Below are 112,719 nucleotides of genomic sequence, written 5' to 3' on the forward strand. Positions count from 1 at the left end.
AGGCAAGGGAGAAAAAGAAAGATACGCCCAATTGAATGCAGAATTCCAGAGAATAGCTAGAAGAGATAAGAATGACTTCTTAAATGAACAGTGCAAAGAAATAGAAGAAAACAATAGAATAGGGAGGACCAGAGATCTTTTCAAGAAAATTGGAGAGATGAAGGGAACGTTCAATGCAAAAATGGGCATGATAAAGGACCAAAATGGCAGGGACCTAACAGAGGCAGAAGAGATTAAGAAGAGATGGCAAAATTACACAGAAGAACTATACAAGAATGAGCTTAACGTCCCTGATAATCACAATGAGGTGGTCACTGACCTCGAGCCAGACATCCTAGAATGTGAAGTGAAGTGGGCCTTAGAAAAGCTGAGCAACAACAAAGCTAGTGGAGGTGACAGTATTCCAGCTGAGCTATTCAAAATCTTAAAAGACGATGCAGTAAAAGTGCTACACTCAATTTGCCAGCAAATTTGGAAAACTCAACAGTGGCCACAGGATTGGAAAAGATCAGTTTACATTCCAATTCCAAAGAAAGGCAGTGCCAAAGAATGTTCAAACTATCGCACCATTGCACTCATTTCTCATGCTAGTAAAGTTATGCTTAAAATCCTACAAGCTAGACTCCAGCAGTATGTGGATCGAGAACTACCAGAAGTACAGGCAGGATTTCGAAGAGGCAGAGGAACTAGAGATCAAATTGCCAACATACGCTGGATCATGGAAAAAGCTAGTGAGTTCCAGAAAAACATCTACTTCTGCTTCATTGACTATGCTAAAGCCTTTGATTGTGTGGATCATAACAAACTGTGGCAAGTTCTTAAAGAGATGGGAGTACCAGAACATCTTATTTGTCTCTTGAGAAACCTATATGCGGGCCAAGAAGCAACAGTGAGAACTGGACACGGAACCACTGATTGGTTCAAAATTGGGAAAGGAGTCCGGCAAGGCTGTATACTGTCGCCTTGCCTATTTAACTTATATGCAGAGCACATCATGAGAAAGGCAGGGCTAGATGAATCAAAAATTGGAATTAAGATTGCTGGAAGAAATATCAACAACCTAAGATATGCAGATGATACCACTCTAATGGCAGAAAGTGAAGAGGAACTGAAGAGTCTCTTGTTGCGAGTGAAGAAGGAGAGTGCAAAAGTTGGGTTGAAACTAAACATTAAGAAAACTAAGATCATGGCATCCGGCCCTCTTAATTCCTGGCAAATAGATGGGGAAGAAATGGAGGTAGTGACAGATTTTATTTTCCTGGGCTCCAAGATCACTGCAGATGGGGACTGTAGTCAAGAAATTAAAAGACGCTTGCTCCTAGGGAGGAAAGCCATGGCAAATCTAGACAGCACACTAAAAAGCAGAGACATCACCCTGTCAACAAAAGTGCGTATAGTCAAGGCTATGGTCTTCCCAGTTGCAATGTATGGCAGTGAAAGTTGGACCATAAGAAAGGCTGAGCGCAAAAGAATTGAGGCCTTTGAACTCTGGTGCTGGAGAAGACTCCTGCGAGTCCCTTGGACTGCAAGGCGATCAAACCGGTCAGTCCTAGAGGAGATCAACCCTGACTGCTCTTTAGAAGGCCAGATCCTGAAGCTAAAACTCAAATACTTTGGCCACCTAATGAGGAGGAAGGACTCACTGGAGAAGAGCCTAATGCTGGGAAAGATTGAGGGCAATAGAAGAAGGGGACGACAGAGAATGAGGTGGCTGGATGGAGTCACTGAAGCAGTAGGCGTGAGCTTAACTGGACTCCAGAAGATGGTAGAGGACAGGAAGGCCTGGAGGAACATTGTCCATAGGGTCGCGATGGGTCGGACACGACTTCGCAACTAACAACAACAACAATGGGTGCTAAGCAATGGGAAGTGAATTTGTGTATTTATTGCAATTTTGTTTAAACCAGGTCATCACACAAACCAGGGAAACAACTGGTTGTGAGGCTTCTCACGAAAATAATTGCCTTGAGTGCACTTTAATAGCCAGAACTTGACAGGCTCTGAGAACTGATATACTGTATTCTGCAGATTGAAGCGATGCTCCATGGAGGGCATGGTGGCATAGTAAAGCAGGGGAATTTCCACGTTCAGCCACTTGGGGGCAGAATAGAGAATAGATTGTACTCATGTGGATCTCTCATCCCTTCCTTTTCTGATGGACACATTTCACTAAAAGGCATAAGGTACTAAATTATTGAATCAGAAAGCATGTTATCCAGTGCTTTTTTTGTAAAAGAAAAAGGTGCCGGAACTCACACATGTCATACAACTTGACTTGCCTAACCTACAAGGTTCCATCCAAAAAAGGTGCCGGAACTCCGTTCTGAGCGTTCTATGAGAAAAAAAGCCCTGATGTTATCAAACATGTTGGTACCAGAGACTAACACGGCTCTGATGTTTTGGTACCAGAGACTAACTTGGCTCTCCTCTTCTTACAACTTCTCCCATATTGTCCTTCCTGGCTGCAGACATAGTGAGCTTTTTTCCTTCAGCAGTTTAAATAGGAATCTTTGATTTGAGGTCGGGCACCTTTTCATTGATGGGCATTGAAAGTCAGACTGCTTGTGAAATAATGACAAGAGACTCTAGAAAGAACAACAAAGATGATTAGGGCATTGGAGGATAAAACATATAAAGAATGGTTGCTGGAATGTCTAGTTTAAAGAAGAGAAGGACGAGGGATGACATGATAGCAGTGTTCCAATATCTCAGGGGGTTTCCACAAGGAAGAGGGAGTCAAGCTAATCTCCAAAGCGCCCGAAGGCAGGACAAGAAGCAATGAATGGAAACAAATCAAGGAGAGAAGCAGCCTAGAACTAAGGAGAAATTTCCTGACAGTTAGAACAATTAATCAGTGGAACAACTTGTCTCCAGAAGTTGTGAATGTTCCAATACTGGAAGTTTTTAAGCGATTGGACAACCATTTGTCTGAAGTGGTATAAGGTTTCCTGCCTGAGCAGGGAGTTGCACTAGAAGACCTCCAAGGTCTATTCTATTCTATTCTATTCTATTCTATTCTATTCTATTCTATTCTATTCTATTCTATTCTATTCTATTCTATTCTATTCTATTCTATTCTATTCTATTCTATTCTATTCTATTCTATTCTATTCTATTCTATTCTATTCTATTCTATTCTATTCTATTCTATTCTATTCTATTCCTATTTCCATTCACTGAGAATAGTGGTTAGAATTCTGTGGTAAAATGAGGCTGCATTGCAGCCTGGTGGGCCTTCAGATTTCAAGGCTTTTATTCTCAGTTGGAGCTGGTGGGGATTTTTTTCATTGCCAAAGCCTACTTTTGAGTTGATGTCATTTTTAAAAAATGTATTTCCTGCCTCAGAATGATAGGAAGTTGTGCCACCAGATTCATCTGTAGTGATCCAAAGGATTTCCGAGTTTTCGAAATAGGAGTTTTAGGGACTGTAAGTTGCCACTTCTGTTTTAAATCAAGATGGGGAAAAACAGATCTAACACCTTATACAATGAGACCAAGAGATCTGTTCAGCCATAGACCTTCTTTCACGCTAAAATTATCCTAGTTTATCTTTCAGTAACACATGTACGTAAAGCTACAGTTGATTCTTTGCAATAGCATTTCAATTGGGTCTTTGGTACTGGGTATGTTTTGCCTCATTTCTGTAAGTCATGGTTTGGTGCCGAAATCTTTAAAGGACAAATGTGCCTCTATGAGCAATGTATTCCTTGGCCTTCTGGGCAGGGCTCAGCCAAGGCCCTTTGCTGCAGAGGTGAGAGACAAAATGGAAGCTGCCCCCAATCCCTTATCAAGATGACTATACTGGCAGTGAAATCCTGTTTTACTGTGGGCTTTGTACTCTCTTTGAGGTACACCACTCTGTTTAGGGCCAGCTCAAGCAAATGGTGGCATACAGAGTTGCTGCCACTTCCGGTTGGGGGACACAGTTGATGGAAGCCAGAGAAAGGGCACTCTTGAGTAACGTTTTCTGTAACTAGGAGTGTTTTTGATTTAGGTTTCTAATTCTTTCAAGTAACTTAGAACCTTCTCCATGTGAAATGTGTATTCTGGGTTCAAACCTACTGAAGACAAGGACTGGACAAAATAACAGAGTTGGAAGGAACCTTGGAGGTCTTCTAGTCCAACCCCCTACTCAAACAAGAAACCCTATACCATTTCAGACAAATGGTTGTCCAATCTGTTAAAAACATCCAGTATTGGAGCATTCACAACTTCTGGAGGCAAGTTGTTCCACTGGTTAGTTGTTCTAACTGTCAGGAAGTTTCTCCTTAGTTCTAGATTGATTCTCTCCTTCATTAGTTTCCATCCATTGCTTCTTGTCCTGCCTTCAGGTGCTTTGGAGAGTAACTTGACCCCACTGCAGTTCAAAAATTTGGACTCTAGTAACTTGCAATCTCATTATGCCCCATTATAATGTAAAAATTATACCCAATGAATATGAGGATGAGCATTAACAAAATCATATTAAGAATATTATGGGATGCTATGAAATATTACAGGTACATATACAGCTACTGAGCATCTCAAATGATGCTAACAAATGAAAGAAACCAAATATGTTTGAACTGTATATAAACTGTATATCATGACTCCCTACCTTTTTAAAAGACTCCTCACCTTTTATCTGTAGAGTTCCTCTCCTTGTTTATGCATGGATAAAGAGATATTAATCTCCCTTTTCAGCTTGGATGTTATTTGGGCAAGGCACACCAGCTTAATGAATCTTGCTGAAATTTATGCCTAGCACACAGGCTTTGTGGCTTGTGCATATCAGTTATGCTGCGGTGGCTTACAAACAGGCAGTTTCTCTCCTTGCCACCTTCACAAGGCCTTGCCCCAGGGCCATTTTTCGTGTTTGCTGAAGGAGATAGCCAGCAGGCCTTCCTTGCTGCAAACAAGGTTTGCCACTGAATAAGAAGAATAATTCCTCAGTCTGCATGTTGATATGGCAACAATAGTTGAAAATAGAGGTGCCATCTTGCCAATCGGGTGCCTGTAGGGCGATAATTAAAAAAGTCAAGATGGAGGCCTCAATGGTGGGATTGAAGCACTGCCTGTTTTAAAATACATTGCATCTGCAAATGAAGTAGAGCTCCAATTGCAGCACTAAAGCTGACATCTTGACTTTTTTGACCACTGGCACCTCTGCTGCCTGAAATGGCTCCCTTGTTCTGTGTTTAAAATTTGGATATAGTTCTCCCCTTTAGACTGCTATCTGTAAAGATTGAATAATGTATATTATTCATTCACTGTCTTCAAAAGAGGGTTAGTTAGCCCCACTTTCTTTGTGGGAGGGTGGCCTGCTAAGTCTTCTGACCAGGGGCCTTTATTGTGCCCATCCTGAAAAAAAAATCAGTCAGAAATGAAGAAGGGACAAATACTTAGAAATATGAGAATAAGCGGCAAAGTTTGTTCTTTGTCTGTAGCTTCTTGCATATGGTATGTAGAGCAGGACAGATGATTTGAAAACCTATTCAGACAATACGGCTGGGGGAAATATAGTATTAGGCTATCCACTGTTACTTAAACAAATAGAGGGTTTCTGAAAGATAGTCCCTCTTCTCTTAAAACAGTTTTTTAGAATGGTGATGGTTATTATCCTAATTGCCCTACAATCTCCTTTTAAAAGCTGACTTAGTGGATCAAGTACTATGGCATGGCTATGTGCTTTTCATTAAAAGATTGTCTGGTTCAAAAAAATCTTAACTTGAATTACCGGTAGTTGTCTGAGACGCGAACAATACTTGCCTAAATCTGTTTAGGTTGTAGACATCTTTAGGATTTAACTTAACGATAGCCCTTGATTTACAACCACAATTGGGACCCGAACTTCTGTTGCTAAGTAAGATGGTTGTTAAGTGAGTGGCATCCAGTTTTACAACCTTTTTTTTTGCCCGTGGATGACATGATTGTTAAGTGAATCACACAGTCATTAAGCGAATCTGGCTTCCCTCATAGACTTCATTTGTTGGAAGCTGGTTGGGAAGGTTGCAGATGGTGATCACATAAACCCAAGATGCTGCAACCAGGATGTTGTAAATACATGTCAGTTGCTAAGCCCCCAAATTTTGACCACATGATCATGGAGATTCTGTGACAGTCATAAGTGCGAGAATCGGCTTTTTCAGCACCGTTGTGACTTCAAATGGTTGTTAAATGAATGGTGGTAAGTCAAGGACTGCCTGTATTGAATTCTGCATGTTGTGATTCAGGGTCAGCCTGTGGGGTCGGCAGTTGGGTCGGACGACTCAGAGGAGGAGGAGGGTGGTGTTGAAGAGCTTGCTGAGGGGATTGGACAACTTGATGAGAGCCCCCAGCAAGGCCCCTCTCATCTGGTCACGATGCAGACCCAGCTGTGTGAGCCTGACAGCGTGGATGAAGATGACCCACAGCTAGCCCTGTTCAAGGATGCCCGACGCAGGAGGCAGTCAGTCAGGAGTAAACAGAGGAAGGCAATGGGGCACCTCGGAAGGAGGCACAGAGAGGCCACGCCCTGAACTGTATTTAAGGGGAATGTGTGGGAGGGCTGGTTTGCTGAAGGCAACCGCTTGGATTGTTCCTGCTTCTTAGCTCGTGTTTTATGGTTGGTGTCTTGTCTTGCTCTGTTTTATGTGAATAAATTTGGCAGGCGTAATTCCAGCCTCTTGCCGTTTGTAAAGGGGTTCTCCCTGCCTTTTCTGCAGGGCCGGTAGCAGGCTGGTACAGAACACTGCAGAGCAATTTCTGAGCAGAGGGGCAATGGGCTATGATCTCTGACATAAGCAGCAGTGATTTTAAAATGGTGCTCAGCCTTGGCCTTGTGCCTCAGTTGTTCCTTATGTAAAATGTATGTGTACAGTGGTGACATACTCTAAGGGGGCTGTGGTGGACTGGGTGACATGGATTGGTGGGTGCCTTCCATCTTGATGTTGATCCCAAAAGGGTAAAGGAAATCGTGATTCTGGAATAGAAAGATCCTAGGTAAGCTCCTAGAAAACTCCAAAAAAACACTTATGTTTTCTTTAAGAAATTGCACTGAGATCCTTCTAGAGGAAATCTAGGTCAGCCCAGCAAAGCTGCATCACACTATCTAAGCCTTCTCTTTCATTACTGTCCCAACAGAAGGTATTTATTTCTGGATCCATGGTCCTTTTTTGAGCCCCAGCCCAGGTAAAAATATATATTTTTATCCAAGCTGGGAGCATGTGCAATGAGTACCTAGATGACCATGGCTGAACCCTCAAAGCTAAGCAGGATCAGCCCTGGCTAATTCCTGGATGGGAGGTGACTAGGAAATTCTAGAGCTGTAGACGGGATTGGGAGTCAAGAATATAAGGGCAAATGATTTCCACATGTTTGTCAAGAGCACCAAAAATTGACCTTGACAGCCAAGACTTCTATTGTGGCTTCCCATCAGTGCTACCAATCATGCTAAGCTCCAGATATTGACTGCACAAATTGTGGATAGTTGGGCTGGCAGAGAAGGTGCATTTAGAGGTTTGTGTTGTCATTATTCATTACATTTCATAAGTTATATTTTGCCTTTATAAATAAAAAAAGTGTTCCCTTGGGGACAATCTGCATATACTCCAAGTGTAATCCTTCATAAATCTATCTATATTGGATGTTACGCATCTCATATATTTATTTTTCTTTATCATTCCTCTGGAACGGTGTTTCTCAACCTCAGCAGCTTTAAGATGTGCGGACTGCAACTCCCAGAATTCCCCAGCCAGCACACATCTTCAAGTTACCAAGGTTGAAAAACACTGATCTTGAAGCCTAAAAAAACTAAGTCTTGGCACTAGGAAGGAAACAGTGTAAAAGAACGTACATTCTTTGTTTATTAAAAGAAAATAACCCAGCTCTAAAGGAAAAGGATTTGATGCAAGAGTCATTGGGGGTTCTTGCACGATTTGTATCTCTTGTTTATTTAATGTGGATTTAAATAATCCATATTTGCGTTGTCCTCAATAATTTATCACTAATTAATATTAATAGCAATTATTAATATGAATAATATGGAACAGCCCATATTTATTTCCTCCACAAGTTTCATCCTAAGAAACTGAGGCACTTACAAGAATTCCTGTCCCTTTTTTATTTTCGATATAAGCCTCTGGGGTAGATTGGACTGAATTCAAACAGATTTGGTCCTGTCTTTCCTCTGGCGCAGTCCACTTGTTTAAATCAGCCTTCCACTCTATAGTGCTGTCCCAACAGATTTCAACTCTCAGGACGCTGACAAAAAGATGACATCTTGAACATGTCAGAAGGACAGCCATTTGGGTAAGAAACTGCTTTAACCACTAAACTACCATTAGTACCATGTAACAGGGGAGAATGCTCTTCAAAGTTACAGGACCGTTTTTTGTTTTTTGTTTTTTAAAATGGGTTCTCCAGCAGTTACTGACCACAGCCTGCTGCAAAAGATATATTTAGAATATACACCGGTACAAAATTATGTTGAGTAATGAAACTGAACGAAGCTTGCCGATTTTTTTTTCATACCTAGAAATACACCCCTTATTTCTCCCAGGATTTTCCCATGTCATTTGGATAATTGGAATTGCCAGTTTTGTATCTGTGTCTGTGTGCATTAGGGTCAGGGGAAGAATAATTTTTGTTATGACTACAGCTGAGCAATTAGAAGTTTGAGGTCCCTGCTGACCTGCTAGAAATTATTAAGTTAGATTGACATGTTCTGGCTGCCGATTCCTTAGTGTCCCAAGTAAATGACAGCACAATCCTATATATTAATAAAGAAAGCCAGCAAGCAGGCAGAGACGTGGTTGGCTGCCGGGAGGACCTCAAAAAGAGTCGAGATGGCAGTCAAACCGTGTGACCAGTGTGGTTTCTGGAAAGCAACCTGAAGGCCAGAAAGTGAAGGGGCTTTGTGTCCTGTCTTTACCACTTTGCTCTGGAGAGAAATTCTCATGTTTCCTTCAGATCTCACAGACTAACCGAGTTGCAAGGTACCTAAAGGGAAATGGATTAATGGGTTGGTCCTTTTCCCTTCGCCCTCCCTTCCATTCAATCATGTCTGCTTCTTGGAGACTGCCTGGACAAGTCTCCGCAATCTTCTTGGCAAGGTTTTTCAGATGTGGTTTGCCACTGTCTCATTCCTAGGGCTGAGAGGAAGTGACTGGCTCAAGGTCACTCAGCTAGCTTTAGGCATAGGGCAGGATTAGAACACATAGCCTCTCAGCTTGTAGCCTGATGCCTTAACTGCTACACCAAACTGGCTCTCAATGGGCTGGTCTACTTGTTGATTAATACAGATCCATGTTAACTGGCAGGTAGACTGGACTGATTATGGGCTAATACACCTTTGGGGTAGCCAATAGGGAGTTTCATCGGACAACATCATTGTCTGACTTAGGGTTTGTGTGGTGAATTGTGCTTTGCCTTTCTCAGATTAGTCAACGCAGAGGATTATTTTTTCCTAAAACCACACTGTCCTTTCCTTCATCTCATTTTGAAGGGAACTATCTAATACTGTTTTAATCTAGGACTGTATGTTGGCGGTGGGGATAAAGGTGGTGTTGCATTGGGACCCTCAATTTCTTAAACCATCTCTGACTGACAGAAAAACTAGAGAAGGCAGAAGCAAGCTCCAAATGGATCTTAATGCCGTCTATTCAAAATGGTAGCATTCACAGACTTGGCGTCTCCATTAAAAGGTAAAGTGAAAGCCCTGAAATTTTGAAATAAAAAGACTGGCCGTTTATAGCATCTCAATACAGGGGAAGAAAAAGCTTAGAAGAAAAGTACAAGAAAAATGTTTCGAGTACCTAATTATAATAAATAGAAACTTTTTCTTATAAAATAGTTTTGAATTGACAGTACTGGCTATGTGTACAAAATACAGAGGGAAAACGTACGGCATGGGTGTCAAACTCGCCGTGTCATGTGACGTGTTGGGACATATCACGATGTTTTTTGTATTGCTGGAGCTGGGGTGGGCGCGGCCTCCGTATGATGCAACTGGCCCGCAGGCTGGCAGTTTGACACCCCTGCTTTAGGGCAGGGCTTTTCAACCTTTTCACCCAATGTACCACTTTTAGGATATGGCAACATCCGAGTACCACCAGTCGCCTACCAAGGTGTCAAAAACTTGATGACCAAAAAAAAAAGGAAAAAAAGTGATGAACTACAGGTAGTCCTCGACTTAAAACAGTTCGCTTAGTGACTGTTCAAAGTTACAATGGAACTGAAAAAGCCCCCCCCCCCCAAGCCACAGCCAAACAAGACACCTGCCTGCGCTCCCGGCAGCGCTCTTCCTCCTGTCTGAGATTTTCATTGTTGTGAGCATTTCTGTTGAAGATTGGCAGTGGGGTGGGGTGGGTGTTTGGTTTTTATTCCCCCCCATCTGCTGGGTGGTTGCAGCAGGTTTTGGTCACCTCACATGACCCTGGGACACCGTGACCGTCATAAATATGAATCAGTTGCCAAGCATCTGAATGTAAATCACAAGACCCTGGAGATGCTGCAACATTCCAGCTGGACCCTGGCACTGATCCTGGCGCTTCCGCTGAGCCCTGACAGCCCTGCAGCTCCAGCTGTCTCTCGCGCAGGCTTGTGCGGTGCTGCCACCGGTTCAGCTCATTCCCCTCCCCTGCTACCACTTCTCTAGGATGGTCGCGTACCACTTGCCAGGTGCCAATGTACCACAGGTGGTACCCGTACCACTGGTTGAAAAGCCCTGCTTTAGGGCAATATTTCTTAACCTTGGTAATGTGATGACATGTGGACTTCAACACCCAGAATTCCCCAGCCAGAATAGTCTAGGGCAGTGCTTCTCAACCTTGGCAACTTTAAGCTGTGTGGACTTCAACTCCCAGAATTCTCCAGCCAAACTAGAGAATTCTGGGTATTGAATTCCGTACAACTTAATGTTGCCAAGGCTGAAAAAACAGTGCTCTAGGGAATCAGTGCACTCCACTCTCATTAACTCAACCTCTCAGGGTGAAGGCATTTAATTAGCTACAAAGGAGGAGAAGGGAAGCTATAAATGAGAAAGCTATAAACTCTTGTCCTGCTTTCTGGCTTCAAGAAAGATGGAAGATTTGTTGATCAGGGAGAAAAAAAATGTTCTTCCCATGTTTCTTTCCTTTACAGCTCAGCCACGTTTTGCTTTTCAATGTGATGCTGTTGAACTGTAGCCAGAAAGCTGGCTAAAGTGTTCTCACAAATTACTTTTTTCCTATAAATTAACAAGTTGCCTCTTCACTGAAGGAATGTTATACCTTAGCTTCCTTACTGAATGTTAATGTTTTTGTTTACAAGAATTATTATTCTATCGCTCTTCTATAGCTTTTATCTCTGTCTTATTCAGTTGGAAACCCAAGCTATTTAGGGATGGAGGGCATTAATGTTATTAAAAGGTGCCTAGCAATTGTATCTCATTGTTTTTAAGTAGAACTAGCATTGTTGTTGTTAGCTGCGAAGTCGTGTCTGACCCATCGCGACCCTATGAACAACGTTCCTCCAGGCCTTCCTGTCCTCTACCATCTTCTGGAGTCCCTTTAAGCTCACACCTACTGCTTCAGTGACTCCATCCAGCCACCTCATTCTCTGTCGTCCCCTTCTTCTCTTGCCCTCAATCTTTCCCAGCATTAGGCTCTTCTCCAGTGAGTCCTTCCTTCTCATTAGGTGGCCAAAGTATTTGAGTTTTAGCTTCAGGATCTGGGCTTTTAAAGAGCAGATCGCCTTGCAGTCCAAGGGACTCGCAGGAGTCTTCTCCAGCACCATAGTTCAAAGGCCTCAATTCTTTGGCGTTCAGCCTTTTTTATGGTCCAACTTTCACTGCCATACATTGCAACTGGGAAGACCATAGCCTTGACTATACGCACTTTTGTTGACAGGGTGATGTCTCTGCTTTTTAGTGTGCTGTCTAGATTTGTCATGGCTTTCCTCCCGAGGAGCAAGCGTCTTTTAATTTCTTGGCTACAGTCCCCATCTGCAGTGATCTTGGAGCCCAGGAAAATAAAATCTGTCACTACCTCCATTTCCTCCCCATCTATTTGCCAGGAATTGAGAGGGCCGGATGCCATGATCTTGGTTTTCTTAAACTAGCATTACTGGCTTGCAAACATTTTGGGTGATCACTAGAGGGCAGAAAAGGGATAGAGTTTTCGATATCTCTACTGGCATCTAGTGAGCCTAGATTTTTTTGCAATAGATACTGGGAGCCCAGATCCAAGTGATTTTCTCCAGGTCAGCCTCGTTCAATCTACTGAAATGAACAAAAACGTTACTCCAAGAACCAGAGCACAATAAACTGCGTCTGAGGGGAGGAAAGAGATTTTAATTCCCTACACTCTACAGTTTTATTTTCAATAATACTTTGCCATCCCCATGACAAACAGTTGCCTCTTTATGTCTCATCTGGCATTCTGTGAGAGGCTGGAAAAGTAGTCTGAAGTTGGATTATGAGCACATAAGATTATTTATTTATTTATTTATTTATTTATTATTTATTTATTTATTTATTTATTTATTTTTGGGACTTATATGCCGCCCTATCTCCCGAAGGACTCAGGGCGGCTAACAACAATAAAAATACAGCAATGCAAAAGTTAAAAAGAATTAAACTAACAGCCCCAATAAAATAATTAAAATTAATAAATTAAAATTTAAAAACATTTTAAAAATCCCTATTGACAGTCCAGGTCAGCCTGATGGAAAAGGAATGTTTTAAGGCCGCGGCGAAAGGACTGGAGATCCGGGGCCGTCCGAAGCTCAAGGGGGAGTTGGTTCCACAGGGCTGGCGCTCCCACAGAGAAGGCCCTCCCCCTGGGGGTCGCCAGCGGACATTGTCTAGCTCAGGGGTCAGCAACCTGAAACAGTGAAAGAGCCACTCGGAACCGGTTCCCTCACAAAAGGAAAAACTGGGAGCCGCAAAAAAATGTGTGCGCATGCGTGTACATGCACACATGCGCAGAACAGGGTTTGACTGAAGAGTGGAGCCAAGGCGAAATATGCACCTACCCTGCATATTTGAATTGATTGGTTGAAATTTTTTAGTCCCACTTTTTTTTTTTTGGACTGCACATGGCAGAGGACTGGGAGCCGCAGGAGATGGCTGAAAGAGCCGCATGCAGCTCCAGAGCCGCGGGTTACAGACCTGTGGTCTAGCCGATGGCACCCTGAGGAGGCCCTCCCTGTGTGAGCGCACTGGGAAATGGGAAGTCGTTCCCGGCAGCAGGCGGTCCTGCAGATATCCCGGGCCTAGGCCGTGTAAGGTTTTAAAGGTAAGTACCAGCACCTTAAATCTCAAGTTGGAATCTTGTCTCTTTTTGTCATGTGATAATGTATTGGATAATCAAAATCAGCTCACCTCACAAAAGGGACTAATTTGAGAGGCCACCTGTTTAATAAGCAGCTCTTCAGCTCTGAGCACTTGTGCACAGTGTTTTGGCCCCTGCTGGTGGACAAATGTTCTTAGCTTTCACACTTCGTTGGACATTTGGGTCTGTTAGCATCTGGTTTTGGTAGAGCTCAGGAGTTTCCAATGGAATATACTTCAACCGTATAGTTCTTTCTAAAAGGAGCAGATAGCTTTCAAGCTCCCCACCACCATTCAGATGTTATTTTTAATCCAAGGGATACTGATAAAGTAGGACAAAAGGGGGCTCAGCACTGTTTTATTTCTATGCTTTCCTCTGTCCCTCGGTTAGATATATGAGCTGGTGGGCTCGTGTTGGGAACTTCAGGAATTCCTTGGGGAAAGAATGCAAAGACCATTGTTGTTGTTGTTAGCTGCGAAGTCGTGTCCGACTCATCGCGACCCCACGGACAACGTTCCTCCAGGCCTTCCTGTCCTCTACCATCTTCTGGAGTCCCTTTAAGCTCACGCCTACTGCTTCAGTGACTCCATCCAGCCCCCTCATTCTCTGTCGTCCCCTTCTTCTCTTGCCCTCAACCTTTCCCAGCATTAGGCTCTTCTCCAGTGAGTCCTTCCTTCTCATTAGGTGGCCACATTAGTGACACATTAAATGAGCCCAGAAAGACAAGATAACACAACAAACTTAAAAAATGACTTTCTTAGATAGAAGAGGAAAGGAAGTTAAAACATTGTCAGGCTTTCTAGACCAGTGTTTTGTCAACCTTGTCAAGCTTTAATTAATATATGGACATTGACTCCCAGAATTCCCCAGCAAGCACTGGCTCGGGAGTTCTGGGAATTGAAGTCCACGTACCTTAAATTCGCCAAGATTGAGAAACACTGGTCTACACTGTGGTCAGCCCTCCAAAAGTAGACAAGTCTGAAAATGGAGTCTACAAGAAATCCTGGAACTCTTATTTTATTGATATAGGCACTGGTAACAGACTCTTGAAATCTGATTTCCAAGAGAATCAAGGTGGGATTAACTTTAAATTTTGTACAGTAGATTAATTAATAGAATGTGTTGCTTCAGCGTGGCCACCATTCCGTTGTCTTCACGGACTAGCTAAGAGTCCCCTGCTTGACAGTTGTCAGTGAAAGTAAAGTCACTTCAGGGACCTTTAAATATCTTGTTTACATGTCTGCACATGTTCTTAGTCACCCAGAAATAGTTAAGTCTGGTCAATAACAACTATTGCATTTCCCTTCCTTGGAGGGCATCCATTCCATCCGCCCCCCCACCCAATCCTCGCTGTTTCCCCCACAATCTGTCTGCTCTTTTCTTGGCCAGCATCCTTGTCCAGGCCGGTGCTGAGGGACCGTCTCTGGCACAGAGATAGGGATTTGGAAAGCAGCCAGTTCTCTCTTCCTGCCAGCCTCTTTGCTAACCACTGAGGCATCAAAATCCCATCAGGGCTCCTTGAAAGGACACAGAGTCCATTTAACAGGGGTGCCGATTCATTAAGGCATAAAACAAGCTGGCTCAGGAACAAGAAGAGACAACGAATTTGCCTTCCATCACGCAAAGATGCCATCTGAGGATGCCTCGCTGGTTGGTCAAAGGGACATTTATTTTATTTTATTTTATTTTTTTTATTTTTTTTACATTTATATCCCGCCCTTCTCCGAAGACTCAGGGCGGCTTACAAGCTTAGCAGTAGGTAGTCTTCCCATCTCCGCCTGCAGTCTTTCCCGAGAAGCACTTGTATCTCCGCCCTGCAGGAGGTGCAATACTGGCCAATACAGGTGGACTGTCTTGCTTTGACCAGTTGGCTCCTTTGGCCAATTGCCAACGAGTTGTTGGCTGCAACTTTAAATGGTCATCTGCACCTGGTTCAGAGTGTAGTCTTGTCTGGGGGAGCAGTTATTCTAATTCAAAATGTATCTGGGGTGCCAGGGGAATGGTGGAGAAAGCATGAATGACAAGAAAACCAAAGCCCACTTGTCCAAAGCAAAGGGGAGACATCCATGAATGGTCTCGATTTAGGTATTAATAGGTTCTAGGAGAGTAGAAATAAGTAGCAATAGCACGTAGACTTCTATACCGCTTCACAGTGCTTTACAGCCCTCTCTAAGCGGTTTACAGAGCCAGCCTATTGCCCCAATCATCTGGATCCTCATTTTACCAATCTCGAAAGGATGGAAGGCTGAGTCAATCTTGAGCTGGTCAGGATCGAACTGCAGGCAAGAAGAAGTAGCCTGCAGTACTGCATTCTAACCACTGCGCCACCTCGGCTCAAGACTGGCTGGAACAGCTGAAAGTAGTTAATACGAACTGGACAGATCTTAGCCTTGTCTCACCAGAAACCTGGTTATTATGTGCCACACATCATGCAAATACAGGTAGTCCTCGAATTACAACAGTTGATTTAGTGACCATTCGAAGTTCCAACGGGATTGAAAAAAGTGACTTGTGACCTTTTTTCACACCTTATAACCATTGCAGCATCCCCACGGTCACGTGATCAAAATTCAGATGCTTGGGAGCTGACTCATATTTATGGCGGCTGCAGGGTGTCCTGGGGTCGCGCGATCACCTTCCATGACCTTCTGGCGAGCAAAGTCAATGGGCAAGCCAGATTCACTTAACAAACTGTGTCACTAACGTAACGGTGGCCAGAAAAGTCGTAAAATGGGGCAGACCTCACTTGGCAAATGTTTCATTTAACAACAGAAATGTTGGGCTCAACATTTGGATCACAAGTTGAGGACTAGCTGCAGCACGGCCTGTGTTGGGAGGAGATGGAAAGAACACCTGAATTTCAGTGTAGAAAAATACAAAGTTAGTTATCCTTCTCTGTGGGGTGGGATTGAAAGGAATTTTGTGTCAGTTAGGCCATGTCCTTCAGGAACGGTTATCCAGGCAACCTCAAACGGAAGTCAGTGGGACATGCAGATGTATCCAAGGACTCTTCCATATTTTCACCAAATGATGTATCTCCAAAGTCTGTGATGGTGGTGAAAAGGAATCACGCCGATTAAAGCAACTTATCATGTATTATATGAATATAGCCTCTGATGGGCAGGAAGTTTAGTGGTCCCTTATCAGTAGGAAGCAGGAATAAGTAGTTTGCAGAGATACAGATAGGTTGCAGGGTAACAAAGGCAGGAATAATTGGAACAGAATATTCCTTTAAAGCATATTAGTAATGCAAGATGCAAAATTTCCTTAGCAGCTTTCTGCGCGAGCCAAAGAAAACACCGGTAAGAAAGCTTTCTGGCTTTTTTTCAGCGCGCAGATCGGCAATCAAGCGAGATGGTGCAAAACCAGCCTGAGTTGGAGCTTCACAATTATGTGCAATCAGTAGGCTGAAAGGGACATCGAGGTGAGGCAAGAGCTATTTGTAGTTTGCTCAAATCGTAACTGATGAAAAGCTATTCATTCCCTCCAGACATGTGTTATGGCCTGCTAGCTTCTTGACAGCCTCTGCTCTCCCCTGTCATAATCTCCACAGAGGAGGAATTATTGAGTTCATAACCATCCATCCATGGCTAAGGGCTGTTTGTTTGTTTGTTTGTTTGTTTGTTTTAAAAAAATCTAAGTAGGACCCTGTTCTGCTGTATTTGATGACAATTCAGGTCTAAAGTCTTGCGAGCAGCTCTCCAAATCCTACCATTTGTAGACCTCTCCAATGTAGGGGCAGGACGATGGCGTTAAAAATACACGTGTGCAGTTTTTCAGGCCTGCTTAGCATTTTCCTTGCAAGGCGTCGCTCCTAGCGAGGTATAGGGGTGCTGGTGGTACCATCTTTTCAAGCAGTTAAACCGGAGCAAAGTCATGATTAGCAGGTTTGCCCAGGCCACGGGTAGGCAACCTCGGCTCTTTTATGACTCATGGACTTCAACTCCCAGAATTCTTGAGTCAGCTATGCTGACTCAGGAATTATTTATTTATTTTATTGAATTTGTATACCGCCCTATTCCCGTAGGACTCAGGACGGTTTACAGGGCAGTTAAAACCATGAAATACAAAAAAATAAAATCAATTAAAACAATTAATTAAATTCAAGCCCCAAAAGTAAATCTAAAACCCAATTTAATTAAAAACCCCACAGTCTGGGCCAAACAGCTCAAAGAGGCAAGTTTTCAGGTCCTGGCGAAATGAGCGAAGGTCGGGGGCAGTCCTAAGTTCCGTGGGTAATTGGTTCCATAGGGCAGGCGCACCCACAGAGAATGCCCTTCCCCTGGGAATAACCTGCTGGCATTCATTAAGCGGCGGTACCCTGAGAAGGCCCTCCCTGTGGGAGCGCACAGGACGATGGGAAGATGATGCCGGCAGCAGGTGTTCCCTTAGATAGTCCGGACCCAAGCCATTTAGGGCTTTATAGGTCATTACCAGCACCTTGAATCTCACCCAGAGGGCAACCGGAAGCCAATGCAGCTTGCGGAGAAGAGGTACGGGAGTATCGGGAAGCTCCCATCACAACTCGCACGGCTGAATTCTGCACCAGTTGAAGCCTCCGAGTGGTCCTCAAGGGAAGCCCCATGTAGAGGGCATTGCAGTAGTCTAACCGGGAGGTCACGAGCGCATGAGTGATTGTGCGTAGGGCATCTCGGTCCAGATAGGGCCGCAACTGGCACACCAGGCGAATCTGGGCAAAATTCTGGGAGTTGAAGTCCATGTGTCATAAAAGAGCCGAGGTTGCCTACCCCTGGCCCAGGCGATGATGGGCAAGGCCCACTTGAGTCCTCTTTCAGCATTTACTCTCCCTCTGCCTGTGCAGCTTGCCCAGAGAAAGCGAAGGGAATTTCGCCAGACGGTTGCCTGCGCTCCCTTAGGCAAAAGGAGAGCACAGACGTAGCCATCTGACCGACTTGCTCCCTTTGTCACCCTCCCTCCCCTGTGCAAGAAAAGAGAGGGGAGGGAGTTGTGTCAAGTGGTTAAAGTCGCACTCCTCCTTTCTCAATCCGGACAAGCTTCTTTCTGGGATTTTTTTTGTTTTTTTGGTAAACCAGCCAGGCTGCCTGGCTCAGAATGCAAAATTGGACTATTCTCAGTTCAAGGGCCCATGGGATAATCCTAGACCCGTTGATTTTGCTTGTCAGAGGGTCGCAAAAGGTGATGGCGTGTCATAAAATGTGAGTTAGCTGCCGTGCTTCTGAACTCTGTTCACGTGACTGCGGGGATGCTGCAATGGCTGTTAAGTGTGAAAAGTCGTAAGTCCCTGTTTTCAGGACCGTTGTGACTTTGAATGGTCACTGAGTGAACTGTTGCAAGTCGAGGACTACAGTACCTGCATGACAAACGCTGTGTGGAAACAAGGACAGAAAGCTTCGCAGAAATTTGTAATTGTACCTGAAAAATGTGGGTGGTGTCGAAATACGTTGGAATCCTTTTTAACAAGCCAGGTTGGCCACCATTCATTTATACACCAACTGGGGTTCTTGCTCATTGTTTGAATCGAGTATTGTCAATTCTAGATCAGTGTTTCTCAACTTTAAGATGTGTGGACTTCAACTCCTAGCAAGGCTGGCTAGAGAATTCTGGGAGTTGAAGTCCAGGCACCTTAAAGCTTGAGAAACACTGATCTAAATACTAGCAGGGCTTTTTTTGTCATAGAACACTCTGAACGGAGTTCCGGCACCTTTTTTGGATGGAACCTTGTAGTGTAGGCAAGGCGGGTTGTATGGCATGTGTGAGTTCTGGCACCTTTTTCTTTTACAAAAAAAAAACACTGAATACTAGTGACATTTCTGAGACGTTGCAGCGGAGAAAAATGCAACCGTAAGAAAGGCAGAGCCGTTGATAACTCAGAGGTAATGTTACATGTTCCAGACTCAAAGCACCATTCGCATATGGCATTTGCGCTGCTCCCAGATTGTGTCTGTGCTCTTGTAGCCGCCTAACGTCGTCTTTCCTTCATACTGGAGCCAAAGGATTTCCCAGTTCACTTGCTGTTCAACTGGCAATGTAACCATTTCGGTTTCCTAGTCAAAATGCTGAAATTCTGTGGATCTTGGAGATGGGGCATTTTGCACTGTCAGAAACAGTTCAGTCTATCTGCTCCTGGGCTTTGGACTTTGTCTTCCCCCCCTCCCCCAGAGGCAGGGCTTTTTTTCTCATAGAACGCTCAGAACGGAGTTCCGGCAACTTTTTTGGATGGAAACTTGTAGGGTAGGCAAGGCAGGTTGTATGACATGTGTGAGTTCCGGCACCTTTTTCTCTTACAAAAAAAGCACTGCCCAGAGGTTAAACTATTATAGTTTCATGGGATTTACCCCCTTGCAGTTTTAATAAAAGGGGCCTAGAAATGCCACCTTAGTAGCTTCGCTGCTGATTCTGAATGTGAAACCTCAGGCCTTTTAAATGCCAATCAAAAGGAAGGGAGGAGGGCAACAATCAATGGATGCTGCTTTTTTGTGTTTTTCTATTTAGGGTCGGGAAGGGGGCACTGATTGTCTCCCGGGGCATCCTCTGCATTTTAAAGTCAGTAGCGCTGAAAGGAGAGTAGGTCATCTTGAATCCTCTTTTTGCTGTATCCTTGGAGAACATATCCAGTAGTCCTACGGAAAGTCTCTTTTGTCAACTGTCCTGTTTTTTCCACGTCTGGCTCAATTCTCCTGGTATGAGTTGGCTGGCTTTACTGGCAAGCCAAGCTTTGCACTTGCCTTGCAAACTGAGATAGGAAAACCTTCCATCCTAGTTTGCCAATCTGGCCAGATAAAAAAAAAGGAGGAAAAGAACAGAGCTGCCCTTTTCCATTTGGTTTTCCTTACAGCCCCCCCACCCCCAAAACACAATTTGGTCTCCCTAGGCAGCAAAACTGTTTTCATTGAGATTTGTATAATGCCATAGATTGATGTAACAGCACATAACCAACATTTTTCCCTTGCCCAGGAGGGCTTCAAGACTCATAGCAAGTGCAGTCCAACTCCATTTTATAATCCTACTGGGGGAAAAAGGCATAAGGGCCTTTCGTTCTAACAGCATTTGTTTCAAATGTGCTCATAATATTCAGCCTCTTCCTGGGGGTAGCCTGAGCATCACCAAGGCAAGTAGCTTTAATGGTGACCCTTGTAGACACCAACTCTTTTGCTCCTTTTTCTTGGCTTCCTAGAGAACGCTCTCCAAGATAATGCCCACGTTCCTGGGAAATGGCTGATACAGTAAAGCATGTTCTCCTCTGTGGACAACACAGGTGGGAGAAACAGATGGATTGGCAATTCCAGCTGCTTAAGATTTGTTACTTGAGTTGGAGAGTAGCTTCATTGTTCCATAGGATGAGCCCAGTGTCCCTCCCTCCCATCTTTAGCCAATGAATCACACTCTGAATGCATTTGGTGGTTGGTTGTTGTTGTTTTTTTGTTTTTTTTTGAAAGTTTTAAATGAAAAGGAAATAATTTTATTACATGCGGTAACCTCGGCATGTCAGCTCATGCAGACACTACTATGTCCCAGAGATTGAAGACCAGAGGACAATGGGAGACATGGGAGGAGAGGATGGTGTGCTGAGAGGGGAGAAAGCAGAGTGAGTGGGACAGAACAATGAGGAACATAACAAAGATCTTCACAAAATTAACAAGAATCTGAACTGCACCTCCTTCTCAATGACCCTCAAGGGGGTGGGGGATGCAAAGGAATGGGAATAGGGCCAGATCTTAAGGAGTTTTCAGAAGAACCTAGCCCCAATCCTCATCTAGGAGTCCCTTGTAGCACCAGAGTTGAGTGGCAATGAAAGGAAAGGAAGGTTCTGTGATGGCAAGCAGTTAAAACCAAGTGGCCCAATGGTTTCTTGTTTCAAGAGGTCTGGATTTTGCTGGTTAATCTCTCTTCCCTCTCGGGGCAAACTGAAGTTCAAGACCAATGAGGCATCCAGAGTGGGGAAGGGACAGGTGGTGATGATGAAAAATCAGAAAGGCGGCAGAAGAAGAATGGATCTTGTACAGTGAATACGCTATACAGGAGATGGGTTATTGCTTCATGCTGGAGTCACAGGATGATGAAGCAAAATGGAAAAGAGCATAGTGGAAACATAAATGAGTGTTGATCTGCCCTGCATATCCATCGATATCTGGATTTGGAGATCATAAATTGATAAGCCTCGGAGAATATTAGCGTGAACGGATAGAAACCATGACCTGTATTTCTGAAATAATATGGTAAATTACCATACATTACCACCACGGCCTGCCTATATAAATTAGTCACATCTCCATCTCTTACTATTGCTTATCAGGTACATTTCATCTTAATTAAGACATTGATGTTTGTTAACTAGATGATAGAGAACACTGCTACGGAAACCAGAAGGGACTGATGGAGAATGAAATTTTGGACTGGTTGGTTGCCTGGATAGAGAGAAATGTGTTTGTTGGAATGAGAGGGAAGAAGAAAAATATGGACCACTTTTGACTTAGAATGAGTAATTCCTCTGACTTTGAGTTATAATGGAGGAAGAAAAGTAGGAAAAGAGTTGGCTAAGGTGAAAGAGGATTAGCTGGATTTTGAAGGACTGGTGCCCCATGTGCCCTGTCACCACAAGGCAAAACATGTGAATTCACATTTGTGTTCCGGAAGCTTCTCTTGTTATCTGGAAGGGTGGGTGATGGGGACTGTTTTTATTGCTTTCTGTATGAGATTGACCTGGAGGTATTTCTCCTATTAAGAGAGCAAGTGCGGAGCTTGGCAAAGAACAGGCTGTATAAATGACTTTGAAAGAGGGCCAAAAGAAACCTCTTGAAGTGCAGCCCCAAATGGCTGCCTTTCTGTCCTTATAGCCCAGCAACCGGAACATTAAATGGTTGACGACAGTTGCAAAATAGACAGTTGCAAAATAGGAAACTGAGGGCCTGAATTGTATGAATATGCATTCCCCTCCCCCTTATATAATTTACATTTTGAGCATGTCTGCTGTTGGGAAGCTCAGAGCTCAGTGGCTGAGCACAACAATGCGATGCAGGAGAGTCCACAGATTCACTTCCTACAGCTATAGGCCAGGTGAGAGAAGAACCCTTGCTGCCAATTCTGGGTCTCAATCAAGGTCAACAACACTGATTGAGAAGGATTGATGGACAAAGTCGATATAAGATTTTTACTCTGTGCATACGTACAGATACACATACGTGCCCATATCTCTATTCGGTTGTGTATATGTGGAAGAAGGGCATTGCCAACATCAGAGAACTGAAGCCTGGTTCAATAGTAATTACTTTTCTCTAGAGAAATCGGACAATGGTAGTCCTGTGATTTGAAAATGGGAGATTTCAAACAAAGCTGTCTTAGCATCCTTAAAAGGTCGTAACTCCCAGAATTCTTTGAAAGATGCCATGACAGCAAAGCTCTGTAAAGCCAAGGTTAAGATTAGAGTGCGAATAGGTCCTGATGATGTAATTCAATATTATGTGGGCAAATGTACGAGTCATCAGCCCAGGCTTTGCATAGATGCGTTGAACTGTGTGTAAATGCACGGGCTATACACCTCTGGGTATTGCCCCAAGTTTGAATAGTGATTATGAAACAATGACTGGGATAATTCATGTTACCCAGACATTAATGCACCGTAAACCCAAGCCAGTGATGTGTTAAGAGCCATGGCTTCTCCTAAGGAGCTCCGAGAAGTTGAATTTGTCTGTTTGAGGCTCTCTTTGCTAGCCTTGAACTATAATTCCTTGTGGGAAGCCATGAAAAAAGAACCATCAATGCACTGATGATCTTACCTAGTTTTGGTAATGAAATGTCTACAAGTGAACAACCAAGCTCAGAGAACACCAAGAAGTTGCTATTGAGAGGCCCCTTGCTGGCAATGATAACTAAACACATGGGGTAGATTCTTAGAAGGAGCTATTCTGAGTCAGTTTGAATGTGACAAAAGATAGACATGAAACATGTCTTGCTTCTGTGATGTATCTTCTGGGAAGTATATTCTTTGGAATGAATTGGACTGAAGCGGCTGCATAACATCTATTCTAACTGGATCCCATCAACTCCTTTCTTTTTTTTCTTTTTAAAAGATATTCTGGTCATTCTTTTTTATCTTCAAGGCAAGCTGGAGTATGCAGGAGAGAAAATATGTTGTACCTCTCTTTGGAATCTGGAATGATCTGAGCGTGTGTGAAATGAATATGGATAAGGTTTAGAAAGTCCTCAAGAAGCTGACAGAAGCTGAGAATAGATGGTAAAGGCTTCCGTACGGCAACGACGGAAATTGTTCACCTGACACCCTGAAGGTTAAACAGTTTTATTGAACTGATAATTCTATTCCCCCGTGAAAGCCACTGCTACAATAACATTGTTTGATCCTATCCAAATCAGATATTTAAACAAGTTAAATATTTAGCAGGGAATTTGTAATCCTCTAAAAGGGGAAAGCATACAATCTTCACCAAACTAAAATACATTTGGGGAAGCCATCCTTGTCAATCACCATAAATATGACCAATCTGAATTTGCAACGATCTTCACTTTAAATTATGATGTGAATTTAAATCTCATCAAAATGAGATTCTGTTTCACCAAAAAAATGAATATGGTACTTCTGTAGGATGAAGAAGGAATGGATTCTGGGGTATGTTTAGGTGTGGTGTTTTGTGTCGGGGTAAACAGATAATGGGATGAGGGGGACAAAACAGAGGATCCAATACATTAATACAAACTTGAATTTTGTTCCTTTGACTCGCCAACCCCCTCCCCAACAATTAATAATTTAACATTTAAGAATTCTAAACATTTTTGGCACATCAATTCTACGTGAAGGAAGAAAATATCACGGGATATCAAGCAGACATTTGCATCTCTAAAAGAAAAAAAACATTAATTGTACCAATTAACTCTCCCCCTTGACACATTTAATTTTTTTCCTGCCCGATTTCTTTTTAGAATAATCAAAGACATTCTTTCTTTTTAAAAAGGTTGACGTTTCTGGAAATTGAATGATTGGAACATAATTTATTTTGGAGGATTCTGTATCACCTACATTGAATAAAGAAGTAAAATGTACATTCAAGTTTCAAGGCATTAAAATAGAGCTTTCTGTATTAAAGCTTCTGATAGGGGATGAAACAGATAAGTATTATTTAAATTGTGTATTTTCAGGGAGTAAAAGTTAATAGTTTTTTTTTTCTTGAATTAGAAAAACTATAAAACATTTTTGTCCTCTTGACCTGGTTTAATATTTTTGCTCATTGTGAGCAGAAGAAATAATTTCATTTGGGAGAAAAACACTGCAAAAATCACAAAGAAAACTTTCTTTTGTGTGTGTGTGTGTGTGTGTGTGTGTGTGTGTGTGTGTATTTGGCAAAAGAACATCACTCTGTGCTTTCACCACCTGCATCGTTCATGGTTCTCCTCCCCTTGACTGCCCCCATGGAAATCCTTTTGCCTCCGTTACAGTGTTTTTTTTTTAATATATTTCTCTGGCAACTGGACGGGGAAAAGGGATTTATGAAAAAATAGCATCAATTTCAGTTTTTTAAAATTATAGTCACTATAATACATCTGTTTTGAAAAAATAGTTCTGTGTCCCTCCCCCATCGTCCCTGAGCCCACCCATCATCAACAACTTTTGGCACCAACATTTGCCAAACCTAAGCCTCACTGCCAAACCAGCAGTGGGGCAAAAATCACATTTCCACTCCCCACCCACCCAAACCCAATCTTTCCTGAGTCAAAAGTCACCCGTCTTTCCTCTTATCTTTTTCCCCACCCTTGCTCCTAATTTCATACAACATGGGGGAGAAGCATCGCTGGAAAGACAGTGGTAGAACACAACACATTTCTTCTGAAGGCATTCTGTATTCTTCCTTCCCCTTTTAAGACTTCACATTGCGCCTAAACATTGCAAGAGCAGGGCAGTTGTCTACCGCCTATTAGCCACTTTGTAGGAATGCATCTAAAGGCATCTGGCAAAGGTGAGGAGGAGATTGTCTTGTAGCAGACACAGCCAGTCAGTCACCTCCACAGACACACAAATAGAGGGTTCCCCCCCCCCCCCGATGTAGCAGGGGATTGACAGAGCTAAGGAAAACATTTGCTAAAAAAAAACAGTCTGACTTTTACGTGTACAGATTATGATTGTGACTTTAATTTACTACTAGGCAAAAATGTCATCCGTCAGGTAGAATGAAAACTAGGGCTAATCTGGCAACAAAGAGGTGGAATTTAGCAAAACCCTTCCATTCTTAGATAGACATTCATAAAGATTGATTTGTATGGAAAATTTAGTCATTCGTGGCCGGCTCTTGTGCCCTAGAAGGCTTAACTCTTATCTCACATGTTATCAGAAGGCTGAATCCCCTTGTCTCTGGCAGCACATTCAAACACACAATAAAGATCAGTACAGTAGACTTCTGTTCTGCCTCAATACCAAGAAATGCATGGGTTCAGAGGTATTGAGCCATAAAGTGCTAGCTGGAGAGTGCAGACCTATGAAAGATTCAAATATGCACGGACAGATCCATTATACAGAATACAGAATAACAGAGTTGGAAGGGACCTTGTAGGTCATCTAGTCCAACCCCATGCTCAAGTAGGACACCCTATACCATTTCTGACAAGTGGCTGTCCAGTCTCTTCTTGAAAGCTTCCAGTGACGAAGCACCCACAACTTCTGAAGGCAAGCTGCTCCACTGGTTAATTCTCCTCACTGCTTCCACCTTGCGCTATAACCCCACTTAACAGCTGCAATGCCATCTCAATGCTGCAAGTGATGTGAGTGAAAGATTGCACAAGAGGACCCTGGGTTATATCAGTGACTCTGAAGGACATCTCGAACATTATCCCTGGTGAAAATAAAAAGTTCAAGTGGGAAAAAAAAGAGTTTTGGACTGGACTGGTTCCTCTAGAAGTTTTCGATTGGAGGAAATATCGTTCAAAGTTCTAGGCCTCAACCATTAGGCTGCTTGCAGACTAATTAGCTGATGATTTTTGAGAACAAAAATGGACAAAGGAATATATATATAACTCACACGAGGGCTTTCCTGGAGCTGATTGCTATTTTGTCTAAGTAGACGCTTCCCTATTGTTAAATCGGATTCTTTTTTTCTCTTGTAAGGTCACTGGAAAAAAAAGAATATTTCTGAATGTGTGCAGAATGTCTTTCCTTTGCAAATTCCTGTCCTTGAGATCAAAATTTGGACTAGGATAAATTTCCAGAAAATGATAGCTACTTTTTGTGTACACTTTCACTCTTGCTCAGGCTTTAGCCACTTCCCCATTTATTTATCCATCTATGTAAAAAGAAGATAATCTGCCGCTGTTATTGTCCGCGTGTTTAGTATGTCACACACTTTTTGTGTATTTATCTTAAATTGGAATTTGGGGAGAAAAGTGACATTCATTCAGACGTAAAGCATCTGAATATACCAAAACATGATTATTTTAGCCCAGATTGTCCAACCTTACAACTTACAGGTTCATCATATAGGGCAGGGATGGGCAACTATGACCCCTTTACATCCCATGGACTTCAATTCTTGGCTGTCTCAGGAATTCTGGGAGTTGGAATCCACGGGTTGTAAGAGGCCCATGGTGGCCCACCCCTGATATAGGATGCACTTCCCTTTTTTATAAGAAAGAGGAGGATCAGGAAATTGGCAATTTGTATTAGTGCAGGAAAGGCACTCTGTACAGACACAGAGGAATTATTTATGAGATTCTGAGGCAAGAATGACAAACTCTGTTCAGAAAGCAGACTTATGCATAACCATTCATAAGTGATAGGCAGTTCACAAAGATATTGTTGATATGTCTGTACTTATAAACACGCAAATATCCAAGTAGAAATTAAATTGCACAGATAGAATTTTCAAGGCACAATTAAAGCCATGATTTGGACATTGTGAACTCAACAATATGAAGATCGGCCATCTCTGAAGATCCACCATAACTGGAACCTCCTCCTGAGGTACTATTCCAGTTTTCCTCATTTTTCTTCCATTTACATCTCTTCTCTAAACCAAAAGGATAGAGAAAATACTAGCAGGATTTTTTTCAGGACCGATGGCATCGTTCAAATTCTTAAATATCCAACCCTCCTCATTGGAAACTGCAAATGTTTATGACAGCAATGGGTCTCTTGCATATGGAAGATGGAAAAATTAGCATGAGGTGGCAAGTTCAAAAATGGTTTATTAAAAATGCTGCCATCATTTCATTCACTGATTTTCTAAACATCTCAGAAAGGTCACTGTCACGTATTTCATGATTTTTTTTTACTTTGTGCTTATATTTGAATTCAAATGTACGTTTCTTTTGTGGTAAAGGGCCAGAAGTGATAACAGTATTTTACACGTGGAAAATATTACTGACATTTAACATTTCCAGATTATTTCCTTTGGAAAAGTTTCTACTTTTTTCCGTGATTTGGAATAGGTTTGGTTTTTTTTTAAAAAAAACCAACACTTCTCAAACCTGGCTTCATTTCTTGCAAATAGACTACATGGTATCATTAGGTTTTTTTTTAATGAAAATTATTTCTTTTCTTGCCTCAGTGATAGTAAATGAAGTAGCCACAAATGTCCTTATTTAAAAGACATCCAAACATTTTGAGAAAGCTCAAAATGTTTCTGTTGACGCATAAGTGACCAGTGACTTCTCAAAAACAACCAAAAAGACCATGGGAAAGAAAATTATTCCAATGACAATATTTGAAATGGAAAAGCAAGGCAGTGGTTATGTTGCTAACATAATTTTTCATAGAAAATGTGTATTTTTTTTATCTTGTCAAGGAAGAAATTACTGAAAAGGAAGAGTGAAAAGAAATGACATAATAGAAAGTGATATTGATCTTTAAATGGTACTATGATTCATCCATATTACTTTTACAAAGATGTTATCTCAAGCTACTTATTCAGAGCCAATTATTTACTTGCAAAAGACATTATGACTCTCCTGGGCCTGCCCCAGTTTTGAATGCAAAAATGGCTACAGAATTCTTGGCTGCGATGAGAACCTTTGTCTTTCCTTACCAATGTCAAGCTTATAGATTAGCTTATTTACCTGACTTGCTAGTTTTCTACAAACAATAGTTTATAATATGGGCTTGCATTCAAATACACCATCAAGTCCAGACAGGTTGCTAAGCCCCAACAAATATTATCCTCATGCATATTACTAAGGTAATCAGGAAAAATCAAGGACCTATTTTAATCTATTTCCAAAATTCCCCTGCCTCTGGCCATGTTACTCAAGACAGAGAGAATAGCAATTTTACAAGCCTGGGGAACATTCCTTCCACCACTCCATCTACTGAAGTGGTGCAATCCAGGGGAACTGGGTCACACAAACTGTACTACGCAAACTCAATCAACGTCAATCAACTCTGACAAACCAGCCAAATCAAAGTATACAAATGAAAGCAATGAAAGTAAATGACACTGTTGCTAGAGGAAGTTGCACTTCCACCTTGCTAAATGAGGTGGGTAAGGGACGGACAGTATTCAAGATGCCACCCAGCAGAAGTCCTAAATGAGCCTACACCATCCTCTTCTGGGTCCACCTTTTAAAGGCAGAAGAGGAGCTCTTGGTAGAAAATCTACAATTAATGCGAACGTGATTTGTACATAAGCCTTTTGCAGTTGGAATCACTGTCTTGTCTTTTATCCTTAGTCATTCAGACCATGAGAAGACAAAATGGCCTTATCAGTGGAAAAGGAAAAATGGACATTATGTAGTCATATGAGGGTCTACTTAGAAACAATTAATGCATTTATTTTTACAGTACTTACTAGAGAGTACTGCATCCACCAAATTGCAGCTTTTGACAAGACCATCGCTTTCTTAAATTTAAGCCTCTTCATCGCCTCAGTCTCACTATAATGTACACAGGGAATGACGTCCTTCAAAGAGATATATAGGTCAATATGACCAGCATAACTACTGTCCCCATTTTGGAAACAGAACATGCACCACAAAAGGGAATTTAAAAATAATAATAATAATAATCGTCTGCATTAAGTCATCCTTCCCACGTTTTTCCTATGCTCCCAACTGTTCTCCTGAATCTAGCTAGTTTTTATATTTTTATTTATTTTGCATAGAAATCATTGCATAAAAAGTTTCCATCCTTTGAATTGTGCAAGTCTGGGGAGGGGTGTGTGTGAGCTCAAACAGGCACCCACAAAAATATTTGCATAGTATGTAAGATGGGTATGTTTGATGAGGTGTGGTGGGCTGCTAAGGGGGGGCAGGGTTCCTTCTCTGTTTGTAGGGGCATAGAAATCTTTAATGAACAAGAAAAGTTTGAGAGCAAGTTGGCTCATCATCTCTTATCATTAAATGCAATTTTGGGTATTTTCACCAGCTAGGATTCTACGCTAAAAGAATTACTCTTTACAGGAACACACTTTTCAAACAAGTCCCTGCAAATAAAAAAATTAAGATGTGCAGACAAATAGTTGGCTAGGAATCCTTCTGCTTTAGTTTTTTGGGGTGCTAAACCTTCTTTGTTCTTTTCTTTTTCTTTACTACAGTCCTAAAGTGTCTAAAGTGGAATGCTACTGACATAATTTATAGCCATAGTATAATGTAGGATTGATATGTCATTGCTGGTATTTAATCTCATGGGAAAGTCTCCATGGATTTGAGGCCAATTTTCAATGCCCAAACAATTTTTGTGACATATTTAGCCATACTGGAAGACATCAAGTACAGATGATACTTTTTTCTCCCATCATCTGAAAACAGCTTTCATTTACCTGCATTCCAATATCACAAAATAAAATTCTATTTCTGCACCAGCATTTTCTTGGAAAAAAAAGTCCTACTGTTCTGAAACAAAATTTCCACTATTGTTGAAGTCCAAAGAATCTAAAGTGAGTATGTTACAAATATGGTTCTACAAAGTTTTAGTCTCCAAAGCTATGTAAACTAGTCTGTGGTAGCCCATAAATTATGCTAACCACAAGTTCCAATCGCATTATCATTGAATTGTTTGATCATCTCTGAAGTTCTTTACAAACAAGGAAATGGATTCTTTCATTGGTTATATTAGAATTAAAACTTTTAAATTAAAATGTGCTTGCTATTGGCATGATATTTTGGTGGCATATAATATCACTTGCAGCCTTCGATTATATGGAGGACTTTGGAACTAAGTTATGATTGATTAAATCAAATTTTGATTAAATTATTAATTATTTTGGATTAATTCAGTGATATATTTTCCTATGAAATCATATGTCATTTAAGGGGTGTGCAGGACACAAATGAGTCAACGTACTAAAATGCTTTTCATCTTTTTTGGCTTTCAAGTCAATTTTGTTTCAATTGGCTATATAGCTTTTTCTTAACTGAGGGATTTTAATATGCTATGAAGGACAATTAATTTAATTTGATTTCTTTATTATCTACTGATTTTAATTATGCTGAGATAGAAATTATGCTGGGAGTTTAAAAATACAGTAATAACTATTTCAACAAAAAATGTAATTTAATTATTATGCTACATAATTGACATATATCAAGGAACAATAACTTTATGGATGAAGAACAAACGGAAGAAACTTGATGATCATATTTAGTATTCTCTTACTTCGAAATTACAGGCTTATTTATCTAAGCTACGAAAATACACCTGAATATGCTTTATTTCAATATCCTGCCTGGTTCAATTGGAATGACAAAATATATTGTGTACAATGACATTTGCATCTTTTCTCTCCTCATTCTATCTTGTAAATTCTGGAAGCTCTGATCCCTTCTTTTTGAACAAACCACAATTTCCTATCACATCTAAATTCATCTGATGGCTTTTAACAAAATCCATCTAGAACAACTGTGATTTCCAAGTTGAGATGTAATGGGGAACCTTGATAAGTTTCAAAAAGTAGGTTAAAAAGGTCCTCATGTGCAGGCAGAGGAAAGGAAATCAGTGAACAAGCCTGAAGATTTTGCAAGTATAAATTTGCAAAGCAAGGTCAAACAGTTTTTATTATATTTGAGTTTAATGGATATTCATCCAATTGTCACTGCATCTCATATATATTGGTTTTTTTTTTCATTGCAAAATCAATTTGAGATATTCTTCATATCTTTTGGAGACTAATTTTATTGTTATAAAAATAAGTTATATTCATACACACACACATACACTAACTAATTTAGCAACCTTGACTACATTATAAACCCTTCCATAAATTTGACCAGTCAAAAAATATTGTGAATGGGAACAATTTAAAAAACAGACTAAGAAAAAATGCTAGCTATTCTTTTCACTCTACAAACATAGTTTAATAAGCCAAAATATACTTTTAGTCATTTCTGTCTCTTTACGCTAATTTAAGAACCTTTGCCCCATAGGGACATAAGAGACATAGAAGTTCCTAGCTCAGGGGAAAAGGAAGGAAGGAAGGAAGGAAGGAAGGAAGGAGTGTTATTAAAGACTTCCAAATTTGTATTATGGAACAATAAAAAAGGAGAAAAAAAGTCTATATATTTGTTATCTCGTTAAGCAGAGACAGTATTCAAATACTTTATTGTCTCCATTTGTTTTCTGTCCATAAATATTTCAATCTCACCTCCTTTCACTTTTAGCTTTTTTTAATCATCTTTGTTTTATTCAAAGATTTGCCACTCTGATAGTGAAGACTAGCACTTTTTTTTTTTTTACAAATGCTGATGTAGATTGGGCATTAGGTCAATATTTCAAGGAAACAAGGCCTTTTCAAGTTTCAGTTGAAATATTAACATATTAACATAGACCTAGAATCTACATAATGAATTCTTTTGATCTGATGGCATGTCAGAGAAAAGTGTACATTGTTTTATCTCAACTGTTCACTGTGTTATTCCCTTTGAGCTATTAATATGCGGTAGCCATTAGCTAGAGAGAAAAACCAGTTTACATATCCATGGTCTTCTAAGCCAGAGTTTTTCAAACTAGGCAACTTTACCTCATATGGACTTCAACTCCCAGATCTGCTGACTGGGGAATTCTTGAGTCCAAACATCTTAAAATGACCAAGTTTAAATAAAACAACCACTGCTCTAAGCTAAACAATGTTTTTTTTTCTAATACGACTAACGAAAAAGAAAAACACTTTATGTTTTACTACTGGATATTACAAATTGTACCATCACACTTTGTAGGGTGTTTGGAAATGCTGTGGAAGAGAAGAAAAGGCAGAGCATCTGTAAAGGTAAAGGTTCCCCCGCACATGCGTGCTAGTCGTTTCCGACTCTAGGGGCTCATCTCCGTTTCAAAGCCGAAGAAGCCAGCGCTTGTCCGAGGACGTCTCCGTGGTCATGTGGCCCGCATGACTAGACGCCAAAGGCGCACGGAACGCTGTTACCTTCCCGCCGTAGTGGTCCCTATTTTTCTACTTGTATTTTTACGCGCTTTTGAACTGCTAGGTTGGCAGAATTACGTGGCACTCGGGATTCAACCCGCCAAACTGCTGACCTTCTGATCGACAAGCTCAGCGTCCTAACCCACTGAGCCACTGCATCCCTCTAGAGCATCTGTATGACCAAACAAAAACCTATGCTAGAAGTGCTTCCGAAGGGTCCGTCAGATCATTTATTAACTCTCTGAGAGCTGAACACGCACCCACCATAATGATATGTAACTACTGGTGCTGGTTATTTTAACCATAAGGTTATTTAATGGAAATAGCTAAGAAGCCATTCGGATGCTAAAGATGGTGTGATGCATTCAGTCATGTTCACAGATTCTACATGGACCAATAACATAAAATATAGTCCGATTACTGTTGACTAACTGTATTTCACAATAGCTTGGTTTGTGCCATTCGTTGCCTGTAGCCTGTCCATGAAAAGCCTGCCAACAGGAGGCAACAGAACAATGCATGAGAATGGGATAACTATTGCTTCAGCTACTTGTGATATTTGGCCTTAGAAAGCTACATTTTTAGACTGCCTATGGAGTGAGCCATGTTGCTCCAGTTACAAATCTCCCCATTTAATTCATACTCTGATAACATGCCAGATATATTTTGCTGCCAAAGTAATCAACCTGCCTGTGACATATGTTGTTGGTACAGTCAACTCCAATTCCCACAGGATGGGTAGACTTAAGAAATTCTTAAAAAAAAAAAAAACTTCAAGAAACTAACATGCTGCTAACACTTCCCTCTCCGGTCCTGAGCGTCTTGCAAAACATGGTATTTTGCATTCCTCAAAAGTGCATTCATTGGAAAACTTGAGCTGTGCAAATCTGCAAATCTTATCTCTCGTTTTAAAAAAAAAAGTAACCAAACTGGTTGTGTATATTTTTGAACCAGGTTGAGGTGCTTAATTTTTCTCCTACAATTAATTGCTAGGAAAACAGGTTTTGAATGGAAGCTGAGGCACTGAAGATTGGTAGCCTCCAATAAGATAACATCTACAAAAGGAACACACTGCTTTGAGTATTACACCACTTTGATGAAACAGAATTCCTGTGCTAAAATATATATCAGCTAAAGGTAACACCTTTATGTACAAGGGATTGTAGTACAGCATTTCTCAATGTCTTATTCGCAGCTTGCTCAAATTCCTGCCTTTTATAATTCCCTCCAAGCTACTTCCTCAATGTCCACATAATAAAAATGCCAGCCTTGCTGCCCCCCCCCCCCCACACACACCGTCCTTTCCTCTGGAATTTACTACTTGAATTAGCAATGAGTATAAGCTACTCTTCCCCCTTGCATTATTTCAGATCATATGAACATTTTCTTAACAAACAAGAGGCTCTTGGATTTTGCTCTAGGACAAAGGGCTCGCTCTGTCGGCATCTTATCGCCATCCGTGACACATGCCCAGGGAAAGAGAAAGCCCTTTAGGATTCATCCACCTCCTACAATGTGCAGCACTTCTTACCCCCTTGCAGGATGGAAACAGGTCAGGGGGAGGGGGTACTTGCTAAATTTGGTGATGTTTGTTGTTGTAGGGGATTGCAAGTCCTGAAGGAAAATATACCTCTTTTTGCTTTTTTGTAGTTCTTTTTTGTCATTTTTTTTCATTTGCTTTTGCATATAACATTAAATATTGTCGCTTACAGTATTACATGCAAATACATGCTGGCTTGGAAAATGCAGATTCTAAATAGTTTAACTCGGTGGTGCTATTCCTTACATTTTTTTTGTCTGTATCAGCAGCATTGCTTTGAAGAAAAAAAAACAAAAACCAGGTGTCCCATACTCAAGTGCTCAGTGACATGTCCTATATTTTCTTGTTCCAGAAGAAACATAGGGAAGGTGTCTTTCCCTGTGCAGTCGCCAACAAATTCTCTGATTCTGTGGATAAAGTATTCTTTATCGATTGAAAAATAGATTTCTTTTTCCCGCATTCTCTTGGTGGTTGTTCTCATATCTCTTTGTTTTCCCCATTCTTGGGTTTTTTTTGTTTGTTTTTTTTGCAATCAGATCAAAACAGCATCCCATCCCAACTTTGGATGGAAACAGGAAAAAAAATCACAGTGAAAGCACCCACCTCAACAAGTAGTGCTCCGTTGTCCTTTTCTGTGTGTGGAAAAAAGAAACAAACAAAAGAGAAGAAAGGAGAGAGAGAGAGAGAGAGGCAAAAGAAGGAGGATGGTTCTCTAGCTTCTCCTTCAAACCTAGTCAGATGGTGGAGTTGCCTTCTCCCCGACCCCATCCTGGTCTCTGTGCTCACCCTCAGCTCTTTCATCTGTGAGAACTTGGTTATTCTTGGTTTATCTACATCATAGGAAAGTCGTTATCATGCATCCAGGCAGAAAGGAGAGTCTGACCTTATTGCTTGTGATTGATGGAAGATCCATGCACAGAACAGAAGAACAATTCCAAGGAAAGACAGAAGACCCAAGGCAGATGAGTGGGTGGCCTTCTTCAGAGGAACGGTGGAGGGTCCATGTGTTTAAAGAACCAGAACCACTTATTAAGGAAATAAGGAAAGTTAAGAGAGAGAGAGAGAGAGAGAGAGACCGGAAACATTCATGAGGAAAGATTTAGCAGAGAGATAGATTTTTCTGTGGGAAAAGTTCAGAGATAGGAAGGACAGAGAAACCAAACATAGAAAACAAGGTGCAGGCCGAGAGACACAAAACAGAAGGAAAGGAAGGAAGGAAGGCTCTATGGCTCATTAAAGTCCTGAGTAAGATGATGAAAAGGGGAAAAAAGCATTAAACAGAGAGAGAAAAACTGCAAAAGCCAGGGCCAGAGAAATACTGTGCGGTCTGGTAAGGTGGATGAAGGGAAGGATGCAGAGAATCCAGACAGGAGGGCCTTGGGCTCTTTCCTGCAATGTCTGTCCTTGACATATCTCCTCTCCTCCTTTTAGAGCGTTTGGATTTTCAGAGCAAACCATCCCTCACCCTTCTTCCCACAGTAGATGCTTAAGCTGTACTCCTGATTCAAAGCTACAGGGACCGAAGGCTTCAGGCCTCAGAATTCTCATGGATGCTCCAGAAAGTGCAAATTTAGTGCAACACCACTTGTATGGGTGTCTCCCGCTTTTCGTGTGTTCCAATGCATTCAGCAGATAGTGTGTTCTTTGCCTTTAACTCTGCCCTCCCCCATTTTTTGGCATTACCTTTTCTTTTTCCTTTTCCTTCTTCTTCTTCTTTTTTTAAAGAAACAAACATACAAGCTAACCCCAAGCATTCCTGGTGTGTCTCTAGAGTATGGAAGGGATGGGCGAGCGAGGACGTCGGACGGAACCAGGTGAGCCAAAGAAAGGAGGTGCTGGAGATGGAGGTAGACCAGCAATGCTGTTCAGGCTGTGTGACTTCTCATAGCCTGTGGGGAGTGCTGTCAGGAACGAAGGAGAGAGATGAGAGAAGTGAGTGAATGAACAAAAACACAAGTCTGGTTAAGACTTAAAGGCACTCTGTCAGGCAATCTCAATAGCATAGTGGGGTGGGGGAGAGGAAGCTACTTTCTGCTATGCTTCACTGATAACTTTACACTGATTCAGATCTGCTCCATTTACCCCAGTGTTGGCTGCATTTAAAAATGTGCGGTTTCATAATCAGGATTTCTGAAGCAGCAGCTTTTTCTCCTCCCTTCCCAATTCCTCATCAGCTGCAGCGATGCTGGCTATATGGTCCAAATTGGGGCACTCTGATTTTCGTTTGTTTTAATTGAAACAGCTTTTCACTAATATGAAGTCACACTTTGTGGAGGTTTGGAGCAGTCTTCCTACAATTTGGCATGCTTTAGAAATTGCATTCGCAATACAATTGGGAGGTGGTTGTTGAGGAAGGCCGATTTATGGCTTATGAAATCAGCCCTGAATACTAGTGTCTATTACCAACTTTGGCACACTACAAATGTGTGGATTTCCACTCCTGAACTTCTCAACAATGGCTGTGCAGATTGGGGCCTTCTAAAACCAAATTTTGTGCTGTTTCAGTCCTTCCATATTGCTGTCTAGACAGCTATAGGGCAGTCCCTAGATCAGCAGAGGTCACTAGATACAACAGCTAACTAGCTGTATAAAACTGCTAAATCTGATTGAAGATATTTCCAGTGGGGTGACCTACTAAAACCAGTCAAAAGGCATTAATGTAACCATTCCTTTTCATTCTTTTTTCAGTGCTTTTTTAAAAAAGTAATTTACAAATAGAAAACAGGGTCGTCCTGATTTCTGCTTCTTTAAATGCTATGAATAAGGCAGAATAATTGCCCACTGAAAACATTTTCTGGAAACACCTTATTCCTTCACTTTAGACCTTAGCCTGCATCCTTAACAGCATCTCAAACCACCAACTGTGCCATATTCTATAATGAAGCTGTACTGTATAATAATTGATTCCAAAATAACCTTAAGTAATAATTATTTAAATCAAAACAATATTTGTAATTATCTATTGATCAGTGGTTTGGCTGGTATGTATTGTTCCATCTGGGCTTCAAATGAATTCTTGCTTTCTTCCCAGTAGTACCATAAAGTAATCTCTCCTCCAATTGCACATGTAATTCTTCTTTCACCAGACCTTGCAGAACACAGGTTAGCAAAGCAGGTGGTGTAGGTATGAGGATCCTACTGGGCCTGGGTTGCCTGGCTGCTATCATTACAATCAAGGGGACAGCTCTGGGACAGCAAATTTGGAAATGGACTGCCCCTTGGCCTCCACCTGAATTGAAAACAATTAGCAGACAATTGCCTTCTGATCAGGATATCTGTTTAAAGGATATGAATCCTTGGATTATGGTCTATTCAGTCCATGTCAGTCTAATCAATTAGCCTAATAACATTTTGTCAGTTCATGTCTATTTTTATCTCCTTTTTTGTTATGTGATTATTCCACCTTGATGGAATAATCCTGATGGGTTTCTTGAAGGAACCATAGTTGGTTGAAATGGGACTCTCCCTTTTTTGTTTTAATGGTATCACTCTCTAAGCAGCAGTCTGAGCTCTGATTTTCCTGGCTGTGGTCTAGCACTTCAGAAATTATACCCTATAGTAGCATTTCTCAATTTTGGCTGCTTTAAGATGTGTGGACTTCCTTTCCCAGAATTCCTTGTTGGTTGGGGAATTCTGGGAGTTGAGGTTCGCCCATCTTAAAATGGCAGTCTGTAAGGGCTGCCTTACAGACTCTCACAGCATTGTTAGAGGGATGAGCAGCAGAGATCATCATTCCCCCTTAGCTTTTCCTATTTACAAAGGATAATCTGAGGAAGCAGAACTAAGGAGTGCAAGGCCCTCTCCTTTGTTTTATTAATCTGTGGTCCATTATAGGTATCCCCGGGGTGTGTGTCGAAAAGTCAACATGGTGGTTACAAACATGTGAACTGAAGGCCTACCGCTTTTAAGTTTGTCACAGCATATGTAAAAAGGGGATGGGGCTTGAATCATACAGTTCTAGCTACCATCTTGATTTTTTTTCCCCACCTCTGGACACCTCTGGAATAGAGTTGTTACTGTTCCATATGGGAATGGTTCCCCCAAATAAGATCCATCTTCATCCAAAAGTAGAATATCAGAAAAAAAGCTATTGACACAGATTTTTCCTAATTCAACTGATTTATAGTGGCTAAACTTTATAATCCTGCTTGGTATCTATAGTATAAACTCACTCCCAACCCAATTATTCCAGAATATATAAAAAGCAGGGAGAAAAAAAGGGGCATATCCTGCATAAGAGAGGGGAAAAAAGTTTGCAGGTTTAAAAAAATGCACTTATTATCCTCAAGAAAGAAAGGCTGATAATTATAGGGATCACAAATTGTATAGAGGAGGGGGAATTTAATCTGAAAAACCCTTTTGCTGCCAAAGCAATTCCCACCATGACTTGTTCCCCCTCCTAAAAACCTGTTTTTCCCCTTATTTTACTTATTTATGTAAGATCCTCACTGTCACCATTTACATGCTTCCTATACAATTCACAGCCGATTGTACGATAAAGACAAAACCATGCAGGCCACACTTGCATAATATGACAATATACCTGTTGAGGAGATGCATGGGACTTTAACATGTTATGACTTAAGTGTTTTGTGTATCTCATACAGGCAAGTAGCAACCAGGACACTAAAACCTGTTTTGGCAGTCAACTTGTTCACTATATATTTATTTATTGGCTGCCCATCTTACCATAAGGTGACTCTGGGTGGCTTACAGTCAATAGATAAATAGATAAAATATTTTTAATTCTTGCTTTTATTTATGTATGTACACACACACACACACACACACCATAAATTAAAAGCAAGAATTAAAAATCAAGGACCTGTGGGGAGGGCAGGGGCAGAATGGGGGAGGTGGGATCTGTTGTTACTTGATGAACCACTTCCATTGCGCTGTTCCCCTATTGGGGTCTCAGGCCAACTAACAGAGCCAGGTCTTTAGGCCCTTACAGGTAGCCCTTGAGAGCCTGCCCATTATAGAGCCCGCCATTATGACCGCAAATCATTATGGTTGTTAAGCGAGGCAATCACATGACTGTTCCATTTAACAACCCCCGCTTCTCCTCTTCCCAATGGGGTCATTAAATGGAGCCTGGGGTGCCTCAGGGGCAGGGGAAGCCCTGGGAGGCCTAGCGCAAGCCTAGACATGTAATGCAGTACCTTTCTAGCTCACATGCGGCCTACTCTGGGCCTCCCAAGGCCTCTCCCACTTCCTGCTTTGCTTCCTGCCCCATTAGGCCCCACAGGCCTTGGGCCCCACATCCCGCCCTACAGGGCCCTCCCTACAACCTTTGTCTCCCCCCTTCCCCTGCTCCCAATGGAAGGGATCATATTTCATTGTGCTCATCACATTGGGGAAGGGCCATAATTCATTGTAGCTGCTCTGAAAATGGTGTTTACTTCCAGGATGGAATGACGCGCGGCCTAAGGATGCTGAAGTTTGGAGAGGCCTGGTCTCCTTTCCCAGCTCAAGGTCTGGAGCTCTTCCAAAGGTAAGTGCATAGTCGGTTACAGGATTCATTGGTTATATAGCTCACAACAGACTCTTGGTAGCATGATCTGTATTAAATGGAAGCGTAACTTAAGTTTATTCCAGATTGTATGTTTGAAGCTCAAACTACTGTAAGTATATTCATAATATTAATGCATGTAATTAACATGCTATTTGATGAAGGAATATGTGAAACATAATTTAAATATATGTTCCAGGTTAAACCTGGCTGACACATGTGTCATATAACTGAGCGCGGGAAGGGGGGTGTCAAACATTCTCAGGCTGTAGAACCTATTAAAAAACATTGGAATCCCAGATCAAAAGGCAAAACCCTAGGGATCAACATTGCCAATAAAACAAAGTTTGTGCATAAAATTTATTTATGCAACTTTATATCTTCAAATTAGTTAGGGGTTGTTGTTTTTTTTGCTCTTAGTTTCTCATGGAAACCCATCAAATTCAAACAGAAGTCAGTTTGAAAAACCCTGGTATAATGTATATGCTACTGTTAATATGTATGTATTTGTTTTATTTTTTTTTAGTATTTGTTTTATTGAAAACACTTCTATACTCCTTCCCCTTAAAAGAAAGAAGCGGAAAACACACAATCCATGAATACTACTCTTGAGATGTATACAGTATATTATGAAGATATAATATGTATGTTTGTTGGATATTGATCTGTTCATTCTATCCATCCACCTATCCATCTCTAACCTGATATTCTCTAGATATACTAATCATGCTGTCTGGCAATTATGAAAGTTTTAATGTTATACATCTGAAGACCACCAAATAGCAGAATTCTGATCTAGACCAATACAAATGAAGCTGCAGAAATTCGCCACTGTTGCATACAAATGAATGCCAGGATATCCACTGTTGTGCTTGTGTAGCCTATCTGCACCACTTCAGTATACATACTGCAGACTGTTGTGAATTGAAACTGGATGATTGGAGGTTTAGTACAATATACATGTAAAGTACACCACCCCATATACCAATGTGCACTTTGCAGACCTATAGGGCATGGTAATACAGTATGTAATACTTTTGTATGTTTGTATGCAGGTAGTAAGTCATTACATGTCATCCCAGGGACACTCTACAAAGCATGCTGTTTTTATCAGTTGATCATGCTTTTACATATATTCACAGTGTGTAACAGAGAGGCATTAGCTTTCTGATCAGAACATTGCACTAAATCTATTGCAAATCTGGTGCAATTTCTTAGCTTGTGGAAGCCCAACTCCATCTCTCTCTCTCTTTCTCATAACTCAGTACAAATAGTCCTTGACTTATGACCGGAATTAGGACTGGAATTTCCATCACAAGTCGTTGCAGTTGTATGCGAAGCCAGACCCAATTTTACGCCTATTTTTATGCCATTGTTTATTAAGCAAATTACCACTGTCATTAAACTAATCACACAGTTGTTAAGTGAATCATGTAATTGTTAAGGTTATCCAGCTTCCTCAAAGGATGTTTTTTGCTGGGATTTGGCAAAAGAGCTTGCAAATCACAATCACATGACTAAAGGATGCTGCAACTGGTCTTAAATGGGAGCCAGTTGCCAAGTCACTGAATTGCGATCATGTTACTGCGGGGGTGGTGCAACGGTCATATCAGTACATCTTTTTTGAGTCCATCATAACTATGAACGAAAGGTGGTAAGTTGAGGACTATCTGTACTTTCATGCAAAAGAGTTATTCTGTATCAGAGATGCCTGCTGCTCGGCCCTGCTATACGCATGGTGTGTTCACATGACACAATGAACAGAAACAAAGACACAGTGATTTAGCCTAACCATGATGTGCTAACCTAGCTAAATTTGGTTAGTTTATGATTCCATAACTGACTTAATAAGTTAACCAGAGGGGTCATGCAAACACATCCAAATAGATCTTATGTGAAGTCCCAATTCAGTCCTGAGCAGGAGAGAGAAAATGGCCCTGGCTATAGACAGAGGTCAGGGTCCTAAGGCCTCTTATTTGCCAGAAGCCCCCAACCCCACCCCAAAAGCAACAAGTGAGATTGGAGTGAAAGCAGAGCAGGGCTGACCTCCTCCAGGGGGCGCAGGAGTTCACATGCCCAGCCAGTCTCAGGCGGTAATCAGAGCTGAGAATAAAGAAAGACACAGATACCTGATCACACGGGCTGGAAATGCTAAGCAGGATAGCTTGTGCAAGCAAACGTTCACTCCTTCCGTGTGCAGAAGAAGGAGACTTTTGCATATCATCAGCGTATGCTCACCCTTTCTTTTGACACGCAGCATGGAGCAAAAGGAATAACAGCACGTGCAAAGTGCAGATTTCCTGTACTCATCGGTTCATTTTTACCTACGCAGGAACAGTTTGCACATTCTAAGATTCGCTCACACCAAGGAAACTTTCACTTTTTACTGTACAGTTTTGTGAAATTGTACAGAATCACTTGAATGAAGCGAAACTTAAGAAGAAGCAAGGAGACTATCCAGTTTCTTTTCACGTGCAACTCTTTAAATTAAATGCAACTAAGCAGTAGATTGCACGCTCAACCTTTAGGTTCACCTGTAGCTCGAACCAGGTATGCATGCAGATGCATTTCATCGTTTCTGTCCCATTAGCACCAGTTTTGTGGTGCTAATGGGAAGCCGAGCTTCCTTGGCATGCAACGATATCCAAACCTTTTACCAGCCGCACCGTTTGACACTTACCTGTTTTTTTGCACACACTGTTGTCTACACCCAGAATTCAATTTTGCAACCAGGGCAAGCCACACCTTTATTTCCTTGGCCATGATTTGGGGTTTTGCATATGCACATAACACAGATGCTTAGGTAAAAAGGTAAAGGTAAAGGTTCCCCCGCACATGCGTGCTAGTCGTTTCCGACTCTAGGGGCCGGTGCTCATCTCCGTTTCAAAGCCGAAGAGCCAGCGCTTGTCCGAGGACGTCTCTGTGGTCATGTGGCCCGCATGACTAGATGCCAGAGGCGCACGGAACGCTGTTACCTTCCCACCGCAGTGGTCCCTATTTTTCTACTTGCATTTTTACGTGCTTTCAAACTGCTAGGTTGGCAGAAGCTGGGACGAGTAACAGGCGCTCACTCTGTTACGCGGCACTCGGGATTCGACCCGCCAAACTGCCGACCTTGTGATCGACAAGCTCGGCGTCCTAACCCACTGAGCCACCGCGTCCCTCTGATGCTTAGGTAAACATATGCAAAACAATAGGCACATGGAAAAAGGAGAGGAGCACTGATTTGCAGACGCAGGAGAACTAAAAAGTCTGAATGGCAAGAATTGTACCAAGGATTTGGATGGACAACACTGTCTGAACCAAATCCAATGGAAAGCATAAAGTGAGAACCATGGTACTGCTGGGCAACGAAACTGTACTAGGACCTCTAAGAATTACATCCAATGCACAGAATCTTCATGACTTAATTTTTTTTCAATCCTTTGAGGCCACAAATATTGGCATAGGGAATTAGGGCATGACAAGAAGTCTAAAGGCTGCTTGATGGAATTATGTTTTGGATTCTTGTCTTTCTCCACCCAACCCCTGAACGAGAGACTGGCATGAAGCCCCAGCTTCATCCAGACATCTCTAACCAGCTGCCTGTGAAAAATGGAAAGTGCCGCCCTCCCCCATTCACCCCCAGGCATATAAATAAGCAGGCTGAGGTGTATGGCACAAGATACGTACCTGGCTCACGCAGTCGGGGCGTTACGAGAATACAGGGTAGACCCTACAAGACGTATGAAATGGGGCATTAATTGGAATCAAATATTGATGCAGCCCACCCCTGGGAAGAACACGAGGGAAGCCCCATCTCTGCCATGAACAAGAGGCTGTGTCACTTGATGGATGATGTTGAGATGCCACCTATCTCTGTGGCCCAGTCAAGCCACGGATTGTGTTTTCTGCTTTTTTTTACCCCTTCAGCAATTCAGCTCCTCCAAATTTCACCTCAGCTCCATTCTCCATCCTCCACCATTTTGTTCCCCTAATGGTGCCCATGCTCAATGTCCCTTTAAAGTGTTGTTTTTCAAACTTAGGGCAATTTTAAGATGTGTGAGCTTCAGCTCCCAGAATCCCTGAGGCAGCATGCTAGCTAGGGATTTCTGGAAGTTGAAGCGCACACATCTTAAAAGTTGCCAGGTTTGAAAAAACACTGCTTTTTAAAAGCATTCTCCTTTTCTCTTTTCTCTATGTTTTAAGGGCAGGGACTGCTTGACACCCCAACTCTCAGTTCTAGAGCTATGAGGCTCCCCATCGTTCTCTTCCATGGACAGGCACAATATTTGCCCTGAAAATGAAAACAGATAATAATGAAATAAAGCCAAAGCACATAGGACATGGGAGCGGGAGAGGAAGAGGAATTAATGGGGAATGTATGAGGCTGTATCTATATATATATGATAGGTGAGAAGAATAGAAATGAAGATATTGGCACCCTACCCAAGTAGGCAAAATCTTGAGTGACTTGGCCCTTGTTTTGCCACAGTCTCTTGAAGTTTAATCCTGATTGTAAAAAAATGCCTTACCAAAGAAGCTTTTCCCCAACATGGTGCCTTTTCCATGTGGTGACTCATGTAATTCCAGACCCAGCCTCTGGAGGGCCCCAAACATCTGGAGCACCACTGGTTGGAGAAATCTATGTATGGAATATAGTATACCAGACATGTCAAACACAAGGCCCGGGGCCCAGATCCGGCCCGCAAAGTGGTTTCATGTGGCCCGCGAAGCCATCCTGGAAACAGTGAGGGAATGGCCCCTGCTGCCTTGGCTCCGGCCCAGGCCGGCCAGGAGCCAATGTACAATTTTGTGGTGATCATCTATGCTGAAATACATTCAGTCTTAGCTCCACAAGGCCATCTGGAAACAGTGAGGGACCGGCCCCTGCCGCATCGGCCCTGCCCCCTGGGTGCACGCTGGGGAGGTATCAGCCTTTGTGAGGAATGAAGAAATGCACCATCGCCTGGAAGTGGCCAGCACATGGCCCTGCCTACTTCGGGCAGGCTAGGGGCTGGGCAGCGTTGTGCTTCTCTTCAGTTTTGTGCCACCGGCTCAGCCTCTCGGCGCTGTGAGGAGAGGGCCATGTGCTGGCCACTTCCAGGCGATGGTGCATTTCTTCATTCCTCATGAAGGATAACACTTCCTCAGCTGCGTTTCTTGCCTGTTTTTCTCCCTCCCTCATCTCAAATATTTTCCTACCACTCTGTTCTTGGAAGGAAGGAAGGAAGGAAGGAGAGGGAGGGTCTGAGGGAAGTCCTGCCTTAGTCCTTCCCTGCTGCCCTTTCACCATCCCCTTGTCCCCTCCTCCTGGCCTAACCTGGGTGGTCTCCCATCCTTTTGCTAAGGAAGCTTTGGATACAAAGCCAGGTCTCCTCACATGGAGAGGAAGTGGGCCTCCCTCTTGACGTTGCTCTCATACCCATCATGAGCAACCTGGCTAAGGAGAGCAAGCACAGCAGCTGGGCACCCTCTTGGGGAAGTGGGGGTGGGCTTAGTGCTGTGGGTACTTGAGGGCTGGGCTGGGCATTTGACCTCCACACCACTGTCCAGCCCCCCTCCCACATACACATGGCCTGAGAGGATCAGTGGACCATGCCTCGGCACTTGCCCCAGTCCCATCTCCTTCTGCCAGAGACCCTCAGATCTGTCCCACTCCTGCCCAGCCCCCATAGGCACCCTTGACGCAAATGATGTAGAGTTGGCCATGCCCATGCAGTAGGCCACACCCACTCCACCCACACCCAATCAGTAGGCCACGCCCACCCTGGCCACGCCCACCTGGCCCCTCAAGGGTAACCGCAATGCTGATGCGGCCCTCAATGAAATTGAGTTTGACACCCCTGTAGTATACTATTGAGGTCTGAGATGGTAATGAACAGCATGCCTAAAACTAATATTTGTTCACATCTGCTCATTCTTAGCTACTTTCCTTTCCTTTTGTTGTTTCCCTTACTACACATAATTTAGATTGTAGCTCCTTGGGTGTGAGGCTTTTTGTGGGTTTTTGGTCAAACACAAATACATTCTTATAATTAATTTAAAAGTATGAAGAAGGGTCTGGCAAGGGATTAACATGACATGTATGTTATGGCTTGTGAACAACCTGAAGTACTGTAGTCAATTGTTACTTTAGCTGTACTGCGGCAGATAGGAGAAGATCAGAGCGAAGAGGTAGCTTGATACCTCTCCTTTTTGTGTGTGATTTGTCTTTCAGAAATTGGAGGGGGAAAATTCCTCTGCTAACCTGTGAGTGTGTAGGTACATGTGTGCCCATGTCCTAGAGTTATATAAAATAGGGGTGCAGTCATTGAGCTGCCTGATACTAACACATTGCCTGTTTCTGTGGATCTAAGCTCTTGACAGAGATTTACAGTGACAATATAAATAGCATCAGTTCGATAATAGAAAAGCATTGCTTAAAAAGAGGATTTAAAAATCTGCTGCTTTGCATGGTATTTGCATATACTGCTCTATATTAGTGTTTCTCAAGTTCAGCAACTTTTAGAGTTCAGCTCCCAGAATTCCCCAGTCTGTTCCACACATCTTAAATTTGTTGAGGTTAGAAACACTGCTCGCTCTCTATAAATACAGATGTGGAAATCACTACAGGTAGTCTTTGACTTACGACCACAATTGAGCCCAAAATTTCTGTTGTTAAGTGAGATATTTGTTAAGTGATTCCCCCCCCCCATTTTACAATCTTCCTTGCAACAGCTGTTAAGTTAGTAACCCAGCTGTTAGGAGAATCTAGCTTCCCCATTGACTTTGATTGTCAGAAGGTTGCAAAGGGTGATCACATGATCCCAGGACACTGCAACTGTCATAAATATGAACCAGTTGCTAAGCATCCGAATTGTGATCACATAATCATGGGGATACTGCAACGGTTGTAAGCGTGAAAAACAGTCATAAGTCATTTTTTTTAGTACCGTTGTAATTTTGAACGGTCACTAAATGAACCGTTGTAAGTCGAGGACTAATTGTACTGTGAGGTTTCTCAAACTTTGTGGTATTTTGATTCCTATTTTTTACCACTTCCCTGTAGACACCCCAGAACAATCCCTTACAGCAGGGGTCTTCAAACTTGGCCCTTTTATGACTTGTGGACTTCAACTTCTGGGAGTTGAAGTCCACAAGTCATAAAAGGGCCAAGTTTGAAGACCCCTGCCTTACAGTGATAAATGGGGATGTGCCTGAATAAAAACCAATGAGCTTGTCTTCCATAGTAATGAATGTGCCAATTATCAATTCTGCACTGCACAGGTCCTGTTTACTGTAAGAGAAAAAGGGTTTGTCAGCTATGCTATGCTATGTACTGTATACTACATCTTAATTACTGATGGGCAAAGTTATTGTCTTACCTTTCTTAGTTAGACACCTTTCTTAGATCAGTAAGTTTTTTTCAGTGAAAGGTTTTGGAAACTCAGCTTCTGAGTTTTCTCTAGTCCTAACCATATTAGACTCTGCTTGACTTCCAAGTTCAAACAAGGTTGTCCCGATGCTATTCCCTGCTAATATTCCAACAGAAGGTAGTCTCTGCAACTAATTCATTGTTTCCGAGGCTTGGCAATTTTGTCTTAGCTAGGGAATTCTGGGAATTGGAGTCCACCTGTCTGAAAGTTGCCAAGTCTGAGAAACACAGCTAATTAATAGAAAACGCCTTCAGTGGATTGTTCCTCTGACAGCTCTCCAAATACAGATTTAACCTTTGTTTGTGATATATTTGGCATATAATAAGGGTTTGTCATAAAAAGGGTCTGTCATAAGCAGTCAGGCCTTCACAGCCCAAAATATATTAAAGCTCAGTGAAGTACAGCAAATAATTTCTTTAAAAAAAACTCATTAAGTGGACATTTATGCTACAGATTCTCTGAAATGTACAAAAATGGTTAGTCCAGGGGAAAAAAAACCTTGGGGTCCTTTACCTGAATCTGATCTGAAATTAAAAATTATGAAACGAGAATGGAGTACAGTACAATGATTACACAAAGGGTTTTCCTGTTTCCTATAATACTGGAAAGGCCTCTCATTCAGGAGAACTATTTTTATAGTCATAAATAGGTTGACAGAGATAACACTAAGCTATCAGTGGTACAAAAGATGATCACTTCCCATTTAAATGGCTTTAATGAGGACAAGGAATAACCTACTCATGGAAGCAACATTTTAATAGCCTTTGGCCATTACAACTGATTGGAAATTCCATGTCCAATACAGCAGCAGCATATTTCTAATTAGCACTGCTAGGGAGCAGCCGGGTCAATTATCAAGAAAATGGCCTTTGAGGGAAAAAGGCTATTGGATTATACAAGAATAATAATTAGTCTTGTAATTGGGCAGTATACATCTATAATTAAAAAAATAATTGGTCCAATCTACAGGTAGTCCTCGACTTACAACAGTTCCTTTAGTGACCATTCAAAGTTACAAGAGCAATGAAAAAAAGTGACTTATGACCATTTTTTCAAAGTTACAACTTTTGCAGCATCCCCATGGTCATGCGACCAAAATTCAGATGCTTGGCAACTGGTTCATACTTATGATCGTTACAGCGTCCCGGGGTCATGTGATCACCTTTTGCAACCTTCTGACAAGCCAAGTCAAGCGGGGGGAGCCAGATTCACTTAACAACTGGGTTAGTAACATCAACTGCAATGATTCACTTAACAACGGTGGCAATAAAGGATGTAAAATGGGGCAAAACTCACTTAGCAACTGTCTCACTTAACAACAGAAATTTTGGGCTCAATTATGGTCTTATGTTCTTCTTGAAATCTTGAAATCAATCAATCAATCAATCAATCAATCAATCAATCAATCAATCCCATATTCAATCACCAGGGGGAAGCAAAAAAATAGTTTTTTTGTACTGTATCTCTTCGCTGCCATCCTCTGTTGAGCTTTGCAATCCAGATCTTGTAGGCCCCTGCTTCAGTCATACGTGGAGTCATTGTTAAGAAATTATTTCTAAAATTAACTGACTGCAACCCTCTGAAATCAAAACTCTCTTGTACTGAGTAGAAGCTTTTACTAATGACCTATGAGATGCCTTCACTAAATTTAATATTATGTGTGGTCTGCTGTGCTAAAAAAAGGGAATATAATTATGTCCCATTTTACTCCACACAGGGGGAACCTCTGAAGGCTGGCTTAAACACGAAACAGAATGGGATGCCAGTGAGTTGAAAAGCTGATAGTATTATATTAGACTAAAGGTAGTCTTTGACTTACAACCATTTGTTTAGTGACCATTCAAAGTTACAGCGGCACTGGAAAAAGTGATTTATGGCTGGATTTCACACAATGGTTACCGTTGTAGCATCTCTATGGTCATGTGATCAAAATTTGGATGCTTGGCAATGGGCATGAGTTTACAACAGCCGTAGTGTCCTGGGGTCATGCGATCACCATTTCTAACCTTCCCAGTCAGCTTCCGTCAAGCAAAGTGGGGAGGAGGCCAGATCTGCTTAATGGCTACACGATCCCCTTAACAACTGCACTGAGTCACTTAACAGCGCTGGCAAAAGTGGTCATACAAAGTGGCAGAACTCACTTTCCAAATCACTTAGCAATGGAATTTTAGACTGAACCGGGGTCGTAAGTCGAGGACTACCTGCGCAGAGAGGGGATTACATCTGTAACGCTTTCGGAAGTCAACAAGTTTTTTCTGCCAAAAAGAAAAAGAAGAAAAAAAAAGAAAAAACCCACCAAGAAATGAAACACAGCGTTTGGTGCGGGACCATCTAGCCCAGTCAGCTGTCTCTTTTTTGTTTCCTCCAATGGCTTCCCTCCTGACAATGCAAATTCTTAATGGCCCCTTTTTGCCCAAATAAAATCAAGAACTTGAGCTGGAGGAGCAGGAGCAGGAGGAGGAGGAGGAAACTGCAAAGTGGCTGTCAAATGTTCTTTTGGAGGGGGTGGCAAAGTGCAAGTAGACCAAAGTGAAAGTGTGAGCCAAGGGGACGGAGAGCAATGGGGAAAAGCTTACTCACCAATTCCCTGCTTTCCAGGCCTCCTACTCATGCTTCCAAGGAGCTGCGTTGGCATTGTAGTCATGCAGGTACCAGGAGGTGGCAGAGGAGTCAAATGCTGTCGGTGGCAGGCGGCGGGCGCCTGTGCGGCCCAGATTTGGTGGGCAGTGGGATAAAGGGAGGGGTAGGGATAGGAGCAATGGATGGAGATGAAAAGGGGGTCGGGGGGGTGGGAAAAACAGACAGAGGTGGTGTGAGGAGGAGGCACTGAAGATGAGCATGTGATGAAGTCAAGGGAGGCATGGCTGTGGGAAACCACCTCCCCCGCTTACCTGCTCTGCTCCCAGCCTGTTGCTTGACTCACCTGTTCTATCATATTAGAACAATCCTTCTTAATCTGACAGCCCTCCAGAATGGTAATTTTCAAGGTCTCTGGCAAAACTCTTGGCTGGAAAATGTGAGAGTTGCTGTCCCAGAAAATCTGGACGGTGCCAAGTCGGGGAAAGCTGTTATTATTTTCCCTGTTGATTTTAATGTTTAATCTCCCTTTCCCTCCTGTTTAAATGGAACGATGCCAAGGTTAGGAATGCTAGCTTTGATTCAATCTAGCTCTGATTTGATATGAATTCAAATCCATTCTTGGCCCTGAAAGCTACTGGGGCAATATTTGGGTGTCATAAGGATAACACCATTAGTAACTCAGGATTTTTTTTCCTGCTGCCTATGGAAGAAGCGGAGCTACAATATATAATATTTAAAATAAAAACATTGTTTTCCTGTCCAGAAATCCAATCTTTTTCTTCTGGATTCTCAGGGGTTCCAATATCAAATGATCATTAGTATTTTCTTTCTTTTGGAGAATATCCAACAGGCATGGTTTGGAGGAAGACTACTGAAAGTTTGAATTTAAATTATGCTAAGCATTCCTTTTAAATATAAGAATATTGTGATTTTAATAGGACTAGGACTGCTTAATGGTTCTTGAATTTCTTAATTTTGTTCAGTAAATCTCTTTCTTTAGATTTCTTAGTGAAGTCTCAGTATCTTTTATTTATTGCTGTTTGCAATTTATGTTTGTACCAGATCATGCCACGCTAAATCTCTGAGGCAGCAGTTCACCCTCATTTGCTTGAGTCTGAATCTCCGTTTATCTGAATGAGCTGGAAAACTTTCTATTAATGAAAGTTGCTAGGGAATTCTGGATATTGAAGTCCACACATCTTAAATGTCCCTGGAATTGAGAAACACCGTCCTGGAGTAATGGAGCCTATCTGGACACAGTTGCTACTGTTTAAACCAATCTATTCTTTAGGATGCTGGTAAAAAAAAATTATAAAAAAGTGGGCAGTTTTTTAATGTTATCTTGGCCACCTTCAAAGATGGGTAAACTGTAGTTTTGACAGGCCAAAAACTGGGGATATTTCTGCCTTCCCTCCCAGCGTTTTATAAAGCCGTTAAAACAAAACTATTCCACAATGTTTTAAAAAATGCTTTTTAATGTTTTGGGGGGAGAGGAGGAGGGGGTCTCCCTTTTAATTTTTATTCCTATTTTTTACTCTGTGGCACTCTAGACAGAGTCCTCAGCTTGGGGCAGGTTACAAATACTGTGAAATAGATAAATTTAAAAAAAGCAAGCAAGCAAGCAAGCAAGCCAAGAAATAATATATAAATGCAAAATACAGGCTGCATCCCTGACTTTGGGTTGTTTCCTCTAAACCAGTGATGGCGAACCTTTTGGACAACGAGTGCCCAAACTGCAACCCCAAACCCACTTATGTATCGTCGGGTGCTGCCTGGGCGTGGCCCATTGGGTGGGCGTGGCCCATTGGGTGGGCATGGTAACGGCAGACTGGGTGGGACTAAAAAGTTCAATCAATCAGTTCCAACTTTGCGAGATCTTTTTTTTCCCACGAGAAGTTGAAATTGAATGATTGATTGAACCTTTTTTTTTTCTTTTGCACACGACGGCGGAGGCCTAAAGTGAAAAGGTTTTATAAAACCCAGCTGAAGGCCTTGGACTGGGGCGACAGTGCGCGTGCCCACAGAGAGGGCTCTGCATGCCACGTGTGGCACCCGTGCCATAGGTTCGCCACCACGGCTCTAAACAGTGAATCTGGCCGGTGAAAAATAAAACCCCAAACCTTTAAACGTTTTTAAAGGAATGAAAATCCAAATAGTCTCCCATCCCCTAATATAAGATTTAACCTATCAGCCCTGGCCTTAAGCTATATCTAAATTTTGTCTGCGTAATCTTAGCCTTGGTGCTAAGCAATATAGAATTTTCATTTGCGCGTAGGTGGATTAATCACCGTATGCAAATCAACAATGGTCTACTTCTCATTTTATTTTGGATTAAGACCCACAGAGTACTTAATTTCTGGGTTGGGCTACAACTGAAGTCAGTCTGAATTCCCCTGTTTTTGAAATCATGCTGGTTAATCATAAAAAATGTAGTGCAAGCTGTTTCTGCGGTGCTATTTAAAGTGCACTCTCTTACGCTCAGAGACCTTTTCTTATACTTTTGTCACTTTTTTCAGGAACAACTCCTTGAATTGAAACAAGATTTTATCTTTTGCCAAACGGCACTTGGCCTTATTTCCAACGTGTTTTAAAATATGCGCACGTACAAATAGGAAAATTAATAATGATTTCTTCCCTCAGCTGTACATGCTTTTATTTGCTCTGAAGAGCATGGGCAGATGCCCGGGGCTGATTTAAAATACATTTCCATGTAGATTAAAATTTAAGAGTAAAAACTGGAAACTTTAGAAGCGAGCCTATAAAAGATATTGTTGGTTCCCTTACACTTAACTAACTGCGCTACTTTATTTTATCTTGCTAAACATTTTTTCAGCCTTCCTCACTGCCACTCAGACTACGTATCTAGCTTTGCTGATTTCCTCGGAAGCTGATCAGAAGCTCTTCAGTGAAAACATCAGAACTGTGGCATAAACCTTCTTCCCCTCCACCCACCCTCAAAAAATGTACAGGTTGTCCTCGACTTACCTCCCCAACTGACAGCAGAATTTCTGTTGCTAAGCAAGGTGATCGTTACATGAGTTGCGCCCAATTTTGCAGCCATTTCTGCCATAGTTATTAAGCAAATCACTGCAGGGTCCTCAGTGCTCTCTGAGGTTGGTTTTTTTTTCTCTTGCAGATGTTTTATTACCCAAGTAGGTAGCATCATCAGTGCAACCAGCTCAGAGAGTACTAACAATCCTACAGTTTAACCTCGAGCTAAAAGCAGGGCTTTTTTTCTCATTGAACGCTCAGAACGGACTTCCGGCACCTTTTTTGGATGGAACCTTGTAGGGTAGGCAAGGTGGGTTGTACAGTATAACATGTGTGAGTTCCGGCACCTTTTTCTTTTACAAAAAAAGCACTGGCTAAAAGTATTCCCTTCTATTCGAATCCCTGCACTGAAGTGAATCCAGCTTCCACCCCCCACGCCCAATTGGCTTTGCTTGCCTGAAGCTGGCTGGAAAGGTTGCAAATGATGATCATATGACCCTGGAACGTGGCAACCATCATAACTACATGCTAGTTGCCAACTGCCTAAATTTTGAACATGTGAACATGGGCATGGTTGTTAAGTGTGAGCAATCGCGGTGAGCCCCTTTGTTCAGTGCCGTTATTATAACTTAGAACAGTCACTAAAGGAATGGTTGCAAACTGAGGATTGCTGTTCCTGCCGCTGCAGGCCTTAGAAACACTGTTCCCTGGAAGCAGCTCACCAGTCTAGACTTCCATTCGAATTGTATGTGTGTGGCCACGTGCGTTAAGGGCTCCTCTGGAACTGCAGAAGTGTGATGCTACTTCAGTCGTTCTGATGAAAGCATTGGATTCTGCTAATGACTCTACCTCTATGGAGAAGCTATAACAGTATTTATGTTCTACTTGGAGTAGGTATAGGATCTCTAGCAAAAGTTACAGTACTGTTGCTTCCTGAGTCCTACCTTGAGAGGCAGAAGAGACAAGTTTGAGACAGGAAGTCCCCTCAAAGTCTCTCTCTCTCTCTCTCTCTCTCTCTCTCTCTCTCTCTCTCACACACACACACACACACACACACACACACACACACACAAAATTTGTCTGCACTTTGCTCCACCTGATTTAAACCTATAGGGAAGCTCCAAACAGTGGATGTCTGGAGTGCAAAAAGGTCGCAAATTGAGGAGACATCATTGGATTGTTGTTGTTGTTGTTGTTAGCTGCGAAGTCGTGTCCGACCCATCGCGACCCTATGGACAACGTTCCTCCAGGCCTTCCTGTCCTCTACCATCTTCTGGAGTCCTAAGCTCACACCTACTGCTTCAGTGACTCCATCCAGCCAACTCATTCTCTGTCATCCCTTTCTTCTCTTGCCCTCAACCTTTCACAGCATTAGGCTCTTCTCCAATGAGTCCTTCCTTCTCATTAGGTGGCCAAAGTCTTTGAGTTTCAACTTCAGGATCTGGCCTTCTAAAGAGCAGTCAGGGTTGATCTCTTCTAGGACTGACCGGTTTGATCGCCTTGCAGTCCAAGGGACTCGCAGGAGTCTTCTCCAGCACCAGAGTTCAAAGGTCTCAATTTTTTGGCACTCAGCCTTTCTTATGGTCCAACTTTCACATCCATACATTGCAACTGGGAAGACCATAGCCTTGACTATACGCACTTTTGTTGACAGGGTGATGTCTCTGCTTTTTAGTATGCTGTCTAGATTTGCCATAGTTTTCCTCCCCAGGAGCAAGGGTCTTTTAATTTCTTGGCTGCAGTCCCCATCTGCAGTGCCTCACTGTTTACATCAGGGGTGTTCAAACTTGGCAACTTTACAACGTGGGGACTTCAATTCCCAGAATTCCTCAGCCGGCTGGGGAATTCTGTGAGTCGAAGTGCCCAGGTTGACCTGGTCCCCTTGTTTACGTAGTGCCACATACAGAGAATTATTTCTACTCAAGTTCACTGGTGACGATATAGATTTACCACTAGTGCAGTGCATAAATATCCCTTATAGGTAAGAAGGCAGCCTCTGAAAAATGTCAACATCAGGAATGCATACCACAAGCAATAACTTACGTACCCCCTCATAGCCATGAATAGTACCAATCTAATGAGCACAAGCTATTCGTGCACTGGCTAATAGCCACTCCAGTGTCAAATTATTTTTTTGTACTTCAGTTAATACAACCCAGCACCTGAGCAATACTCTGTCCCCCTAACAATGTGTAATCTGCATACCTTTGAATGAATTAGCCATTGTGTGTGAGCAGTGCCATGTTTTCTTCACTACCCTTTTGTTTCTTCTTCCCTAGCAATATATGGGCTTAGAAAGTGCCCACCTATTCAAACAGGCAGTCTGTCCATGGTGTGTATACTGAATAGACTATGGCCTTAAAGCTGTTTTGTTGTGAGTTTAGGTCTATCCTGTGGTTGTTGTTGTTGTTAGCTGCGAAGTTGTGTCCGACCCATCGCGACCCTATGGACAACGTTCCTCCAGGCCTTCCTGTCCTCTACCATCTTCTGGAGTCCATTTAAGCTCACGCCTAGTGCTTCAGCGACTCCATCCAGCCACCTCATTCTCTGTCGTCCCCTTCTTCTCTTGCCCTCAATCTTTCCCAGCCTTAGGCTCTTCTCCAGTGAGTCCTTCCTTCTCATTAGGTGGCCAAAGTATTTGAGTTTTAGCTTCAGGATCTTATCCTGTGGTACTGAACAGTGTTTCAATAACTGCATCACTTTTTTCATGCTTATCCAGAATGCTTTTCAACAGGGTGGCAAATTTGCTGTGGGCAAACCAATATTAAAGAGTACATCCAAACGGTGCATTAGGTGAGTCCAACTTCCAACTAAAAGAGAATGTGGGTGATAGAGATAGAGGTAGAAAGACAGAGATAGAAAGCTGTAGTTGTAGTAGATAGAGAGGTAGAAAGAGAGATCAGTACAGTAGATTAGTGAAACATAGATATAGAGTGATCAGTACAGACAGAGAGAGAGATAAATAAATGCAGTAGATAGATAGGCAGATAGAGTGGCCCTATTGCTTTAAATGTTAAAGTATCCCCAGTACTCCTTTTTAGCTGGATGTTGGGCTCACAGAATGCAGTGGTTGGATTTACTCATGAATATTGGTTTGAATATCAGACTGCATTCCTTCAGGAAGAACAGGCTTTCTGAATCCTGTGCAGTTGCACTGGATATGCACATCCCACCTAAAATCAAAGAAACTGATTTGATTAACCTTGTCTGCTGCCTTTATCGGGGAGGACTGACTTCGTTCCACTTGATGAACTTAAAAGCCTGCCTACCCTTATGCCAACAAGAAATAAGGCCGGTGAAAATATTTGGTAAACTACTTAATCCTAGGTTGAATGTCTACGTCTCTAGAACAGAAAGGCTGTTGTCAGAATTTGGACTTTGTGACGATGGTTCCACTTCTGTGGTCCTTCTTTGCCCACTGCTTGTTGGTCTTCTCTACTGTGCACCACCACGAAAGGTCTGTGGTGTTCTCGCTTCCTTGGTGGAATTAAACTCATCGTCAGCTTTCATTTGCTGTCACCTCCTGTTTGCCTGCTGTGACAGGGGCAACCTTGTCTCTGTATGAAAGTTTGCCTGCTGCTAAGATCAGTTTCTGACAGATGCTAGACCAGAACTTACACAGCACATAAACATGCTGATGATCACTCCTGGGTTAGAAGGATCACAGTCTCTTATTCTTTTTCACACAGAGAGAGGAACACAATTACAGTCAACTCTCACCTAGTGCAGAATGAAGGACTGCAAAGAGTCGGTGCTAAGTTCCATAAAAAATGACTGATGACTTTTCTGGCGATATTAATTTCAGATGTATCATTGACAGTCTAAAGACTCTAAAGTCAGTTATCCCTATATCCAGAGTTAACAACCGCAACAACCTTAACATTTTCCTAACCAGTTATTTGTTCATGCAGTTAGCATGAGTGATTTTTTTTCCAAAAAAAGCAATATGGACCATTTGGGAATTTTCGAATAGGATAACAGAATTAGTAAAGATTATGTAAATGTTGCTGATTTATCCATAAACACTGATTTGGAGGTCATTCAGAAATGTGTGTACTCCTTGACCATTGGTTTAGCAACTGTTCAATGTTATAATATGGCACTTAAAAAAAAGTGACTTACAACTGGTCCTTGCATTGACAACCATTGCAATATTCCCCAGTCATGTGATCCAAATTTGGGTGCTTGGAAACTGGCCTGTATTTATTACAGTTACAGCGTCCCTTGCTCATGTGATTGCCATTTCTGACCGTCCCAACCAGTTTCGACAAGCAAAATCAATGAGGGAAGCCTGATTCAACAACTGCATCATTCATTTCACAACCATGGCAAAAAAAAAAATGGTTGCAAACTCGGGCATGTCTCACCTAACGCCTTGCTTAGCAACAGAAATGCTGGTCCCAATTGTGGACTACCTGTACTGCAGAGAGACTGTATCTAAGCTGCAAAAGTTTGGATGATGACTAGATGGCAACACACGAGTATGTTGCCACGTAATGTCTAGCCAGGATTTTGCAAGCCAGATATTGTAGCCCTAACCCTAAAAGCTGTGAGATCTCTGTTTTCAGCCTTCCTGTTGTAAAGATCCCAATTGCTTGCCCAGCATGATGCATTGTTCCTGGACAAGCACTCCGTGTGCAGCTTCCTGACCATAAATTAGCAGCCTGGAATCTCCTGACACATCTCTCTTGAGATTCACTTGAGTCTAAAGGATTTGACAGGAGAGATCTTTGAAGGAAACAGAGGGGGAGGAACTGAGGAAGAAGCATTGTATGTGTATCATACCCAATTACATCAGTGCTAAATTTGTGACCCATCTCGGTTGGAGTCTGCAGGGTTTTTGAGCAGGAGAGGTCAGAATATAGGCAGTCCTCGACTTACAACCACAGTTAAGCCCTAAATTTCCACTGCTAAGCAAGGCACTTGTTAGTTGTATTTTGCCCCATTTTGCAAACTTTTTTTGCTATGGTTGCTAAGTAAGTCATGCAGTCGTTAGGCGAATCTAGCTTGACTTTGCTTGTCAGAAGCTGCCTACGAAGGTTGAAGATGACAATCCCAGGACCTCTGGACACTGTAACCATTGTAAATACATGCTGATTGCTAAGCACCCGAAGTCTGATCATGTGACCGTGGGATGCTGCAATGGTCATTAGTGTGAGAGCTGGTCATAAGTCCCTTTTTTCAGGGTTGTTTTAATTCTGAATATCCATTAAATGAATAGTTGTAAATCGAGGACTACCTGCCAGCAAGCTGAGTGGAAGGAACATGATTCTTTTTTATCTGGCAACTTATTTGTTTTGCAAAAGAGTTCAGCTGTGTTTGGCTAATACAGGAGTCAACCAACACTTCAGCTTATCAACCTCTTCATGAAGCTTCAGATTCTTCATTGATCCTCCCCAAACATTTATTATATGGGAATGATTTAATAAATATTTATTGTTTTTGTTGTTCAGTCGCTAAGTTGTGTCCTCCACACTGTTTCCTGGAGTTTGCCCAAATTCATGTTCACTGCTTGGATGACACTGTCTAACCATCTCATCCTCTGCCATCCCCTTCTCCTTTGGCCTTCAGTATTTTCCAACATCAGCAACATCGACCCCTTGGATGGTCCCCTCAACCCCTGGGAGTTGATAATGATCATTTTGGGGAACCTCAGGCTAGTGGTTCTTCAGATAATAATAATAATAATAATAATAATAATAATAATAATAATAATAATAATAATAATAATAATAATAATAATAATTAGTAGTAGTTGGAAGGGACCTTGGAGGTCATCTAGTCCAACCCCCTGCTAAGGCAGGAAACCCTATACCATTTCAGACAAATGGCTGTCCAGTCTCTTCTTAAAAACTTCCAGTGTTGGAGCATTCACCACTTCTGGAGGCAGGTTGTTCCACTGGTTAGTTGTTCTAACTGTCAAGAAGTTTCTCCTTAGTTCTAGGTTGCTTCTCTCCTTGACTAGTTTCCATCCATTGCTTCTTGTCCTACTAGTTAGGCTAGTAGGTCTTCAATTAAGCTGATAATCTAAAACAGTGTTTCTCAACCATGGGCACTTTAAGATGGGTGGATTTCAACTCCTGGAATTTCCTAGCCAGCATTAACTGGCTAAGGAATTCTGGGAGTTGAAATCCGTCCATCTTAATGTGGCCAAGGTTGAGAAACACCGGTCTAAAACTAGCCCAAGGTTTACAATGGGGAAAATCTCTCATTACAAGATGTCTGACCGAGAACCTTATTATTTCTATGTTTCAGGTAAAAATGTTGCAGGAATTTGAAGCAAGTCAGTTAGGCTCAAGCTTTACTTTTCCCCCCCTATTTATAACAAATTTGGAGAATGGGAAATAACTTCAAACACTTTATGGCCATTTCCATGCTCTTCCAATAAATCCCGGTAAAAGAACTAGTTGTCATTTGCTGCTCTCTCCCTTAAAAGAACAACCTGATGAGCACCCGAAGAGCAACTGCAGGCTAATATTGGAAGACAGAATGATACCCCTGGGGAGAAAAGATGGTGGGGTGGGGGAAACTGATGAAAAAGCAAAAGCTGGTAAGGGAAACATTACTTTGTTGAGGGAAGGGATGAGGTAATGAAGCTGGGGAACCGTGCACGTAATTACGTAACAAGAGTTTTGAAAAGAATGGACTGCCGATGCTGATGGAGAATCAAGATTCTCCCCAAAATCTCAACTGCTCAAAATTATGGACTGTCTCCCGGAAAGAGGTATTATGGTAGGGTTTTTTTTCAATCTGGGGAAGGCTGATCTCGATAGACTGGACTACAGTTCTCAGAATTCCCGGTCAGTTTGACCAATGGGTATTCTGGATTACGGTCCAACAGATCTGGAAGCACCAGGTTGGGAAAAGCTATACATGAGATAATGCTGTCCCTTGAGCAATGCATTCTGCGATTAAGGCACTAGAGTCGAACAAATGGAGACCTCGCTGGTTGCTAGGACGTTATCTGCCCACCTTGATCTGAAGATTAGGCTTTTACTTAAGTCAGTTACATATCTGCAATTGTCTCCTTTATCCCTGAAAAGTGTCAGCTCTACGTTTTACTAAGACAAAGGTTATGGTGGTATTAGTGACAAGGGTGGAAGATAACGTACTTGGGTACAAGCTTAGAGGAGGGAATGCAAGCTTTGCAGAAATAGGCAGGGGAAAATGATGGTGACATATGTGTACACATACCTTTTCGGATGTTTCCATCAGGTGACTGCCCAAAATCACCTGTGGAGAGGAGGAAGCAGGCTCGGTCACGATTATAGCGCTCTCGGCCGCCAGGTGTGACAGGTGACTTCTCCTCAGGTGACAGGGCCTGATCAATTGTGGGGCAGTCTTCATTAGCCAGAGCCGCGTTTGCTGCATCGCCATTCTGCTTGGAATCTGTAAAGGGGAAGGGGAAGGGGGAAAAAAATGTACAGCAGACCTAAGAAGATCACTGAAATATCTTCTAAATATAAATATCAACCAGTAAGGAATTAAAACAACATTTGATGCTCAAACGTCTCAGAAGCTTCTGATAGTCTTTTGCAGAAATGGATGCTGATTAAATAGGCTTTTGGTCTAATCCAGGAGTAATCTGCCTCTTCTTATATTTTTAAAAGTACATTATGTATGTTTTGAAAATCTAGGGGAAAATTTAAACTGTTTCTCAGATTGCTTTGTGATGATTCTAAGTCTCTTAGTCCAAACACTTTACACCTTTTTAAAGTAGTATCTGTTCCTGGGAAGTGAGGCATTTAGTTTTAGTTCTTGCAAATCCAAGATGTAAACAATTTCTTATAATTACAAGTGACAAGCAATTAAGAGTCAAGTTTCAGAAGATTTTGTTCAAACATAACTTCTGTTCAAAAAATTAGTGATGACTATATTTCCCCTCTCAGAAAATGAGGGAGTACTGTCTTTAACTGCTTTGCTGTTATAATTTGGCCTAGTGCTCAATTCACTTGACGTATATTAAATACTAATTTAGCCATGATTCTGTACCCCAATCTGTGACTCAAGAACACAAAAGTGAAGGTATTTTATCATTTCTGTCAGTAAGAGTTATGTGTTAAGAATGGGTTCCTATCTACGTATATACTACTAATACTCTTGTGTCTGTGACTTTTAACTGGGAGAAATGGTGCAAAGCCTTTTCAATCAAAGTACCTCAAATGGACTAACTTATAGAATGCATCCCAAAACCAGTCCCTTACTCCTGTGGAATAGAAATTTGACCAATTTTATAAAATGTTTTATGACATAAACATTATCACAAGTCAGTTTGTGACATAATACAAAATGTCATAAAACATTTCCTGTGCTGATGTTTGACTGTGCTATACAGTTCAGCATGGGCTACCTATAAGGCAGATACATCCATGAACATTTCCCTGAATTTTTAAGACCTTTTCAAGTACATTAGAAGCTCTGCCATTGTTGAAGGCACTGAGGAATCTGATAAGAAAATATAGCTGAAGCAATGATCCAATAAGTCTTCTAAATATTTATTTAAAATAATGATTAGGTCCCCAAGGAATCTGCCTCAGGAATTGCAGTTTAGTGTTAGGTCTTGTAGTGGAAATTATGACAGATAGACTTTTGTCCAACTGTCCAATCAATTAAAATCTGTACTGGAGAAGGTCCCCTGAAAACAAGCAAGCCCCCAAAAGTATTTTTGATATAATTCACTAATCAGTTTCAAAAGAGACAAAACAACCTGCCTGAAATTGTTAGGGCTACCTTATTTAAAAAATGTACAAATAAGGTATCCATGGGTAGGATGCAAAGAAAACATGCATAATGATGTCATACGGATGCTGTGGCTTATGTACTTGAATCAGACATTGTGACTCAACTAAGTCACATTTGTGCGATGACATCACCACACACACAGAGTCACTGCAGTTTGCAGCAGAGCACATATATAAGAGATTTGGGGTTTCCTCAGGAATAATCATAGTCTGAAATAGAAATTTTATTTTATTTAGAGACAATGTTCTGAATAAAATTTGGCCTTTATAGCTGCATTCTCATATCTTGTCCTGATCTTTAATATAAGCTACATATAAGCTGGCCCATAGATATGATCAAGCAATCCTGTGGAGGAATTTATTGCCAGTTTTATTTTTAACCTGATAATGTCACTTGACATTTGAACGGATGAGGCTATCAGAGGTTACTTGTCATATTGTATCTTGTGACGGAATTATTCTAGAAAGATCCAAGGCTGTTAGAACAATTTTTTCTTAGGGGAGGGGGTAAAGTTTGTTGAAATGTTGAGACAGTTGAAGTGGAAGGGCATTGCTTTGTACAGAATTACGGTAAGTGCTAGGTGAGGGACCCCTTGCTCAAGTGGTACGATCTTGATTTTGATGGACCATAATGGTGTATAGCCTATGACCCCTGTGCAATCACATTTTGCCCAACAATTGAAATAGCAACTGAAACACCAGCTAAAGTTCCCATTTACCCAAGTGACAAAATACATGTTTGAGTATCTATTCTGCACGTTCATTCAACACTGACATGAAACCTCTGTCATTCCTAAATTTAATCTTATTGCCTCTTTCCCTGCTCTTTTAGCAGATAGGATGAATAATTTTTCCATTCTTCCTCACATGAACAATTGTCTCATCTATGCTTCTCCAGGCTTCCCCCCCACCCAGACTAATGAATTTCATACTTCTTGCCCTCCAGAAATCTTTCTGCAGCCTGCATTGAATTGTCAGCTGAGTAAATGTTGCACGTCTCCATGGAATTCCCTAATGTCAGAGAAAAGGCCCTGGAACAGTTTGAAAACTGCAAGGAGCCCTAAAGATATCCTGTTCCTTCAGCTTTTTCTCATATACTTGTCTTCTTGACCCTTTTAGCATTTGTATACTATTCTTAGAATTTCTTGTCAACAACCTTCTTATGCTCTTGTGCCCAAAGCTAAATAAGCTATCCCCACTGAACGGTAACTAAGCCAAAATAAAATACATTATCTTTCTCTGTAACAAGATGTACATTAATCTCTCTTTAACAAGATGTGGGAAGTGGCAAGATATTCAGCTCATGTTCTACTCTTTGTATCTCTTTGAAATCAATTCCATTCAATCTGGAATAGAAGAATGATTTAATTAATGGTACCACAGTGGCAAGGCCATCAATTTTGATACATGGCAAAATAGAGTGGTTTGGTTGCTTTGCAACTTTAGACAATGGCTTGGATTGTACTATAAAAGACCCTAACTTATTTTTTGGGGGGGAGGTGGGAGGCTGGAGTGAGGAGGAGGCTTCAGTATTGGCTAACCTCGTGAAATATTTTGATGAAGGTATTCTAAGCCTAAGGTGAAGTTCGAAAAGATAGCTGCCATTTGAGAATCATTTATAAGCCATCTCTACAATTATTTTACTTATTTGTTTGTTCATTTACAGTATTTATGGAATTTATGTGCAGAGTGTAAAAAAATTATATAAATTATACTGTACAGGTATTTGTTTTAACTGCATTCAAAGAATCACATGCATATTCAGTTACTATCTTCATTGCTATTCAGATTATTGTGTTCCACATAAGGCTGTATTAAGGCTACCAAATCTGGGATGCCAAATCCAGTCTGTAATGGAGAGATATAGAAAGCTCTCTGGTAATTGTCTAGTAGCCATAGGCAGTATGGACTCAAAGGAACTCATTAAATAAATCTTTGATATCTTCTGGAACCATTTTTACTATTGTTTTCCAAGTTTTTTTTTACATTTTAATTCCCATTTCTTCTTAGATCCTTCCAAATAAGCACTCATTTGCTAAATGTTCATATAGATTATTTTTTTAATGACCATTCCAAATAGCGATCTGTCCAAAATAAATCCTGGCTGTTCTGCATTTATTGAGAATGAACTTCCCTTTACAGAATTGGAGTGAATATCTTTTCTTGGTTTGTTTCAGAGATAATTAAATGGATTACATTAATTCACAACCTCAAGATTGCCTACTTTTTTTTAAAAATCCCATTTATATCCCGCCCTTCTCCAAAGACTCAGGGCGGCTTACAATCTAAGCACAAATCAATGTGCTTAGCAATAGCCTTCATTCTATGTATATGCCTGCTTATTATTATTATTATTATTTATGGTTACTACTATCCCTGCGCTTGTATTTTTAATACCAGGGGACGTGCAGAATTAGGGCTAGTCAAGGAAAATCTGTTGCCAAAGGAAGAAAAAAAAATCCCACATATAAGCACTCTGCTACATTTCATGGCTGCCCCTCAGAATACCACAGGAGGCAAGAAGTTCAGATTACTTCATCTTTGATCAATTTTGATCCACAAAAATTAGCATGTATAATAATAGTAAATAACGCTCGAAGGAAAGGCCTTCCGAGACAATCCCGTCACTGATATTAATCATTTCATATATTGAAATGAGCGCATAAACTGAGTTGAAGGAGTTGCAGGCAACTTGTTGCCATGGGAACCAAAAAGCATTGGGTTATCAGGCAACTCAAGTGGAAAATGTAAGGCTGTTAGTGAAGTAAAAAAGAGACTAAGGTAAAATTAAGCCGGGCATAAAGACTGAGGTTGCAGTTGTCAGATGCTGTTTGTGCCGTGCCCTGACATCAATAGCTCCAGCAACCACATCCCCTTTGGCGTCCCCTGCTATGCCGTGCATAGCCAAGAGCTTGTTAAATTAAGTGAATCCTTGCTCCTCCACTGTATTTGCTCCAAATGGGCTTCCTGGCCCAAAGGACCTGGAGCAGATGGAAAGCAAGCTAGGAGCTGATTGCAGACGCTGCAGGCCCGTCATCACACAGTCTTCTCTTCCTGCCACTTCTGCCTTGTGGTCTGTCTTGAGGATCCATTTACTGAGTGAACCCCAAAGAGATGTGTGGGTAAGGGTGGTTGTAGTGCTTGTAGCGATCACTTTGCTTCAGGTGGCAGTTGGGCTCCTCAACCGCAAGGCTGAATTTCTTCTGCGTCTGGATTGTTCCAGAGCTATTATTTTCCTGTCTACCCAACTCTGTTCTGCTTGAACAAATTAACCCTCTTTATTTTTATTTTCTATTAAGGCAGTCCTGTTTTAATCCAAGAGGCCTTGCCAGTCAACCATAACTACTAACCCTCTCTCCAAAGTCAACTATTGTTGCAAAACAGTGGCATACTAGTTAAGGGTTGGACACTGAGGAAACCCACGTTCAAATCCATCCTCAATCATGGAAGCTCATTGGTTGACTTGAGGTCAGTCACTGCCAACCCAACTACAACAGAATTGCTGTTGTCATTTGGGAAAAATAGGAGAGGAATACTGTGCAGCTCCTATTTAAGGTAGGATATAAATCTAAGAAATAAATAAAGTGAATTGGCTATCACTTGATCTTTTCCTTTCCCATTATTATGGAACCCAAACAGCCTATCAGTGTTTCTCAACCGTGACTGCTTGAAGATGTGTGGACTTCATTTGCAGCATGCTGTGGAATTCTGGAAGTTGAAGTCCACACATCTTCAAGGTCTTCTAGTCCAACTCTCTGCTCGGGTGAAAACTCTGTACCATTTCAGACAAATGGTTTGTCCAATTTCTTCTTAAAAACCTCCAGTGTTGGAGCATCCACAGCTTCTGAAGGCAAATCATTCCACTGATTAATTCTTCTGTCAAGAAATTTCTCCTTAGTTCTAGGCTGCTTCCCTTCTTGATTAGTTTTCAGCCATTGCTTCTTGTCCTGCCTTCAGGTGCTTTGGAGAATAGGTTGACCCCCCCCTCTTTTTTGTGCAGCTCCTGAGATATCAGAAGACTGCTATCATGTCACCCCTAAGTCCTTCTTTTCATTAAACTAGACACACCCAATTCCAGCAACCATTCTTTATATCTTTTAGCCTCCAGTCCCCTGATCATCTTTTTTGCTCTTCTCTGCACTCTTTCTAGAGTCTTAACATCTTTTTTACATCGTGGTGACCAAAACTGGATGCAATATTCCAAGTGTGGCCTTACCAAGGTGTTATAAAGCGGTATTAACACTTCATGTGATTTTGATTCTAGCCCTCTGTTAATGCAGCCTAGAACTGTGTTGGCTTTTTTGGCACTTGCAGCACACTTCTGGCTCATATTTGTGACCTTTCCAACCAACTCAATATTGCTTAAAAACCAGAGTGATTCACTTAACGACTGTCCATTGCTTCTTGTCCTGCCTTCAGGTGCTTTGGAGAGTAGGTAGACCCCCTCTTTTTGTGGCAGCCCCTTAGATATTGGAACACTGTTATCATGTCACCCCCTAGTCCTTCTTTTCATTAAACTAGACATACCCAATTCCTGCAACCGTCCTTCGTGTATTTTAGCCTCTATCACTAATGATTCCACTGTAGCTAAAACATTCCCATGAATCTAAGTCACATATTTCTGAACATGATTGCCAATATCATCCCCTTTTCTTCACGGAAGAAAAAGAATAATAATTCTCAATCAAAAATGGCTTGAATTGCCAAAACAGGCCCTTTGATCTTTACGTATGAGTCATTTTGGAAGGACAAATCCTTCCAAATCCCTAGCCAAGATGGGATAACCTAAACTGCTTTCTGGAACAACATATAGGTCTTTTTTATGCAGCAGTAATTTTTATGCCACCTCCACGAGTCAGCAGTTCAAAGCATAAAGAGGGAACATAGCTGGAGAGAAGGAGTTTGTGGGTGTGGGTGTCAGAGAGAGAGAAAATGAGCATTGGCTACTACTTTCAAATTACTGACCACACAGAGAATTCTCCATTCACCGACAATTGGTCTGCAAAGAAAGGTACGTTCTGAGGAATTTTTTCACATTTTCTAGAATGCCGATCAGGCCTGCTGGAATTTGACACCCTGCCAGGCTAATTGATAAGAGTCTAAAGAATACAACACCAGTTTTAAGAACTGGGCTTGGCTATCACGCTACCGATGGACAGAGGCTATCAATTGAGAAGGTGTTCATAATGCACCTTCCCTTATGCAGTCCTCTGCCAAAGTGAGATGACCTAAACCCACCTATTACGAAGACTCAGCCCAGTCTTAAAAAATTGCCAAAGGGTCTGTGGAGATTCTCAAGTCATCCAGGTCACGGTTGTCCCAAAGGTGCTTTTTCAAAAGGCAATTGGGTTTCCTTTGTTTTTCTGGAAGACGTTTCACTTCTCATCCAAGAAGCTTCTTCATGTTGTCATGGGACAACCGTAACCTGGATAACTGAGAATTTCCATAGACATTTACCACCTTCCTTTGGTGTCTAGTCATGCCGGCCACATGACCACGGAGACATCCTCGGACAAGCGCTGGCTCTTCAGCTTTGAAACGGAGATGAGCACCGGCCCCTAGAGTCGGAAACGACTAGCACGCATGTGTGGGGGAACCTTTACCTTTACTGCATCCCAAAGATTTTTTTTTACAGAAGACAGTTTTGTTTAGCTGCCTTGGGGCTTTTGGACAAGCCTGGCCCGAGATACTTTGGAATCCATTCTGATACTTCACCTACAGGAACTGAGTGAATTGCTGGTTGAGCATTAGTTCACTCCTATCAGCTGGGATGCAGGCCAAGGTCCTGAGCCAATGCATCTGTCTTGCAACAGAAGAAAACAGCTGTAACTTTTAAGTGCCACTGCTTTCCCCCAGTATGTGCTGTCTGTCCCTGTTTGCCTTATTCTATCAAGTAAAAGGTCAGCCCTGCCTTTGGTCAACATTCTTTATACAGCTAACTTCCAATCCAAGTTCTATTAAATAAATTAAATTGGTTTAAGAAACGTTTCTAATCCAAATATGGCCTTGGTCATCCCTTCTTTTTCACTGGGGTGATATAATCTTATAATCCATTCCACAGATTGCATCATAAGTCTAGAAAGTTTCTAATCCAAAGTTGGTCTTAAACAGGGGTAGGCAACCTCGGCTCTTTTATGACTCATGGACTTCAACTCCCAGAATTCCTGAGCCAGCATAGCATAGCTGGCTCAGGAATTCTGGGAGTTGAAGTCCATGAGTCATAAAAGAGCCGAGGTTGCCTACCCCTGGTCTTAAACATCCCTTTCTTTTTCACTAAAGAGATAAGATGTAATCTGTGGACTTTATTATCAGACCATGAATAATAAAGGTAAGAAAAGAGGCTCAAGAACACTGTTTCTCAACCATGGCAACTTTAAAATAGGGGGATGTCAACTGGGGAATTCTGGGAGTTGAAACCCACCTATCTTAAAGTCGCCAAGGTTGAGAAAGGCTGCTCAAGACAATAGATTTCAGTGCCATTAAGCAGGTCAGTATGGAAATTAGCCAGCTCTTGTGTAATCCATCCAGAGGGCTTTGGAGCTCAGTAAGTTTTGAGAGGGACGCGGTGGCTCAGTGGGTTAGGACGCTGAGCTTGTCGATCAGAAGGTCGGCAGTTTGGCGGGTCAAATCCCGAGTGCCGCGTAACAGAGTGAGCGCCTGTTACTCGCCCCAGCTACTGCCAACCTAGCAGTTCGAAAGCACGTAAAAATGCAAGTAGAAAAATAGGGACCACTACGGTGGGAAGGTAACAGTGTTCCGTGCGCCTTTGGCGTCTAGTCATGCCGGCCACATGACCACGGAGACGTCCTCGGACAAGTGCTGGCTCTTCGGCTTTGAAACGGAGATGAGCACCGGCCCCTAGAGTCGGAAACAACTAGCACGGACGTGCAGGGGAATCTTTACCTTTACCTAAGTTTTGGTTTCCAAAACTTCAAAATGCTTCATATTTCCAGCATTTGCCCCATAGCTAATGAGTAAAGGAATCTATTATTTTGCATTTGGGAGAACTCCAGTCTACCATGGGAAAGTGATGGGTGAGCCCCAGTTTTAAAGCTGGGCGTTTGGATTTCGAGGTAGAGGATCAAAAATTGGCCTCGGCGCACTCTTGCCTCTGCTGTGTCCTCCAAGTGAGCCACAGCCAGGCTAGTATGCTTAAAACGGTGTCCTGCAAAGCAGGAGTAAGAGAGTTTCATTTTGTGGGCCAGTTGCAAAATATTCAGTATTACAACTGACTTCTATGTCAGTGATTAATAATCAGGCTAGATTTAACGCAGATGACAGGGCCTCATATTATTTATTGTACTTAGTGAATATTACCTATTGTTGAATAAGAATACATGTTTTAATTTCCTGTAAAAATAATTTTGATTAACAGGAAAATAGAAGCTTCAAACGTTTCCTCTTTAATGCCTTGAGAAGGGCAGAGTCATCTGTGTAAGGGCTGCACCAATCCAATATTGCAGTCAGCCTTCTTTGCATCATATTGTGGCTCATGAAGATCTTCTCACACAAGATGATTAACATTTAGCTCAGAAGATACTCCAGAGAGATTTCTGGGAGGGTTAGTTGGGAAGTATCTTACTGGTATCTTACTGCGGCGTCTCAGGGGGTTGGGAGTGGGAGGCACTGTTTTGCAGTGGTTCTCCTCCTACCTCCTGGGACGTTCGCAGTCGGTGCTGGCAGGAGGGCAGAGGTCGGCCTCGAGGCCTCTTGTTTGTGGAGTTCCTCAGGGGTCAGTCCTCTCGCCTCTCCTGTTCAACATCTATATGAAGCCACTGGGTGAGATCATTCGTGGTTTTGGGGTTGGGTATCATCAATATGCTGATGATACCCAGCTTTTCATCTCCACCCCAAACCACCCCAGTGATGCCCTCGATGTGATGTCCCGTTGCCTGAAGGCGGTTCGGGTCTGGATGGGGAAGAACAGGCTTCGACTCAATCCCGACAAGACTGAGTGGTCGTACGTGCCGGCATCTCGGGAAATTCAGGTTATTCCATCTTTAACCATGGGGGGTGAGGTATTACCCCCCGTAGATAGGGCTCGCAACTTGGGGGTCCTCCTGGATTCACAGCTCTCCCTGGAAGATCATATAGGAGCTGTGACCAGGGGGGCCTTTGCCCAGGTTCGCCTGGTGCGCCAGTTGCGGCCCTATCTGGACCGGGATGCCTTGCGTACAGTCACTCATGCGTTCGTGACCTCTCGTTTAGACTACTGCAATGCTCTGTACATGGGGCTGCCCTTGACCACTCGGAGGCTTCAGCTGGTGCAGAATGCGGCCGTGCGAGTTGTGTTGGGGGTCTCCCGATACTCCCATGTAACACCTCTACTCCGCGAGCTGCATTGGCTTCCAGTTGCCCTCCGGGTGAGATTCAAGGTGCTGGTGATGACCTATAAAGCCCTAAATGGCATGGGTCTGGATTACTTACGGGAGCACCTGCTGCCGGCGTCAACTTCCCTTCGTCCAGTGCGCTCCCACAGAGAGGGCCTCCTCAGGGTGCCGTCGGTCAGAGAGTGTCAGCTGGCGGCCCCCAGGGGGAGGGCGTTCTCTGTGGGCGCGCCAGACCTTTGGAATCATTTACCGGTTGAGCTCCGGATGGCTCCTGACCTTCGCTCTTTCCGCCGTGACCTGAAAACTCACCTATTTGAACAAGCCGGCCTGGTCTGATGGGTTTGGGGTATTTTAATTGTAATTTTAATTAACTTTTTACTGCAGTTGGGCTATTCTATTTAATTCTCATTTTAACTTTTGTATATTGTATTTTTATTACATTTTATTGCCCTGTACACCGCCCTGAGTCCTTCGGGAGAAGGGCGGTATAGAAATTAAATAAATAAATAAATAAGTGTTTTGAAGAGCTCTACAGGCCAAGCGGCTTTCCATTGCCAGTAGTTCCCAACTTGTCCTGCCCCCTATTTTTCATATTTCCCCCGAGTCCCTCCCCAAGGTCACATGACATCATACAGATGGAGGATTTCCGTCCATCATTCACAATCCTTCAGACCAGCTCAGTGGCTGGCTGGCGGTTACTTTCTTTGCTGCAAAGAAAGAAATGTGCAAGGGAAGAATGAGGAAGAGAATCCCAAGGACATTTATGTCACCGTTTGAAAATCTTGTCAAGCATAGGAAGGACGAAGGAACCACCTTTGGATGCAATGTAAGGAGCTAAAAAAAAAATCATCTTTGGGTCACTGAAATTTTTATTCTGTCTCTCTTACTCGGCAAGATCTTTCCACCTATGCCTTCATGATCTTAAATAGATATGGTCTCCAGATGTTTCTGAATTAAAACAACACCTCCCAGCATCCATTAGTATTGCCTAGATCAGGGCTTTTTAACTTTTTCACCCGTTGTACCACTTTTAGGATATGGCAACATCCAAGTACCACCGGTCGCCTAGCAAGGTGTCAAAAACTTGATGACCAAAAAAAAAAAAAAGGGAAAAAGTGATGAAGTAAAGGTAGTCCTCGACTTGCAACAGTTCACTTAGTGACTGTTCGAAGTTACAATGGCATTGAAAAAGTGCCCCCCAAGCCACAGCCGAGCAAGACAACTGCCTGCCCGCCTGGCGGCGCTCTTCCTCCTGTCCGAGGTTTTCATTGTTGGGGGCATTTCTGTTGAGGATTGGCAGTATGTGTGTGTGGGGGGAGTGTTTGTTTTTTATTCCCCCCGTCTGCTGGGCGGTTGCAGCAGGTTTTGGTTACTTCACATGACCCTGAGACACTGTGACCGTCATAAATATGAATCAGTTGCCAAGCATCTGAATGCAAATCACAAGACCCTGGAGATGTTGCAACATTCCAGCTGATCGGTGCTTCTTCTGGGCTCAGCAGAAGCGCCAGGAACAGCCCTGAGTTCCAGCTGGAGCCTGGCGCTGATCCTGGGGCTGCCGCTGAGCCCTGACAGCCCTGCAGCTCCAGCCATCTCTCGCTCAGGCTTGTGCGGTGCTGCCACCGGTTCAGCTCATTCCCTTCCCCTGCTACCACTTTTCTAGGATGGTCGCATACCACCTGCCAGGTGCCAATGTACCACAGGTGGTATCCGTACCACTGGTTGCAAAGCCCTGGCCTAAATTGAGTGAAGAATTTTAGCAATATATGGAGAGGCAGGGATTCACTTAAAGGGGAATATGGGGTAAAAATTTGCTTTAAAAAATTAAACGGAGTTTCTCACAGAAGAAATTCTATGCAGAGCGTGCCTTTCCAATTTTTGCACTTGAGACACAAACAGGAACTTGTACTGTAGCGCTATGTACTTACATATGCTTACATACATAGAACATTACCTTTTTGCTCTTATTGTTTCTTTTTTTATGGTTAGCAACCTAAGGCATTATATAACTCCATTCCAGAGCAGAGTGAATAATAATTTTAAAAATCCAGCTATTTTGGAAATAGTGATACAAAGCTGGAAACTCTTGCACGAACTCTTGATACATGATTTTATCAGCGTAGCATTCTTTGGCGAAGCCGCACTTAAATCTTGCCAGATGTTTACAACCCTACAAGTTTTCAGCCATTTTTTTTTAAAAAGACTAATGTAATTTGAGGTATTTCACACATAACTTTCTGAGGATGATAGTTGTGGTCCCTACGAGCATCTGGTAGTTGACCTCTTGACTTAAAATGTTATCACACATTTACCAAGATGTTTTCAATGAGAAGCATCAATGTACCGGTAAGCAAACCTGGAAAAGTCCCCTATTAATCTTTCTAGCAATACATAGCCCCAAACTAGCATATGCACCTGTGGGCAATCTTGGTATCCCAGACACTGTTGGGCTACAACCCTCTTCACCTCCAGCCAGCTTGAGAAAGGCTGGGAAACGGGAATAAGTCTTGGGTGTGCTCCACTGTTTCTAAGAGGTACAAAAGTGAGACTCAACACAGGTAAAAGCCCATGTGAACCATAAAACATGCTTCGTTAAGATTCTCAGGAATCCTCCTCAATCTACAGTACCTGACTCTGTGCACAGGTACTCCTCAACTTACAACCACCCATTTAGTGACTGTTTGAACTTATGAGTCGGACAAAATTGGCTTACGACAGATCCTCACAATTAGGACCGTTGTAGCATTCCCCGCAGTCACATGATCAGAATTCAAGAGTTTGGCAACTGGCATGTATTTACAACGGTTGCAACATCTTGGGATCACGTGATCACCAACTCTGATCTTCCCAGCCAGTTTCTGACAAGCAAAATAAAAGGGGGCGGGGGGGAACCTGAATTTGCTTAACGACCATGTGACTCACTTAACAATTGCAGTGATTTGCTCAACCCAGGCAAAGAAGGTTGTAAGATTTGGTCACAACTCAATAACCACCTTGCTTAGCAACAGAAATGCTGGTCATGATTGTGGTTGTAAGTCAAGGACTACTTGTACCTCCCTCACTATAGTACAGTATTGATTTTTTAGCAGGAAGAGTATCTTTAGATGCCAGAATGTTTGAGAATCACAAACAGCATATAGATTTGACTCACATAGATGTAGCTTTTAATTATTTCTGCCCATCCTGTCTCCCCCTTACCTGCCCGATTAATCTCGATTATCTCCTCTTGAGCCAGGGGGCATGAGTCACCCTGGTTGCTGCGATGAGGGGACTGCATGTCCGGTTTGCAGTAGTTGGGTGAGCCGGGTTGGGGGGCTCGTGGGATGTGCTTGTTCTTTTTCTTTGGTAGTTTCTGCTTGGCCATAGCCAGCGAATAATACATGCCAAAGTTGTTGACGATGACTGGCACAGGCATGGCAATGGTCAACACACCAGCCAAGGCACACAGTGCTCCCACCAACATGCCTGACCAAGTCTCAGGATACATATCACCGTAGCCCAAAGTCGTCATGGTCACTACAGCCCACCAAAACCCAATGGGGATGTTCTTGAAGACGGTGTGCTTGCTGCCCGTTATGTCGTCTGGGGCAGCACCGATCCTTTCAGCATAATAGATCATGGTGGCAAAGATCAAGACCCCTAGGGCCAAGAAGATGATGAGGAGCAAGAACTCATTGGTGCTGGCCCTTAGCGTGTGACCTAGGACTCTCAGTCCTACAAAATGCCGAGTCAGCTTGAAGATCCTTAGGATCCGGACAAATCTTACCACCCTCAAGAAGCCCAACACATCCTTGGCTGCTTTGGATGAGAGGCCACTGAGGCCCACTTCCAGGTAGAAGGGCAGGATGGCCACAAAGTCGATGATGTTGAGGCTGCTCTTGATGAATTCCAGTTTGTCTGGGCAAAAGATGACCCGGATGAGGAACTCAAAAGTGAACCAGATGACGCACATCCCTTCCACGTAGGTGAGGAAGGGTTCCGTTTCCATTTCATAGTCCACCTTGATGCTGGTACTGTTCCCCGTCTTGATGATTTCTGTCTTGTTTTTGAAGTGGTTGAAAGTCTCATGGGTCTCTAAGCAGAAAGTGGTGATGGAGATGAGGATGAAGAAGAGGGAGGCAAAGGCCACATACTGGAGAGAAGGACAAGTGTACAGGGAAGAAGCAGACAGAGGGGAACAGCAGGGAGACGAGAATGTCAAGCAGGAAAGGACAGGGAAGGGAAACATTAGTGCTAACTCATAATTGTAAAAGAACAAACTCTTCCAGAAAAGGAAGAAACTTACCCTACAAAAGTCAGCCCCTCCCCAATTACTGCCCCCTCCTCAATAAACAGCTGTCAAGAATATCCCAAGAGATAGCAAATACCCTGCTTATTCTTCCTCTTCAACCCAATGTTAGTCAGGGAAAACAGGTATGGGGTAAGAGGGAAGGACATATTTCATTTTTTTTAAAAAAAAATTGTGGCCCACTTAAAAAAAATCTTCATACTGTTATACCTAGACCAGTGATGGCGAACCTTTTAGAGACAAGAGTGCCTAAACTGCAACACAAAACCCACTTATGTATTGTCGGGTGCCGGTGGGGGCGAGGCCCATTGGGTGGGCATGGCTGCGGTGGTAACGGCAGACTGGGTGGGACTAAAAAGTTCAATCAATCAATTGCGAGAACTTTATTTTTCCCACGAGAAGTTGAAATTGATTGATTGAACCTTTTTTTTTGTGGACGGCTACAGAGGCCTAAAGCGAAAAGGGTTTATAAAACCTAGCTGAAGGCCTAGGACTTGGGCGATGGTGCGCGTGCCCACAGAGAGGGCTCTGCGTGGCACCTGTGGCACCCGTGCCATAGGTTCGCCACCACAGACCTAGACAATTAGATTGGACATTGATGTGTTAGTCTAGTTTTCTTCTTATGCAATTTTTTTTAGCAAATGGAGGGATCTGCATTTAAAAATGGCATCCCATCCCCTGCAGTTGTTTCTGCCACCTTAACATATCTAAGACAGGTCTAATAACTGTTGGAAGAAAAAAAACCCTAGAAAATGATATAGCAATAAATAATAATTATTTTTTCTATTATTTCTCTGTTTTATTGTATATTCAACCCCTATGTTACAGAGATCTATTCTAAGTAGCATCCTGAGATGGTGGCTTATCTGCTTATTGCACTCCAATTGTTACACACTATTACCTATTCAATGGATTGATCTGCATCTGATTTATTATGGTTCAGGGGTGCTAACCATGTTTGTGTATGTATGTGGCATACATATGTTTTCTTGTTGCTGTCATTAAAGACAAAAAATCTTACTGATCTATTGCATGTCTATAAAGATCTACCAATAAATCCAGATTGTTTTCCAACCCCAGTTCTAGCTTGTTAGTGTCTGCCCTTTTTTTGGATCATGGTTCTTTGGTGGGACCTGTTTCCCAATATTTTCTTTCCATTTGACTGGACCCGGGTTTTTCGGCAAATCTCTAAACAATGCCTCCTCCTTGACTTCATAATTAGCTGGCCATCATGTTTAATAGCCATCAATTGAAGGTTGGTCTGGTCACTTTCTAAAGCAGCCTTCTGAAAGAAGGAACCCTTCGGCTAGGTTGGGTTGGAATTCCCACAATTCTGGGCCCAATTTGATTTAAAGCCATCAGAGACTAGAGGAATCCCAACATCTTATAGGGATAGCCAGGCCTGTCTCTAGGCATGCGTCATGAGAGAGGATGGACAACACTGTCTTCCTTTTGAAGGAAACTTTTCTTGGAACTATAGTATGACCATTCCCTAATATCCTCATTTTTTTTAAAAAAAAAAGTCTTATCGTTTCTCCAAAGAAACTGAGCCGAGTCCATATTCCTCTATGCTTTATGTACAACAGTTTTGAGATTACAAGTCCAAGATCACCCAGGGAATTTTATAACAAAACAAAAGATTCATAAGTAGGCATCCCCATCAGAGCCTAATGCTCTAACCCAGAGGTGTCCAACCTTGACAATTTTAAGACTTGTGAACTTCAACGCCCAGAATTCCGGAGTCGAAGTCCACAAGTCTTAAAGTTGGCAAGGTTGGACACTTTCTGGGCTAGCCACTCATTCTTCATTAATTCTCAGCTGATGGTGGACTTGAGACAAACTATTCCATTAGCTGGTTAGTTATGAAATTCGTTCCATGATTTGGGGCCAATTATTCTTTTTTTTTTTTCCAGTTTTACAGTAACCTTGTAAAACTGACCCAGTAAATGACTTGAGAGGGGAGAATGAAAAGAACCTGCTTTGTTCCTTAGAGGAATAAAGGTAAAGGTTCCCCCGCACATGCGTGCTAGTCGTTTCTGACTCTAGGGGCCGGTGCTTATCTCCGTTTCAAAGCCGAAGAGCCAGCGCTTGTCCGAGGACGTCTCCGTGGTCATGTGGCCGGCATGACTAGACGCCAAAGGCGCACGGAACGCTGTTACCTTCCCACCGTAGTGGTCCCCATTTTTCTACTTGCATTTTTACGTGCTTTCAAACTGCTAGGTTGGCAGAAGCTGGGACGAGTAACAGGCGCTCACTCTGCTACGCGGCACTCGGGATTCGACCCGCCAAACTGCCGACCTTCTGATCGACAAGCTCAGCGTCCTAACCCACTGAGCTACCACGTCCCTATCCTTAGAGGAATAGGAGTCTATTATTACAATATAACACCTATTTTAGCATTCACCCACTGACAGTTGCATTATGCAGGTACATAATTTGCTTAGGTGACACAAAAGTCAACATTTTGAATTGAGACTCAGCCTGAATACGAAAAAAAAAACCTCCAAGGAACTTTCCCTCCCTTGTGACTATATTTGTTCTTTAATCTGCATAGTGAATGCAGGTTGCAGATCTTCCCTTGGTGTGTGTTCTGGTTTATTTTGGGGCAGAATTGCAGTGATCCTGTCACAGCTCTTTTGAGGTCAACTTTGTTACATTATTTGTCTGTTTGTTTGTTTTTTTGTCTTCAGACTGGGAATCATAGGTTGTAAACCATGCAACTTGTCCATAAACCATTGTGCCATTTAGGGAAGAAGCTAGGGATTTAAAACCCTCTTACGAGGGAATTTTGAGATGGTAAAACGTTTCCTTCCTCTCTCTTGAATTTCTGCTCTTTTTCAGCAAAATGTTGAATGCTTTAACTATCCTAACATCAGTCATTTGGATGAATGAACAAAAAGCCCCAGAACAGAAAGGATTCTGTTCAGATTTTAGGCTCAGCATTCACACGCCTTCTGTTACACCATTCTCCTATTTTAGTCCCTTGAGAAAACAGTGAAAGCAAGCAATGACGCAAACAGTCATGTGCTGCCTTGCACATAGACTGAGCGCTTTGCATTCATTCACAATCCCCCCATTGGTATGCACACAACTCACACAAGATCTGATTGTCCAGGAGTTTTAGCTGCTACATCGTTACCAAATGCTTTGTCACCAGGTGCGATCTGACACACTGTCCTCTGAGGTATGTCCCATGTACAACCACATACAGTATAAGCAAATATTTACATGCAATCATCAACTTACTCTCCTCCAGGCTTTGAATTAAGGCTCATGTGTACAAGTGTACACAAATCACTTTCTCACTTCAACTTCATCTGCATGCATACACCCCCCCAATCCCCTCCTCCCCCCCGAATTAGTTTTCCGCCAGCCATAGCCAGCCTACCACTATTTAAGACATTCATCTCAGTACAGTATGCAGTTTTATAGGCCCTATATGAATTTGGGCTCCGGGGAGAGTATACTTATTTATGCATTCCTTCCACAACTCACTTTGAAAATTACAGAACGTGGGTGCATGTCCATCTCTCTCTGCGGCTCTTCACACACACACCCATGCCGATCTACCTCCAGTACAAATAAGGTCAGTGCTGAATGGAATTGTATTTACCAATTTTGATTAAATTTAAGTTGGTTTAATTGCAGATTAAGGTGCAAACAAAGTTTTGCATATATCTGCACTTAAGTACAACTACACACTCCCTTTCCTAGCACATTCTATATAAAATGTTTGCTGTACGTTAAAAACTTTTTCCAGGTGCACGTTTATGTCTTAATGTGTGTGTACATCTCATGCAAAGATGAATGTATATTCCCCGTAACGCTGTTTGCTCCAATGCACCCAGAAAAGCTCTAGGCTATGCACCAAATATGCCTTTATACATGCACGGAACAAAACCTGCCTTGGCAGCGCAAATTCTGTCCGAGGCTACGCACATACTTGAGCTTGGTACACACACACACACACACCACAGATGCATGCATGTCATAACACAGTGCAGGCATGATTGCCCTTGCTTGCACAAGCACATACATCGATTTCCCCATTCATATTTACACTCGTGCGCCAAACTCTCTTTCAGTCTCTCCTCTCATCTCCCCTCTGCAGGGCAAAAGCTTGCTGCTTGCTCTCTGCACTGCATAGAATTCCCGTCCCGTCAGCACTTTCTACAAGCGAATCCTAGAATCCTTTTTGAAAGCGCAGTGCGGTGCCCAGGAACTGGAGGGGGGGGTGAGAGCAGGAGGAGGAAAAGATGAAGGGGAAAGCCAAGGAATCCGAAGGAAAGGGAGGGAGCGGAGGAGAATGAGAAAAATGAGGATTAGAGCGATGCTTCTACTGTAGAGAAACTGTTTGGGCAGAACCTTGCTTTTAAGCATGGCATACCCCACGGAGGAAAGGGAAACAGGGACAGGGATCTTTTGAAATCCCAAAGGAGCGCTTTTCCCCAGAGGAGCCATCGGGCGGTTCTGACCCACTTCCAGAGCTGGGTGTATCACAGACAGCTTTAACCAGAGGCTGGAGGTTTGGAGAAGCAAGCCGATGGTGCTCTCATCCCTTAATGCTACCCACTGCAGTTTGCATTCATTGCCCTTGCAAAAAGCAATGAGCAGTAGCCTATATGGGACTTTCTTCAGGCAGCGCTGGGAGTCCCAGATCATTCGGATGGAAATAATGACTTCCGTCTCCTGGGAACCCATGACACGGTTTGGCGACAGAATACGTGGGAAAGAGAAGAGATATCGCTCATGTAACTGTTCCCGGAAGGTGTCTGTGAGGCAGGAAGGAGACCAGCACAATGTCACACAGCAAAAGGGGTGAAACGCTCAGACAGACGTGATCAACTCGTGTTTTAAACTTCTCTTCTTCCAGAGAACTCCCCAATTTTTGGTCTTACGCAGTCCCTCCGACCCATTAGGACTTTGACTAGGGAACTCGGGATTCCAATAACACTTGGGACTGTTATTGACTCGGCTGCCTTGGCTAGCCAACCCCCGCCTTCCATCTTTTCCCAGGGCTACGACTGTCCTTCTGTCAGTGCAGGAATAGTCCTTTTTTTTTTTTTGGAAATAAATGAAGAAACATATTGCAGTAGCAGATGGAAGATCCAGCAGGGGTGGAAAGAAGGAAAGGGAAACAAAAATAAAATAAAACGTATATGTGCGTGTGCGTGTGTGCGCATTTGGTATAGGGCACAAGGTCAAAAAAATAGGACTTGATTCTGAAATCTCTTGAAAAACAGCCTGACTTAGCCAGCATTATTCCCTGAGATGACTTTATCTTTAATTTAGCTGTTCAAAGCTTCCATTCTACAACTTGTGCAACTGCAAGGGAGAGGAAAACCTAAGCATAGACCCAATGAAGACGGTGAGGTATTCTTTGTGTATTAGGCAAGCTGTAAGCAATACCTAGTCAAGTTATTTTTATATGAGAACCAAAGTGGAAAGTCTCTCTTTAGACACCTCTTCTCCGTCTTTCGATTTCTTGCCAAGTGGACTCGGAGTGTGGAGCTTGGAATAGATACTTTTTATATGTTTGTGTGTGCGTGTGTGTGTGTGTGCGCGCGTGCGCAATTGTTTGGTTTCTAGGGAAGAGAAACTAATGAGAAAGAATAAGGCTAAATGGCCCCCTTGGCTGTTAAATGTGATGTGGAGTAGTTGCATGTTCCAAAAAATAATGGCCAGGACAAAAAGATATATTTGCCTTAGTGTCACTTCCATATAAATTAACCATGTTTGGAAATCTATGAATGTACCTAAGACGTCTTGAGCAGCCCGTGGTCTTAGATTGTTCTCCTTGGGATTAAAATACGAGTCGGTTGGAGGAACAGGATATTGAAACAGTGCAAATAGGAAATGAATATTCCCAAATATTCAGGAAAAGGCTGGGGCCTGTCTCTTTAAAAGATAGGTAGCAGGCCTTTGCAGGAATCATTTTGCTAGAATCCTCCAGATTAACCAAAGAAACCTCTAAGCTCGAGTTCAGTGCAGAGTTTGTTTTTATCCCAGAATCATCAGACTTTCAACTCAAGCATCCTTCCGTTTCAGATTTAAGATGATCGGGAATCAGAAACTCTTTCTAAATTATCAATCATTTTAACTTTCTCTCTGTTTACCTGGAGATTAATGGAGGCCTGGGAGGTATCACAGACTGCTGGAGAAGAATTTACTTGGGTCATCAAGCTTGGATGCCTGGATGTATGAGTACCTGAACTAACGTTGGTTGAACGAGACAGCTTTGGAGAGCCTAGGGCTGATGGTTCCTCTAAAGCAGAGAGAAAGGGCGATACAGGGTATACAGATGGATAGATCATATTGGAAGGCTTGTAAGATTCCCTGAAACAGGCAAATAAGCAGAGACCTGTCAGAGATGAGCAGGTAACATTCCTTGGAAAGACAGCCTCTCCCACTAACCACTTTGAGGTAAATTTGGATAATAGTTTGTGACTGGAAATAATATAACAAAGTAGTGTTATGACTTTAAATCTTTATGTACTTTCCATTCTTCAAGATCTATTTTAATGGGGAGGTAGGAAACGAAGTAAGTAGATGAGTAAAAGAGTGGGGGGGGGGAAGATAGTGAAATATGTAAACATCAAATGCAGTGCAGATGAAGGATATTGATGGCAATTAAATTATAATCCCTCTCCAGTGATTTATTTGCAATGCCTCTGTTTCACCCCCTCCCCCAGAGGAATAGTCTGTGGCTGTAAAAAAAGCCATCCAGAGCCTTGTGGCACCTAATTAATTTACTATGGCTTGATAAGAAGATCAATGCTGTGAAAGGAGAGGAAGTGAAAGGTAGTAAGCAAAGCTTTGGAAATAAGGATAGTTTCCATATAGATCTGGGGTGGGGAACGATGGCCCTTTTGTGACTTGAGGACTTCAACTCCCAGAATTCCTGAGCCAGCCATGCATGTCCACAAGTCATATAAAAGGGCCATTGTTCCCCAATCCTGATCTAGAAAAATAAGGGACCACTTTGTTCTTGCTGCTTCTCCAAATGCTCTAGGAGTCTCCCCTCTTTCCACAAAATTTGCTGTACAGGTAGTCCTTGACTTACAACAGTTCGTTTAGTGACCATTCAGTTACAGTGCCATTGAAAAAAGTGTCTTATGACCATTTGTCACACATGACCATTGCAGCATCCCCACGGTGCTGTGATCAAAGTTCAGCTGCTTGGCAACCGGGTTCATATTTATGACGGTTGCTATGTCTCGGGGGTCATGTGATTACCTTTTGCAACCTTTTGACAAGCAAAGTCAATGGGGAAGCCAGAGTCACTTAACAACCATGTTACTAACGTAACATCTGCAGTGATTCACTTAACAAATGTGGCAAGAAAAGTCATAAAATGGGGCAAAGCTCACTTAAACACATTTCTCACCCAGCAACATAAAGTTGTGGTCACAAATCGAGGACTACCTGTACATCCTTACTTTTGCCACAGCAAAAGAAAGAGCTCAGGAGCTAGAAAAGTGGGATAAGAATGAAGTCAGCCCTCTTTTGTCATTCTCCTTTTGTGTGTGTGTGCGCGCGTGCCATCATCCAGTTTGATTTGACTCTATTATCCTATCTTTGTTCTTCTTTAACCCTTGTTTTTATTTGTAAGCTCTTATGGAAAAAAGTCATTATGCTGAAATTACAATGTCCCCAGATTCCCACACACATTTTTCAACACACACACACACACACACACACACACACACACACAAATACCACTTTACAGAACCTCACTGGCCTTATTACTTTTTTGCCCTTCTACTCTGTAATAGCTGAATGGGATATTGCATTTATCATCCCTATATGACACCTTATGCGAAGTCATGAATATTGTCTTATTTTTAATGCAAAGCACGATAGAGTAGCCTCAGCCAGCAAAGTCTGGAAGTAGGAGAACATTTCTGCTTGTGTTCCTCCTCCTCCCGTGTATTCTTTCCATCAGCTGCTACTGCTGGATGCAATACTGCAGTTCAGTACCACGGAGAGCAACACAATGAAGCCTGGATTAAAACCGCAATAGCCCAATTTTAGCTCCACAAAAAGGGTCGTTTTCCTACATTCACTCGTGGGAGAGATGGAAAGGAAAATGCTTGGTATAGAAAGCCTTAGAGTAAAGGGATCAGACACTAGTTACTAAGTCTTTCATTGAGAAGTTGGAACAAAAGACAGTCAAATAAAATCGAAGAGGGGAGTGGGGCAAAGTTCTTGAAACATCTGTGAACGCCATCTAAAGTCAAGCAACTTTCTGGATGGCTGGAATCACATATCATACCAGACTCTAAACCCAGATCAGAGAGTTCAACATGGTTTAACATTATGCAATGGTTCCTACAACATGCTAAGGAAACAGCTGGATTTGTGCAACAATTAAAACTTTTGGCCTGATCTAGCATATTGTGAAAAGCTAGCCGGTTGTAATGGGGATGGAAGACATGAAAGAAAGGATGCAAAATTAAGACTTCTGAACTTTTAGAAATGAGGGGGTTACATCTAGTCTTCCAGAAAGTGAAGAATCTAATGAGATATCTTGAGTTTTCAAGCAAGAGCAGATGGAAATATCTGTAATAGAATACATCATTTTACTGGAATCTAAACTCTTCTGCATATTGGTTGATTTAAAGCAGAAAGAAATGAGTTGCAGGTTTCTGAATTTGAGGAGGGTAATTCTTTCTGAGTCTTTAATGAAGTAGCAAAGAAGGATCATGGATCAAAACAAAGAGAAAGAACCACATTGTCAGGCACTATACTGTGTGGCAGAATTGGGATTTGGGGAGAAAAGACTAAGAGAAGTGACTTAATATGGCTGGCTTTTAAATTGGGGAAGTGGGATATAAAGTGGTCTGAGGGATGAGTTAAAATTCCGACAGATTCCTTTGGAAAGATTTTGAATAGTAGGACATTAAAATATGGAGAACTTGCAGTGAGGACTGGGAAGGATGCCAATCTTGCGGGTCAGAATGGTGGTCAGGAGCTGAATTCAGAAAGTCGTGGAAGTAAAATGGAGATTGCTAAATTCAGACAAAGGCTGTTGGATGTCAAGACTTGTGGGTTCACTGAGTGAGGAAATGTATAGCTAATGTGCTGGGGGAACCGAAATGCCTCTTGAATCCTTCACTGTAATAAATAAGAATAACTGGTTCTTGCCAATGTTTGGAATCTATTCCCTATCTGCAGTCATTATTCACAAGCGTCATTAAAAGCCTTTTTAAAACCCTCTTTATTTATCTCCTTTCACATCCTTACCTCCTTTACATTCCCCAAGAAGTTGAACCAAGAATTTTGTACCTCTGCTTAACCATGCAAGGAAGATTACACTAGAATAGTTAATATAAAAGAGAATGCAGTTGGGGTTGTTCAGGGTTTGAGAAACGGATAAAAGGGAGATATACATTGCCATGGGATTCGGGGCACCCCTATAGGCCCCAAAGATTTGCTTTTCCTTTCAGAGTTGAGAATTTTAAAAAAGAACATATGATATTGTGAATGAACATGAGACAGAGAAGCAGAAGTAAATGTAGTTAACAACACATCATTTTAGCTCAGGTAGATCTTATTCTGCGGGATGGCACTAGTCTTTTGAGTTACTCTTAGTTCCAAGTACAACTTCCGAACTAATTATACGGGAGGGACATATGAGGTATTAACTGAGTTCTAACTGCAGGGCTATGTTAAAGGGAAGGACCGCCTTGAGCCAAGTTGGTTAGCAGCGATTGGGATATAGCTTGCCATCATTGTCTTTTTGATTTGTTTTTGAACTTTCCACTGTAAACTGCAGCTCTGGAATTTCTTAGTGGTCTCCCACCCAAATACTATAACTAGGTGACTGAGTCTTTATTTTCTTTTAGATCAGCCAAGGTCAAGCAGGTACCGCAGAGGGAAAAATAACTGAGGTGTTGGTTTTTTTATGATGCTAAAATTAGTGCTGGCTTCCTTATTTTAGTCAAAAGTGCAGATCTACTGTAAAAAAAAGAACCCGCTATTCAACAGTTGTAATATTAGTAAAAGATGATTGTCCGCATTTATTTTCCATCATGCAAATTTCCTGGCATATTGAACGACCTTTTTTTTTTTTAGCAGCAAGTCCTCCGCTGACAGGAAACAGATTTTGTTCTGAGATTTGTTCTGACTTTTCGTCCTCCATTTCTGTCCCCCTTTCCCTTTTCTCTTGCATATATTCCTAACAAGGTTTAAAAATGGCACCTACCATCAGTGCTTTTTTTGTAAAATAAAAAGGTTCCGGAACTCACACATGTCATACAACCCGCCTTGCCTACCCTACAATGTTCCATCTAAAAAAGGTGCCGGAACTCCGTTCTGAGCGTTCTATGACAAAAAAAGCCCTGCCTACCGTACCCTAAAAAACCCCAAAAGAATCTCTTAAAGGTGATCGCAGTAAATCGAGTTAGTGGAAGTTACTAAATGGCTCTTAAGGCTATTTAATTTGTGTTGTTTCCTTCATTCACTGTTTTCTCACTGTCGTCATATTCACAAGTTATCTGCCGTGACCAGCCTCTGTTTTTTTTTACCGCCATCAGCTAACCAACTCTCTCTCTTTACTGTCTTCAGGGTACCCCAAAAAGTTTTTGTTGTTGAAATGATACAGATGACCTTATTCATATTTTGATGGTGAACTGAACTCTCAAATTATGTATCATTCATAACTTAAGAACATGGTTCTGCTGTAGAAAAGCAGTTAGCCACGTTGGAGGACCCCGCAGCTATACTTAATGGACATGGGGAAGGGTATAAGATTGCCATAGATTAGAAGTAAGAGTATATACAATCCTGTAAATTATTGAAATCGCGTGGAATACAAATTTAATATATCCTTATTATGGCTGGTAGCAGCGCCAGCCAGATGCTTAGACTGCATTAGGTATTTTTGTCCACCTAGTCAGCCCTTCCCAAGAACCTGGGACAGGCAGATGTTGTTGTTTAATAATATTAAAGATATTGTCACAGGATGTAATCAACTGATGGTGATTTTGTCAATGTCGATGGTGTTCGTGTGGTGCTCCAGATGTTTTGAAATTGCATCCAAGGTGCTTATTACTATTGCGGCTATCTTTGTTTTTATTTTTTATTTTTGCCATAGTTGTTTTATTATTATTTGGATACACCTGACATTTCCTGTTTATTTTAAAGAGTACACTAAGCTTATGCTACTTTTTTTATACGTTTTTTACCTCAGAAAGGAGGTAAACTAAACGAATCTGCAAGAAAAGAAAACTTGAGAGGTCCACGCAATCCTGCACCGAGTTGTCCATCCACAATGTGAAAGAAATGCAATCTCTGGAGCCATGAGATATTTTTTTTTCTGTGTGTATGCTTTCATTTTATAAAAACAAAGATTTATATTCTGAAGAAGAAAATTTTGACGATAACCCTAACCATTTTCTACTCCGAAGAAAATCCTTCTGAATACGATGGGATTTACGTTCCCGTAACATGCTTATATTTGCAATGCACACAGCCTGTGAATTCATTCAGCTGGCATAATGTGCTCTATCATCTCTTCCCTTACCTACACTAGTGGAAGAACTACTGAGGTAGTTCTGGGACACGCGTGATATAAAGTAACAACTTGTCTATATTCTTTAAAGGAATTTTAAAAGTTTGAGAATTGAACACTCCCCAAAAGAAAGGAAGGGAAGGAGGATGGAAAGAAGGAAGGAAGGAAGAAAAAAGAAAGAAAAAAGAAAAAGAAAGAAAGAAAGAAAGAAAGAAAGAAAGAAAGAAAGAAAGAAAGAAAGAAAGAAAAAGAAAGAAAGAAAGAACATAAATAGGTGAAAAACCTGATAATTGGTGGGGATGAAGGATCCATCTACAGATATGCATGTCTTTATGAGCTGCTTAGGAGTCCTCTCCATGTACACACTCAACTTCTTTTCAGTATTCCAGCTGTTGGATGCGGCTATCCGATAAGCGTTATCAAATGTACAGTTTTGAAGTTCCAGCCTGCCCGTGCATTGCCGTAAAATATCCATCCATGGAAACTTAGCAAATGTGGCCCTGGGTAGACCTTTCACAGAAGAGTTTGGTCTATCTGCCTAACCTCTGATCTGCTCCTTTAGCTTGTTGTCTACCTGTTCTTTCTAGTCCACTCTCTCTTGTTTCTTTTTACCATGACACAAAGTTGGTGCAGGGAAGGGGTGGGGGTGGGGGGGCCGAGACTGAAGAAATGCTCAAAATGGGCCACTCAAACAATCTCTGCAGCTTTTTTTCCCCCTCTGTAGGCTTTTCATGCAGATATCCTTCAGGGACAGTGGCTAGGCAAATGAAAAGTCTCCTTCCACAGTAGGCATGCACATCTTCTTCCCATTCTTCTTCTTGGCTGGGTGAGTGGGGGGGCTACCAACACTGCAAGTCAAATCTTTTTTTAAATACAATGGGAGTGGGGGGGGGAGAGAGACAATGTTGTACAAAGGAGGGTGATCTATAATCCCTCCAAATTGTTCTCCATTTATGGACACTCCGGACTTGATGCCCGCCCAGTGCAGCACCAGCTCATCATCTCGGCTCCTACCATCCACATCCGCACCCCCCCCACACACACACCTCTCCTCCAGTACTAAAAATTCCTCTTCATCTTCCTTCCCACTGCAACTTTTCCTGGCTCTGCTTCCAACTGTGTAGGGGAAGAAGAGGGGGGGAGGGGGGAGGAAATCGATCAGGAAATCTGACAGGGCTTGCAGCTTTGAGACCCACTGCCTCAAAGGGAGGGAAGGAGGTAGGTGGGGGGGTGGGGGGGAGAGGGAGGGAAGCTGCCACAGGCTGCCAAATGCCTGCTTTGCACTGCAAACTCTGGGGTTTCCACACTGCACTGCGGTGCCCCCTTCCCCCTCCCTCCCTCCCCCCCACCACACACACACACTCAACCTGCTGTCTCTGCAATTCAGAAGGCAGCAAAGCTTTAATACTATCCTAGAAATAATAGGAAAAAGTGGGGTGGGGGGACCGGGAAGGAGAGGGTCCTTGTCAGCAGTAGCAACTTCCCCTAGTAGTTGTCCAGCAAAAAAAGGTTTCTCTGCATAGAGAGCAGGAAGCAATGAAGCCAGGCAGACAGGCAAACCAAGGAGTTCTGAACTGCAGTGCTTGGAAACGGAGGGGGTCACTCTGAGGAACATTGTTTCAGCTTGGCGGCGGGGGTGGGGGGAGCAGTGAATCCAGAACTGCAATGCTGAGGAATGCTAAAGCTTCTCTTCCCCCCCACCCCCACCCCCGCACCCCCGGGTTGTGGGAAAGGGGTTTGCACGGGTATGTGAGAGCGAAGGGCCCAAACTTTTGTGTGGGACAGGGGGATTTGAAAGAAGAAGGGTAGGAGGCACACCTGGATAGGAGAGCTGAGCGTGGGGGGAAACCAGGAGGAAAGAGCTTGTAAACGGGCTAGCAGCACCTCCTGTCGGGAACCAAGGCATTCTCTCTTTGAACACTTGAGAAGCTAGTCATAACTCTGGAGCATGCGTATTAGGGCCCTCCTGCCGCTTACACATTACTACTTTTCATTCACACATTTGTGTCCGGTGGCATTCAACTTAGGGTCTTCGCTTCCCCACCATATACAGTATTTGGCTAGCTGCTTCTGCTGCCCCCCCCCCCACAATCCTCATATTATCTCTGTGCTTCTCAGTGCTTTTCCTCCCCCCTCCCTTCTCCCTTTCCCCCCCCCTTGGCCTTTAGCACACTCCTCCCCCCAAAAAAAGCAAAACCAAAAAACCCCCTCAGGCACCCTTCTCTCTCTCCACCCTAGGGCAACCTCAAGCTCCAACCTTATTCCCTTGAGACAAGAAGCTTTGGCTTAATTTTCACTGCCAAATCCATTTCTTCTTGCTCTACCTTGGCCAGGTAGATACCGTATCTGCTCAGTTCTCACTATCAGATATTACCCTAACCCTGATGTGTTCAGACTACAGTTCCCATTGTCCCAGGCAGCTTGTTCATGAAGCTGTGTGGGGGTCATGAGAATTGTACGTCCAACTTCTCTGTAGGCTTCCAGATTGGGGGGGGGGGAAGAGTGCCCTAAGCATCCTGTCCTGATCCATTGCTTACTTTCTGGGCATTTCCAAATTTGTGCATGAGATACAGCTGGTGCATCCTCCCCCTCCTAGAATGATTTTATTCCCCCCACCCCCCCACAGACACACACATTCAGTGCCACTCACACCTCCAATTGGCACATCCTTTCATCCATATCAAGTGCTGCATGTATAGATTATATCTTTTTAAGAGCATATTTTGTCTGCTGCTGCTCAATCAGCATTTGAAAGAAGTTAGCAAATCACTGCATGCCTACTGCTAAAGTCCATTTATCCCAAGTAGCCCTCCCCTCTGTCTTTTTCACACCTCTCCACACACACACACACACAGACCTTCTCCTAAGAGTGCAGTTTCAAGGTTCAAGGACAAGCACAGAAGATGCTGTGGGAAGGGGGCGGGATTCACAAGCAGAAAGGCCCGCTTGTGGAGAGAATCGAGATTCAATTACAAAAATCAAACAACAGTTGTTGCTTTTTTTCACGGGCCATTTCTTCAGCTCACTTTGGAACCTGAACCTAGTTGCAGAGTGTATCCTTTACATGCAATGCCAAATGACAAAACAGCACTTGAGTTTGATGCTTGCCTACATGTAAACTCTTACAGCACCTTCCTCAAGCTTGGTGTCCTCCAACTGTGTTAGGACTGCAACCTAAGAACGCTTCTGGGGTTGATTTTGCGGTGTCAACACATCAGTGCAATTCTGGCACCTGCGGGTCTTATCCGGAGCCCTACCAGGTTGGGGAAAGCTGTCCTAGAGAGCTTATAACTATGGACCTTTTGGGGCTATGTGGAGCTAGGACTATATTCGAGTTGAGACTATATTTGGAGGAAGGAATAGGATTTCCCCTCCCCCCATTTCCCCTTTACACAACTCCTCTTTGTGACACTAAGTCCTCTAGAATGTGCTACATTTCCTTCTAGAATGTGCTACACCAAAGATAACCCCAACACATCCTCCTCCTCCTCCTCCTCCTCCTCCTCCTCCTCCTCCTCCTCCTTGCCTCTCTTGCACCCAATTTGTCTACCTTTATTAACCGAATCTCAGGGGGTTGGTCTCCTGCTTCCTTTACTTTGCAAACAAACTGATAGAATGGCAGAAGACAGAAGAGTCCAGGCTCATAGCAACAGTCTCAAGAACCCGACTCTGTGTCTTATTCTCTCCTTAAATGTGGGTGGGGGGGGGAGGGAATCTGAGGAAATACCAGGGCTTTTTTTGTCATAGAACGCTCAGAACGGAGTTCCGGCACCTTTTTTGGATGGAACCTTGTAGGGTAGGCAAGGCAGGTTGTATATACATGTGTGAGGTTCCGGCACCTTATTTTTAAAAAAAACAAAAAAAGCACTGGGAAATACCCATGGGGAAAAACCAGGCATGTGGAAGGAGGGTCCTTCTCCTAGCAGGGCATTCTCCAGATGTGCTGGAATGCAGCTCTCTTTCCACCACCACCCCCATAACACACACACACACACCCCGACATCGCCTCCCCCCAAAGCAAGCACACTAGGAGGAGAGGAGCCTCTAAGGGCGACCTGTCTCTGGAGGGGACCCTAACGCCCCTCCCCGCCGCCCTCCCCCCCCTTCGCCCTCCGACTCACCCGGGCCATCTTGGAGGAGTAGGGGTCTTCGAAGAGGGCCCAGACCTTGGGCTGCCAGCTGGACCACCAGCCCAGCTTGCGCCCGTCCTCCTGCAGGCAGAGGCGCTTGAGGTCGCCGCTCTCCTCATCTTCCTGGCTCTCGGGGGCCTCGAAGCTGTCCAGGGCTTCCTCGGCGTCGCGGTGCTGCCGGTAGTTCATCCAGCAGCAGGCCTCCACGTCGGTCTCGTCGATGCCCCAGAAGGCCAGCTCCTCTTCGAAGAGAGGTCCGCAGACGTCGGCGGGGCAGTGGAGCTTGCCGGTCCGGTAGTAGTTGAGGACGTAGGCGAAAACCTGGGGGTGCCGGTCGAAGAAGAACTCGTCGGCTTTGGGGTCGTAGTCGAAGTTGCTGCAGGCGTCCGGCTCGGTGAGCCAGGACAACCGGGTGCCCGGCAGGGTCTTGAGGGTGCTGCGGTAAGTCTCATGCCGGATGCCGCCCACGTTGATGACGATCTTGTCGTTGTCTTCGTTCCGGCCCATCTCCCCTTTCAAACATGACTTGGACGGCGGCTTGTTCCCAGACTTGCGCCCGCGGAAAGAGGAGACGCACACTGAGCTCAGCATCGGGGGGGCGAGGGCCGGGGCCGGGGCCGGGAGGGGGCGGGGGTGGAGAGCCGCCCCCCCGAGGCCGGGCAGGTGTCAAATCAGGGGACGAGGCGTCATCGCGGCCTCCCCCTCCTCCTCCTCCTCCTCTTCTTCCTCTTCCTCCTCCTCCTCCTCCCTCCCTCCCTCCCTCCCGCTCCCGCTCTTTCTAGACGGGGCGGGCGGGCGGGCGAGCGAGAGGAAGGAGCCCCGCGGCTCTGCAAAAGAGGGAAAAAAAGGAAGGGACGGGGAAAGGTGAGTGCGGACGCTGCTCCGCCAACCCTAACCACCCACCCACCCACCCACCACCCGATTTCTCCCCCTTCATCCCGCCTGTCCCCCTCCCATCCACCCGCTCCCGGCGCACCACCTGCACCCCTCGGCCACCGCCGTCCCGTCTTTTTTTTTTTTTGGAGGAGGAGGGGGGGAGCAGCCCGGCCCCCTCCGCTCTCTGCTGTGCTCCCTGTCTCAATCCTCGCGCCCTTCCCTCCCCCCCGCCCCGCCGCCGCCCCGGTCCCTATGCTACTCAGGATCCCCTCTGGCGAAAGCGGGTGGCCTGGACGGGGAGGCTGGCAGCCTGCTTGCGCGCTATCCTGCCAACCTGACGCTCCGTTGCTGGCGCAGCTTTGGAGCCCTCCCTCGGCCTTTCCATCTCTCGCCTCTCTCACACACTTTTGCCGCCTTCCTCCTCCGGTCACCTCTTTTGCCTTCCTTTCTTCCCTCCTTCCCCTTCTTCCTTCCTTCCGTTCAGCCTTTCCGCTAATTTCCTCCCTCTTTCTTTCTTTCTTTCTTTCTTTCTTTCTTTCTTTCTTTCTTTCTTTCTTTCTTTCTTTCTTTCTTTCTTTCTTTCTTTCTTTCTTTCTTTCTTTCTTTCTTTCTTTCTTTCTTTCTTTTTTGGTTTTTTCCCATTCATTTCTTCCCTCCCTCCTTTCTTCTTTTCCATTCAATCCCTCCCTCCCTTCCTCCCTCCCTCTCTTTCTTCCTTCCATCCATTTTATCATTCACTCGTTTGTTCTCTTCCTTACTTCCTCCTCCCTCCCTCCCTCCTTTTACTTCTTGCTTTTTCATTTTTTCCATTTTCTGCCTCTTTCCCGCCCCCCCCCCGCCCGCCCCCCTCCCCATCTTCTAATGATTTTTCTCCTTTTCCTCCAAAACTGCTACCGGTGTCCTCCTCTCTTTGCTTGTTTCTCCTCTCCCTGGCTGCTCCCCTTGATTTCCCACCCCCCCCACCCCCACCCCCACCCCCTCATTTCCCCCTGCCTCCTGTCTCTTTTCTGTTCTTCTTTCACCCCTTTCCTGGCTCTGCCCTGCATTCCTTCACTGTGGCTGCTGGGAATCACTTCAGGGTATGCTTTCCTGCAGGGAAGAGAGAAACCGTTGGGGTCTTCCTCCTAACAGGCAGGTAGGTGGTGGTGGTGGAGGAGGAGGAGGGGGAAAAAAGGCGAGAGAGGTCTTTTGCCTGAGCAAATCTTCCCTTCTTCCCCACCTTTCCTTCCATTCCGTTCCCTGCTTCACTCAGCCCTCCAGGCATCAAACTTTCTGCTCCTCTGGTGTTTTTTTGGGGGGGGTCTCCGTTTTCTGTCCTTCTCTCTTTCTTTGGCTTCCCCTCTCCTCTTCTTCTTTCCCTTTTTCCCCCCATCTCTTTAGAATACGCCACCGCTCAGCCTGCACTGCCCTTCCACTGCCTTTGTCCATCCGTTTCCCCATTCATCTCTCAGCTTCCCTCCCTCCCTCCCTCTTTCCTCCCTTAACCCCCCTCCAACATTTTCCCTTTGTTGGAGCCACTTTTTGCGTGCTCCTTTTCTGCTCCTTCTCCAGTTCTTCTCTCCTCCGCCCCCCCCTCCCTCCCAAGAGTTGTCCATTTTTTTTTCTATGCCCTTTCCCTGGATTGCTCTCTCGTTGGCTCTGGAATAACACTGCCCTGGCTCACACACTCTTTGCTGATTGTGCGGCCCTTGGCGCTGCCTTAAGGAAATGCTGGAGTTTGCTTCTGTGCAGCCACCCACAGCAGAGCTGCTCCTCTACCTCTGCCCAAGTTCTAGGTCCCCCTGCGACCCACCCGCGCCCCCCCCTATTCCCACTGCCTTGTTTCTCCTGTGCTTGACCAGATTTCCCTTGGAGCTCCTAGCGTGGAGGTTTCCAGACAATCCTCACTGGCTGGGTACACCCAACATGCCCGAGCAGTTAAAGACTGCACTTATGTGCTAAGCCTAATTCAAGACATCGTTCTTGGGTTTTTCAATGAAAACTCGGCTTTAGTTTAGTTAGGTTATGTTAGTTAGTACGATCTGGTGAATTGTGCAAATCCAGAAAATGGATTAATTCAGTAACCAAGCTGTGGGTTGTATGAACCCAGCCACCAACTACATGTCGTAGTCCTTTCAGTCATCTTTCAGTGGCCTTTCTGCAATTGTTCTTTTGTCTTGATAGGGTGTTTTTTTTTCTACCTGTACTTTCGCAACACAAGTCTGACAGCTCTTTGCTCTTATTGATGAATCCTGGCTCATTCTGTTCCTCACCATGGGTCAAACTGCCACCCTAATTCTTCTTGGATCCTCATTTTATCCAGGACTCATATATCCTTACCCTTGACCCCTTCCTTTGACCTCTCTCATGACCTCTGCTTCTATTTCAAATCCCGCTGCCTCAGTGATCCTCAACCTCTGATCTTTAGTTCTTCTCTCCTTCCCTTTCTTGTATAGATTGGTTTTGGCTATTTTTTTCCAAAGATTCCCTTCTATATCTACCTCAACAATCTTCAAGACACAGCCTTGCAAGCTTCTGTGTGCAGCCATCCTTGCATTCCAACACATCTCAGAACTGCCCGGCTGGGAAAAACATTTTCTCCCTACTTTTCTTCCTTTATCTGTTTGAGTATTTTGTATTTTCTGGTCCCTCAGGACCAGAAGAGTGTTGGCCTGGCTAGGAATGAGGATTTGTTATACTTACTGGATTAAAACAGTCAGGATAACAAGATGGGGTGAAAAGGGAGGAAGAACATCGGAAAGTTTGTATGAATGTATAAGGGAGATTTATCACTTTGAATGCAAGCTATATTCTTGGACAATTTCTCTTGGCCTAAATTGTCTTCTGTTTTCCCCCAGCTTTATATAACCTTTCCTTTTATTTTATATCATTCTCTATCCTGAGTCTAAAGTAGTGCTTATCAACCTCAACATATTAGCGGGGGAATTCTGGGAGTTGAAGTCCACGCATCTTAAAGTTATCAAGGTTGAAAAGCATTGGTCTAAAGCAGGGGTCTTCAAACTTGGCCTTTTTATGACTTGTGGACTCCAACTCCCAGAATTCCTCAGCCAGGCACGCTAGCTGAGGAATTCTGGGAGTTGAAGTCCACAAGTCATAAAAGGGCCAAGTTTGAAGACCCCTGGTCTAAACGCACATAATGCAATCCCTGCAGTGAAGCTGGGCACATCTGGACCTGCTCATTACCTAGAAGGGAAAATGCCTAGAAATCAGGTCCATATTCACCTGAAGACCAATGTTTGGATTTTGGGGTCTTTGAAGATCAGTTGGGAGGAAATGAGGAATTTTAGCCAATGGATGCTTAACCTGACTGTATTAAACTTGTATCTACAAGACCTCAGCAATTAGGCATTTGTAAAATGTCTCTCAGACATGATCCTGCATTTATCTGCTCAGAAGTAAATTCCACTGTGTTTAATGGAGTTGCTCCATATCAGTTCATAAGGTTGCAGCTCTGTTGTTTTGAGAATTAGGGAAAAGGTTTTCTAAGAGAGGCTTGCAACCAAAGGATCATGCTACCTTTAGGAGTGGTTTATTTTAATGTATGCTTATGTATTGCTTGATGTCTCAGCATCAGCAAGGCAGTAACCTCAATGTGTGAATAAGCCATAACAAATATAACCACCACAGATGAAGTTTCTATATATTTGAAATGCAATGTCACCCCATGAACAGTTCACACATTCAGCTGCTAAGCATCAAGTTTCTCTCTTATCAAGTGACCTACACTTAGAGAAGAATCAGCCTGACCAGTGACAATAAGAGAAAGCATGGCCATGCAATTAAATGGGTGGATGTAGATTGTCAAAAACGTTTGTGCTGAGATTATTTTTGTTCAAGAACCAGATGGGGAATATTGGTTGTGTGAGTATACCAAAGGGGGGGGGAAGCCTGGAGTTTCACTAATTGCTGTTCCTTTACTCGTGGAATGTATAATTGTCCATGTACACTCAAATGCATCCTCATGTACCTGAAAGGAAGCTTGGGTATTTGTAAAGGGAATGTAGGCTTGTGAGTGTGAATTAAGGCTCAAGCCTCAGTGTTACATATGTTCCTAAATTAACATGGCACATAAGGTTGTGCAGGGAATAAAAATGCACCGGTTGTGGAAACAGATCTATACAAACAACATGCAGGAAAGTAAATGGCCATCCAAATTTTGAGTCTGTCACTTAGGATAATTTGCCCAAATAAATTCCTAATGAACTGTTCTCACCAAGAGTCTGAGTTTTAGACTTTGGATTTATTTTATTTATTTATTTATTTATTTTATTGCATTTATATACCGCCCTTTCCCTGAGGACTCAGGGCGGTTTACAGGGAGTTAAAAATCAAACATACAAAAGTTAAAAGCCAAGTTAAAAAATATTAAATCAACCCTGTGCTATTAAAAACCCCAATTAAAATAATTTTCTCCTCAGCCTGGGCCCGAGAGCTCGAAGAGCCAGGTCTTCAGGCCCCGGCGGAATGATCGGAGGTCGGGGGCAGTCCTCAGCTCCACGGGCAGCTGGTTCCAGAGGGCAGGCGCTCCCACTGAGAAGGCCCTACCCCTGGGTGTTATCCGCCGGCAATCTCTTACCGGCGGAACCCTGAGCAGACCCTCCCTGTGGGAGCGCACTGGGCGAAGGGCGTTTGAAGCCGGCAGCAGGTGTTCCCTCAAATACCCCGGACCCAGGCCATGTAGGGCTTTAGACTTTTAAAATCCCAAACCCTGCACTTTCCATTTCACAGTTAGCATTTTTTTTTCCCACAGTGTGCATATGTTTGAAATATATTTGCCACTCCAAATACAGGGAAAGCTATAATCTGCTCCCTAGTATATTTCCAAAAACAAAATATATAAATGTTTTAGGAAGGATAACAGAGAAAGAGGAAAGGCATAAGGTGAAACATTTAGAGTAATTGCCCTTCCAGTTATGCTCATCATTTCCAACCATCATGGTCATTGGAGCTTTGCAAGGGGTTGCAAGTATTCCATTGGGATAAAGCTGGCTTGAAGGATGTGGGAATGGGAGGAGCCAGCTTCTAAACCCCTCCACCCAGAAACACCTTCAGAATTTTATTATTCAGGTCTGCAACCTGTTCAGCCTTATGTAGACGGCAATTCCTGAGGAATCTAGCTGGGATTCCTTCTGAGTCCATCCAGATAAGATTGCCAATTTATTTCATGGCAAATTCTTACAATTTGCCTTCATCATAAGCTTTACGGGGAAGGACTGGCTGAAAATGTATTTATTATTATCTTAAAATCTAGTTAATAAATACATTAGTAATATCCTGAATCACTTTTCTGTATCTATACAGTATTCAAAGGCAAAAAAAATTATGTTTCTGGATGCAATTTAAATTTTTGTAATTACACATGAAGGCAAAATGCAAGGAAGTTGCCAACAACCTCATGTGAATTTGGAATGAGTGTTCCCAAGCAGAAAGATAGGCTATACATTGAAATAATACTATTATTAATAGAGCACATGTATCTAGCAATGGTGCATGGCTGTTTTCAAGGGCAGGAGCCAGTCTGTTATTTTTGAAGCCTTGCATGCCCTAATATTTGTGGGGCCATCTGGTTCTTACAGCTTTCTTTTTATGCTTTCCTGTGAGGAAGTATGTGACTGTGTTTGGCTTTTTCTTAGAGAAATAATCTCACTCTAACTTCCCCTCTCTCTTTTTCTTTTCTCTCCCCACATTTTCTGTCCTTTCACTACAGCAGAGCAATGGATAGCATACAAAAGCCGAAGACATCACCAATGCAATCACCATACAGGAATGCAATGACACACCAATTGTTGCCTATTTTTCATGTGCAGCTAGGCATGCACACATTTCTCAATTGCTGACCATATTTTAGCATGGTAGTTTCCCTCATGTGCCAATCCCAATCAAATATAACTTACTTCCCTTTGGAGTCATAATCCCAGAGACACACTTTCATACACACTGACCACTCAATCATATTAATAGCTGTCTTTCTGCACACACTTGAGTTGATTCCTCCTCTGCTTTCATATCCCTCTAAACCAACCTTCCTTCCTTCCTTCCTTCCTTCCTTCCTTCCTTCCTTCCTTCCTTCCTTCCTTCCTTCCTTCCTTTGTAATGGACTATGACTATGACTTCCATGCTCCACACTTTCTAGACAGCAAAGGTTCCCCTAAGCTTATGGGACTTGTAGTCCAGCATGTCTGGAGGGCCTGAAGTTGGGGGACATTGAGGTATCCTTGAAGCCATGGCCCATGCATTCACACTGCAATGCACAGATGTAGACAAATCAAGATCTCTCTCTCTCTCTCTCTCTCTCTCTCTCTCTCTCTCTCTCTCTCTCTCTCTCTCTCTCTCTCTCTCTCTCTCTCTCTCTCTCTCTCTCTCTCTCTCTCACACACACACACACACACACAGACAGACAGACAGACAGACAGACAGACAGACAGACAATATATGAGCAGGCAAATAGCTACCAAACTGAAAACCAGACCTGTATCCTCTAGATTAAAAGATGGTAAATCAGTAGAGCACAACCTATCCTTGCCGTCTGTCTATTTTTAACATGCTGCTGTCCAGTCACAGGTGCTGAAACTCTCACTCCCCCCTCCCCCCCTCTCTGGCCCCATATGCTCTCTATGAGCTCCCTTTTCCGGGGGGGGGGAAACAACCAGCCCATATTTTTGTTTCCCCCCCCAAGCTTTTTGACCATATTCACCCCCTCCCTCTGCCATCCAACAGAAAAAAAACAAACATACACTGACACACACCAATAGAGCCACTAAAGGCCCATACTTACCTGCTAAGCCAACCCTTTTGGCTCAGGGTTATTTTTGAGAGAGGAAGACAGAGACAGAAGGAGAGCCTTGTGATGGAGGGAATTGCCCCTGCCTCTCCGCCAAAAAAATAAATAATAATAATAATAAAAAAAGAATAAAAATAGGGGAGCAGGGGAGAGGTTATGGAGTGCTTCCCCACCACCACCTTCTGGGGACTGAGATATCTCTGTAGCAGCGCAGAAGGATGGAGTCGATAATTGATGGTGAGGTGGAGGAGGGGGGGGGAGAGAAGGAGACGCAGGATGTTGCTGAATAGAGTCACTCTGTCTGCCTCTTCCCCCCACACACACACCTTGTGTGTTTCTGCTTCCTACACCACCCCCCCTCCACCCCTAGTCTCCGGATGCAGGGCTGCGCCTTCTGGTACTGCAGACCCTGTGATGACATCACTACCTCTTAAGGTGGAATTTTGGGGCATCTCCTAGGCTGTCTTTTTTTTTTTTGGCTTGGCTTGGTTTTGGCTTTGGAGGTGGGGGAATGTTTTGTTTTCTGTGATTGAGGAGTGCTGAGGTTCAGAGAAGCACGACACAATTTTGCTCACAGGGAATTGCAAAAGAAACAAACATTTCCCCCCCCCCCCCACACACACACAGTTCTTCCACTTGTGGCTGCGACCAGAGATAAACAAGTGGTTATAGGACGGGGCATAAATTTGGGCCTGAAGAGCTATGTTCCCTGGAGCTGCCACATAATCCTCATTCCCACCTATCCGTCCACTTATCCATCCAGGCTTCTTCTGAACCAGGATATCTAAAGGTACGGTGCTTAGAAGGTAACCTAGTCTAGAAAACATTAGAATATTCTGGGAGAGTAAAGGTACAGATGGTGAAGGTAGCCACCTTAAAGAGAAAGAGGGCTTAAATACTGGGGTGAGTTGAGGAGATTGTTCCCAAACTGCTGAGCTGATGGTTGTGGGGACACCCACAGACCAGGATATGATAGGGTTTGCTATAGGAAGAGGCTGCCTTTCATTTGAGGTGTACACTCCCTTGCAGGAAACACAAAAGATGCTAATGTGAAGGGGACTACATTAATACTCCCTACCTGCTACTCCTAAGAGGGCTGTTGCTCTTTGGAAACTGAGACATTTGTCTTACATCCCAGGCATAACATATGATCCGAAAACTCAAAACTCAACTTTCCCTCTGGTGGGCTAGGTTCCACTCAGATGTGCGAAGATCAATTGCTCTCTTTTCTTCTGCCCACATCTCTCTCTATATATATATTTAAAAAAATCAATTCCAATCATCCAGAGTCATTGAGAAAAGATGGTATTAATCTATGGGGCATTAGAAGGCCACCCTTCAGGCTTACATCCAATTTCTGTCATCATAACTAAAGTCTCTTCTAAAAATCCATTGCCACTAACTGCTGAACATGCAAAACAAGCAGTTGTGGGAATTTTGCCCAGTGTGTCACAGGCTCTCCCAGCCCAGGACTTCAACAATTTAGCAGGTAAACTATTGGACACACGGCTGAAATTGGTTCCTTATTCCCAGAACTGAACATGTCACAGTAGCTTCAAGGCAATGAGAGGTATTGGGGTATTGATTAGGGGACTAGACCAACCCCAGGAGATGGAGGCTGAAATCCACATTTAATTATGATTCTCAGTGGGTGAATTTTAGCCAACTGCTATTTATTAGCCTAATCAACCTCAGCAGAAAAAAAAGGGAAGATGAGTTTCCTTATGTTCCTTGAAGGAAAGGCAGTAATTAGGGTAAAGCTCTCCTTGATTCCTGATGACTTTATGAACAAAAAACAACCATGAGGTTCTAATAGCAACAATTTAAAAACAATTGCCTTCTTCCAAAAGATGATTTGGACTTCCCCAGTGTATGTAGGCTTCACTCCTGATATTCCCCTGTAGTCTCATGTTTTGGGAATATCAGGTCCTGCTTAACTTTCAAGATTGGCTAAGGGCTGCCACCTGCTGGTAGATCAGAGCAATACATAAACAACCAACGGCCAACAACCAAGCATTGGAAGAAACGTGGGGTAAAAAGGTAAGAATCAATGTTAGGATCTACTCATACTGTGGCCAATTGGAACCAAAATGCCAGAAGTTATTATTGCTTTCCAGATAGTGCACTTTTTAAAACAAAACAAAACAAAACACTGCTGTTTGAACATTTAAAATAGTGTTTCATATTTGCAGAAAGATGGAGGGCAATGAGGCAGGCAGCCATGAGTCTCCATAGTTTTTGCAGAGGAAAAGTCTCAGTCTCATGTGCTTACAATCTAAAGTGAAATGGAAGAGAAACAACTGAGGAAGGGGAGAAAAACTTTGCCCAGCGTGGTTCCCTTTAAATCTCTCTTCCTTAGGACTTCATGTTAGTGGCTGATGCGCCCCGAGCCACTGCCCATTTTTGTCCAGTTTTATCCTTCTGTCAGCATTCACGCCCACACAAACATGGAAACATGAGTGCAATCTCATCCTCTTCTCTTCTCTTCTCTTCTCTTCTCTTCTCTTCTCTTCTCTTCTCTTCTCTTCTCTTCTCTTCTCTTCTCTTCCCTTCCCTCCTCTCCTCTCCTCTCCTCTCCTCTCCTCTCCTCTCCTCTCCCCTCCCCTCCCCTCCTTTCTCATCCCTTTCTTTCCCCTTTCTCCTGCCTTTTTTTGTGCTCCCTGCTGAAGCTTGGCACACAGTAATGCATCCACTTCCTTTAGGAGACGTCCTGCCCTTAATCTCTCCCCAATCTTCTGTGCAACAGACAGTTTCATTTCACTTTATGCTTCAGAAAACAGCGGTCAGATGAAAAACATCTGCTCTGGTTTTGTTCTTACAAGGCATTTCTCCAAGTGGCATTGACTATGCCCTTCCATCATCACTTTTCCAAAATAAATAAATAAATAAATAAATAAATAAATAAATAGGCAAGGAACCCACCAGTCCTCCTCTCCCCCTTCCCCACCAGCCGGTCTCCTTTGAAATCCCATGAACTCAGCAATTATTTAGCCGGTTTCTCAAAGAAGTGTCAACTGCTCTAATTTAAACTGATAGTCCCCGAGCATTGTGGGTAAAAGGTTTGGTGAAGTTCTGTGGAGAACGTGTCACGTACTGCTGACAGCCATTGCAAAGACCCACCTACGGTTACAAGACAGCAGCAAAGAAATGTTTTCTGATGATCAAACAGGAATTCATGGAACAAACAAAGCTACTGTACTTACAGAAATATTGTCGTGCGTGGAAATCTGAGCAACCCGGTTTGGCTTTCTAGTTTTCCATTGCCTCTTTCCCTGTCACCTTTTGAATGAAGCTCTTTTTGTCACACACACACACACACACACACACACACACACACACACACACACACACACCACATATATATATATATTTCATATACAACTTAAGGCAGTAAACATACTTAATACTCGTCCTGAAGGTGATTTTTCAAAAGATGACTGGACTTTGTTTTTCCTTGGCGACATTTCAGTTCTGAAGAACTGAAGCGGCTTCTTGAATGAGAAGCAAAATGTCTTCAAAGAAAAACAAGAAAGTCCAGTTGCCTCCTGAAAACACACCTTTGGGACAGCCATGACCCAGATGACTGAGAATCTCCACAGACATATCTAATACTTCTTCCTCCTCCTATTTTCCCCACAGCAACCAACCTGTGAGGTGCGTTGGGCTGAGAGAGAGTAACTGGCCAGGGGGTCACCTTACCAGTTTTCATGCCTAAGGTGGGATTAGAACTCACAGTCTCCTAGTTTCTAGGCCAGGGGTAGGCAACCATGGCTCTTTCATGACTCGTGGACTTCAACTCCCAGAATTCCTGAGCCAGCCATGCTGAGGGAAAAGGGAGAGGTTTCCAAGCTGAGCCATGATGGCTCAGGAATTCTGGGAGTTGAAGTCCACGAGTCATAAAAGAGCCAAGGTTGCCTACCCCTGTTCTAGGCCAACACCTGAACCACTATTACCAAGCAAGGATTGCATTGTAAGGAAGACATCCTGAGACATTAAAGGGAATAAAAATAAAGATGTCTCCTCCAACTATTATTTAGATTGCCAGAATGACTTTGACATATCCGTATTCATCTTCCTTCAGACTATATGCAAATAGAGTAGCATACAGGTAGTCCTTGACTTACAACGGTCACTTAGCAACTGTTTGACGTTATGATGGAAACCCCCCCCCCCCAAAAAAAAGCTACTTAGGACCCAATATTGAAGTTCTGACATTGTTCCCCCCCCTTCCAATCACATGAACTGCTTGTTTTTTAAGTCACGCCCGACTTTAGGATTTGTTAAGCAAATCAGTGCAGTTAAGTGACTCGGTCATTAAGTGGATTTGGCTTCTCCGATGGACTTTGCTTGTGGAAAGCTGTCTTGAGAAAGTTGCAAATGATAATCACGTGACCCTGGGACACTGCAACCTTCACACATACACACTGGTTGCCAACTGGCCAAATTTTGATCATGTGACCATGGGGATGCAGCAATGGTGGTAAATGTGAGGTCATTTTTTTCAGTGTTGTTCTAACTTCGAACCATCGTTAAATGAACGGTTGTAAATCAAGGAGTACCTGCAAAGCACATTGGACTAGTGGTTAAGGCTCAAAACCAGGAGGCTGTGAATTCTAGCCCTGTGTTAGGCATGAAAATCAGCTGGATGACTCTGGGCCATTCACATCCTTTCAGCCCAATCTACCTCACAGGGTCGGTGCAGGGAAAAGAGGAGGAGGAGGAGGAAGAATATGAGGCATGTTTGCTGCCTTGAATTGTATACGGGGGGAAAAAAGGCAGGATAAAAATCTAAAGAATAAAAAAAAAGCTACCAGAACAGGGATCATGTTTAGGTGATCTCACAGCCCAATAGGTGCACAGGATGGGGACACATTTATTAAGAACAATAAAGGCGTAAAGGAATCTTAAGTAAAATAAGCAACATTCTCAGAAAGTGAAAGCCTTTGCAGGCTTTAAGAGTGGAAACGACACATTTTCAGAATATCTGAGAGAGAGAGAGAGACAGAGAGAGCAAAGAGGAAGCCCAAGATGGCGGATGTGCTGGGCTGAGCTCTGCGAGCTCCAGCTGTTAGGCGTCCCTTAGGAGCCCCTCAGGGTGCCTTCGGGCCCTCTGTGTTGGGGATTAGGGTTGACAGGCAACGAGGCAGGCAGTGAGGCTCTTACCCGCTGGTCTGCCCGTCTGCTGGTTCTGCTGTCTCCTGTCCGCTTGTTTTATGCTCGTTTTGGCCGTTCCTGATGGTGTCGTTCGTGCCATTCCTTGTGCCGTTCCTGGGCCGTTTGCGGCCGGCGCTGGCCTTCTCTTGCTGTTTTGGGCCGTTTCGGGCCGCTTTCGGCGTCGTCGTCTTCAAGCCGTTTTCGGCGGCGGAGACGCCCACGGGTCATCCTGGCGGCGGCGGCGGCGGCATCGGCGACGGCGGTGTTTTCGGGCCGCTTGCAGTGGCGGTGGCGGCGGCATCTTCGGGCCGTGCTCAGGCCGCTTTCGGTGGTCGGTGGTGGCGTTTTCCGGGCCTTTTGGCCCGTTTCGCCGGTGGCGGCGTTTTCTGACCCGTTTTCGGGCCGATTGGTGGCGGCGGCGTCCTCGGCGATGGCGGCAGCGGCGCTTGTAACGGCAGCGTTTCTTTTGGCGGCGGCGGAGGTTCTGGCGACGGTGTGGCCCTCCGCTTGCCCAGGTTCCTCGCCTGCTCCTTTGAAGACCGGAGCTGCCGCACTTTGGGAGGCCGCGCTCTGGACAGCCCCAACCAGTGGACTGGTGGCCTATGGAGTTGCGGCTGGGAACAAGCCTAGAATGGCGGTGCGGCGAAGGAACTGTGGTGGCAACTGGAGTGGCCAGCCACTGCCAGGCAGGAGTTTGCCATCTTCTGGCCTATCCAGTCTTGCCTCAGATTTATATCTGCCTGCGTGATAAACTCTCTTGCCTGTCTCCCTCTCCCCATAGGACTCAGAGGGACCTGGGTACAAGCCACGGTGGGAGAGTGGCTTGGATTTACATCTGCAGCCCCATAGAGGTGAGAGCTCTATGGGGTATGCCCTACCCAGAGTGCATACTCTGGACCACCCCCAGGAACAGAGCTGCGACCCGTCGTGAGAGGATGGGGGGTGGCCTGTTCTGGGGGTTCACCCAGCTTGAGTGGCAGTGAAGCTGGGTGATGGTCCAGATACCCACTTACCCTCTGATTCGATCCTCCTATTGAACTATTAATTATGGGACTGCCTCTCCTGGACTTTCTTGGACACTCATGCACTTTCATTATACCAGCACGGACTTGTTCGCCCTCAGGGGTGCCCCCCTCCCCTGGGTGCAACCCGCCTTTTTTATGATCTCCAACCTCGATGAAGGGCCCAATTATTGGGACCCTGAGAGATGGCTGGGCAGGGGCCTCCAGTATAAATCTAATAAGAGGCCCCTGGTTAATTTTTTAGCAAAAATTTTTGTGGGGTTAGGGAGGGGGGGTGGGTGTGGACTATGGTTGTTTGGCAATGGGGGGGTGGTCCATCAACCGTTGTTCAGGTCAGGTCCGGGATTGGTCGCGTGGGGGGAGAGCGGGGTTCGGTTGCCTCCGGGGCTCGGGAGCGGGTCGTGGGACTACCAATTCCCACGACATTGGGGAATGGTAGCAGGTGTATGATCAGAGGGCCGCATCGATACCGGAGAGGGCATCTCTGCTATTTACAAGCGGTGAGGCGCTCCGACCCTCTGTTTCTTCCCCAAGGTCCCGGGAGCGAGGATGTGCAGCCACCTGAGCTCCGGCTGGTGTACCTGAATGCCAGGTCCGTTGTTAATAAGGCTCCCCTTGTTCGGGATTTAGTTGAGGGTGAGCATGCGGACCTGGCTTGCATCACGGAGACTTGGTTGGGCCCAGAGGGTGGTGTTCCCTTGGTTGATCTTTGCCCACCAGGTTTCCGGGTGCTACACCGGCCTCGGGCTCAAGGTAGGGGCGGGGGAGTGGTGGTAGTCATTAGGGAGACCTTGTGTCCGCGGGAGACCACCGTTCCCCAGATAGTTGGGTGTGAGTCTCTCTTTTTGAGATGTGGTCCTGGGGCGCAGTTGGGCTTGCTGCTGGTGTACCTTTCGCCTAGTCGCGCAGCGGCAGCCCTGCCTGAGCTACTTGACATCCTCTCGGGGTTGGTGATTGAGTTCCCCAAACTTATAGTTTTGGGTGACTTCAATCTACCATCCCTAGGAGGATCATCTGAGTTAGCTCGGGAGTTCATGGCTTCCATGATGGCCATGGACCTGACGCAAGTATTTCTTGGACCGACTCATGTGGGAGGCCACACCCTTGACTTGGTTTTCTTATCTGGACGGTGGTTTGATGATCTTGGTGGGGGTTCCCCAACTATTATACCCCTGTCATGGACCGATCATCATTTCCTGCGGCTGGTCTTCCATTTTGCCACCCCCCGCCGTGGGTGTATGGAGCCAACTAGATGGTACCGCCCCAGACGCTTAATGGATTCTGATAGGTTCCAGGCAGTGCTGGGGTCCCCACCTGCCTCCGTTGCTCACAGCTCGGCGGATGCCTTAGTGGAAGCCTGGGAAAGGGCAGCCACGGAGGCACTTGACCGAGTTGTACCCTTGCGGCCCCTGACCCGGTGCAGATCCCAGCGAGCTCCATGGTTCTCCGCGGAGCTTCGGGAGATGAAGCGTCGGAGACGGGGCCTAGAGAGCTGTTGGAGGTCCAGCCGATCCGAATCCGACCGATTGCGACTAAGAACCCACATTAGGTCTTATCTTGCAGCGATGAGGGCGGCGAGGTCTAATTACTTCTCCACCCTTATCGCGTCCGCAGATAACCGCCCGGCCGCCCTGTTTAGGGTGACCCGCTCCCTCCTTAATCAGGAGGTGAGGGAGGAACCCTTGCAGGGTTGTGCCGAGTTTGGTCAACATCTGTCGGATAAAATCGCTTGGATTCGGAGCGGTCTGGACTCCAGCTGGGCGGAGTCTGACGATCAGGACACGGGCGGTCTTGTCAATGTTATCTGGGAGGAGTTTGATTCTGTGACCCCTGAGGAAGTGGACAGGATTATGGGGAGATTGAGCTCTACCACATGTTTATTGGACCCGTGCCCTTCCTGGCTGGTGTATGCAGCTCGGGAGGGGACACGAGGCTGGTTCCAGGCGGTTATATCTGCCTCTTTGAGTGAGGGTAGTTTCCCCGCCGTCTTAAAGGAGGCGGTGGTGAGACCTCTCCTCAAGAAGCCTGTCTTGGACCCAGCTGTGTTAAATAACTTTCGTCCAGTCTCCAACCTTCGCTTTCTTGTGAAGGTTGTTGAGAGTGTGGTGGTGCATCAGCTCCCTCTGGTCCTGGATGAAGCGGATTATCTAGACCCGTGCCAATCGGGTTGCAGGCCCGGGTACAGCACGGAGACGGCATTGGTCGCTCTGGTGAATGATCTCTGGAGGGCCCGGGACAGGGGATATTCCTCTGTCCTAGTCCTATTAGACCTCTCAGCGGCTTTCGATACCATCGACCATGGTATCCTGCTGCGGCGTCTCAGGGGATTGGGAGTGGGAGGCACAGTTCTTCAGTGGTTCTCCTCCTATCTCCTCAGATGTTCGCAGTCGGTGTTGGCAGGGGGGCAGAGGTCGACCCCGAGGTCTCTCGTTTGTGGAGTTCCTCAGGGGTCGGTCCTCTCGCCTCTCCTGTTCAACATCTATATGAAACCGCTGGGTGAGATCATTCGTGGTTTTGGAGTTGGGTATCATCAGTATGCTAATGATACCCAGCTTTTCATTTCGACCCCAAACCACCCCAGTGATGCCCTCGACGTGATGTCCCGTTGCCTGGAGGCGGTTCGGGTCTGGATGGGGAGGAACAGGTTTCAACTCAACCCCGACAAGACTGAGTGGCTGTGCATACCGGCATCCCGGGATATTCAGAATATATTCCACCTCTTTCCATGGGGGGTGAGTTTTTACCCCCCGTAGATAGGGCTCGCAACTTGGGAGTCCTCCTAGATTCGCGGCTTACTTTGGAAGATCATATAGTGGCTGTGACTAGGGGGGCTTTCGCCCAGGTTTGCCTGGTGCGCCAGTTGCGGCCCTATCTAGACCGGGATGCCCTGTGTACGGTCACTCACGCACTCGTGACCTCTCGTCTGGACTACTGCAACGCTCTCTACATGGGGCTTCCCTTGAAGACCACTCGGAGGCTCCAGCTGGTACAGAATGCAGCCGCGAGAGTTGTCTTGGGAGTTTCCCGGTACTCCCATGTTACACCTTTGCTCCGCGAGCTGCACTGGTTACCAGTTGTCTTCCGGGTGAGGTTCAAGGTTTTGGTAATGGTTTTTAAGGCCCTACATGGCATGGGTCCGGAGTACCTCGGGGATCACCTGCTGCCGGCGTCAACTTCCCTCCGCCCTGTGCGTTCCCACAGAGAGGGCCTCCTCAGGGTGCCACCGGTCAGAGAATGTCGGCTGGTGGCCCCCAGGGGGAGGTCCTTCTCTGTGGGCGCCCCGGCTTTATGGAATCAGCTGCCGGTCGAGCTCCGGATGGCACCTGACCTCTGCTCCTTCCGACGCGGTCTGAAGACCTACCTATTTGAGCAAGCCGGCCTGGCCTGATGGGGGATGTGCTGGGGTTTTTATTGGGGATTTTTATTATTCTACTGTTTTTAGCTCGGGCTCTTATTTAATTCTTTTTTAATTTTTGTATTCTGTATTTTTTATGTGCCCTGTTCACCGCCCTGAGTCCTTCGGGAGAAGGGCGGTATACAAATATAATAAATGAAATGAAATGAACATATTTATTGTGGAAAAGCCGAACAGAATGCATGAACAACGTGTAGAAAACAAAGCTTAAAGGCAGCACCCTAACTGGACAGCTGGCTTTGCTGTCAATACAAGAAGCTTACACCAAGGTAAGAGGCTTAGAACAGGGGTAAGCAACCTTGGCTCTTTTATGACTCGTGAACTTCAACTCCCAGAATTCCTGAGCCAGCCACGCTGGCTCAGGAATTCTGGGAGTTGAAGTCCACGAGTCATAAAAGAGCCAAGGTTGCCTACCCCTGGCTTAGAAGTTACCCAAAGCTTTCTCCCTCTGGTGGGAACTGCAGCTGATCACTCAGGGACCCACAAGCTTGTCTGCTCCTTGCTGAAAAGAAGCTGCTAAACTTTCCTGCCGTTCCTGCTATGTCAAAAAGGCTTCAGGAGGGTTTGTCTCCAAAGTGCTCTGCTCTGATTCATCTACTCCACATTCCTCATGGCTGCGGAGGCAGGCAGAGAGAGCTACGGTGTCGGCACCGTGCTTTCTGAGGGAAATGTGTCTGGATTTTGTGGCCAGGATAAGGGTGAGGGTCACAGGCCGTTGTTCAGGGGGGAAATCCGGTGGTTAGGACAACAGGCTTCCATTTTCAGAGAATACAAACTACTCTGTCTTTCAGCATCCAGTTCCTCTGATTCAGAGATGACGTCTGACTGAAAGCAACTGAATGGTTTGAGCTGTGTCGAGCTGAACTCAGGGATGAGTCATCAGGAAAGGTCCGGGGGTGGGGGGGGGGAGGAAAGTACCAATCCAACATAAAATGTGTAACTGATGGTCCTCCAAGTGCTGAACCATGATTCCTAGCAGATCCAACAGCATAGAGAACAGTGAGGAATCCTGGGAAAGGTAGTTCTGCAACCTCAGGAGGACCCTATGGACCATACCCATTTCAATGCTCCCCTCACCTAACACAATCTGAATGTTTGGGGGACCCCCCAATTACCTCAGTCACCAATAAATTTGAAGGGCATGCAGCTGAAGGAAGTAAACCTTACAGAAAGTGCAGCCTTCAGAATTGAACTCATGACCTAAAGCAGTGTTGTCATCCTTCCCAAGTAGTCCAGACAAGAAAGGTGACCAGTTGAGTTAATTCTACTTTATTGCAAGGCTACATTAACAGAATCTTGTAAGTCTGAAGGTACAAATCTCTAGATACTTTTTCAGGAGGCAACAGCACTCTCTTGTTTTTCTTTGAAGATGTTTCACTTCTCATCTGAGAAGCCTCTTCGGCTCTCACTCTTATCTCTTACTATTTCTTTTTGTGTCCTGTAAAGTTAGGAAAGGGACGTGGTGGCTCAGTGGGTTAGGACGCTGAGCTTGTTGATCACAAGGTCGGCAGTTTGGCGGGTCGAATCCCGAGTGCCGTGTAACAGAGTGAGCGCCTGTTACTCGTCCCAGCTTCTGCCAACCTAGCAGTTCGAAAGCACGTAAAAATGCAAGTAGAAAAATAGGGACCACTACGGTAGGAAGGTAACAGCGTTCCGTGCGCTTTTAGCATCTAGTCATGCCGGCCACATGACCACGGAGACGTCCTTGGACAAGCGCTGGCTCTTCGGCTTTGAAACGGAGATGAGCACCGGCCCCTAGAGTTGGAAACGACTAGCACGCATGTGCAGGGGAACCTTTACCTTTACCTTTTGAAAGTTAGGAAGGATCCTTTCTGAGTTTATTCCTCTGCCTGTTATGCAGGTGTGGGCTCCCATTTCCTTTATCTGATCATTTCCTAGCTATCTCTCCCCCCATCCCCAGATCATTCCCACATACCGTTACAAGTTTTGAACCGAAATGAAATCTACACCACGTGTATGTCCAAATCATTTGGAAATAACACAGTGTATTTTGGCATGGGTAATTTCCACTCAAATGTGCACGCTGCATAATAGTTTAAAACTGGTATCCAAATTAATTACTGAAGAGAATATATATCTACCACATTGCCATCAATAAACCTGCAGCAGATAATCAGAAATAAAATAATTAGAAAAATGCACAGATAAAGGTAAAGGAACATTCCCCTCATCCGCAAACAATAGTGGGTGAAGCCACTGCAAAGTTTGTGTTCAACCAGATACTATTTTGTTTTTTTGGGTTTTTTTTAGCATAACACTACTGGAGTAAGGAAAAAAAAGAAGTTCTACATTTCTATCATCCATCAAATTTTTGGAAATCTACAAGCCCTTTTTCTGAAGAATAAAAACTTGGACTTATGACTTCAGCTAATTTTCATTTAGAATATTTGATACCAAAAATAAAACATTTAAACTGAAACCAGACATTTTTTTTTCTTTTAAACCTGGGTATCATGAGTAAGCCAACTAAAAGAAAACATGAGAGTTTGTTTTTATATGTGACAATGGCAGCAAGAGTTTTATATGCACAGCGTTGGAAAGATACACAAATCCTCACAACTGAAGAGTGGGTCATGAAAATAATGGAATTGGCAGAGATGGCAAAATTGAGTACTTGGATGAAAGACAACAGTTTTTCTAGGTTTATTTTTACTGGGAGACTATGTTGAACCTGTTTGAGTGAGATAAAAATGAAGTTTTGGTTTTATAATTTGATGACTAGATTTTGTTATAACTAATTGGGTATTTTTATGACTAGATATATTTTTTTAAAATCCCATTTATGTCCCGCCCTTCTCTGAAGACTCAGGGCGGCTTACAATCTAAAGCACAAATCAATGTGCTTAGCAATAGCCTTCATTCTATGTATATGCCTGCTTATTAGGGTTTTCGCCCCCCCCAAGCAGCATTATTACAAAGTCAGCTTATTGCCCCCAACAATCTGGGTCCTCATTTTACCTACCTCGGAAGGATGGAAGGCTGAGTCAACCTTGAGCCTGGTGGGATGCGAACCTGCACTAATTGCAGGCAGCTGGTGTTACTTAAGGAGGCATTAGCCCACTGCTCTTGCTAAATGTGTATATTTTTTAAGGTTTATGTATCAGCAGAGTAAGTTATTTTTATATATGTAATTTTTGTGTTTTGGGAATTGTTTGGTTTGTATATTGTTTATACAGTGTTTTTATTTGAATTTAGAGTTATATATTTGTATCTGTACTGAAGCCAGAAGTCAATTTTTTTGTATCTCTTCCCCGCTTTTCTTCTTGTCACTTTTGAAGTTTTTCCCTTTGATCCCTTTCTTCTTTCTTTTTTGTATTTTAATTTTCTTTGAAAATGAATAAAGTTAGTTTTTTAAAAAAAACAAAAAACAAAATAAAGTATTGAATAAATAGCAACAATATCATCCAATAGCATCACATCAATTTCACCTCCATACAAACAACACAGCAGCTCTGTCATGTCCCAATGACAATTGTGAAGGTCTGTGGGAATCTGAGTTGTGGAATTCATCTAAGGTAGGAATCCTTTAAATCAATGTTTCGCAGCCTTAGGAACTTTAAGATCATGGCATCTGGCCCTCTCAATTCCTGGCAAATAGATGGGGAAGAAATGGAGGTAGTGACAGATTTTATTTTCCTGGGCTCCAAGATCATTGCAGATGGGGACTGCAGCCAAGAAATTAAAAGACGCTTGCTCCTGGGGAGGAAAGCCATAGCAAATCTAGTCTGCATACTAAAAAGCAGAGACATCACCCTGTCAACAAAAGTGCGTATAGTCAAGGCTATGGTCTCCCCAGTTGCAATGTATGGCTGTGAAAGTTGGACCATAAGAAAGGCTGAGCGCCAAAGAATTGAGGCCTTTGAACTCTGGTGCTGGAGAAGACTCCTGCGAGTCCCTTGGACTGCAAGGCGATCAAACCGGTCAGTCCTAGAGGAGATCAACCCTGACTGCTCTTTAGAAGGCCAGATCCTGAAGCTAAAACTCAAATACTTTGGCCACCTAATGAGAAGGAAGGACTCACTGGAGAAGAGCCTAATGCCAGGAAAGATTGAGGGCAATAGAAGAAGGGGACGACAGAGAATGAGGTGGCTGGATGGAGTCACTGAAGCAGTAGGCGTGAGCTTAAATGGACTCCAGAAGATGGTAGAGGACAGGAAGGCCTGGAGGAACATTGTCCATAGGGTCGCGATGGGTCGGACACGACTTCGCAACTAACAACAACAACAAAGGAACTTTAAGCGATCTGGACTTCAACTCCCAAAATTCTCTTGCCAATATGCTAAGGAATTCTGAGAGCTGAAGTCCACACATCTTGCCAAAGTTGAGAATCACTGCTTTAAACATTGCAAGTTTCTTTATTAGCTATATTAATATCTATTAATATTAATAGATAGTAAGCAAATCATAGAGGCAACAGAGGTCGCCATTTGTTCAAGTTATTGAACCGAGAAATCGATTATACACCCCTGATCAGTTTTATTACACTCTGTGATTGCAAACTCTACAAGACACCAGTAAAAGCATTAAGTGTTTTATTCCACATGACAGAAGACATAAAAGTGAATATCGGGACAGTACATATCCAAGGACTTCATTCAAACGCAGCTGGGTTGGGTGAGTAATTCCGTTTCCTGTGACTGCGTGTTATTTCATTTTAAAGCAAGCATATTTCTGTCTCTCAGGGGTGCAAAAACAAATCATACATGTGATTCCCCAAGGAAATATTAGAAATTTGGCATGGAATTAGAAATTAGAATTAGGAAGGGGAAAATGATTTTGTGGGCTTATTTAACTCCTTATCTTTTGATGTAGCTAATGGAATCAGGAAAAAAAAACGAAGCATTAGAGGCACATTTATTTGCATAAATCAATGCAGAATGTAGAACAGTATATTACTAGTACAGTAGTAGTAGAAAATATGCCTCTTTAAGTAAAATAGAATGAGAGTCAGGTGTGACCGAAAGGCCATCGAACCCATTCCCATTGCTGGAGGCGGGGGGAAGGGGTCATCAACAGAAAACTCTCTGTTTCAATACGAAAGCATCAAGTAAGAAAAAAAAATCTTTGATTGTGAGTCAGAATAGAGAAAAATCTATGACAGAGGAAAGTGGATTGACCCTGTTGTGAAAATATCTGGCCTTTTCCTTGAAATGCTCAGCTGGTTATTGATTTATTGTTCTTGTTTTTTTTTTAAAAAAAGACATATCTCTAAGTCTTTTAACTTAAGTAAATGTAAGTAAAATTATGAAGATGAAATTCAGCTTTAGTTACTTCCCCAGAAACAAATGAGCTCTGTCTTTTAATCGTTTGGCCAATGGGCCCCGAACCATTGGAATAACAACTGACAGCTGATCAAATTGACGTAGTATTCACATTCAAGACATTCAAGCAAACATCAGACGTATTAGACGCAAGCATATGAGGCTACTAAAGTTGACTTTGGTTGATCTTCTCTCATTACTCTTCCAGCCTGCCTCACAGCACTGTTTATATTGTTTTATTTATTAAATTTATATGCCACCCATCTCACTATCCAAAGCGACTCTGGGTGGCTGTTTCTAGCTACTGTCCTGGTGGCCAAATAGGAAGGAAGCTAAAGAAAGTTGACTTGACAATATCATCATCTTAATATCTTAGGAAGCTGCCCTCAAATATTGGTTTTGTAGCTCAGCGGCAGAGTGGGAGAGGGTCTCTGAGATCCAGGCCTGGGTCTTCCAACCCGCTCTGAAGATATAAGGAGGAGGTTGTACCTGGAAGCTTTTGCATGCCAAGATCACAACCCTTCCACTGAGCTATGCTCCCAGCTAAATGAACACAGCTGCCTAATGAACCA

General features: G+C 43.5%; 1 protein-coding gene across 1 annotated transcript; it reads right to left on the bottom strand.

Annotated features, from left to right (window-relative positions):
- Nucleotides 1-35,900: 35,900 nt before the first annotated feature.
- Nucleotides 35,901-90,208, bottom strand: LOC308677151 (voltage-gated potassium channel KCNC1-like; the record flags this gene model as incomplete). The annotated part of the gene is given in 7 exon segments (XM_081343316.1): nt 35,901-36,034; nt 49,623-49,743; nt 59,734-59,746; nt 59,748-59,808; nt 59,811-60,002; nt 72,883-73,816; nt 89,609-90,208. Coding segments are annotated over 7 exon segments (2,055 nt in total).
- Between the last annotated feature and the right edge of the window lie 22,511 nt (nt 90,209-112,719).

This window comes from Vipera berus, assembly GCF_964194415.1.
Source record: "Vipera berus genome assembly, chromosome: Z".
Classification (NCBI taxonomy): Eukaryota; Metazoa; Chordata; class Lepidosauria; order Squamata; family Viperidae; genus Vipera; species Vipera berus.